Raw genomic sequence first — 121,896 nt, forward strand, 5'->3', positions numbered from 1 at the left:
ATAAAGACCTCAGAGCTGAACCTATGTGGTCTACTTTTTTGGTTTTAGAGAGGGAACAGCAGAGTTCTGAATGAGCTGCAGTTGTCTTACTCACTTTTTAGGTAGACCTGTAAACACGCTGTTACAATAATCAAGCTATTGCATGGAATAGTTTTTCCAGGTCCTGCTGAGACATCAGATCTTTTAACCTTGATATATTCTTAAGGTGATAGTAGGCTGACTTTGTTATTGCCTTAATGCATTTTTCCAAATGTAGGTCTGAATCCATCATTACACCCAGATTTCTGGCCTGGTTGGTGGTTTTTAGGTGTATAGAAGCCCAGTTCTCCAGTCATTTGAGTAAAATATTGTGGTCAACTGTATCAAATGCAGAACTGAGATCCAGTAAAACTAAGACCGACATTTTTCCACTGTCTGTATTCAGACATATGTCATTAAACACAGGTCTGACTCCAAAATCTTTGACACCTTTTGTTAGCAGAATTACTCAAAGAAACATAGGGGTTGGTTTGACTGAGGGTTTTACCAGAGCTCAAGCGATTAACCTTTGTATTTGATTCAAATCTGCATATAAGGTTGTTTTTTTTCCCATAGTTAAATTGTAGTTTAATTTGTCTATGTGTGCTCTGATTTCTGGACAGTTTCATAAATAAAAGACAAAATTCTGTTAACAGAGTAAAACAATATTCCCTTATTTCAGCCTCACATCAGATGGGGCATCTGGGTTAAAAGTGGGCTAATTGGGTACAGACTGGGCTTTTATCGGGCGAATGGCTCGCACATGGTTTCAGTATTACGTGCTCTGCGTGTGAAGGCTTTGTAGGGCAAATAAATGAGGCTCCAAAGGGATATAAGAGGGCTAAAATGGGAACGGGCTAAGAAGGGGGGTAAATGATGGCCCCATATAGTTTTAGTAGCACCAAGCTGACCCAGTTCACCAACTAGGCCCCATCTAAAAACCAGTCACCTCCCACCCAAATGGCACAGACACTGAACCTGTGGACAAACCTACTTGGGACCCAGTCTGAACAGTACTAAATGCACATTTAACACATTAAAACCTTCAGTTTGAGAGTGCACCTCCATGTAAACCAAATATTTGTACATGAATACACTCTTAGTATTCTTAAATAACATCTGTACTTGTAAATAATGCAATCTTTGAATAAATTGGAGGTTTTTAATCAATGTGATGGTTGTACTATAAATTAGAGCTACTATATGACTCACAGTGCACAACAGTGTGTGTGGTATGACCTGCGACTCAGTGCAGTATTTTTACCTTTTTATATTCAACATTGCTTTTATCCTATTACTTGTTCTATAAAGGAATTTAGAACGGAATTTTGTCAAAATTCTGTATTATATTATTGCACCTAAATGTTTCTATATGATCATTTTTATCTTTCATTTTTATTTGCTGTTATTGTTTATTTCTCTATTTCTCATTGTTCTTAACATATCTATGTTCCTACTGTGAAGCACTTTGAGCTGCAATTCTTGTATGAAAGGTGCTATAGAAATAAAGTTTATTATTATTATTATTATGTTTGATGGCATTTATATATATCTGTGCATGTAGCCTGTACTGTATGTTGCTGTACTGATCACTATGTTCATTATGTTTACCTGCAAAAGAAGAGGATCTACTGGCTCAGATGCATATCTGGCATATCTATCTGAATAAAGAAGCACAATGTAAACACAGCGAGTGAATAAATGCGCTCATTGGGCGGAACTGTTCTGTACCAACGCGTACCCTACGCCGTCGATTTAACGCAGAACCATCATTCAGGCTTTATTCTACAGGTTGACTTGCAGCATCTTTCTTTCTCTTTGTGTGTGTGTGTGTGTGTGTGTGCGTGCGTGCGTGTGTGTGTGCGTGTGTGCGTGTGTGTGTGTGTGTGTGTGTGTGTGTGTGTGTGTGTGTGTGTGTGTGTGTGTGCGTGCGTGTGTGTGTGTGTTGAGTCACCGCCCACTTGTTTTTTTTTTTTCCTCCCACATTAACATGCAGTAGGTTATTGCTGGCCATCAACCCCCCCCCAAAACTTCATTCCGGGCACCACGATCCTCTAAATAAGTCTGCAGCCCTGGGTTTTCCAGTAAACAACAGAGACTCATCTGCAGACCATCATCAAACATTACGCCATCCTCCGGATGTTTTTTTTTTTTTTTTTTTTTCTTTTCGGCTGCCAGCAGCAGCAGTTGCATGCTCTGCCCAGTCAGACCGTGTGCATCAGCCGGGACTGGTGGGAGGACGCGGGCTCCGACTGCAGCAGCGCCGCGGTGTGTGGATGAGCGGAGCCGCCTGCAGGCCAGCGTCGCCAGCGTCGCCGCGGCGGCTGATGCGCGCAGCTGCGGCCGCGGGGACCGAGACGGTCTCTGTCCCGGGGATACCGTCTCCTTACGTGACTACCAGCCCTCAGGCTCCGCTGGACCTATAATAATATATATAAGGCTCGCAGGGAGGGAGGGAGGGGGCCTACCGCGGTACCCCGCCCGTCTCGCCTCAGTCGGACTGCAGGGAAAAGGGAGCTAAACCGTGAAATCCCCGCACAGAGAGGTGGCAGCGCCCTCCGTCCCGCAGCTCTGCGGCAAAACAAGGTAAGCTCGGCCGCTCTGGTGCGGGGACTGGACTCCGGGCACCGGAGGTGTTCACGCTCCCAGCGCTCATCCTGGAAACGATCACGCTGTAATGGGCTGAATCCAGCATTCAAACAGCCGTGTGTGGGTGTTGCGCCCGTGCTGGTGTTGGGCTGTCAGGGGGGATCGTTATTATATACTTCGGTTTCATACGTGGGTCTTGTGAAAGGGGTGCATAGAAAGTAAAATGACGTAGGGAATTCCCACAGTAATCCAATAGCACACGGTGACACCTCCCCATCCTGCCAGTGCGGTCCTAATGGCCTGCTCGGTCATGTGCGCCAGGCGGCCATGCGCGGCCTCGCTGCCGCACGAATTATCCAGAAATTATTCTACTTGGAGACAAACTGTTATGTAACGGGATTTTTTGCTGACGTGATTTCGCCACAAGCGGGGGTTACCTTTACGTATCTCGTCCCTTCTGCTCTGTGATGTAGGAAGCGCCCGTGTTTATGCCACCAGAGGGACATACATACATACATACATACATACATACATACATACATACATACATACATACATACATACATACATACATACATACATACATACATACATACATACATACATACATACATACATACATACATACTGTACATAATACATACATACATACATACATACATACATACATACATACATACATACATACATACATACATACATACATACTGTACATAATATACATACATACATACATAATACACACACACATACACACATACATACATACATACATACATACATACATACATACATACATACATACATACATACATACATACATACATACATACATACATACATACATACATACACATACATACATACATGCGCACACACACACACACACACACACACACACATACATACATACATACATACATACATACACACACACATACATACATACATACATACATACATACATACATACATACATACATACATACATACATACATACATACACACACACATACACACACACACATACATACATACATACATAATACACACACACATACACACATACATACACACATACATACATACATACATACATACATACATACATACATACATACATACATACATACATACATACACACATACACACACACATACATACATACATACATACATACACACACACACACACACACACATACATACACACATACATACATACACACATACATACATACATACATACATACATACATACATACATACATACATACATACATACATACATACATACATACACACATACACACACACATACATACATACATACATAATACACACACACATACACACATACATACATACTGTACATAATATACATACATACATACACACACACACACACACACACACACACACACACATACATACATACATACATACATGCACATACACATACACACACATACACGCATACATACATAACACACACACACACACACACACACACACACACACACACACACACATACATACACACACACATACATACATACATACATACATACATACATACATACATACATACATACATACATACATACATACATACATACATACATACATACATACATACATACATACACACGCACACACACACACACACACACACACACACACACACACACACACACACACACACACACACACACACACACACACACACACACACACACACATACATACATACATACATACATACATACATACATGCACATACACATACACACACATACATGGATACATGTACACACACAGGTACACACAGATTTTCTGCAGAAACGTCCGTTTTTTTACTTACTTATTACTAACAGCACATTAAAAGTTGTATGTTGTTCTTCTGAGATTGTATTTGCTCAAAACAAAGATTTGCTATGAACAGATGATGATAAATGTAACTTTACTATACTTGCAACACCTCAAAGTTAAAGGTGGGTAGGGAAATGCACAGTACTTGCATACAAAAAGGTAGTTTATTACCCATGTTTATGGACCCAGCATCTTTCCTTTGCTGAATGTTGTCGTAGCGCATGAGTACAAACACATCAGGAAAGGTTGGAAAGGAAACGATGTCTACACCAGCTATGACTTTTATTGCATCTGTGAATCCACATCTTGTCAGCTGAATTTCATTTGTTGGTAAAATTACGTCCGTCCTAGCAACACATAGCAAAAGAAGGTTTTACTGCCTCGTAATGTTGCCATTCCTTCATACAAAACTTAAAAGATGTTCTGGCATTGAAATGAAAGGTAAGACAATGAAGTCACACCTCTAAATGTGTGCAACTGTGTCAAGCTGCTGCTGCATGTTGGCATTCTCCACATATCCTCAGCCATGCCTTTGTAATGTGTGCAGAATGTCAACTTGCTGATTAAAAAATCCATGGATGTCTATGGAAAAGATGACATTCGGAAGGACGCATATATTGCTCTTAACTTTCCTTGGTTTTCTGCATTTATGCTGCCATCACAGAAATCTAAATCACTTTTAGTCAAATGCACTGATCCATCAGAGGCTTTTGGACTTATTGCTGAAAACAGTCTCATGATGCGTTTCCTCCTTGAGTCGCAGTGCCCACTTCTTCCAAAAAAGATCTTGGATGCTGATTCATTTGTCCATGATACACATTTCCGCTGTGTGATGGCCCATGACGGATGATGTTGATGCTGCCTCAGGAAGAGGGTAACATGAGGCTTTTTGTCATATTTATTTTTTTGTTTGGCATTTGTGTCTAAAGTTTCTAAAGTAATCTTTTGGCCATGTGGTTGGCCTGGTGGCCACCTGAGGGACCAGAGATCATTGGTAGCCAGCTTAGGCGTGCATATTTTCCTTTTACAGACTAAAAGTCCTCCAGATTCCTTGAACCGTTTAATCATAAAAAGCACTGTAAGCGGAGAAATATCCAAATGCATTCCAGTTTTCTCAGTCAGCCTTTCTTGTCAATGCTACTTTTGTATGAAATTATGATTATAATCACCTGTCGGCATTTTATCCTTTTTTCTTTTAATTGTCACTGCTTGTGGTAAGTTTCCTTTTTCCTGAAAAGCTTGTGATGAAATAGAATTAAAATGTTTTAGCAAAAGTTGTCAGAAAAAATTATAAAATATCTTGGGTTTGTATGTTCCGCGATGGAAATCAGTGCCCTATTTTAAATTAGCATCATCATACGTCAAATTTTTTTCTTGATTAGTTTGAAACGATTGGAATGGAAGATCAGAGGAGTGTGGAGCATCCCCACCAGTTGGGTAGTCGTCTTTGAGAGAAAATGCCGGTGTTTTGACGAGTGAATGTACCTGACCCGACAAGATCGTTCACGTATTTTCACATATTACTCAATGAGACTTTTACGGGGTGGTGTTGATTTCTTCAGACCCCTCGTGACTGATATCGTCTTTACTTTGGTAAGATTTATCACATCTGCTTTCACTCGCCAAAGCCTCTTAACGTCTTGTTGGGGATCATTATTGACTGCCGTCGGTAGGTTCCCTGTGCCAGTAGAAATATGGATTGCAGGTTTACAGCACATAAGTCAAGACTGTCTCTTGGAGCCATTTCTTAACAACATGTTGAAGATGGTTCCAATGGTCAGAAACAATCCAGGAAGTAGGCTTCTTGATTACGAAAGAAAAGTTATAATCACAATTATTTTCATCAAGATAAAAATCACGATTATTTGATTGCATTTAACAAGCCAGTCAAACATGGTCCAGTTTTTACAGTCTTATATGATCAACTGAAGCCAGACTGTAGACTTTGATTTGATCAATCTAGGCTGTGTACAGACTGTGTGACGATACCCTCTTGTGTCGTAGGCTGCGGGCCGATGCAGCGGGATGCAGGTTGCATCATCAGCATGTGTAGCAGCAAGCAACAAAAAGTGAAAATGAACTGCTCCGTAGTTTTCATGTGTGCTGAAGCAATGTAGGTAGAATCAATGTTAATGGTGCAGTGCCACAAAGAAAGTTGTGTGCAACTACAGACGTGTGTTTGAAGGTGCACAGTGACCCCAAGAACATTGTACCTATTGTTATTTGTGTGTGTGTGTGTGTGTGTGTGTGTGTGTGGTGGTTCAGCAAATAGAAGTGCCAGATTGCAGATGAACGATATGACAATGTATGAAGAGTATTACTCCAGAACTCATAACATGAGCTTGAACCACTTTTGAGTAGGGCTGGGCGACATGACCTCAAATGAATGTTACAAATGGGTCATAAATTGGGCAGTTTTACCTCGATAACGATAAATGTACGATAACCCTTAGCCGACAACAAAAAATGTCTATTTTCAGATTGGCTGATTGGTCGGTAACACCAGACAGCTGCTCTGAGTTGAGAGCTCAGCGCAAAGTAGCGTGCCGTGACTCGTTTGTAAAATGGGCCGTTTGAATTACTGTGCGCTGAAGTTAATTTCTCAGCATAAGAAATGCCATGTGTGGCGTGAGAGTGTATTAACTTGTTGAAATGCGTGAGTCTCACACTAGACAGTCCTGTTCTGTCAGCCGCTTCTTCATTTGAACCATCAGCCATTTTCTTGGGTTTCCCTTCTTGTTCAGACTGGATGGTTGAAGTCACGTGATTACAGACAAGCTGTACACCGTCTTAAAGGGAACAAAACTAGTCTATCAGCACACAGTCAAAACAGACAAAAAGACGTTGAGTTTATTTTTTAATAAAACATTTTTTTTTACCGACATGGGAAGAAAATTGACGTCTCTCATCGCAGTGAATGTTGGTAAAGGTAAATTTTCAGTTTATCGTCCAGGCCTACTTCTGAGACTATCGAATCTTGGATAAAACAAGCTGAAACAGCACCATAACCCCAACACACGTCAAGGCTGAATGGTGAATGGGTTGAAAAAGAAAAAAGGGGGCTAACATTCAGATCAGACGTGGCCTTTTCAATGTTTTGACCTCTATACATTCATACAAATGTGGAAGAATGGCCAAATAATCAAAAGCTGGATGGTGGTTTCCATGAAGCTCAGATTAAGGTACAACCTGATAAGAGACGTTCAGTCAAATCTATTTCATTACGACTTTTTATTTTTGAAACAAAGCTAAATAAATTCAAATTAGGGTAAAAATCCTTAATGACTCAGATGATAAAGCTTCATTAACTTTACAGACTGTAAAGTGTTGGCTAGAATTAGAATTAAGTGGCAAGTTAGGTTTTAAAATGGGAAGAGCCCTCTGCAGGGACGTCACTAACTGCTCGGCGTCTTTATGTATAGCTCATCATTAATCCATGATTAACTTAACCCATTAACAACCAAATACCTCCTTTATCCTCACTGAGGAGCTCAAAGTTCTTTATTTCCCCTTTTCTTTTTGGTCAGGTGGTGCAGATAAATACTGTAGCTCTTTGAGGATATGACGTTTATAAACTCTAAAGGTAGAAATCTGTCTGGCAGTTTACAGGTCATTTTTGACTCACCGAGGCTTGACATGGAGGGATACCTCCCAATGTGTGACTCATTCCAGACATGTATTCCCAGAGCGGTGTATTTAGTGACATGCGGGACAGAGGACAACGTTTCTGGGAAGTGGGAACCCTCTGGCACCGATGCCACAGCCTGTGTTGTTTTAAGGCTCACAAAGCTGCGCCTTGATGTGAACCGCTCAGCCTTCAACTGGCTTCATTTTGGAGAATGTTTCTTGCAATGACTTTGTATTTTTGTGCAAATCATTGGATTTCACCTTTCTTATTATATAAAGAATAATAACTGAATGCTTTTGTGTGGTGGTACTTAATTTGTGTTATTAAGACTTCTGTCATGCTGGCTGTGCACTCCTTCATTCTTAATTTTATGTGTCAGTGTGGCGCAATAAAACCAGTGTGCCACTGTGTGTGTATGTGCTCGTTCTCAAGGTGCCCACTCTGTCAGGCTGTAAAGTACTGCAGTCACCTCCACAGGGGCAAAGAGGGGTCCCTCTGCTGACACCTACAGACACACGCACACTCACACAAACGGAGACTGAAAGTGAGACTAAAGCTGGCATGAAGGCACCACCAAGGCACAAGGTATATCCAGATAACAAAAAACAAAACCCATACAGGAAATAAATATGCCTCTCTGATCTAATCACACAAAGATTGAACTTTGGCCACATTTCCTGCCACATACATGGAGAAAATTAGGAACTGAATACCGTCTCAGCAACATGACAGCATCACATTAGAGCAGTGTAAACCTTTTCTGGTTGTTTATAAGAAAATGTTTGCCTCTCTGTGCAAATTGTGTTTAAAAACATGAACAACTCCCCGTCAAAAACCTGTCCATTATGCTCAGAGGCGATTCTAGAGTCTCTTGGGGCCCTGGGCAAATATTCACAGGGGGCCCCTCCAACTAATTAATCAACCTTATCTAGTAAATAATCTGACAATAATTTAAATGTTTTTTTTTTGACAACTGGCACACGACGTACATTTATTTGCATCCATGCACCGTAGTAGCCTTAGTAGCAGTACTCTATAACTTAGCATTCTTAGCTTAGGGCGTTCTCTGCCGGCCGACCACTGTCATTGCAAATTCTCCTCATTGTCATTGTTAGATTGGTCGGCCCTTGGGGGCCCCCCTTTTGGCTCAGGGCTTCGTGCATTTGTCTGGTATACTGTACCTGTATGCAACCTCGGATTATGCTAGCAGTGTCCAAGCATTCCTTTTTTCATGCGTTCACCCCACCCGCCTGTTCCCAAAGGGGGGGAACCCCTGCATTAGGGGAATGTTTTGTGTGACACATGAAATATGGACGCTGAAGAATATATAGCAGTCCTGATTGAAAACTGGGAGAAGCATTTAGTTTTAATTAATAAATGACCAAAGACAAAAAGGGTAGCCAAGTGAGTTTGGACTTGAAGTCAGTAGATTGTCCCTGGATGAGATCTGAAAAATGACTTTCAACATCCAGCATTATAAAGTGAGTGGCTCCGGTGGCTGCGGTGTTACCCGTTAGGTAACACTGGAGCCACCGGAGCCACTCACCGGAGCTCCTGTGTTACCCGTAGACAAATATAAATAACATAAAAAATGAAAGTCACTTACCGCTGACTCGTGTGCAGTTGCCGGGTCCGTACTGTTGGTACTGATCCTTTTATGAGTGTAAGTGTCGATGCAAAACCTAATTTTTACCGTCCCTCGTTGTTGAAACAGCCCGAGGTGAAGTGGTAAGCACACACGATACACCGCAACGAAACAATGGCGACTGTTCTTGTCCCGGCGGAGTTAGTTGTGGGCGTGGTTTCAGGCAGCGGAGGCCGACCTATGGAAATTGCTCCTGTCGTGACTCACGACGGGAGCAGAATCTGAACACTTCGTAAAAGTCACACGACACTGGATGGCTCAGCCAGGCGGCTGTACAGACACTGCAGAATTTGGTTGCTTTCCTCCTTCTCTGTGTTGGCAGGGTGAGGGGAGACCACTTTATATATGTTAAAGCAAGAAAAAACATGTTTTTCATAATAGGTAAATGACAATTTAAAACACTTTCTAGGAAAAAAATCCCAGATACTCTCTTTGAGCAAACACTTGGTGATGGTGGGAAGAAAATGTAACTTTTTTCTTTTAAAAAAAAAAAAGAAGGAAACCTATGGCAGCTTCTTTAGCTGGTTAAGTTGAGGAGAAAATGAGGAAGAAATAACAGCTGAAGGAGGATTAGAGGAGAGACTGTGAGAGAGCTGGGTGACTCCAATCACTTGGGGAAAGTGTTTCATTTCAAATCATCATATTTTTTGAAGAAAAATAAGTGGGATTTTTTTGGTTCACCCAGTCACCCATAGGATATACAGATATAATTACACAGAATTACACTTTTTTTTTTTCAAAATGGCACCGCGCTAGTGGCGACTAGTTGCAGCAGCTCCGTCGATTCGTTTACTTATTGTTTTATATCTGTCTACCTCATAAACATCCTACCTGCTTCTTTTTTTCTTTCTTTCTTGTACTGCACTACTTTTATTTTCATTCCAATGTATATACTGTTTATATTTTGTAATTATATATTTTTTTTACTTTTTTTACCCTTTCGCTGCATGTGTGTGATGTGTGTACTGCTGCTGCACAAAGCGAATTTCCCCACTGAGGGAGGAATAAAGGACAATCTAATCTAATCCAATCTAAAGTGAAAAAGAAAAGAAAGAAAAAATTCAGATTACAATAAATCATCAAAGATAATATACCCAACCAGCAAAAGATTTGCAACACTTGTAGTGGGAGTGTACGTTGGTTTGCACTAAAGATTGTGAAGATTCAACATGGTGTTATAATTTTGGCATTAGGTATGTAAATAGATATACTGTATATAAAAACATAATGCTCCCATTGTGGCTGCCAACCACGCCTGCCACAAGAGACCTAAGGCAAAACAGAATTTCACACTGTGCTTCAATAGGAAAACAATAGCCAGTCAGAAACAGTAGTGTGAAATTAATGCCAAATTCATAGAAATGAAGGTGTGTTCTGTGAAGGTTTTCCTGTAAGAACATACCCAGGACAACAGCAGTCAGGCCAGCACTGTCAGGCCCATCTCTGTTGCAGATGTCCTTGAGTGATAGGCTTGGCAACTTGCATGTCAACAGCATACATGTCAGTTAACGTAACGGAAGAGTTAAAATTAGAAAAGCAATATCACTTCACGGCTATCATGCAACACTTGATCTATGTTGGCTTGCTGAGAGTCAGTCACTAATCCAGGTCAAAATGCAGAGCAGAGGAGTCTGGATTATAATCAGCCATGGAGTATTTTAGAAGAAAAACCACTGGATCAAGTCCAGATTACTTAATGCTTCCCCTGAGGTTGCATTTAGGTCCTCGTTGTTTGTAGTTGGTTGACAGACTCTTCATCTTCTCTATTCAGTGAAATGGATAAATCCATTTTCAATGCCACAGCAGTGGTTGACAAAACTTGACAAACATGGGAGGAGGGCAAATACTGAGCCTCAAGAACCCTTACATAACCAGTCAGTCGCTAGAGATACACTTAGTTTGGAGTCTTCTTTAACTGAGTAAGCTTTTACCTGTTGAAGATGGATGTGGGCCTTCGAGTGGGTGCAGTTTGACTTGGTGTATGAGGCCGTGAGCCCACGTGAACTGGATTTACGCATTCCTGCATCTGTGATGGTTTTATTCTCTCATAAATCCCTGTGTGTGTGTGTGTGTGTGTGTGTGTGTGTGTGTGTGTGTGTGTGTGTGTGTGTGTGTGTGTGTGTGTGTGTGTGTGTGTGTGTGTGTGTGTGTGTGTGTGTGTGTGTGTGTGTGTGTGTGTGTGTGTGTGTGTGTGTGTGATGAGGCCACGCTCTGGTAATCTTGTTGAGTCAGGGACGTCCAGGCTTTCCTTGCATCAAATGCAACAGATCCCATTTCAATATCAGGCTTGAAAAAAACAGCCAGTGCACACACGGCGGTGCAGAGGCCAATTCATCAATTCTGTTCAGTCACTTCAAAGTGGGAAGAAAATTGATTCAGGCCCAAAGTCGAGACTCGTATATCTCTTTTACTGTACTTTTTCATACATTTTATGGCAGAAGATCTGATTTAAACTGATTTTAAATCTTTGCATGTTAAAGGAATTTCAGTGTAAGTGCTTTGCCTCTGCTTGGAGATCAAAATGTATGGTCAGAGAGCCTTGTGATAAAGATGAAAATACTATCATTCATAAGAGTAACTCATGAAGGTTTTACCCACAGCGTAACGCTGACCTCAACTTCAGTTTCTCTCTTTTGTGCTTCTGTTTCCTTGATGGATGCATCAGAGAAATGTGATAGTTGATGCAGTGAAGGGACAGCAGAGAGCACTGTGAGAAAATAACAAGCAAGATATTTTGGGAAAGGTTTTATATGGAAAAACAACAGGACTTCAAAACTCCAAGTGTCTGACAGCAGCTTGTTTTACTTGTTTTTTTTTTTGTACAAATTGATAAAATATAATAACCGAGTTTTAACTGTCAGGTTTCAGATTTCATGTGATCATCTTATACGACTCTGAAATGGGGGAAGTGAGTCTGCTTTAAAAGAGATATTCTGCCCTTTTTACATTTGTTGACAAAGGTCATGATGATGTACCTGTGATGTGATTTGATCAGAATACGGTGTGAATACTGTATGAAAGTGTCCTTTTCAACCGTTCTCTCACAGCTCTATTCGTAGGAGTAGCCAGACGCTCCACTCCTCTCCACTCTTCTTTTCTGTAGGATGCACTTCTTTTGAAAGCAGTGTTAGAACCATAGACTGTATAAGAAGAACTATACCACCTGTGATGTTATTCACATTTCTGAAGCCAGTTTATTGGGGATGGTATACCCAGGTTAATCCAAAACTAGGCAAATGGGCGGCACAAAAAAGCCTGGCATTCGGATGAAAAAAACCCAACTTAGCTCAGTTACATCAAACTAACTATTTTAGTTTAGTCTGTGTTTACCTATGATGTGAACTAAAGTTACTTTACATTTATTCTGATTGAATCTGTCCTCATTTAAGATTCTTTCTTTGATAGCTACATCTGAAATGGTGGTGTTCTGCCATTTTTTGCTGCTTTGCCAAAAAATGCTACCTAATGGTTTTCTACCTTTGTAGAGCTACAATTTTATTGTGTGTTTTACTCCCTAAACCAAGTCCTTTTCCCCCAAGTGGTCCTTGTCTCTTGCCAAGCCGTCATTGTAAATAAGAATGTGTTCTTAATGACCTGCCTGGTTAAATAAAGGTGAATAGCCGAATGAATATCAAATAAAGCGATAGAATTGTTTTTTTCTCTCTTTATCGTATAATTTTCACAAAGTGTAATGCAATTCATGTCATGGGTAATGTATTTTCAAGGATCAAATACTCGACATCCCATATTATCCTTTTTACATCGTGCAAGAAATGATTGGCGTCACAATCAAACTTTGAAAATCGACTGTGCGCATGCGCAGAACCACAAAGTAGCATTTTCTGGAAGGGAGCATGGAATGGCAGAACAGTGGCTGTCAGAACCCCTGGCCTACCAGCTACCAGCTATTCCTAGCCTAGCCTAGCCTCGGGCAGAAAAGGCCATACAACCACAGACGTATACGTAAACGCCCCATCGAGTGGTTTTGCCCACTGCTGCGATACGTCAACGTCGCCGCCATATTGGATGTGGCAAGACTGCGCTGTAAACTAATACAAGTAACTTTCTACAAAGACATTTACGTTTTACGTCTCATTTATTCATTCACACACGCACTAATATACTTGGGAAACAGTTAGGCACCAAATATAATATATTTAATTTTCTCAGATGGCAAAAATAAGAACTTTATTGATCCCACATAGGAGTAATTCATGTTATATCAGCTATAGAGAACAAGGTAGTGCCGAAAAACAATATATCCCCCCTCACAAAAATAAGAAAAATAGAGAAACATATTTTCTCATCAACAAAGCATATTTTACATAAACATATTTAAAATGTTTCAAGTAACAAAATAACATATTTGAACCATTTTTCAGTTATTTTAATGTTTGAAAAATGGTTCAAATGTTATTTTATTGTCTGAAAAATGGTTATTATATGTTATTTTGTTATTTGAAAATGTTTAAATTTGTTTTGTTGATGCGCTGGATGGGGCGTCTACGTATATATGTCTATGCATACAACTGCCATCCGTACCTCCCAGGTTGGGCTTGAATAATAGCAGCAGTCTGTTACGACACTTAACAGCGCAACAAGCCATCATCTTTAACATAAGAGTGAATTTACATCGTAATTCACAGCTCATATGTCGAATTCACCAAAGATGCTAAGAGCTAAGTAGCTAAAGTTAACTAAAGTTAACAGTTAACTTTCAATTGTCATTATTTATTTATTTATAAATAAATAAATAAATAAATAAAGACAACAATATATACCCCTAGTTATCCACATATGTGCAGTTTTATATATATTTCCCTGCTAAAGTAAAATAAAATTGTCCTCATACAGTTGTTAAGGGTCTAAAACTTTTTTTTATATATCAGGCTGTAAATATATTTCATTCTGCTGCAGAGTTGGACATTTTAACATGAGAATCAGTCCTAATTTACTGGCTTTTTGGAGCCAGCCTGTAGTGAATTGCAAACCTTTATAATTCCACAATTGTGAGAGCTTTGAAAAGTGGATGTTTATCTTGGTTACGCTTATTGCCAATGCTGATAGAGTAATTCTTCTCAAGTCTGTGTCCTTGATGTCACAAAACCCTACACATTCTGCACCGCTCACTAGGTTACTTACATTCAAACGTACGTGGCCCTAAACAAAGTTTGGGGATTGTGTTGTGTTGAGTTTATGACCCTGTAGTCACTTGATTCATCGAGTACGTGTCGTTTTACGACGTTACTTTTAACAAAACACTGAGCACAAGTATGAGTAACTTGAAAGCTTTTTTTATTTTGTTTTCTTTAAGTTTTATTTACTTTATAGCCTCTTTTGTTTCCTAATCAAATCCAAGCCAACACTCTGTGGCCCGCAGACAAGGCAACAGTTTTCAAAGCATTACTCACAGCTCAGCTTTAGAGACATACCAAGGATATCAGGGCTTAGCTCAGATTACAGCCCACATTGTTTTCCAGTGACTGCAGCACAAATATTTTAGCCAAACATTAGCATTTTCTCATTTACAAAAAATAAAAATGTATTCTTCTATTCAGTGTGTTTAAAACCTGCCCTCTCTGGTTGGAAACTAAGTCACATGCCATTGTTATTTTAAAAACAAATTGGCACATATTGAGACTCTGACAGTGCTCCACAAACAAGTTTCCAAACTGGCATCTGCTGAGTGAAGAGCTTCCTGGGGGGACCGATAACAGATGCTCGTATCCTCTCTCTATTTTTACTGAGGAAGTGTATGCAGACAGAAACATTATAGAGGTTTCTGAAGCATATATATTGCATGTGTGCTTGTGTGAGGGTTGTTTCCTTTCCCAGTGGTCCCATAGAGGTATAACGGCTTACAAACAAAATAACTTTGGTCTACTCTTTTCCATTGAAGGTCTGACTGTTTGCCCCGTCATAGAGAACAAACTAATATTTTGAAAGAATTAAATGCTGCACTTTGTGTGCACCTTACCATTTTGACTCTGGTAAGCATTAAAAGGGGATCTCAAACTGAGTTTAAAGAGAGAGAGAGAAACGACTATCGTTATTGGGATAAATGCCAGAAAGAAAGAAAGAAAGAAAGAAAGAAAGAAAGAAAGAAAGAAAGAAAGAAACGACTATCGTTATTGGGATAAATGCCAAAAAGAAAGAAAGAAAGAAAGAAAGAAAGAAAGAAAGAAAGAAAGAAAGAAAGAAAGAAACGACTATCGTTATTGGGATAAATGCCAAAAAGAAAGAAAGAAAGAAAGAAAGAAAGAAAGAAAGAAAGAAAGAAAGAAAGAAAGAAAACGACTATCGTTATTGGGATAAATGCCAGAAAGAAAGAAAGAAAGAAAGAAAGAAAGAAACGACTATCGTTATTGGGATAAATGCCAGAAAGAAAGAAAGAAAGAAAGAAAGAAAGAAACGACTATCGTTATTGGGATAAATGCCAGAAAGAAAGAAAGAAGGAAAGAAAGAAAGAAAGAAAGAAAGAAAGAAAGAAAGAAAGAAAGAAAGAAAGAAAGAAAGAAAGAAAGAAAGAAAGAAAGAAAGAAAGAAAGAAAGAAAGAAAGAAAGAAAGATTCCCGTTGATGACACTTTTTGTATTGGTATTTTTTTTATCGTTATTGGGATAAATGCCAGAAATTATCGTGATACATTTTTTTGTCCATACCGCCCATCCCTAATTACAACATGCAATCACTGCTTCTCTGATGTGAGAACTTTTTTTTGTCACTTATATTTGCCTGTCTCTCTCCTCTTTCCCCGTCTTTAGGCCGTCATCGCCGCTGGATAACGGCTAAGAATGTGACTGTTTGTGGAAACTGCCAACTTGGACAGCCGGAGAGGGTGTCGGCAGATCTGAGAATTGCACGTATTCTTTCTACCAAATCACAAAAGGAACAGCAGCATGCATCATAGTTCTCACATCCAGCCAGTTCAATAAGAAGCTTCTCCAAGTCTGCACCTTCTTGGATCTTGGTCTTTTGTGGTTTTTGCTCCTCATAATTGCCTTCTCTCCAGTCACACAAAATGCGTCCTTCCCTCGCCACGGCGGTTCTACCCCCCAGGACCCGTTCCCACAATCCACCAAACCTGTCCGTGGGAGGCCGGGAACACCTGTCAGCCCCACGCAGGCGCAGCCCTCACCTGCGGCACACCCTCAGCCCCGAAAACCTGCGGACTCTGGCGGAGAGGGGGGGTGGATCCATCGATACCACCTCGGTCGTCAGCGGTCCCATCGGGCTCACGCGAGCCAACAGCGACACAGACCTGGTAACGTCCCAGAGTCGGTCTTCGCTAACGGCCTCCACTCTGGACCACACCCTGAACCGAGGCCAGAACCTTGTAATATCCTGGGACATCAAGGAGGAAGTGGACGCTACCGACTGGATCGGGCTGTACCACATCGGTGAGATTGTGATTTTTGTGTTTTAGGTTTTTACTGTAGTTGCTCCTAAAGCAATATTGCAAATCACATGTTACCCAACACGTTGTGAGGAGATGAGTCATAAGAAGCTCAAAACAAAGACAAATTGAGAGAGAAATAGGCAAATAATAAAATACCAACAGTAGCAAAACAGTATTTTTGGAGAAGATGAAGCTTTTAAAAGGATCAATGCAGGAGCAGGAGTCACATCATTTTCAAAGAGATTGCTACAGAACGTACAAACCTTCACTCAAACAAAACATGTCTTCATTTACACACAGTTTTGGCTTTATACACCACCACAGTGAATTTGAAATAAAATGATTGCTTTGTAATCAAAGTGCCAACTTTTGGCTTTAATTTGAGATGTTTCCAAAAATATGGCATTTGTCATTTAGGAATTATACCCATTTAAAGCAAATTATCTTAACGTTCAAGGTCTCAAAAGTTTCATAAGTCTAAATATAACCATCATTTTAAATGCCTGGGTGAAAATCCTTTATGGTCAACGTCTGTCTGAGGCCCTGGAGCCCTTGAAACGTAATTAAATTCTGAGTTTCCTCTCTGGACATGGTTTACTAGACCTTCGCTGCAGCCGCCTTCAGTTGCTGCTTGTTTGTGACTCTTTCTGCCTTCAGCTTTGTCTTCAGACACTGAAAAGGATGATCTATTGGGTGGAGATCAGGTAACTGTTTCGGCCACTGTAGAATATTCCTTTTCTTTCCTTCTTTAAAGGAGCATGAGGCAGGATTGAGGCAGGATTGATGAAAAAAATCTGTATACATTTTAAGTTTTCTAGTTATAATGTCAGGTGAAGCATTCCAAACCAAAAAGAATGAGCCCTCTAGTGTATCTCTCCGTTGCCTTGAACAGGCTGTGTGCTGCAAAATGTGCTGCAATTGTGGGGCCGAATTTCCCGCGCTGGGCTGCGGATGTGACGTCACATGACGCTGCATGTGCGTTCTCCCCGTTCTCCCGTGCCGGCTTCACTGTTGTCTGCAGTACCCCCAACGGCCGTCGTGGTGAAGGGTGGCGCTAATGAATCTCATTTCTGAAAAGGAGCCTCATGCTCCTTTAAGTCTTGACTAGCTTTTGCAATAATTTTCGGGTCGTTTTCCATTCACACTCTTTCAGTTTTGCAGCATTTTGCTGAATGTGGGCAGAGAGGATAGCTCTATACATCTCTGACTGCATCTTCCTACTTCTGTCAGCAGTCACATCATCAATAAACACCAGTAAGTCCCTCTATTGGCAGCTATACGTACCACAAGACTGCATCTACCATGTTTGGGCACATGATGCTTTGGATCATGAATCATTAATGTGATTAAAGCTGAAAGTTTACACTTTGATCACATCTTGATTGTTTTTTTTAATTTCATTTTAAACTAATTATGGTGCTGTATAAAAGTAAAAACAAAAGATCTTTGTCATTGTCCAAATACTATAGGATCTAATGTATGTATTTCTATCTGTTTTCCCAAGTCTTGTACAACCTGAAAATATAAACTAATGTGCACACTAGGGGTGTGTGATATGGCAAAAATATTATATCACGATTTATAAAAAATAAAATCACGATAGTAAAGCCCGCAATTCGCTATGATTTGTCGGGCAGGTTGACGACGTCAATACGTCTGGTAACTAGGTGCATCAGAATAGAACTGCGATTTATAGAATGTGTCCTAGACGATCCTACGATGTCTGCAGTTTGAAAGATTGTCTTCACGTTGTAATCCTTCACGATCTAATATCCTCATATCGCCCCCTAGTGCACACAAATCATAGCAAAACATGACAAATCAGAATTACAAACACCTTTTTTTCAGTTCTTTCGTATACATTATTGTTATATGGGAGGAACTCAAGTCAGCTTGGTAAACAAATGAAACTGTAAACACAGTGGAACAGTAGTGTAGTAATTTAATGCTAACATGCACATGATATATTGTCGTTTGTGAAGACATCAAGTAAAAACAGTGTTTTGCTTTGCATGTTTATGCCATCATTTCTTTTTGTGAAATGATGGGTATGTGAAGCACTGCTGCTCTTAGCTAACAAAGGAAAAATACTAAGATAAAACAAGCAAAAACAAACACAGAGCTGCTGATGTACACAATAAAGCATTTAAACTACCAACATGTCGGCTTTTCCAAGAATGCAATGTGTGAGGTTGACACGATCCCAAACCTTATAATCAATAATGTGAAGTGAAGCTTTTGAAAAGGACGTATGTTACGGCGCCAAAGTATTCCTCAGCTAACTCCAATAACTCATAAATCTTTAGCTATTTGAAAACTGAATAATTTGTTGATGCTCTTCACTCTCAGGCCCCGTTTACACGTAGCCGGGTATTTACAAAAACGGATATTTTCCCCTCTACGTTTTCAAAAAAATCCTCGTTTACACGGACCCGCATGAAAACGCTGTTAACGTCATGCCAGCCAATCAGAATCCTGGAAAAACATCAACAAATGACACGTGTGTAACTTCCAGTTAAGGCTGATTTATGGTTCCGCGTTACACCAACGCAGAGCCTACGGCGTAGGGTACGCGGCGATGCGCACGTACGATGCGCGTGCCGCGTACCCTACGCCGTCGATTGAACGCGGAACCATAATTCAGGCTTCATGCTGCTGGCTGACGCGCTCACAGGCTTGAATGAGCAGGAGGCTGGACGGGGGGGGGGGAGTTACTTTTAAGTGTGACTTTAGAATATAAAACAGGTAAAATACAAGAAAATATTGACGGTGGCCAAACTAATTGTAAACAGGTCGCACACATGACGCTGGTGAGTTTCTGGTGCATAATGTGACGTTCTGAAGCTTAAATCTCCGTTTTCCTCCGTTTTCCTCCGTTTAGACGCAAACGGGAAAACTGAGTTTTTGAAAATCTCCACTTTGGCCGGAGTTTTCAGAAATGATCGTTTTTGATGACTTTGAGCTGCGTTTCCGTGTAAACGAACGGCCAAAACGCATGAAAACGCCTCCGTTTTTGTAAATACCCGGCTACGTGTAAACGGGGCCTCAGAGAGGACTTCACTCTCAAATCTGACATCGCCTCATTAATTCTTGATTGATTAATCTGCAGTCTGGGTTCCTTGAGCCTGCATATCCTAAGTTTGGGTGGAAACAGCCAGTGGAGCTTGTTGTATTCGTTGTAGTCTGCAAATATTCCGTTTTTGTTTGTATTTTTGCTTTCAGTCTATTGCTTGCTTTCTACTAGATGAGGATTTTTACCATCGCTGTAGGGCTCAGTTCTCCTTCACCATATCACAGTGGTGTTAGGATACACTGGACTTTCATAACTTCACATTTTTTTTCTTTAACGTTTCACGACATGATAGCATCTAATTTTGTGTAGATTGCAAACTGTAAATTGTGTAGTTTCACTGCACTGATGTTGAATCATTCAGATCTGCGTTGAGATGTATCTTAGAATCTACAAATTCCCACGCCTTATATTAATTAGACACATTTAGTCTGTGATGCACTTTTACTTTTCCCAGTTTAGAAGACACATAATTCGGGCGGGGCAGCTCTCACGCCTCTTGGTGCTTCAGCGTTGTGGAGTGTACACAACCAGCTGTACTTGGCGAAGGCCACTCAATGTTCAGGCGTGCTTTCACTTTAATAGGCTTGATGCTGACTTTGCTAACTGCCACATGTGCTACAAGCCTTTTGGACATAATTTGTGGATATCTCCAATGAAAATGCATCACAGGAAAAAGCACAGTTGCCCAACTTGTATATTTTTGTCTCACTGTCCTTTGAATATTATGCATGCAAATAGCCTACAGGCCTCACACAGAGTTAAATGAATTTAACATGCTAAAAAGCAAGCATGAGCCACGTCATACCAGAGGCTTATTCTGCACCTTTGCTCAGTAATTCAGTGTCAGGGTCCACAGCAGGGAGGATTTTAGGGATATTTTTGGATCGCTAGCAGAGTGCTTTAATTTATTTTTTAAGCCTTTCTCTAACCCAGCGTTAGTCATTTCAGTGGTAAAAGATCAACTTATTTTTAACTTAATATATCTATATAGTATAGTTATATGTGCTGTAGAGATAGATTGTCTTTAAAAAATATATTATTATTGTTATTTATTGCTTATTCCACAGAGAGTGATTGAAGCACAGCCATAATATTTAAAGATAAATATAGAAAAGATCCATTAAACACGGGAAATCTCATGACGGTCCACCGTAGTGCTTTTAGCTGTGTGACATTATGTTTGTCATCAAATGGAGGTTATTCATTCGTCATCAAGGATGCCAGCACAGTCATTGCTTCCATTTTCCATCCGGGAATTATTCCCAGCAAGATAAGACACATCTGGGTTCTTTGGTGTAGCACAATGTACCCACTTCTTATTGGTTGAAAACAATCCATCAAATTTAACTGGTGGCAAATAAACTGAAACGATGCCATTGACAAGCCAGGGTTGGCACTATATACAAAAACATGTCCATTCAGTCTGAATCTATCTAAGTGGATGAATGACCCCACCAAGTAGCAAGAGGTGTCATATCCCAACGTCTGCTGTGCGTCTTATTGAATGTATTTCGGACACTGTCCTTTTAATGAGGCATTACATCTGACATTTTACATAACAGAAACTACTTTCTTTGTCTTACCTGTGATGAAGAGATTACTACAAAAGCATTTGTTGGCTGGCTGACTGGCTCGCTGCCATCCTCTCTGCAGGTTTATATGTGGGGCGTGGCTTTGGACACAACCCAAGTTTTATGGTTTAAAATAGTCCAAAAAAACAACTGATGAGCAGATGTTAACTTTGTATACTTTTATGAGGCAATTTACCAGATTGTGTAGATATATTTGGCTTTAAAATGCATCCACCCGTGGGAAACAGGTGACGGTGGGTTGAGTTCATAACAGCCAGTAATTCTGTGTTTGGTAAGATTGGTTCCCAAATACCAAAATTCAGGTATAATTTATCATTAATAAATGATTTTAAGTCTTCATTACATGGTCAACATTGATATTACATTGACTGCAGAAATCCAAACACTTATGATCAGGATCACTAGAACAAAGGCCAGCAAGACATAAAGTGAATGCTTTTCTCTGTCATTTACTTGACCCGTCTTGTCCTCAGAGCTTTTCAGCTGATCCCGGTGTTTTATTCTTGGATCCCTGACGATAGCCTGGTACAATCTTCTGCTGGAGCTTCCACCTCCGAGTCAATACTGAAACATTAGCTGCTGAGACTCTGCACAGGGTGGGAGGCTGAGTCAACATGTAACAGCTCTGCCTCAGTATACGATAACACACGCACCATCACAAACCACGCTCCTCTTGGAGGCGAGCAGGGTGGTCCCCGATAATGTATGCTAATCCTGCTTAGAGACGGGAATTTGACAGGGGGGAAATACATTGACCTGAAGTGCTGAAGGAGGCTATCAGCCTCAAACTGACAGGCAGTTCTGTCCATGATTGTGAAAGGTAATACAGGGGGAACGGTGTATATCCAGCACATTAGGAATCAAGGAATTCTGCTGTTTTTGTCTTTCTCATTTTTGTCAACTTTCATTCTGAGACAAAAAAAGCATTTTTGTTTGTAGTTAAATTTTTATTTGTACAAAACCCATTTCCAAGCACCAAAAAGGTCAAAGTTAATTTAAGTTAAGATTGAAAATAACTTAACGCCAGTGTGTTTATACCTGGCATTAAATGTTTATACAAATATGTCTTGAATGTCTTTTTGTCACGGAACAAAATATTTCCAAGCCTTAGCTGTTCAATAGTCCATAATTGTAGATATTCGACTCTGCTGTTCATGATGCATATCTTTTAGATAATAAATAGATATAACTAGGGCTGGGCGATATGGACCAAAAGTCATATCTCGATATTTTCTAGCTGAATGGCGATACTCGATATATATCTCGATATTTTTTCTGTGCCATAATTGGGGTTTCCCCCAAAGCATTATAGCATAGCATCTCTGTTAGCTTGATTTTTTTCTGAGGCAAACCCTTAAAAAAACAGTCAGTTTTAATACAAAGCCTCGTGCCAAATGTCACACAGGTTGCTTTATTAACAGAGGTCTGCACAATATCAAAATGTATAAAACAAATGAAATAAAAATAAACTGCCTGCATATATAGAATAAAAATGCTTCTTGAATAAAATAAAACAAATATCCCTTTCCTGCATAACAATTAAATTAAAATACACTGTGCAATTAATACAATGTAGACAGTAACAGCCAGACTTTTCCACTGAGGTTGACAGTTGTGCAAATAACAAAACATTTGTGCAAATCTCAAATAAAACATTCAAGTCAATTTGTCACAAAATAAGCTATATTAAAAAAAAAAAAAAAAAAACTTTTTTTTTTTTTTTTTTTTTTTTTTTAAATCGATATAAACGATATTGTCTCGTACCATATCGCGTTTGAAAATATATCGATATATATTAAAATCTCGATATATCGCCCAGTCCTAGATATAACTGCAGGTTGTACCTGTGAAGCCACGTGGACCAGACTGAAGTCTGGTTTTGTCCTGCAGAATTAACTATGAGTGAATAAACCCGCCTCCTGGGAAAGGCTGTTTCCTCTGTGGTATTATGTGTTTTTCCAAATCTCCAAACGAGGCCATTGAGTCCTTCACACATTCAGTGTTTTCCATGAAAACTGGTGTACCCTGTGCCATCGTGGCCTTTGCTCCCTGCACTGATAACAGCTCGAATGGTTCTTCTCACCTTTGGTGCATAGAACCCTGTAGCACTCATCAATCAGGCAGCTGATTGATGAGTGCTACAGGTTCAGGTTTATTTATTTGTTAGGTCAACATCTGCTTTTTAAATTTAATATGCAATGTTTTTCTTGTTTTACTTCGCTTTTGAAAACAGCTAAACTTATAAATATATCAAATATCTGTCAGTATGTTATAATCTTTTTTATTTTAATCAATATTTGATTGAAACGTAGATACATGGCAACTAAACATAAATGAGTTTCTTACAGCCTAGAACACAGAACCCACATGGCAGTGTTTATGAACTGACAGCAGGTTTTACATATGAGAAGAGAAGATTGCTGCGTAAATGTAGCGTCAAGGGTGAAGAGAGAAGAGAGATGACATATTATTGGGGGAGAAAGTAGTATATTATGTGACAGTGGTTATCCTCCTGAGTGCCAGGTCCTGAGCGTCATCTGGGAGATTGTCTAGCATAGGTGCCCACATCTAATCTAAAAGGAGGACAAACATCAGTCGGCAAATCTTTGAAAATTGAATCATTCAATTGAATAGTAGTGGATGTTCTTGGTTTAATCCACTGGAACAGGATGCACCTCCTTAAGGGGAAGAGGTTTGCTCAAAAGACTGGAGAGAACCCCCCAAAAAAAGATCAGCATGTCATCATTTTTATTGAAATGGTAACATGTGGAAATGCTAACATATAACGATCTTAGCAGGGTCACGAGGAGACAGCGCTCTCCGTCACTTGCAGCCGTGAATGTCACCCGCAGTCACGCTTCAGTTGCACTTGGGCTGTTAAAAGGCCGAAGACCTCAGCTGGGTGAAGACAGCTTAAACTGAGTGATGACCAGTCAAAGGAAGTCTGCATGATCGCGCACCACAGTCACTCAAAAGCCATAAAGAAAATCACACGGATGCTGTAAATAGGACTTAAAGCATCATCATTTTAATCCAGTCTCCTACCTGACCCTGACGCCCTCAGCTGTCACAGGTCAATCTGTTGATCGTAGGATCTGGTGGGCCGGTTTTACTAGTTTATTATACAAACTTTCATTTCCATCTTTTGCCTATTTCTTTGGCATTTGTTGTGTGTTGCTGGAGTCAAATTCTTAATTTGTTTTCTTTTTCTATAGGCTATATTAGGGCTGGGCGATATGGACCAAAAGTCATATCTCGATATTTTCTAGCTGAATGGCGATACTCGATATATATCAATATTTTTTCTGTGCCATAATTGGGGTTTCCCCCAAAGCATTATAGCATAGCATCTCTGTTAGCTTCATTTTTTTCTGAGGCAAACCCTTAAAAAAAACAGTCAGTTTTAATATAAAGCCTCGTGCCAAATGTCACACAGGTTCCTTTATTAACAGAGGACTGCACAATATCAACATGTATAAAACAAATGAAATAAAAATAAACTGCCTGCATATATAGAATAAAATGCTTCTTGAATAAAATAAAACAAATATCCCTTTCCTGAATAACAATTAAATTAAAATACACTGTGCAATTAATACAATGTAGACAGTAACAGGCAGACTTTTCCACTGAGGTTGACAGTTGTGCAAATAAAACATTTGTGCAAATCTCAAATAAAACATTCAAGTCAATTTGTCACAAAATAAGCTATGTCAAAATAAAAATATATATATATATATATTTTTTTTTAAATCGATATAAACTATATTGTCTCGTACCATATCGCGTTTGAAAATATATCGATATATATTAAAATCTCGATATATCGCCCAGCCCTAGGCTATATGATAAACATTTCTTAACAAAGAGAATGAACATAATTTTCTTTGTACTTGTCCCTTCAATGCATGTCTGAATTAATTAACAAATTTACATCTTTCTAGTGAGTCTAAAATAATCTAAATCCATATATAATTAATGTTACCACTGGACTGGTATGCTGATTAGAAGCAGTGAGTCCAATTATGGAATATTTCATTTAGTTTTTAGCTTGAGTGAGACTTCTTCCTCCCTCAGTCCAACTAATTCTCGTGAGTGTGAGCTTTCACCGTTGTCTCATTTACCTTCTCCCCCTGTGATGGACGGGTGATGGCTGGAACAGCCTCCAGCCCTCCTGCCACAACCCTGAACATAATGAAGCAGATACAGAAAATGAATGCACGTATCTGACTTAGGCCGGGCTACCATCAGTGGAGTTGTTTCTGCATCAGTTTCAGTTCTGACATTGCACGACTGTTATTAGGGGAATTTTAAGATCCACTCTATTTTGATATTTTCTTTCAAAATGATTATAAAACTTTGTGGATAAACTAGAGTATTGAAAAGGCTTGGCGTGCAGAGAGAATAAGGAGACGGTGTGAAGTGCTGGATGGGGCATCAGGTCACTTTGTATTGACTGCATGGACTTCATTACCTGCTCCAGGGTCTTATACCCCAGAGGAGAAACACTTCCCTTGACTAAGCAGACATTCAATGATAAGCAACCTGCCTTACCCTCTTGACTCTCCTTCAAATGCACACACATATGCAGTATACACTGCTCCCTGAGTTTGGACCTTCATTAATCAGTGTGTAAAACTGCTACGTACAATGGAAGCCCCGCTCCAAGTTTCTAACTCAAAGGGAATTTTTAGTGTGTCCTTCTGATTGGAGGTTATAGGGAAGCTATTTTGGGAATGGATTTCACTGATTAAAGCCAAGTTTGTGTTTTGGACTACAGAGTCTGCAGACTAAACCTACTGAGTCAGATCAGATGTAGCCTGGTTGCAGTTTTGCACTCCAAGAGCACTTTCTCCAGCTTGAAAACTGATCTCTGTTATTTAACATCCACTGGTCTGAAACCAGCACAGCAAGGTGGTAATGTGGCTCTCCCCAGCATTGGCAAAACAACCATATCTTCTGTAACCAACACTTTTTCCTCTCCTTCAGATGAAACCAGTCCATCCAACGTGTGGGATTGTAAAAACAGAGGGGTAAATGGCACCCAGAAGGGTCAGATTGTCTGGCGGTTGGAGCCTGGGCCCTATTTTATGGAGCGTAAGTTTCCACAGTGATTGTATATTATGAATCATTATTATGTGCAAAACAATACGGTACATTAACTATATATTTCCAAGGAATTTCAATTCAATTGCATATGACTTGTCCAGTTTGTTGCATAACTCCCACCCACTTCCTGTGCAGCGGAGACGAAGATCTGCTTCAAGTACTACCATGGAGTGAGTGGAGCACTGAGAGCCACGACCCCCTGCATCACTGTGAAGAATCCAGCAGTCCTGGTGAGTTTAATTATGTGTGAGAAAGAGCTGAATCACGTGGTGACTGAAACATATGGACATGCAGGCTTCAGCACAGCTGTCGGACTGTGGTTAAAATGAGGCTCTGGGGGTGAAGATTCTGAGAACACATTATAATTAACAGCAATTATTGTATTTGCTGATACCCCAAGTAAAAAAAAAACAAGATGCCAAGTTTTTTTGCATGTTGTGTTTTGGATGAACCGACAAAGAGGGCTGAATTATATATCATGCAAAAACAAGTATGTTTCTGCTACTTGAGTCAGTAAAGCAACAAGCCTGGAAACCTCAAAATGGGTCTGAAAGTCCACAATATTCTCAACAAAATGACCAGCTGTACACAGTGATGCCATTTATTTATACTGTCAAATAGAACTAGACTAAATATTGAATCATATATGACCACGCTGAAGCTTTAACACTTGAACGATGCTTCCTCGCTACTGTAACCTTACCTGCTTTCACTTCACTTAAAGCAGTACGGAGAAGCTTTTGTCATTTTTAGCTCCGCGGACCCGCCACGATGTCCACAATAGCTCTATAAACTAGTTTCATCGTTAGTGATACCCGTGCATTTCCTGCACGATAATGCAGTTGGAATTGAAACATGAAAAAAGTTTTTTGTGCTGCTGCAATTACCCCCCTTGTCATCTCATCTATCGACTGTGGACCTTGGAGTAGAAACTACAAATGCGTGTGCGTTGGCCGTGGCGTGGGGGTGTAACAGTGTCTCTTCTCTCCGTAGGTGGACGGGCTGGCAGAGCAGGTGGGCATTGAGCATCCTCGGAAACTGATCAGCTTTACCCTGACAGGTCAGTTGAGATCTCTCGTCTTTCCAAATCAGCCTGTGTAGTAGAGAGGGGCGATTCGGGAGCTGTAAGTTAAGGTTTGAATTGAAGCTGAGTTATGCAATCTTATCTTCATCTTTGTCTTTCAGTACCTTCAGGAAACGCTACAGTAAACTGGAAAAGCTGTGTTCAGGAAACACTGGGTCTTTGCAGTTGAAAGAGGTGTTTTCCTGCCAGTGAAAGACACAATATTATCAGTTTTGTGCTGAACATAACCAATGTTAGGACTGCTTTCACAAGTTTACAGGAAAGGACTGCTCACTGGACCAACTGCTTTGTGTTAAGCTCAGCTGAGGGTTAGCGTTTAACATGACTTTAAACAGCTGTGTGATGTAAAGAAGTCACATGGCTTCTTACTAGGGCTGGGCGATATGGACCAAAAGTCATATCTCGATAGCTAAATGGCGATACTCGATATATATCGATATTTTTTCTGTGCCATAATTGGGGTTTCCCCCAAAGCATTATAGCATAGCATCTCTGTTAGCTTCATTTTGTTCTGAGGCAAACCCTTAAAAAAACAGTCAGTTTTAATACAAAGCCTCGTGCCAAATGTCACACAGGTTCCTTTATTAACAGAGGTCTGCACAATATCAAAATGTATAAAACAAATGAAATAAAAATAAACTGCCTGCATATATAGAATAAAAATGCTTCTTGAATAAAATAAAACAAATATCCCTTTCCTGCATAACAATTAAATTCAAATACACTGTGCAATTAATACAATGTAGACAGTAGCAGGCAGACTTTTCCACTGAGGTTGACAGTTGTGCAAATAACAAAACATTTGTGCAAATCTATAATAAAACATTCAAGTCAATTTGTCACAAAATAAGCTATATCAAAATCATAAAAAAAATAAAAATAAAAATAAAAATCTTTTTTTTTTTAAATCGATATAGACGATATTGTCTCGTACCATATCGCGTTTGAAAATATATCGATATATATTAAAATCTCGATATATCGCCCAGCCCTACCTCTTACACTACGTTGCACTTCCATCAACTTAGCTGAGGGTTAGCGTTTAACATGACTTTAAACAGCTGTGTGATGTTAAGAAGTCACATGGCTTCTTACACTACGTTGCACTTCCATCAATTTAGCTGAGGGTTAGCGTTTAATCTGATATTGAATGACACATTTTCCTAAACCTCATCGCACCGTTGTTAGCACATGTGGCTTCACCCGCAGCTGATGGTTAAACTAATCTCAGTCGCTGTATATTCAAGAAATATCAGACCGTCCACTTAATGCCACCTTAACTGTGTGTTTGCTTAAACCTGATACAGGTAAGTTTACAATAGTTTAAGTAAGTTATTTAACACAAGAACACTGTAAATCAGTTTCTTTCTCTAAATTAAATAACAATTTAGGGGGGTGGGGGTGGCTAGTCTGGAATGAGAGAAACACAGGAAAACACACAACGGACACAAAAGCCTTTGAAATCTGCAAGAGAGAAAACAAACAAACAAACAAACAGAAACGAGAACAGGCAGAGACACAAACAGCAACCATTTCAGGTCTCTGAAACTGAATCAAGACTAGGCTACTGCGCTAAAAATGCATCTTAATGACACATTATTTTTTATCAGGATCATTAAACTGTGCACAAATATGCTGTTCATATACCACACACACACACACACACACACACACACACACACACACACACACACACACACACACACACACACACACACACACACACACACACACACACACACACACACACACACACACAGCTAAGGCTATAAATGATGGTAAATGATGTCTAAGTGAAAAGCATTGCTTTCTCCAGTTCTAGTAGCAGTGTTTGAGTTTTCAACAGGATCTCGTGTCTAGAGGAAAGGGGGCTCCTAGAGACTATCGGATAACCTTTCATGTCTTGTCAATCTGTGTAACTTAAAGGGTTCCTTAAAGTCTTAATGCATGTCAATAATAATAAAACAAGTACAAGATAGATGGAACGCATTACATTGATGCTGGCTGTACTTCATAAATCATAGCGTACTTTCATATCTTTGTAGTACTTTCATAGTGTACTGAGTCTTTTGGTTTAATCAGCGTTGTTTTAAAGCTGAGTTAAGTTAACTGAGATGACCAGTTGGTTGACTGACTTTCATCTATCAGCCATCGTGTTTCTCCAAGTCAACTTTTCTCATCAAGAGCCAACATTCAACAGAAAGTTGCACCGATTCTTGCTTAGATGTTTTAAAGGTTTTAATCATAACAATGCTGTCTGAATTGCTATTTTGCAGATCTGCGTGCCACTGGCTTGAAGAAGGGCATGTTTTTCAATCCTGACCCCTATCTGAAGATGTCAATCCACCCCGGGAAGAGGAGTGTCTTTCCAGTCTTTAGTCATCATGGACAGGAGCGCCGGTCAGCCATCATCGCCAACACCACAAACCCTGTCTGGCATGGAGAGGTTATATTCCCGCTTTCTATGCGACGTTTTCATTTATCAATAAGGTACAGCACAGAAAATCCCTAAATGCTCTTTTATCTGTCAACAGAAATACACATTTGTGGCACTGATGACAGACATCCTCTACATCGAGGTGAAGGACAAGTTTGCAAAAAGCCGACCGATCATCAAGCGCTTCCTCGGTCAGCTCACGATCCCTGTGCAGCGGCTCATTGAAAAAATACCGGGGTAGGTCGCAAATACACAGAAAAATGAGCCTCCTCTCACAGTCACATCGTTGTGAAGGAAAGAACGTACACCTTTTTTCAGATCTGAGGTACTGTATCAACACAAATCATTTGGACCTTTTTGAGTATTAAAATAAAGAGCCTTGTAGCAAATTGTAACATGTCGCTATTTTATTGAAAAGAAACAAAGTAAAAGTGTATAATGACATGGTGTAAGACAGGGGTCAGCAACCCGCGGCTCTAGAGCCGCATGCAGCTCTTTAGCGCCGCCCTAGTGGCTCCTGGAGCTTTTTTAAAAATGTTTGACGTTTTTTTTCCTTTTTTTCATTCCTTTTTTCTCTTCTTTTTTCTTTTTTTATTCTTTTTTTTCTTTTTTCTTTTTTCTTCCTTTTTCTTTTCCTTTTTAATCTTGTCATTTCGACTTTTATCTCGATATTTCAACTTTTTTCTCAACATTTCGACTTTTTTCTCGACTTTTTTCTCGAAATTTTGACAACAGCTGGAGCTTTTTCAAAAATGTTTTACCTTTTTTTTCCTTTTTTTCATTATTTTTTTTCTTTTTTTCCTTTTTTTCTCTTTTTTCTTTTTTCTATTCTTTTTTTCCTTTTTTCTCTTTTTTCTTCCTTTTTCTTTTCCTTTTAATCTCGACATTTCGACTTTTATCTCGATATTTCGACTTTTTTCTCAACATTTCGACTTTTTTCTCAAGATTGAACTTCAACATTAATCTCGACATTTCGACTTTTTTCTCGACATTTTGACTTTTTTCTTGACATTTCGCCTTTCGCCAATTGACTTCATTCTAAGGCTTATACAAGAATTTTCATTTTTTGCGGCTCCAGACATATTAGTTTTTTGTGTTTTTGGTCCAATATGGCTCTTTCAACATTTTGGGTTGCCGACCCCTGGTGTAAGATGTCATGTGTTGTATTTATATAATTTTAAGGTCTGAAAAGGACTAGAGTGTTTATTATGACTTTCCAATGTGTAAAAAATGAGGACTAAAAAAGAGTGCATTTTATTTTGACTGCATGTAAAAATAGTCAGATAGTCAGACAAATGTATTATTGGTATCTTCTGATCTTAAAGATTCACTGAGGGCCACATAACCTTATGATGTATCTGGATACATCTCATTTTCTCTTGGTTTAGAATCCAGCCCGTGAGTTTCCCCCTGTGTCGGCGCTTGCCCACCGAACATGTAAGCGGACAGCTGCAGTTCAGAGTTGAGCTAACTTCAACTGGGCCGGATGGTAAAGCTGTCTTTCAGCATTTGACCTGTGAAAATCTGACTGTTCACTTTCTTGAACGCTGTATTCATAAACGTGTAACCCTCTCCGCCTGCTGTAGGTGCCTCTCCTGACTCTATTATTGGCATTTCATCCCTGAACGGAGCTCCAGGAACTCCATCTGACGACGAGGACTTGCCCCATCATCTTCCGGGCATGATCTCAGCAGGCCCTTCCCCTACCGGCTCCCACGGCTCCCACAGCTTGTGGGAAGGGGGAGCCACAGCGGGCCCAGAAAAACGTTACTCCCTCGTCGGAGCAGAGGCTAGATTTGTAGACGCTGAAAGTCTTCTGGGCCATGAAATGCTCCAGAGATCACTCATTGAGGGCCTGGATGCCATTGAGGCCCCGAAAGGCCCTGGCGAGAGACCGCTGGGTGCTGCCTCACCTAAACTCCGCTCAAGTTTCCCCACACACACAAGGCTGAGTTCCATGTTACACATAGATTCGGATGAGGACGACGATAGATCTGGGATTAATGACTTCCCTCCAATGCCGTTGTCACCATTGCTGGTGAACGGAGAACCTCCGGACCTCGGGGCTACCGATGAAGACGACCCGTTTTCTGAACTTCAGCCGGAGCCCGAGCAGCTGCAACAACCTGCGCGCGAAGAGGAGCCGGCGGCCGCTGGTGCTGTAACAGAAAACGTGCCAGCTGAGCCGGATGTGGCCCCAGGTATGCAGACAGATGTGGATTTGGAGGACGCTTTGGAGACAGATGTTTTCCTTGAGGTGGACGAGGTTCCATTCACAGAGGCTGGAACCAATAATGCCTTGCCAGAAGGTGGAGAGGCAGCTGAACAAGTTAGGGCGCTTGGTGAGGACCCGCCGTCAGAGCTTGACAGCTGCTCCATGGCAACAGCTCCTCAGACTGTTGCCTCGTCTTCAGAGAGCTGTCCAATCACACTAACCACTGCTATGGTGAGTTCAATTCCCTCAAAATCTAACCTTCTGTTTACAACTACATCTCAAAAACTACAATTATCCCTAAAAGGGCAGCAAGTAAAGTTTATAATTACTATTTTTATTAGCATCATTCAATGATAGAGCCTTGAAACTGAGTGATTATGCAAAAGCAATCCCCTTCAGGTCATGTGTGGCCCGCTAGGCTGTATTTGTGTATTTCACCACAGGCACATTTATCTGCTTGTTTGATGGGCGGTATGGACTAAAAAATGTATCACGATAAGTTCTGGCATTTATCCCGATAACGATAAAAATTACGATAAAAAAAAATACTAATTCAACTCCACCTTTGTAACTATAAACCTATCTCATCATCATTTCTTTCTTTCTTTCTTTCTTTCTTTCTTTCTTTCTTTCTTCCAGACTCATTTCTTTCTTTCCTTCAGGGTCATTTCTTTCTTTTTCGCTCATTTCTTTCTTTCTTTCTTTCTTTCTTTCTTTCTTTCTTTCTTTCTTTCTTTCAGGCTCATTTCTTTCTTTCTTTCTGGCTCATTTCTTTCTTTCTTTCTTTCTGGCTCATTTCTTTCTTTCAGGCTCATTTCTTTCTTTCATTCTTTCTTTCTTTCTTTCTTTCAGGCTCATTTCTTTCTTTCTTTCTTTCTTTCAGGCTCATTTCTTTCTTTCTTTCTTTCTTTCTTTCTTTCTTTCTTTCTTTCTTTCTTTCTTTCTTTCTTTCTTTCTTTCTTTCTTTCTTTCTTTCTTTCTTTCTTTCAGGCTCATTTCTTTCTTTCTTTCTTTCTTTCTTTCAGGCTCATTTCTTTCTTTCAGGCTCATTTCTTTCTTTTTTTCTGGCTCATTTCTTTCTTTCTTTCTTTCTTTCTTTCTTTCTTTCTTTCTTTCTTTCTTTCTTTCTTTCTTTCTTTCTTTCTTTCATCTTCCTTCCTTTCTTTATCGTTTTTACCGCGAGATGGCAATTTCTTATCGTGGGGAATTTTTTTGACGGTATATCGTGAACGGTAAAATATCGCCCATTCCTACTTGTTTGTCATTTTTTTGTTAAAATTGAGGTGTGGCTCTCTTTTTTTTGTTTGAAGGATACTGTTATCAATTAAAAAGTAAGTCTTCTGCTCTAATTTGGGTCATGTCTAATAGATGTGTGGCAGACACACTCCCTCTGACTCAACACTCTCATTCAACTCCTAATGTGGGCCATAGGAAAACTATAAATAAGGGCCATATTTAGGCCAAACATTTTTTGCTCTCTGGGGACTGTCATTTGAGTCTCCACCATGTACATAATGTACTGAGCAGCTGCATCCACATAGCTTCAGCTGTTTATCCGTCTTCTAACTCTTGAGAATCTCGACCTTTTACAAGAAGACACGGTACAAAGCATCAACATTCAGCTGTCAAAGGTGTAAAAACCAGTCTGACGTAGCCAATAAGCTTCACTTACTTTGTCTATTTCCTGATCTTGTACAGGACACCATTGATTTGTTTCCATCCCTTTATTCTTAGAAAATAAAAAAGAACATATTAAAGGGGATGTATTACAAATTAAAACGAATACAACTTTTTTCTGTGCTTGAGTTGAGAACATACAACGGAGTATTAGGGCCAAACTAAGACAAAAAAAATGGAAATTACGAGAATAAAGTCATAATATAATGAGAATAAAGTCGTAAAATTACGAGAATAAAGTCGTAATGTTGCGAGAATAAAGTCGTAATAGAATAAAGTCGTAATATTATGAGAATAAAGTCGTAATATTACGAGAATAAAGTCGTAAAATTACGAGAATAAAGTCGTAATGTTGCGAGAATAAAGTCGTAATAGAATAAAGTCGTAATATTATAAGAATAAAGTCGTAATATTACGAGAATAAAGTCGTAAAATTACGAGAATAAAGTCGTAACATTACGAGAATAAAGTCGTAATGTTGCGAGAATAAAGTCGTAATATTATGAGAATATAATTTATGAGAACTCTAACAGGAAGAGCTTCTTCTCCCTGTGTTAAAATGAGGAATATTGAGCATCTTGTGAAGTTATATTTATATATTTATAATATATTACGACTTTATTCTCGTAATATTATGACTTTATTCTCGTAATTTTACGACTTTATTCTCGTAATATTACGACTTTATTCTCATTACATTATGACTTTGTTCTCGTAATTTCCTTTTTTAGTTTTTTTGTTTGGCCCTAATACTCCGTCGTAAGAACATGTATCTGAACTTATTATCAAGTGAAAACCTCTGACATAACAGAGCTGTATCATTAGTTAGTACATTTTTGACACCATTAGTCTGATGATATATGTCATACAGTAAACTGTTCAAATTTGCAGCATTCTGTGACATCACAGACTCAATTACGAGAGTAGAATTATTCTCATCTGGGACTATACCTAACTTCATATGACGCAGCATTTGCTGTTCGTCTGAAGTGGGCTGCGCCAAGTGAAAAGAAAAAAAAAGAAAATCAACCTCTTTGAGTAAAGATGTGGACTCTGACTCCACCCCCTAAAAATGGGCTGATTTGATCAGAGCTGTAAAGAAATGTTGAAAAGGGAGCTGATGTCTTGGATCTCTTTGGAGTTTTGAATAAAGCATTTCACAGACATTTCATTAAGATCTGGCGACACTGTAGCTTTTGGCAAAAGGGCAGAATATGTCTTTCTTTAATGCTTATTTTAAGCTTCACAATGCATTAATGCATTTTTACATGAAAATAAAGTTTCTTTTGGGATATTATGCAGCTGAGGTGCATGGCTTGTACATTTAAATGTGTGTCATACTTTTTGAAATGTTTTGTGTGACATGAGGAAAAAGGACAAATGAACCACGGACAATGGAATTCTAGCTTAATGTCTTCTATGTCTTTCTCATACTTTATGCAGGAAGCAGATGAAGGAGCAGAGACAGCCATCGATCCAGGGGGAGACTTGGAGTCGGGGCCCCCACAGACCACTCAAACTGTAGATGATGAAGGGGGTGGGCAAGCAGCAGCAGCAGCTGCTGAGCCTGAAAGAGACGCTCCGTCCACCAGCGGGCAACAGGAGGTGGAGCAGCTCAGTGTGAGGAGGCTGAGCCTGCAGGCTGCAGGGGGGGTGGCCGAGGAGCCGGAAGGAAAGGAGACAAAGACGAGTGAGGAGGTGGGGCCTGTGGATTCTGAGCAAGTTACCACGGAAACGGACAGAGAGGAAGGTATTCAGCTTTAAACCAGTCTCAAGAGTAGAGGAAATAAAATCACTTTTTTCACCAAGGTCACTGCAGAATTAGTGTTTTGGGTGTTGGTTAGATATTACTTTATTTATATAGCACTTTTCTAAACAAACTATTCAAAGTGCTTAAACAAATAAAAGCTTAAAATAAACCACGAAAAATAAAATATAAATAAAAACAATAAAAATAGGTATCAGACTTAATGAAATACAGTAAAATATAAATAATAACAATAATAATGATGCATACATACATTCAAATTATAAATATAAATAATCCAGCCAAAGGCAATGGTAAAAAGACACTTTAAATATGATTTAAAAGAGGCAAAAGTTGCATAAAGCTTGCAGGTCTGTGGAAATTTGTTCCACGTATGTGGAGCATAAAAGCTGAAAGCGGCTTCTCTTTGTTCAGTCTTAACTCTAGGGACATAAAGCAGACCTCTTTCAGATGATATAAGATGCCTGGAAGGTTCATATGGGATGATCACATCCAAAATATATTAGGCCCCTAAATGGTTAAAAGCTGTATAAACTAGTAAAATCATTTTAAAATAGTCAGTTCTTTGTAGGACAGGAAGACATTGTAAAGACCTCCAGAATTATGGGGATATGATCCACATTTCTGGTCTTAGTGAGCAGCGAGTTCTGTATCAGCTGTCTCTGATTGATTTTGTTTCAGCAGATATGTGAGTAAGCCGTTACAATAATCTGCTAAAATATAAGGCGCTGACCAGATTCTCGACATCTCTCTGGTGGATTCCTGCTTCAATCCTTGACCTGTTGTAAAGGTGATAGTAGGATGACTTAGTAACTGACTTGATGTGGCTGTTGAAATTCAGGTCTGTATAGGGATAAACCATCATTCAGACAAATGCAAGAAAATGGTTCGGACAGGGCTTCACAGTGCAGTGGAACCTAAACGTACTGTGGAAGCAGCTCAAGACTTTCTGGAGGCAAAAGAAAGTGGAAAATGTATCTCAACTCAATTTCAGTTCTGACTGTTGGATGTTGTGTGTGCTCAGGAGCCCACGTCAACGGCCATCCGGTGCGTTCACTTCCCTCTGTGCGTCATGACATCCATCGATACCAACGTGTGGACGAGCCTCTACCTCCCAGTGAGTCTTTGTGTCTACACACACTCTATTGTTGGTCTGTTTTCTTTGTGTGTGTGTGTGTGTGTGTGTGTGTGTGTGTGTGTGCGTGTGTGTGCGTGTGTGTGTGTTAAGTATTGCGTTTATAAGTGATAGGGCTGGGCGATATATCGAGATTTTAATATATATCGAATCGATATATTTTCAAACACGATATGGTACGAGACAATATCGTTTATATCGATTTAAAAAAAAAAGATTTTTTTTTTTTAATGATTTTGATATAGCTTGTTTTGTGACAAATTGACTTGAATGTTTTAATTGAGATTTGCACAAATGTTTTGTTATTTGCACAACTGTCAACCTCAGTGGAAAAGTCTGCCTGTTACTGTCTACATTGTATTAATTGCACAGTGTATTTTAATTTAATTGTTATGCAGGAAAGGGATATTTGTTTTATTTTATTCAAGAAGCATTTTTATTCTATATATGCAGGCAGTTTATTTTTATTTCATTAGTTTTATACATGTTGATATTGTGCAGACCTCTGTTAATAAAGGAACCTGTGTGACATTTGGCACGAGGCATTGTATTAAAACTGACTGTTTTTTTAAGGGTTTGCCTCAGAAAAAAATGAAGCTAACAGAGATGCTATGCTATAATGCTTTGGGGGAAACCCCAATTAAGGCACAGAAAAAATATCGAGATATATATCGAGTATCGCCATTCAGCTAGAAAATATCGAGATATGACTTTTGGTCCATATCGCCCAGCCCTAATAAGTGATGCATCTTAAAGGGGACCTATTATGAAAAACACGTTATATAAATATATAAAGTGGTCTCCCCTCAGCCTGCCAACTCAGAGAAGGAGGAAAGCAACTAAATTCTGCAGTGTCTGTACAGCCGCCCGGATGAGCCGTCCAGTTTGATGTGGCTTCTACGAGCCGTTCAGATTCTGCTCCTGTCGTTACGTAACGACGGAGTGATTTACATAGGTTGGCCTCCGATGCGTGAAACCACGCCCACAACTAACTCCGCCGGCCGGAGCTTCCGCCATTTTTTCGTAGCGGTGTATCGTGTCATTCAGGCAGCCAATCAGCACAGAGCCTCATTATCATAGCCCCGCCCACTCAGAATCCTGCATAGATAATGGTTAGAGAATGGGATGATAAAGACATGGCTCAGAGGCTGAATTTCTAATTTATTTAGCAAAAAAAATCAAAAGCTTGTTTTTAAGACATTCAAAGCCTGTTTAAAATAGGTATTAGTTGCCATAATAGGTCCCCTTTAAGATTTATTCCCTGGTGCATTAAAGGCACACTATGTAACAATACCTCATGCTAACATGCTTTATTAAGATGTGAAATTCCTTTGTACGAATTAACTCTACACAGAATATTAAATATATGCTGAGGTTGTATATTTCCAGTTAATATGAAAGTATTACCTAATAGTAATACGCATTTGTTTCAGAGAAATCACCTTGAAAACGCTACTGTAGAAGTCTGTCTCGTTATGATGAGTGAAAGTACCAAAAATTAAATGATTATAACTGACGTGGTGAAATCAGCTTGAGTTGAAAAATTAAGCAGTGAAACTCAATACAAACACCAGTTTTATCATGCAAAGATAAAAGATTATCGCTGCAAAGGTGGAAGTAAGTAAGGAATTAAGTTTTTAAGAGTTTCTTAGTTCATGGTCTGTTCAGGGTTTACCTGCCTCTCACGCTGCAAACCTGAATGGGATGAAGTGAGTAGCGAGAATTGATATATTGAGTGGTTATGCTATATTATGATATATTATTATGATATATCAAGGGTCATCGTTTATTTTACAGTCATGTGTCCTTGAGGTATTGATCACCTACCTAATACCCGTTATTAATTGCCTTTCAGACTGGGAGGCTCGGATTGACAGCCATGGGAGGATCTTCTTCGTGGACCACGTGAACAGGACCACCACATGGCAGCGTCCCACTGGGCCTCCCGCCCCGCAGGGCCTGACCCGCTCCAACTCCATGCAGCAGATGGAGCAGCTCAACCGCAGGTGGGTTTTGAAAAGACAAATGCTCGGCGTAATAGTAATGATCATCAGACTTTGATTCCAGTGGGCAGCGAGCGGCAACGTGTAATTGTGTATTCTCATTCTCAGCAGTTACTTGTTGTTGACGAGACACCTAAACAAAACTTGGTCCATGCAAAGAAATGCTTTCAGAGACATTTTTATGCACTCTATGCTTTATGTGGGGGAAAAAAAGTGCTTGAAATGCGACAACCAACTCAAGTAGCTGCCATTATACAACCCTTTAACTTTGTTTGGGTGAAAATGTCTTTGTGATCCATTCAGACTCAAATCAGACCTGCCTCTCGATCTTTAACTCCGTTCAGATCATGTTGTATTTACCACAAGTGGGTAGCTGAAAGCTTTAATGCAGATTTCAAACAGGAGGATGTGGGTGGAGCCAGATGGAGCATCTGACCCCCTCCTTTAAAACATCCCCTATGAACAGAGCTGTAAAGACAAAGCAGCATTGTTTGTTGTTGTACTGTATCTATTTGAAATTTGAACATTTAATTATGACCTCTGTAAAGTGTGTAATTTTTTTTTTTTTAAATACCTCTAATGTATCCTTTGGTCTGTGAACCTAAAATTATGTTTTTCAGAAAAAAAAGGGATCTCTTATTCTGTCTTCACTGAAAATGTCCAATTCATTTCATAAAAAGTAGAAAGTATTTTATTTGATTTGATTTTATTAGGGATCCCCATTAGCTGGCGCCGTAGGACCAGCTAGTCTTCCTGGGGTCCACATAAAAGACATACAAAATAGATTTATAAATACAACATTAATTAATATCAGTATTCAGTACTAAAAAACCTTACAATTCTGATATTCTGTTTTTAGTGTTATTTTTCTCTCTTGATTGCAGATATCAGAGCATCAGGAGGACTATAACCAGCAGTGAGCGACCAGAAGAAAGCTCAGCTGACCTGCTTCCTGAACCAGAAGGCGATCTGATGCCTCAGTCTATTCCTGGTAAGTTTCAGCTGAAAAATGCAGACACCACAAAAACATTCTGTATTCATTATGAGAACAAATGTCCATATATAGTCTTAATTTAGTCTTGTGCAGCTCTGCTAGGAACTTCATAGAGCCGTCTTCGCGCCCGTTAGTGTTTTATGTTTTCAGGACAAAAGCTGCGTTAGAGTGTTTCAAGCTGTGTGTGTCGAATCTGTTACAGATTACCGTCGAGACAGTGCCGTCGCTCACTCCAGCTCACGCTCACGCCTCTCCCTGCTGCTCCAGTCACCCAGCGCCAAGTTCCTGTGCAGCCCAGACTTCTTCACCGTGCTGCATTCAAACCCTGTCAGTTCAATGTGTTTAAGAATCAAGGCTTATTTTAAAATGAAGATCCTGTCCTGTTTAACTGTTTCTAGTTGCAACTCAGCACTCTTATGCTGCTGCTTGGAATCATCACATTTCAATATTCATATAATATTCCATCTTTAGATTTAAAATAACCCTTCAACTTTTTTTTTCTCATGAGCTCACGTGTCTGCCCTCTTCGTCCAGAGTGCCTATCGCATGTTTACGAGCAACACCTGCCTGAAGCACATGATCAGTAAGGTGCGTCGAGATGCTCATTACTTTGAGCGCTACCAGCACAATCGCGACCTCGTCACCTTCCTCAACATGTTCGCCAACAAGCAGCTGGAGCTTCCTCGGGGCTGGGAGATGAAGCATGACCACACCGGGAAGGTGGGTTTCTGCGCGATACGAACTTCCCAAGGTCATGAGCGTGATTAGAATCTCTCTTCAGATGTCCAGCAGGTTTTTGTTTTTTGTTTCTCTTTTCTTTGTCATGTATAATGGCTGATGTGGACATCTCCCTCCTCAGCCTTTCTTTGTGGATCACAATTGTCGCTCCACAACCTTCATTGACCCCCGGCTGCCTCTCCAGAGCTCCCGCTCCACAGGGCTGCTGGCCCACCGCCAGCACCTGAGCCGCCAGCGCAGCCACAGTGCTGGAGAGGTACGTTGTTGCACAAAACTTAAAAACTCACATAGACATTTGATAACACTGTTAGATAGAAGATAAGGAGGAGAAAATGTCTGTTATGCCAGGAGTCAGGGCCGCCGCAAGGGGTGTGCGAACCGTGCGACCGCACGGGGCCTCGCGCTATGGGCCGTTTTTTTTTTTTTTTTTCAATTTTCTTTTTTCTTTTTCCCTTATAAATATCAATAGTCACGTTCCATTACAGACCTAAATGTGTACTAGTCTGTGCATATCAATAAATATATGTGCGCAGCTGCGCGTGTCTGTTGTTCAATACAACTGCGTCAGACCAAGCGCAGACACAAGCTGCTCTGATCCAGACGGGTGGAGTTGGAACAAACTGTCACACAATGTCGAAAGAACGAGACAGAATCAGGAAATTTCCATCAGGAGATGAAAAAAGAAAAAAAACTAAAGAAAATGGAAGAGTTTAATGCCTCTTTGAAAGGCTTGTTTGATAAATTTGTTACAAAAATCACCCATCCACCGACCGGTCTCAAGCAGCCGTGGGGCCCCGCGTCGAGGCAAGCCCAGATGATGATTGCGCATATTTGCGCATATAGACACCCGATCCGACCCGAAAAAACCCAAAAAAATGTGCGCGCGCTCTCGCTACGCTCACGCGCGACGGCCCCTCCCAGCCGTTTCGCACAGGGCCTCGCAAATCTCCCAGGCGGCTCTGCCAGGAGTAACTAGGGTTTCTAGGGACCTGGTACAATCCTGCTGCCTGCGTCAGCCCAGTACAACCTACGGTCCTCCTCCGTTATGCGTGGGTTCCTCTTTACATCTTTTTTGCTTTGTTCCCTCCGAGTCATCTCGCCTGGGCTCTGATTTCTAGTAAAGGTAGTTACGGTACAAAACCATCCCCATTTATAGACAGTTTATTTATCTGTGGACTGATGGATCCCAAAACACGAAAAATTTGGGAAATTTGGGAAATTTGCTTTGTGCAGCAGCAGAACACAGTACACAACACACACATGCAGCGAAAGAAGGATGAAAAAAGTAAAAAATATATAATTACAAAATATAAACAGTATATACAGTGGAATAGAAATACAAGTAGTGCAGTATGAGAAGAAAAAAAAAACAGTGCAAAAAAAAAAACCAGGTAGGATGTGTATGAGGTATAAAGATGATGTACATCTTGTGTAAAATTACTTCAAAACCAGTCAATTCAAAGAGCTTCACATAATTGTTCTTGCCACTGTGGTCTCTTTTTGGTTGAAATAAATAAATAAATGATTTCAGCAACTTGAAAACAGGAAAGTGATCATCTTAATTACATATTCCCTTTCACCTTGCTTGGAAAATGGTTATTTATGAAGCATACAGTAATTGTAAACAGAAACCAGGTATTCACTTGGGTGAGAACACGTAAATGGGTCCAGCGGCGGGGTTCTAGCGATGACTAATGTGGGGGTGGGTCTCAGAACTAGGATGCGACCTGAACTGTAGTGCTTCCTCTCGTCCCAGGTGGTGGATGACTCTCGCCAAAGCAACCCACCCGTGGTGCCCCGCCCCTCCAGCACCTTCAGCGGCTCCAGCAGGGGCCAGTACCACGACGTGGTGCCAGTGGGTAAGTCAGCCAGGAGGCATGTGGTCCCAAACACACACAGCTCAAGGAGGTCACATTTCTGATGCCCTCATCTGCTTTTCCCAGCCTACAACGACAAGATAGTGGCGTTTCTACGGCAACCTAACATTTTCGAGATCCTGCAGGAAAGGCAGCCCGAGCTTGCCAGGAACCACTCGCTCAAGTATGTCTCTTTTCCTTCCTGTTATTGTGTTTTCATTGTTTCCTTTTTTAACCTCCCCCTCTCTTCCTCTCAAGCTGTGCTGACCTCTCGCACCTTTACTCTCATCATCATGATCAGTCACCCTGAACACATGCTTAGCATTTTATCCTGACGGATTACCATTACGTAGCCCCTGACATACATGTGTGTGTGTGTGTTTGGGTGCAGGGAGAAGGTGCAGTTTATTCGCACTGAGGGAGTAAATGGGCTGGCTCGTCTCTCTAGTGATGCTGACCTCGTCATGCTGCTGAGGTGAGTCCTGCAGGTGTGCGGTTGTCTGAGGTCTGCTAATAATAAGTGATCTAATATAGTTATTTCAGATGTGTATTTTCTTTCCTTTTGGAGTCACTGCCTGTAGCGTTGACAGATTTGTGGTCACACACACCCAGTACTTTAACCTATAAGTAGTATTTACAGTCATGGCTACTTGCTGAGTCATGCTGAAAGCCTATCGTCACTCTTAATTGCTACCTTTAATATAAAGTCTTTTTTTTCTCTTAGTTTTTTCTGGGGTTTAATAGCGTATCATTTTGTTTCCACATGTCTTGCATGAAGTCTAAGTCACACTTTTTCTTTTTTTACTGTTCTGAGGTTAAACTGCTCTGAGATGTGGGATTTCATGAAAAAGCTGGGACAGTATAAAAAATGCAAATAAAAAATAGACTATTTAAAAAAAAAGGCATTTCAAATAAGTGATGTCAGCACTTGATTGTGATCATTATTTGGTATCCATGTGTAGTTCTAAAAAGTAATCAAATATGTTGATATTATGATTAAATATTTGGAAGGAGTTATATATTTCTTCCTCTACAAGTGCGCAATGTTTATTTAGAAAGAAACAAGAAATCTTAAGAGCGCTTACATGGACAGAGGATTACTTTGATAAACCTCTGTTAAGTTAGCAACTACGTACACAAATGACACGTAAAACTAAACTTGCTAGAAAAAGAAGAATAATGTTAACTGTATCCAGAAGTGTCTTTGATGTTGTTGGGCTTGGAGGAGACTGAGATGGAAAAGTCTGGATCTGTGATGGTGTGACTTGTGAAAAGTCATTACTAATATGATGGCAGCATTGATGCAAACAAGCACTTGGAGACTCTAAAGCAACACTTGCTGCCTTGAAGAAGACATCTTTTCCAGGGACCGACATGTACTGCATCATATAACATGAGCATGTAAAATGACTGCTGGCATTACAAAGACACGGCTGAGGAATAAGATGCTACAGGTGTCGATCTGGACTCTCTGCAGTCCTGCCTTGACCCCGGCAGAGAATGTGTGGAATGTTTTGAAACAGGAAATGTGAGAGCAATGACCCCCTAACGGTTACACACCTTGACACATGTAACAGTCAGAGTGAGACGAGACGCGTGGAGGACAGGAGGACCTTTAATTGAAGTGTCAGGGAACGGCAACATTACAAAGTTGTAAAACTTTGCTCCAACAGAAAAAGTTGCCGACTTGACATGCATGAATGGATTTACGTTAATAGGTGAAATTAAGAAGATAAGACAAAACATCACTATCATAGGTTCATAATTTCTGCAGGGAAACAAAATCAAATAAATGTAAGACTGTCAGGGGTTTTAGCCCATTTTTTGGCACTGTCCCAACTTTTTCTAATATGTGTGAGTACATCTGCGGATTCTGACTGTGCTGTGTGTGTGTGTGTGTGTGTGTGTGTGTGTGTGTGTGTGTGTGTGTGTGTGTGTGTGTGTGTGTGTGTGTGTTTACCTCTCTCTCATGTCCTCAGCTTATTTGAGGAGGAGGTGATGTCGTATGTGCCACCGTTGCTTCACCCTGGTTACTGCATCTCTTCTCCTCAGAGCTCACCCGGTAAATCTCTGCCTCGCTCTCCGATTCTGTCGTCTCAAATTAAGCTGTTTTTGCTCTGAAACACTGACCTGTCTCATCTCTACTGCAGTCTTACTTTTGCATGGCTAAAAAAATGAAAAAAAAGGGTTTCGATTTCTTTCTCATTTCAGTGTCTCGTTTAAAAAAAAAAGTGCTTTCCTCTCTTCAGCAGGAAGAAAGACCTTTTCATATAATGAAACTAATTTTCTCTCAATCTTCTTCAAACACTGAATCACTGCAGAAAGTCTGATCCGACTGATTCTGTCTTTTATTTTGAGCTGTGAAACTTTAATGATCTTGTTTTGAGAATAATACACTACAAAAGAGCAGATTTGACATTTTCCCAGAACAGTCACATTTATAAAAAAAAAAAAATCCCTCAAAATGTAATCCATGAGAGAGCTTTAATAAACTCCAGTCCCTCATACGTTAAAGGTGATATTACAAAAGATTCAATGCACTTAAGAGAACTTCCATCTCCATAGTTTTTAATCATGACGGCACAATAAACATTGAATTACTTAACTGAGTATTGTAAATCCAAACTAAGGTACTGTCTGATTTATGCTGGTGATAATTGCAGGTCTGTTACTCATGTTCCACTCAGAATAAGTCGCTTTAGTGGCTGCGTGTTCTTCGCTATTTATCTCCTCAAGATCTCTAGTCTTTGCTGTAATGCAATGACTGTATGTATGTATTCTTTTTTTAATATATATTGTGAAATTTGTGCTTGCATATTAGGACCGATGGGATAGTTCTCATAACAAACAAAAGGCCCACTGTTACAGGAAATACAATAAGGCTGGATATCCAATAAACCAAAAAGCAGGAGGCAACACAAACAACGATAGCACAGCAAGAACAGACCCCCTAGAAATAAGCCCAATGTCCCTAAATCTAATCAAAATGATTTTATTGTTATCTTAAGCAAAATATCTCTGACTAGAATTCTTAAAACTAGTATAGTCTTTTTATTTTCTTGAAATAAAGCTTTTTTAAAAGCTTTGTTAGAAATGAGTGTTTGCAGTGAAGGTCTGAATGAGGCAGAGGAACAACATTCTAGCTTCCCTGCTCCAGCATACTTGATTCAGATGACTGGGTCGCCATCAGCTTGTCACTAAGGTCTGCTTAAGTCTGTTAATGACCCACATGTTGGAATCAGGTGTATTGGAAAAGGGAGATGTCCAGGACATGCAGCGCTGTGGCCCTCGAGGGCTGGAATTCAGGAGCTCTGACATACAGACAGACGAGGTAAAGAGACGCAGGAGGAAATACTCAGGAACGGCAACGAGAGGAAGCCGAGGATGGGCATACAAGGCCAGGCCCTTTCAAAATAAAATTAAAAATTGACAGTCTTGCTGTCAATTTAGAAATCACCACAGATTAAGCCTGAAACTTTTTTGAAAGAGCAAGTATACCAGGGTTTATTTATTTATTTATTTATTTCACGGAACGACTGTCTGCTCATGCACGCATTAATCACATTTGCAGACTTGTCCCTTTACACGTGATTCAGCTAAAAAAATCAAACGGTTGTCTCTTTTGCCGTGGCACGTGACGGAAGGGGGGAGCCACACGGCGTGCTCACTGCAGCACACAGATAATATAAATAGATAAAATCAAGTTAGCAAGTTTTAAAGGATGAAATTCTTTGTTTTGTTTTGATGTTGTTTTCTTGAACTTCTCATAAAGTGTTGTTCCTTTTTTTTCCATGTACAAAAATAAAATACATCAAATCAAATCAAATAATAGAGGATTTCAGCTGCACAATCTAACACATCAGAGAGTTTTTGATTTGTGAACAAAGTAAAACAGCTATTCTGGTGCGTGATCAACATTATTTGGAATCAAAACTGCATAAAACTGTACCTTTTTAATTTAAGTAGACAACTCGTTATTACTAATTGTTGAGCTGCTCAGCAAGTCCTTATGGTTTACTTTTAGTAATTTATGCTTTCTGTGTGTTGCTGCAAACTGCAATTTCCCCATTGTGGGACAAATAAAGGTTTTCTTATCTTATCTTATCTTACATACTGTAGCTGTCACACAAACACACACCTCTGATCTTTATCTCACCTTTAACCAAAACACTGCTTCACTCAGATTTGTGTGTTTTCTCTCAAACTGATGAAAGCTGACATAATCTGAATGAAATCTGAATGAATCTAAACAACAGAAATCCCAGATTAACCTGCATATCGTTCTTCTAATTCTCTCTTGCTGGTTACACCAATTTAAGCTTCATGAGTCAATGATTAAAATGCATTCTTTGTTTCAATCTCCTAATATCTGCTTGCATGTTTTTTTTTTCTGCCTGCGTCTGAACATTCATTATATATTTTTCTCCCATTGCTGTTTTTACCCTGCTTTTCTGTCCATCCGTCTAATTCTCTTTTGTGTATCACAGGTACACAGCGAGCGAACGCTCGAGCTCCTGCTCCCTATAAGCGAGACTTTGAGGCTAAACTGAGGAACTTCTATCGAAAGTTGGAGACAAAGGGTTATGGACAGGGACCGGGGAAAGTCAAGTAGGTTTTAAAACAAGATTTATTTGAATTGTGTCTAAAACCAGCTTACATTATGTGTTAAATATATATATTTTCTAAAATGCACACAAACTGACCGGGCTTTTTGTGTATTTAGAAAATTTAAACTCAAATCTAAAATTTGGCAGCAGCAATACACTCACAAATGTTATAAGATATATATAAATAAGATGGATAATAAATAAAAAATTTTAAGTTTGGTGAAACTCTTATTCGGTTTGGCACTAGACTAAATTTTATTTCATTATTCCTTATGTAAAAACTGGCTTTTTTAACATTCTGAACCTTATGTGCTCTCAGTAAAATCATTGGTGGAAAAAATCTCACCATGTGTTCATTCAGTTCATTCATTGTTGAAAAAGGAGTCTTTTCTGATTGATACCTCACATATTTCCAATAAGAGACAGATCTGACTGCAGCTGGACAACCATCCATTAATCTGCATCTGCAAATGGTGTTAAATATACTATTCCCTATTGCTAATCAATGGTTCTACTTAAATAAACACATCAATGGTTTAAGTTATCACATGGCATGTTTTGATATTCAGCTTTAGCCGATGGGGTTTTTATTGCAATAAATACTAACGTGCAAATATTACTTTGCAACACTCAAAGTTCACAAATGTTTACTGGGTAGTTATCAAATATGTTTATTTATTAAGTGTGTGGCACTGATATCAAATAAGCTGGACCCTGAGGCTGAAACATTCCCCTGGGAATTATTAAACTTATATTATACCGGGAGGGAAAAGGTCATTGTGAGTTTTGCTGTTCTTAAAGCCACTCTATGTATCAATAAAACATCTGACCACATGGGGGCAGCATATCACAAGAAAGTTTAATGTGTCACCCCTGGCATAAGATACAACAAAATGCAACTTTAGAGGCACCAAATTATATTACAAGACATGTCGGACTGTCCTCACTCATAGTATTGTTGTGGTGGTTTGGTTCACATGTCAGATCTATATGCCCCCATGTGTTCATACATGGTATTGCTACATAAAGTGAGTCTAATTTTAAAATATCTACCCAAGTCCCACTGTAGCGCCATTCATTCAGTTTTACTGTGTGTGCTTGTGCATGTTCCCAGGCTCATCATACGCAGAGACCACCTGCTTGAGGATGCCTTCAACCAGATCATGTGCTACTCCCGCAAAGACTTGCAGAGAAGTAAACTCTACGTCAGCTTTGTGGGCGAGGACGGGTGAGAAGGACACAGTCATTCACACTAGCATTTGATTGTGTGTGGGTGAGCTTTTTTTAATCGTAACTGATTCGGGTCGAGAGTGTTGTGCAAATAAGTATTTGGGAGATCATTGTGTAGCAATGCAGTCACATAAACACAGAAAACCCTAAGCTAACATTAACTACCTTATTGTGTGTGTGTTGCAGGCTGGACTACAGTGGACCCTCCAGAGAGTTTTTCTTCTTGGTGTCTCGAGAACTTTTCAACCCGTATTATGGCCTGTTTGAGTACTCAGCCAATGACACGTATACTGTCCAGATAAGCCCCATGTCTGCCTTTGTCGACAACCACCACGAATGGTGAGCGTTCCGTCTATCAACATGTAGTTTACATCATGTCTGCTTGTGCTGGTTTTAATGTTGGTGCCGTTACAAAAGGGGAAGCAATTTACTGTGTGCTGTGTGGAAATTTGTGTCAGCAATGTTTGGTTCGCCAGTCGATTTCGTCCCAGAGACGGTAATTGGAAGGACGGACAAGTGTACAAATGAATGGATGGACAGCAGATTGATGAAAGGATTTGTAGACAGCTAGACAGGAGAATGCTCATCTCCTGGGCGTAGTGAAGAGAAATACAGATGTGGCACTAATATCTTCAGGGGTTTGTTCTTCATGTCAGACAAAACAAGAGACAGTTATCAGGTTGAAGAAAGTTGCTAATTTTACTCCTGTAGAGACAGTATTTCTGATGTCTGTGGAGTTTTGAAGACAGACAGTTGAGGATCATTACTGAAGCGAGAGCTGGCTGTTCGATCGCTTCTCAAGCTACGCAGCTCCTCGTTTTTTGCAGCTGGTTGAACTTTTTGTTGCACACTTCAGCAACGCTCCGACTCAATATCTCGCTCTCACTGCAAGTCACAAGGGTTCTAGTCTGTTCTCGCCATCTGGTGAACCCTCATTTGGAGACGTAAACCTCAAGCTGCTGTAAGCCTTTTACACACATCAAGGTGCCATGTAAGGAACGACTTTATAGTACATTGATCTGTAGTAGGAAAAGACTTAAAACATTTTTGATCTGGGTTTTTTTTGGTGTTGGTGCAGTACAGAAACACTTAAAACTGCTACTTAATACTACATTTTATTTTGTGCCCAGGTTTCGCTTCAGTGGGCGCATCTTGGGGCTTGCTCTTGTTCATCAGTATCTGCTGGATGCCTTCTTCACACGTCCGTTCTACAAAGGTCTCCTACGCATGTGAGTATGGGAACGCGTAGCCTTTTTATCATCAGTCTTTTTCTTGGTCATTAATACCGTTCAGTAAAGAATCAGTAAAAGCTTGGCACTCACCCTTATAACATGTCCTGGCGTTCCAAATAAATGTACATAAATAGTTCGGTACTCTCCTCACAGCTGAACAACAATTGTGCCTCCTAATTTTTGTCACGCACAACATGTAAAATATGGTGTGAACTGTGTGCTGCAAACCTTAGTAAACAGCTCTGCTTTTTGTGCTCTGCAGGAAGACTCCCATAAATAATATATAAAACCCCCTCTACGTACAGTAAGGCTTTTGCACGCTGACCTACTTTCACTCTTCCCCTCCTGCAGTCCGTGTGACCTGAGCGACCTGGAGTTCCTCGATGAGGAGTTCCACCAGAGCCTGCAGTGGATGAAGGACAATGACATTGAAGACATGCTGGATCTTACCTTCACCGTCAATGAGGAGGTCTTTGGGCAGGTGTGTTTGTGTTTCTGCTGTTTGGGACCATGTTTTGATAGAAACAAACCTGCATGCAGCAGAAACACCACTTGCAACATCTGCCTGTGATTCTCCAGATCACAGAGAGAGAGCTGAAGCCGGGCGGGGCTGGTATCCCCGTGTCAGAGAAGAACAAGAAGGAGTACATCGAGCGAATGGTCAAGTGGCGCATCGAGAGGGGAGTCGCCCAGCAGACGGAGAGCCTGGTCCGAGGTTTCTATGAGGTACGGTGCCGGAATATTTGGTGAAACTCTTATTCGGTTTGGCACTAGACTAAATTTTATTTCATTATTCCTGATGTAAAAACTGGCTTTTTTAACATTCTGAACCATATCTGCTCTCAGTAGAATCATTGGTGGAAAAAATCTCACCATGTGTTCATTCAGTTTCAGCCTAGAGTAGCGTTGGACCCAGCATAGCTCCAAGAGCCTGTACGTTTTCAGGCTCTTCCTGACAATAAACAGATTTGACTCCATTGTTTTTTGATTGGTCAAACTCCTGGAGGTTTGCTGATGGGCACAGCTAATGGGTTATGAATACAAGGTTCCTGGTTCGACTGCGTGGAGACATTCTCTCGGCATTGATGATGGACGTTTACTTCCTTTTCTGAGCATGTGGTCCAAGATGATAATTCATCATTATAACACTTTAGATGAGTAAGAAAACACAGAAACAGCATCATTCAGCCACTTTCAAGAGACATCTAACCAGGATCCACCTCTTTTCTCTGTACAAATCACCTTTAAATCACCTGGAGAGGCAAGTCTAGGCTGAATTCAGAATGTTGATGGCGCAGGTGGCTGATAAACTGTTAACCTGTAAACCCATTTGCACTGTTTTATGTCAGCAAAGTGTCTCACACCTTGGCCAGGTACACAGACAATTAATTGTTGATGATAACCCACAGGAGAGACAGATGGCATAGTGAAACACATGTGACTTCATTGACTCACAAATCAGTCAGTTGGAGCTGAAGAAGCCTTTCACTAGAGATGAAATGTGTTCAAGAATCAAGAAAAGAAGACTTGCTACCATCTGTTCAGTGATTTAGGATTGCCATGACCTGGATGACTGATAGTTTACACCGACTGTTGAGTAAAAACCTACATGGAAACCTTTAGAAGAAGGGATAGGAGCCATGGAAGCAAACACAACCAGCTCTGTACTACTAACTGCCATTGAGTTAGGTCAAGAAAAGCCAGTAAGTCAGAATTGCATCTTCTGTGAGAGGGATTTATAGACAATATATACCCAATTAGATAGAGATGATTTATTGAAATGTATTTATTTTTCTTGTCAACACAAACCTTAGTTCATATCAGGCATTTGCAGCAGGTACGTGACATTGAATCGAGCAACCAACTGATATTTGAGCTAAAAATGCCCATGATCAAGCCAACGGCGCTTCAATCAACTCTTCATAAGATGCCAGTGATGTCGTCTCTTTCAAACAGTCTAAAATGTTGACTAAAAAGGCGGCCCATTAAAAGCATGTGTTAATCCGCCCTCGTTATAGAAGCGTTGGGAGGCTGCTGCTCTGCTGTGATAAGAGGAAGATTTTATAACTGCACAGTCATCGTGCAAAATCCCCATCCAAGTTAAAGAACATGTTTGTGCAAAGATTTCCGCTATATTTAAACGTCCCATCAGCCTCCGATATAGAAAACGACAGACATATTTGAGCGTTTTGCAGTTCTTTTTTTAATGCAGGGGTGCACATAGGGCTTTTTACAGAGCAGGGAAGACGCAGCGGGAAGGGTTAGGACCCCAGTAAAGAGGATGTTTGTCCTAAAAGTCTAAAACTGGATTTGTTGCTCGCTGTGGATCCAAAAATAGTTTGGGAAGGCATCTCAATAGCTAAATGTGTCATTTAAATGTGTCAAAAGCAGAGGTGGACAGAGTACTCGACCCCAGTACTTGAGTAAGAGTACAAATACTACTGGTCAAAATTTACTCCGTTACAAGTACAAGTAGCTCAGTCAAAATATTACTCGAGTAAGAGTAGAAAAGTACTTGCTTTTAAAGGTACTTAAGTATCCAAAAGTAAATGCTTTTAAATTTACTTTAAGTAAAAGTAAGAGTAAGAGTAAGAGTAAATGTCTTATTTTCCACATCAGTAAATTACTATGTTTTTTCTAAATTAATTTAAGGATCTTTTAACTCTTGTTTCTGAGAATTAACTCTTTGAAACCAGCTGCACTGATGTGCTGCTTTTAGAACCACAATGTTATATAAAACCTGCAGAAACACCAAAAACAAATCAAATGAATGGGATCATAAGAGGACAGCAGATGATGCAGAGTTTATTAACAATCATGAACTGAAACCAAATGAACCTGCACCATCCAACTAAGTCTGGATCCCCCTCAAAGACCACTGCTTTACAAAAAAACTACATCTCTGCTTTCAATAACTCAATGTTGAAGTCACTTAACTTTACAGGAAGGACATGTACCAGTACAATATAGCAATATAGAGCATAACAAACTGTCTCCCAATGTCTGTCTGAGAGCGTGCACTGTGATAGGTTTTAGGGAAGAAGAAAAAAGAGCAGACCTGAAAGTAACGAGTACTTTTCAGCCTTCCAAGAAATGTACTCGAGTAAAAGTAAAAATACTTGTCTTGGAAATGTATTCAAGTAAGAGTAATAAGTATCAAAGAAATCTAATACTCAAGTAAAGTACAAATCCTCTGGATATGTACTTAAGTACAGTACTCAAGTAAATTTACTCCGTGTCACACCTAGGCTTAGGCGAAGGTAGTGTAACACCTCAGCACTAGACCAAAGACTCTCAACATGAGTAAGGGATGGCAGGCAGACACAACAGGGCAAAGTTCAGGGTGATTTATTTCTCAGGCACACAGGTGGCAATTTACTTGGGGCGGTCCCAACATGCCTGTGGTAAAGACAAAAATGAACATCATTATTCCCAAAAACAACTTAACAGTGTATAATGAATTAATCCAAAAACATACAAACAAGCTAATTAATTAAACAAAGAAAATGCAAAAATCCATGGTCAAATGAAAAATTAAACTTCACCTTTAAAACAGGCAAACAGCTCCTCACAGCAACAGCAGGGCAAAAGAGTGAACTGAAGGTTTCACACCCTTTTAAACCCAAGCCCTCTCCAAAAAGTTAACGTCACATTTAACAAGGGGCAAAACAGTTCCTCAAAGCAACAGCAGGGCAAAAGATTGTGAACTGAGGGTTTCACCCACTTTTAAACCCAAGACTCCTCCCTGATGCAGGTGGACTCAATCAGCAGCAATCAAGTGAGGTGGCCATGGACTCCCCATGGTCACATTTATCTTCCCCCTCTCCAGCAGCAGCCAGCTCTGGAAGACGGGACAAGTAATCAGCTAGTACGTTCGCCTTTCCGGCCTTGTGTCGAATGTTGAAGCTGTAGGGTTGTAGGGCCAGATACCACCTTGTGACTCTTGCGTTTTTGTCCCTCATAAAGTTGATCCAACTCAACGCCCTGTGGTCCGTCTCCAGATCAAAAGTCCTCCCTAAAAGATAATAGCGGAGGCTATCCAACGTCCACTTAATGGCCAGGCATTCCTTTGATAGCTGAATACCTGGTCTCTCTTGGGTGTAGCTTGCGGCTCAAGTATAAGACGGGCTGTTCCTCACCCTCCTTTCCTTGTGCCAATACGCTGCCAAGGCCAACACCAGAAGCATCAACTTGCACAAGAAAGCGTTGTGTGAAGTCAGGGCTTCGTAAAACAGGAGAGGAACAGAGAGATTTTTTTAGCTGGAGGAATGCTGCCTCACACTCTGTTGTCCACTTCACTGAATTGGAAGCTGCTTTTAAAGTCAGATTTACCAATGGAGTTGCGATGGTGGAAAAGTGGGGTATGAATCTTCTGTACCATCCGACAAGTCCTAAGAAAGATCTGACCTGTTTCTTAGTCCGAGGTCTTGGACTATCTCGGATGGCCTCAACCTTGTCGACTTGTGGCCGAATTTCTCCATTTCCAAGGTGATATCCAAGATAGCGGACTTCCCTCTTTGCCCAGACACATTTCTGTGTGTTAAGAGTGAGACCTGCAGAATGAATCCTGCTCATGACTTGTCTCAAGTGGGATAGATGGTCACCCCATGAGATGCTAAAGACAACCACATCGTCAAGATAGGCAGCACTAAACTGTTCGCATCCTTGCAGAACTCTATCCATTAGACGCTGGAAAGTTGCAGGTGCCCCATGAAGTCCAAAGGGCATTACTGTATACTGATAGAGGCCGGTGGGGGTGCGGAAAGCAGTGTATTCTCTGGATGCCTTTTCCAGTGGTACTTGCCAGTATCCTTTACAGAGGTCCATCGTGGTCACGTACACAGCTCTGCCTAGCCGCTCGAGTAGGTCATCAATCCGTGGCATAGGATAAGCATCAAATTTAGACACTGCATTCAACTTCCTCTGATCATTACAAGTTCTGAGTGTGGTGTCCTTTTTTGGAACAAGTACAATAGGACTGCACCATTCACTGTTTGATGGCTCAATCACGCCGAGATCCAGCATATTTTGAATTTCCTTATTAAGAGGGCCTAGCAGCCTCTCGGGCACCCTGTATGGTCGCTGACGGATGGGGTTGGGATCCTTCAAGCGGATGACATGTTCAGTTAAATGAGTTTTCCCTGGTTTCCCACTAAACAACACTGGGTACTCTTGAAACAAACGTGAGAGTTCAAGGGCCTGCCTCTCAGGCAAGTGACTGAGGTCAGCCTGCTGAATGGTGGTCAGCATGGAGAGATCTGTGTTCTCCATCTCATCATCTGAACTTACTTCCTGTGCCAGCATCACATCCCCTCCCAAGCTGCCTGTGTCTGTGGTGAGAGATTTTCCTGACTTAGCTTCTTCCAACATGCTTCTCTCCTTCCACTCTTTAAGAAGGTTGACATGGTACACTTGGGAGGCCTTTCCTTTATCTGGATGAGAGACTTCATAAGTCACCGGACCAGTTTGGCGAATGATGGGATATGGCCCTTGCCACTGGGCTAGGAGTTTGTTGCTTGTTGTAGGGAGCAGCAGTAGCACTTTTTGACCTGGTTGTAACACTCTGTTCTGGGCATTCTGATCATACCAGGTCTTTTGCTTTAGTTGGCATTTTGCTAAATTGTCTCTTGCCTCAGCCCTGTACCGCTCCAAACGGTCTCGCATCTGTAGCACATATGAAAGGACACTTTGTGAGGAGGCCTTTTTGGACTCCCATGACCTTTTTAAAAGGTCCAACGGTCCTTGAACAGAGAAACCATACAGGAGTTCAAATGGAGAAAACCCCGTTGAGGCCTGTGGTACCTCTCTGTAAGCAAAAAGAACAAAAGGGAGCCACTTGTCCCAATCTCTACCTGTGTCATCCACAAACTTTCGGAGCATTGCCTTCAGTGTTTGGTTAAAGCGCTCAACCAACCCGTCGGTCTGTGGATGATATGGGGTTGTACGGATACCAGTGATACCAAGCTGTTTATGTAGCTGCTTCATGAGCTGTGAGTTGAAATTGGTACCCTGATCAGTTAAGATCTCATCCGGGATACCCACTCGAGAAAACAGCTGGACAAGGGCTTTGATTATTTGAGGTGTCTTGATACTTCTGAGCGGAAAAGCCTCTGGGAAGCGGGTGGCATAATCACAAATGACAAGGATATATTCATGCCCAGCACTACTTTTCTCAAGTGGCCCAACAATGTCCATGGCAACCCGCTGAAAGGGAGTGTGGATGACCGGCAGAGGCTGAAGAGGGACGTTCTTGGGTCGCCTGGAGGAAGTCTTTTGACACTCAGGACAGGTTTGACAATGCTTAATGACATCTTTAAGCATTAAGGGCCAGAAGAATCTAGTTTTGATTCGGGCAAATGTTTTATCTTGGCCTAAATGACCTGCCCATGGGATGGAGTGGGAAAGATGCAACACAAGTGGCCGGCAACTGACAGGTACCACCAAGCGATTCTCTGGTTCACCCACCACATACAGCACTTCATTCTCCAGTACATATCTTTCACTATGGTCAGGGTGACATGTAGCTTTCGCATCAGCCACCCTGGCAAACAAAGGAGAGAGAGAAGGGTCAGCTCTTTGAAGCTCCCCAATATTCACTGGTACTTGCCATTCTTTAGCGGTTTCCAAGATAGGGACATCCTCACAGAGTGGAGCTCCTCTGACCTTCTCCTGGCGACGTTGGCTTTTACTCTTGCGAGGCCCCTTGTGACCACCTTGGCAAAGAGTGGGGTCAAAGTCAGGAAGGGGTTCCAACCCTTGCTTGGCAGCTTGAGAGCGAGTGCGTACTGTATAAGACCCATGACTAGAGAAAACTGAAGGATATGTTGCAACCCGCTGCTGGCGAATCTTACGAATGAGATCATACAAGATGGGTAAATCTCTTCCCAAGATCATATCATGAGGTAGATTGTCAAGAACTCCCATTTGGAGTATGTAAGCCTGACCATCAACAGTGACAGTCATATCAGCCACTGGATATGGTTTGTCATCACCATGGACACACTGAATAGTTGTGACATTACTATAGTCAAGACTGCCAAGAGGCACAAAGTCACGTTTGATAAGCGATGTAAAACTCCCTGTGTCGAGCAAAGCCATGACATGATCACCATTGGCAGTTGCATCTGTAAAGACTGGTTCAGAGTCCACACCCAGCTCTGGTGTAGTTGACATGTCTGCAACATGGGCTGGGGAATGAGGTATATGGCAGAGACTAGACAGCTTGGGCCCTTTCAGGGGACAGACTGAGGCCCGATGACCTGGCTGCTGACAGTGAAAACAAATAAGGTCATTAGAGGGATAACCTCGCTCAGAATGTCCTTTTTCCTGTCTGGACAGACCCTGGCCACTCTGCCTGTGATCAGTTCCTCTGAATGGTGGATGATCAGTTCCATCGTTTGTCCACTGGACCGATTCTCGAGGATTCAGTTTCCGGGGTGGTCTCGTACCCTTGCGGGCATTCAAGTACTGGCCAGCCAATTTAGCTGCTGTCAGCCCATCCTTTGGCTCATGCTCTTTAATCCAGGTCGTCATCTCTACCGGAAGCATGCGAAGCAGCTGTTCAAGAACGATCACCTCAGCGATTTCTTCTTTGGATCGTTGCTCCGGTGCTATCCACCTCCTATAAAGACCTTTTAACCTGTCATACGTCTCCCTTGGAGATTCACCAGAGGGTACATGTGTGGACCTGAACTGGAGTCTATATGTTTCAGGGGAAATGTCAAATTTAGCTAGAAGTGCATTTTTAAGGTCAGGGTAACTGTTTGAATCCTGCTCATCCATTGCTGAATAGGCATCAAGAGCCTTTCCAGTGAGCAGTGGTACCAATCTGCATGCCCACTCAGAAGGAGGCCAGCCCCAAGTACGAGCCATGCGCTCAAAGCGGACTAAGAAGTTTTCAATGTCCTCCCCCTGTACAAAAGGGAGCATCTTTGGGCCTCCACGGTAGAATAGGTCGGCATGAGCCACAGGTTCATAAGAATCAATGGGTTGAATAGTGGGAATAGAACTTGGGGTGGGACGGTTACGTCGAGGAGCTGGTGTAGGCAGCTGCATACGTGGACTTCCCCCAGCGACGGAGCTGTGGCCAGAGACGGCAATGTTGGGAGGCGGCAACATCACAGCAGTCTTCAGCTCTCTGAGCTCATTAACAAGAACGTCCTCTCTATGCCTCTGGCTGAGCAGGAAATCCTTGAGAAGGGAGGCCAGCTCTGTCCCTTCCTCGGGTTTGGCCTGGACCTGCATCATTGAGGGGCCTGCTTCAGTAGACCTCCCAGCCTTGGCCTCATCTGGCTGTAGATGGCGCAATTTTGCCATAGCCTTCTTAGCCTTAGGTTTGGCTGCATTTTCCTCAATATCAGTGAGGTCCTCCTCCCCTGAGCCTTCAGAGCCCACAGTGGCCCAACCAGCTTCATCTGGCCCCTCTGTAATTGCCACCCCTGATACCTGAGAACGTAAACCATCCCTTCTCCTATTTGCCCCTCCTTTGGATCCTCTGCGGCCTGCCATCCCACCACTGCCACCAAATGTCACACCTAGGCTTAGGCGAAGGTAGTGTAACACCTCAGCACTAGACCAAAGACTCTCAACATGAGTAAGGGATGGCAGGCAGACACAACAGGGCAAAGTTCAGGGTGATTTATTTCTCAGGCACACAGGTGGCAATTTACTTGGGGCGGTCCCAACATGCCTGTGGTAAAGACAAAAATGAACATCATTATTCCCAAAAACAACTTAACAGTGTATAATGAATTAATCCAAAAACATACAAACAAGCTAATTAATTAAACAAAGAAAATGCAAAAATCCATGGTCAAATGAAAAATTAAACTTCACCTTTAAAACAGGCAAACAGCTCCTCACAGCAACAGCAGGGCAAAAGAGTGAACTGAAGGTTTCACACCCTTTTAAACCCAAGCCCTCTCCAAAAAGTTAACGTCACATTTAACAAGGGGCAAAACAGTTCCTCAAAGCAACAGCAGGGCAAAAGATTGTGAACTGAGGGTTTCACCCACTTTTAAACCCAAGACTCCTCCCTGATGCAGGTGGACTCAATCAGCAGCAATCAAGTGAGGTGGCCATGGACTCCCCATGGTCACACTCCGTTACTGTCCACCACTGGTCAAAAGAGACTGCCCCTGTCACTCTCCCCTTTTTATACCACAGAATCATGATTATTTTTCAAAGTTAGCCCCCGCTGTGATGCACAGCTGTGTTTCTCCACTGTGTCGCCTTGAAGGCCCGAAGACCCCCACACAGTCTGTTGTATATGAAGTGGAGGATAAATAAACAGGGTGCACCACATGTTTATCCATCTCATTCGTTGGCATGTACATGTGTGGGTTCGTCCGTTAGGTGGTGGACGTGCGACTGGTGTCCGTGTTTGACGCCAGGGAGCTGGAGCTGGTTATTGCAGGGACTGCAGAGATCGACCTGGCAGACTGGAGGAACAACACGGAGTACAGAGGAGGTATGTAAGGCTGGAGAGTACAGAGGAGGTATGTAAGGCTGCAGGGCAGCAGAGAGGGACCAGAGTGGAGATGCAGAGTTAAGTGGTGCGAATAGATGAGTGAAATGAAGATGCAGTTCTGTTCTGTTTGTTTTCCTGTTGCACACATCAGATACCGTGCTTTAGTCTCAACCTTTACTCAGTGCTTTCTGAGGAGTGAGAAGAATTACAAATGCATTTTTACAGCGTCTCTCAATCAGCCTAAGTGTTCAGTCACACCTTGTTCAAACTCTTTAAGCAATAAAAAAAAACAAAGCCTAGACAGTACAGCTCATTCCCAATTGTACATTTCTTTTTACTGTGTATAGATGAAATACACACACAGATCTATACGTATAGATCTTATTCACTTCAGAGAGTCAGAGAAAATAATGATGAATGGGGTGAGCTGATGGAAGGGTGGTTAGAATGCAAATCAGATGGGTAAAAATGCTGTGAGCAGTGGAGTCCATCAGTCATCTCGGCTTGCTGCCAGCAGAACCTCGGTGTGTTTCTGATCAAAGAGAATTTCTGAAAACGATCTCAAATGAATATTCTCACAAGGCTGTATCAGTTTAGTCAAATGTTTTGTTTTATTCTTCCGAAAAAGGTTAAACATGTATTGCACTAGAAATAAATGATTATTATTTCATTACTGTTTAACCCCTTACTGCCCAAACATATTTACAATTATTAACCCTTGCAAGGTGCTGTGGGATAGGCAAGCCCTCTGAGGAACTGAGGGTCTTCACTCTGGCTTGGGTCATTAGAGCCGTGCAAGGGTTAAAAAAAAAAAAAAAAAAAGTTTTGTCTTCTTGCTTCTGGCATTCAGACCTGAAGCGGTTTGATGCAAATTCGGGAAGGTTGTCTACAAGAGGTTAAAGGTGGAGTAGGTATGCAGCACGGCATCCTCTTTCAACGTCCATCAAAAACTGCACCTCTGCAATCACATGAACATTACCAGCCTTACCAGAAATAAAGAGGCGAGGATGTTGAGAAGTTAACCTGGAGCTAACAAATGTCCCCCGATTCACGATCGGATGACGCAGACATCATTCAAACCGAATTTTAATTGTACAAAGCATGATGAACATGATCCACATACAGCACACCAAACACATGGGGGAAAGAAATGCAGCTTTAAGTCTGGAAAGTCCATCATGAACTACAGATCCAACACCAAGGCTGAGTGAGCACACTGCAGAAGATGAGAATGTGCCACTAGTGATCAGTGGCATAACATCATGGTGATAGGCCCTGGTGCAAATATTTTTTTTGTGCCCCCACCCCTGCCCTAAACACAAGCGCACACCACATGCATGCACACACATGCATGCACACACATGCATGCACACACATGCATGCACACACATGCATGCACACACATGCACAGCCACTATATAGAACTGCCATGTAGGCTAACGTTGTGACTGGCCACACCCAAGTCTCCTCTTGGCCCCCCGGCAGCCGGATCACTTCCATTTCATTTATGGAGGTAGCTGGCAAGCTATCCTCTGGCAGGATGCTGGCTTTTTCCAGTAAAAAAATCACATTTAATTTTGTCACTTTTGCTTTAACATCATCCTGGTTCTTTTGTTCCTTTCTCTTTTTTGCGCCGCTTTTTTATTTGGGCTTGTAAACATGATGCTACGCTATTTCTGTCATCCATTTTCTTTTGTTTACTTTATTTTCTTGCTAAAAACACACATTATCGCATCATCATGCACATAACATGACTGACAGGTAGCTTATTTAGGTGGTTGGACTATTCCATTCACAAAAACCTTTTTTTTCCTTCTCCCTCCTTCATGGGCCCCTGATGGCGTCTGGGCCCCGTTTGCAGCTGCACCGGTTGCACCGCCGATATTAAGACCTGTGCTAGTGATGCTACAAACACTAGGACTGAAAGCTAGGACTCCTCAGATTACAACAGTGTGAGCAATGTCACTCTGCAACAAAAACTCACTGAGCCAGCAGTCAAAGAACAGCAAACCAATAAAAAAAAAACGTAACTTTTTATGTCCCATCTCTTAATTCGATCTTACCTTTGATGTTTCACCATCATATATCACATTCCAGTGCAAAACTCTACTTGAATTTGATTGCACTGTAAACACGGTCAACAGCAACAACTTTCTGCTCTCTTTGAATTATTACCAGTATGGGTAGCTAACTATTTAGTTGATATCCCTTGAAAAAAATACATGTGACAAAAAGGCTGCTGACAAAATACTGCAGGTTACAATTGTTGTCTATGTAAGTATACAACAGGTAGGCAAACTAGGCATGAAAAAGCTAAAGGAAAGAAATCATGGCATCACTTTTTAGTCCCTTCTGTTCTCTTTGTCCCCATCGAGGAAAGCACCACGCTGATATTACCTCTACTTTTACTTCTTGCAGTATCCAGTCCTTTTGCAGTTGTAGTATCAAATAGAGACTCTGTTTTTTGACCAAGTCGTGTTTTTTTGGTGCGTCTCAGCTCACGGAGCTCATTCCACTAACAACTGCTTTACCTGTACCTGCACCTACCACAACATCACACACTGAAACACGTCTGGTTGACCAGCAGAAAGGGCGACAAATCCTTTTCTTTGACCCAGGTGTTTTTTGTTTTTTTTTTCTATTGCCCAAGCCTCCAAAGATGACAATCATTTCTCATATTAATGTCAGAACATTTATCTAATTATTTATGATCCAAATGGAAAAACAATTTAAACCAAAAGAACGAAAAAGGCTTCTTGAAATAATTACCTACTCCACCCTTTAATACATATTGTATGCAGTCAGAAATATTTATAGAAGATCACATTAAAAGGTTTTTTAAGGGCCTGGCTAATATATTTGAAAGCTGCCAGCATATAGGAGACAAGGGAGCTCGATCTGACACTCAGCTGTAAGTCAGTGCCAGGCTCTTTTAATGGAGGAATCGACGGAGATGGTCAAAACTGCTCCCTCCGTTAAATATTGAACAGCAGAGACGGCTCAAAAATCGCAGCAGAGACTGGTGCGGGAGGAGGAGGAGGTGAGAAAAGAGGAACAGGGGATGGAGGCCTTATTAGTTATTCATCTGACTCATGCTCCATCATCATCATCTCTCTCTTTCCTCCCCCTTAGGTTACCATGACAACCACATAGTGATTCGCTGGTTCTGGGCAGCTGTGGAGAGATTCAACAATGAGCAGAGGCTGCGGCTGCTGCAGGTAGGACACATGCTGCCACCGTGCGGAGGCTGCTGAGCTGTGCTCGTTTCCTTACGTAAGAGTCACCCAGCTGTCAGCTTGTTGATAAGACATGAAGGTGTTACTTCTATCTAAATATGAAATGCAACGTTCAGATTTTGGGGAAAATGTGAAAAATCACCACTTTTGTGAGACTTGTTGGAATAAGCAAATGTGAAAGTTTACATTTATTTAACTTGACTTACTCTTTTGTGACTTGTGATTTTACCTTTGTCTAGTTTGTGACGGGGACTTCCAGCATTCCCTACGAGGGGTTCGCTTCCCTACGAGGCAGCAATGGGCCCCGCAGATTCTGTGTGGAGAAGTGGGGAAAAATTACCTCTTTACCGAGGTAAGACAGCCGTCTGATGGGACGTTATGTAACCGCCAAGGCTGCACAGGCGTTATTTATGAGGCATGAAAACTGGAGAGTCAGCCCTTTTTTTTCTTCTCTGAAGCAAGGGCTTCTTTCAAGTATGAATTTCATTTCAGCGAGTCGTGACAGTTTATCTTCAGGTATTCAGATTACACTTCTTTCTCAGTATTTGGGTTTTATTTTTATTTTGTATTTTTAAGGGAAAACCCCTTCAGATCACAATACAGATGTGCTAGCTTAGAAAATCTAGAGCCAATCAAATCAGTCTATGCTTGTAGACAGAGTCTCTGGTCGAGTGTAACACAACTATGACAGAGCGGCAGCATAATCTGAATGCCAACAGTTAAAGATTCAGAATTTTTCTTCATTGTTCTACAGCCATTCCTTTGCAAGGTGGATGTATTTGCTGTTTTGTTGACAGGTTACGGAAGAAGTTTAATTTACTCTTCTGCACAGCTCACACTCCCGCTGACTTGTTTCCGTCACTCTGAATACGTCACCTTGTTCGTTGCTCTGATTGGTCGTCACGCTAACCAACTGCATGCAATAGCAGCTTAAAAAGCCACCGTTGGTGCCGCCCCTTGGATGGGGAGGCCCTATGGATCATTTTCAGACCCTTTATCTTTCTAGATGTGAATCTGATCTATCAGGCTAGGATCTAGCAACAAGTACCGGTACACTTGATTTTGGCGCAAAAAGCAGCCATGTTTCAAACTCTTTTAGTTCTCCATATCTGTGTGTATGGGAAGACCTGGTCCTGGCCGAGCTGCTGACCCCTTGGCAGAGGTGGACAGAGTACTCGACCCCAGTACTTGAGTAAGAGTACAAATACTACTGGTCAAAATTTACTCTGTTACAAGTAAAAGTAGCTCAGTCAAAATATTACTCGAGTAAGAGTAGAAAAGTACTTGCTTTTAAAGGTACTTAAGTATCCAAAAGTAAATGCTTTTAAATTTACTTTAAGTAAAAGTAAGAGTAAGAGTAAATTTCTTATTTTCCACATCAGTAAATTACTATATTTTTTCTAAATTAATTTAAGGATCTTTTAATTCTTGTTTCTGAGAATTAACTCTTTGAAACCAGCTGCACTGATGTGCTGCTTTTAGAACCACAATGTTATATAAAACCTGCAGAAACACCAAAAACAAATCAAATGAATGGGATCATAAGAGGACAGCAGATGATGCAGAGTTTATTAACAATCATGAACTGAAACCAAATGAACCTGCACCATCCAACTAAGTCTGGATCCCCCTCAAAGACCACTGCTTTACAAAAAACTACATCTCTGCTTTCAATAACGCAATGTTGAAGTCACTTAACTTTACAGGAAGGACATGTACCAGCACAATATAGCAATATAGAGCGTAACAAACTGTCTCCCAATGTCTGTCTCTGTGCCTGTCTCCCAATATCCGTCTAAAAATAGGATTTTAGGGAAGAAGAAAAAAGAGCAGACCTGAAAGTAACGAGTACTTTTCAGCCTTCCTAGAAATTTACTCGAGTAAAAGTAAAAATATTTGTCTTGGAAATGTATTCAAGTAAGAGTAATAAGTACCAAAGAAATCTAATACTCAAGTAAAGTACAAATCCTCTGGATATGTACTTAAGTACAGTACTCAAGTAAATTTACTCCGTTACTGTCCACCACTGCCCCTTGGACTCGCAGCAAAGTCCAATTGCCTCACAATGTATTTATTCTTTCTTTTCATAAATTTGAAAGAGCATAAAGTCAGAATATTTGACACCACATACAGTATGTATTTTCCACGGGTGGTCCTAATACACCATTGACATCTTCTCAAAACTCTTCACAAGATAAAAGAAAAACTGCTTTCTTTGAATCTTTTTTAAATTCACACAAACATAAATATTCCGTTCATATAACTATTCTCAGACTCAGGTAAGTCGATTTCAACTGAGAAACTGGTACATCCTTGTTTTTTCAGTGGTTCGAGCTTCTACTACGATACTGTGCTAAATTGAATTCACTGAACCCAATAAGGCTCACATTCATCCAGACAGTATATATATATTCTCTCCCAGTTGATGTCTGTATAAGAGCAACCAAAACGAGATTGAGAAAGACCTGCAAGTGGCCAGAAGCACAGTAGTCTACATCATTCTAACATGAAGGGTGTTTGGATCCACTGACAGACTTGGTTTAATAAAGTTCATTTTGTCCATGGCTTTACAATTTTACCAAGTACAAATTAAACTGAGTCTGAAGACTTGTATAAATGTGCTTTTGATTTGATTAAAAAAAAAAAAAAGCATGTGCTAATTGTTTTGCTGCATGTCTCAACAGGGCTCACACTTGCTTTAATCGTCTGGACCTCCCCCCCTATCCCTCCTTCTCCATGCTCTACGAGAAGCTGGTAACTGCTGTCGAAGAAACGAGCACATTCGGCTTGGAGTAACTTCGACTCAGCTGCCATCCACGCTTTACCCCGGAGAGAGAACCATCTGGAAACCAATGTTCCTCACTTACGCAGGACATGGAAGATAAAACTAACACCCTCAAAAGGCAACTAACCCCCTGTGGATAACTCGGCTGTTTATTTGCGACTGGCTATACATCATTCAGCGCCGCAGGCTTCGTTCCAATTCTCTGCCTTCCTCTCTCATTTCGACGCTGATCACGAGAGACTTTCAGAAGGAAAGACGGAGAATTGAAGGAATGTTTAAAAAGCTGTACAGAAGACTTTTAACAGTAACTTCACTGAGCCACATGCGTACCCTGTGTGCTTAGTTAAAGGCCTTGGTTGCTGGATTAGTTGCACCTCCCCTCCTCTTCTCCTCCTCTGTCTTTAACCTGAACCTCAAAGACAGCTGCTCAAGAACCACCCGGATCCCTTACCCTCTCTTGACCTAAAAACTGTGTCTGTCCTGCACTGGGCCTACAGCATTATGAACTATAATATTCTTTCACACACTCATCAATCACCTTTTGCACAAGATGTAACATTTTCTTTGTATTCATACTACAAACCACTGTTTCCCTGAAGATTTTATATAATTCTGGAAAGATTTTAGACTCTGAAGTGAAAGTGACACCCCCCCCACCCCCACCCCACCCCCCTTGCCTGTTCGGTGGAAGAGGATGCACAGTGTTTGTGCACACATACAAGAATCAGTTGGACAAAGACTGAAAAAATACTGGATTTAAGTTATATAATTCAACAAATCAGTGAATTATAGTGACAACGATGGCAGGCTCTGCTCAGGACTGTTACCTGCGATGTTGCAGAGCTTTTGAACTCAGAAGATGTAGACACACCTGAGAAATGCAGTCCTGGTTCTGCATAGATGCAACAGCCAGTACCGCAGAAAAAAACAAACAATCAAAAAAAATCTGAAAATAGTACAGTGTTAGCCAGGTACTTTTGGGTGGACATAAGAGTCTGCTATAGTAGTACACTTGAGTCAGATAGAAATGCAGCATTCTTGTTTTTCACACAGTTATGATGAGCAATACATACACTTCCTCACACGGACCGATGATGCCGGCTCTGAAGCGTGAGACACAAGCTGCTTCTCAGTGATGCTTCTCGTCCAATGAAAGGGATATACAGTATGTGCCGAATCGGTGACTGGATGTGTGAGCCTTGAGCAACTTTGCCCTCCCACACCCAAAAGAACATGTTACACAAGCCTAAGAAGAAAGAGGTACAGCAAATCAAATGAGCCCCAGCTGCTGCTGTAGGAGGCGAGAAGAAGCTGGTGAGCCGTAAAACAGGAAAGTGGCGTCATCTGGGTACCCGGTCAGGGTTCGTCGGTTGGATTTAAAACAAAATAATAATTTTAGGGGATCTCGAACCATGAAGGGGAATTTGAGGAGATCCAAATGTGTTGCATATGAAGTATACCGGTAGTTAAACTGAGGCGGTTGAAAAATACAGAGATCACCACTAGGGGGAAACAACGCGCTCTCTCCTGACTGTGGGAACCAAGTGACGCTGATGTTGTTGGATATTGTATTTTAGAACTTGTAACATCTATTCCACTTCTGTTTCAAACGCATGTGATAAAACATTTCCACTTCTACTCATGTGCACAGCCCAAACTCTGAAGTCCCCTCTCACCTTCACACACTTTTCTACATGCTGGCACACACAAACTTAACCATTTTCTACAAGGTGCATGCAAGATTACACCTACTGTACAGAAACTTGTTGGAGTCAGACCACCGGGACTGGATGAGTGGTCGATAGCTCTCACGTGTTACGTGATACGCGGAAGCAGACCTTGGTAACGCAGCCCTCCCTCCCCCTCATCCTCTCCCACTCCAATACTGCATGCAGCACCAGGCAGGTGAGCTCTGTGAGCTGAGCCTGGCAGAAACTCCTAGGTGGCGTTGTGTTATAGCTCGATATTGCATGCTAAAATAGTGCAACACACTGTCCTTACTAGCTTTTTTTGCATGAGGAGATTGCTAATCCATTCAGACAACAGGGTGAAGGAGCCGGTTAAGTTGTGCCACTCGGGATTGTGGCAGTCACTCGAAGCATACTGCCTCATGCTTACCTGACACCGTCATACTTTGCTCTTGAGAACAAGGTGGAAGTGCTTTAAGAATGGACATCGCGCGATTTCAGTTTTCTCTGAGTGTAACGGTGGGTAGTTTGGCAGCATGTTTCTAAAATGTTACTTTCACATTGCGTGTCTGCTTATCTTAGTAATAGGCTGATGGTTATGGTTCATTGCTCATGATCAAGCAGTGGACCAATAGGGCTGTTTGATGTTAGAGAAATGTGAGAGCACATGTAGAGGCATACCATATGTGCAGTCTTGATTGTCTCTTTGTATATAAATGTATGTGTATGTCTGTCCTTGTTGTGTGTATAAATATATATTTTGCACTGAATGTACCAAAGGTTTGGGGCTTGCAAAGTCAACCATAAGGTGTGCTCTCTGTTCAGTCCAACAAACACATCCCACGTTTGGCTTCTGCCAAATCCTTACAGAACATCACTTCACGTTTGCTTGAAAGGCAGATTTTGTGGCATGGGCAGCAACGCTTTAGGATACACACCCCTTAGCCAGTCTGTCATTCGCGGCAACCGAGCTGCTCTGGTCCAGATGAATGGTAAGACTTTGCTTCACATCCAGATGAACACAGCTGCACCTCTCGTCTCTCCTAGAACATTTGTGACAGGACCCGCCTCCACTTCTGAGAACTCCACTCTATGCAAAGCTCCTGTATGTGTCTCCATTTCACTTCAATGATTGTAATAAAAGAGAACAAGTGGAAGATTTTGATAAATGACATGTGCTCTTATTTATCTACTAAGAGTTTTCTTTACCCAGATGAACATCTTTATGGCACACCTCTGCGTAAAACCATTGAAGAGCCAAGGTTTTAATTCCATCTAATTAAATGATTCACTTACAGACATTAAAAACTTTTAAAAAGAGAGTTTCAGCCAGAAGTTTACAGCTTTTCTTGATGTCTGACAGCTAAATTGAGAAATCCTTTGCTGTTTGAGGTAATTTTAGGATTAGTTATTTCGTTTTATTGTGTTTTTTTTATTATTGTTAGCCTATTTTTAAAATGTCAGAATAATGAGAGAGAATGTATCTTTCTTCAAGATAGAATATTTTTTTTGTTTTTTGATACCCCTCCACAGGATTTGCAATATATCTCACTATATTTTTGGTTCATTCATATTGACATAAGTGATTACAGGCCGGAGCCAGTCTAGCACTTTCACTTTGTCATCCTTAAGCTACCTGGAATCATTCTCTGTAAGAACCATCCGTGCTCACGCATGAATGTTTAGGCTGATGTCTAGATGTTGCTTCAGTATAAACGCAGTATCTTCTGTCATCTTGATACCATCTATTTTGTGCAGCAAAGCAGCCACACTACACAGTGTTGCCACCCCCATGCTTTCACTGTTGTTTTCTGACATCTGCATGTTTCTCCTTTTTCTTCCAAATATAATGATGATCATTATGACCACACATTTCAATTTTAGTCTCATCAGAACTCAGGACATATCTCCAAAAAATAACATATCCCATGTAGCTGCAAACTAATCTGGCATTTTTAAAGCTGGTTTGGGAGCAGTAAACGCTCTCAACAACTGGACCTTTAGCTCATGTTGGTACAGAACGCAGTGTGGATTTACAATGGATAATGCACTTTCAATCAGTATCAAGGTCTTTTGTTGTTCTGTGGTCCATTTGCTCATTTTGAGCCAAAGAGTGTTCATCTCTGGGATACAGAAGCCATCTCATTCCTGAGTGGAATCATAACTGTGTATCAAATGATATTAAGTGGTATCAATATATTTATGATTGTTTATTATTGTTTGAACAGATGAACATCAAACCTACAGGTATTTGGAAATCTAACCTCTTACCCAGATTTTGAAGGTCCACAATCATGTTGTTAATGTCTTAGCTGATTTCTTTTGATTTATTTAATGATGTCATGCAGTGACACCCTTGTGTTTGAAGGTGAACTTTAAAATACAGTTACAGGTGTGCCTCCAATTAATGACTCAAATGTCAGTTATCCCAACAAAAGCTTAAAATGGGAAGATATTGTCACCTTGTCCAATCTTTTTAAAACCACACCCAATTTAATGATCTCTTCTATTCTGACATAAAAAACAATAAAAGCAATGAGAATCCAAATTGGCTGAAAACACGAAACGTTTATTTAACCCATTAAGCTCCACTCTATTTTCAATGCCCATCTGCAGCTCTGCAGTAGTCGAGTCTCAAGGCTTAGGTGCTGAGATTCAGGTGCAGCCAAGATGCTTTAAAAATAATTCACATATATGCAGAACTTCATACACAAGCCCTTCCCTGTTAGATAAACTGGAAGGTAAGAACAATAAAAGGCATACTGAGCTCTAATTATGCTATACAAAGTCAAAAATGTAAACGACAAGTCCAAATGAGATCATGTGAGAATAATGAAGCTATCAAAATTCAATTTCCTATAACAAAAGTTATTTCAAATGGTGTGAAATACTAAATCCAAAGAATGATGCTTGCAAAACATTGGGGTTCATGATGCAGGAGAAAATATGTTCTTATTTGTTTTAGGCCATTACTATTCGATCATTTATTATCCTGTTAATGTATGTATATGTCTTTGTCTTTCTTGAACTTTTAGTTAATTTTCAGCAGTTTTTCCTCGGCAGAATTGAAATGAAATGATTTCAAGTATATTTAGAATCAGAATCATGTTTATTTGGCCAAGTCAGGTAAAAAAAAGACAGGGAATTTGACTTGGTTATTTTCGCTCACTGTACAGTAATTAGACAAATGACAGCTCTTATTAACATATATACAGTTTTAAGAAAAGTGAAAGGTGCAGCAGTATGAGGTAGTCATGGTTATTGAAAGGTGCATTGTTACAGCATATGATTGTGGTAATTATTATTATTATTTAAAAAAAAAAATGTATTATTATTATTATTACTATTATTATTATTATTATTGCACAGTGATTGATTACTCTGAGACTGAATGTTTAGAGTTCATCAGAGCAACAGCTTGGGGGAAGAAATTAGTTCGAGACACATCTGAATCTGAAGAAAAGAAAAACACTTTTAAATTAAACTGAATCAGCTTCAAATATACGGAATATATATCCTTTCTTTTAAACCAGGGGTCTGCAACCTTTATTATCAAAAGAGCCATTTTGCACCCACTTCTACAAAAAATATTTTCGGGAGCTGCAAGAAATAACAGAGTTTTGAAAAGTTTTCATCTTTTATTTATTTTAGCTGTTACAACCCCTAAATATAACAGAAGTGCAGTGTGCATTTGTAGGCTTACTTTGAAATAAATGAAACTGTGACCTGTAGGCCTATTTCAGTCTATATTTGTGTAAAAGTAAGACAAAAAAATACCCCACTTTAATATAATACTTTTTTTTGCTGCAGTTTAGCAGCTTTAAAAATATATATAGAAATATAGAAATTAAAAATAGTTCTTTTAAAATTAGATGGCATCAACTCAAACTCCAAGATAACTGGCCAACAAAATAAACTAATAATATGACTAAAAATTAATTCAGAAATATCATTTATTTGTGTTCGGGGTTTTTTCAATGAGGATGAAGAGCCGCAGGTTGCAGACCTCTGTTTTAAACAAACTGAACATATAAAACAAACTGAAGATACTGTAGTTTTAAAACATACTTGTATGCGAGCCAAGCAGGCAGTGCGCATGCGCGACGAAGTGACGTGTCTGGACGGTGTCAGGGATGTCGAGATGATCGACAGCGCTCCGCACAAACTCAGGACTAACTCACACTAACCCGCAGCAGCGGTGCGGATAACTCCGTCGTTTTAATCTAACGTTAATGTAGATTTAGAGGTACATTCGGACATGTTAGGCTGAACCGAGGAAAAGTGCTTTAAATTACTTTTGGAGCCGCGGCATCGTCGCGGAGCTAAGTGAGCGGAGCTAACCGGAGCGGGTCCACTAGTATGGTTGCACCGACACAGCAGAGGCGGGCGGTGTTAGCGGTGACTGCTGCGTGAGTCGGTGCCCTTGCTTTTACCGGTGCGTGCGGGAGCATGTCGCGGAGGCGGCTGGACAGCCGCGGCGGGCTGCCGGCGCTGCTCGGGGAGGTGCTGACCCCCATCAGCGGCGAGGCCATGGAGAGCGTGTTCCAGGTGACGGGGGAGCTGGGGAGGTGAGTCCGACCACCATCACCCCCTGGGGGGACATGAGAGGCTGCCACTGCGGTAGGATGGAGTCTAATGTGGCACAGAAGCTCAGACTAAACTGGGTCAGAAAGACGTTCCATATAACATGATAAATTAATTAATAAAATTAATTAAAAGTCCCTAAAAGTCCGAATCACTATATTTTTGATTTGATTTATTTTTGTACATGTAAAAAACAACACTTCAAGAGAAGTTTAAGAAAACAAAACAAAGAATTTCTTCCTTTAATACTTGATATCTTAATTTACATGTGCAAAAAAAAGGAGTAGGAAGAAGTGTAAATTTATTTAATCCTACCCCCATTCACTAATAATTTAACCCGTATTTATAAATACTCACACACTGTACTAACACTGCTAAATAACAGTATTATTATTATTATTATTATTATTATTATTATATAGGCAAGGCAAGGCAAATTTATTTATATAGCACAATTCAACACAAGGTAATTCAAAGTGCTTTACATTGACATTAAAAGCAGCAAGACATAATTAGACAGTAAATAACAAATAAGATTGAAAAAATTAAAAATAAGATGATCAGAAAATAAGTAAAATAATAAAAAGCACAATCTGTTAAGAATAAGGGCAGTAATTATATACTGTAATTATACTCACACGCATACCTATACATACACATAGTTGAATATTTCTATGTATTTGTACACACATGCCCATATAAATATCTATATAAATATACTTATTTACACTATAGTGTCTCTATTAACTGCATCTGCTCTATGTATATATCTACAAAAAGAGGCATTTATTGATAATTGACAAAACTGGATTACATATGTCTTTACCATAAGACCGCACTTCAGGTAATTGCAGACTGGATTATCAGAATATTTTTTATGTACTTACTTTTTTCCTTTTTTGGAGGTGTTTACCAGTTCCCTTATGTAGGCTTTTACTTTCCCCTTGATACTTTTGTACAGATTTATAGGTCTTCATGTTGATTGTTTGACTGTTTTGTTTGTTTACATCTAAAATCAAAACCAATAAAAAGTAACTGACAAAAAAAAGTCCCTAAAAGACCTCAGATCAAGTAAAACACAGCACTTTTTTTTAATTATTTGCATTTTTTAGAAAATAAAAGGACAACAACAGAATAAAATACAAAAACAACAAAACACACACAGACAGAAAAAAAATCAAACAAAAGAAAAATCAAACTAAAATCAAGTGAGTATCTTTCCTCCTAATTTCTTCTGGTGTTTTTCCAAGTAATAACACCAGTGGATTTTTATTAAAAGAAACACTAAAAATATTCTCCAATTCTCTGACAGAGTTTTTCCAAAATTCACTTATAACTATACATGACCAAAATACAAATACAAATACAAAACACAGCACTTCTATGCTCTTTGGACTCTGCACTGTAATACATGATATGATATGATTTTTTTTTTCGCCTTCACATTTTAGTCATGTGTTTGAGTGCGTGTCTAGAGAGAGAGATATAACCATGGCAACCAGTGATGGTTGATAACTGGATCCTGTAAACACTTTGGTGTGTTTGAAGTAATGTGTCATAATGATCACTTTGTAAGAGGAAGGAAACTGTTCATGTAGAAATCCGACCTCAGAAACAGGAACCTTTGTCCACTTGATTGTTTGCATCTTGTGATAAAAGGAAGTTGTGATGTGTCATATTTTCACACTTAAGGACATTACTAAGCTAAAATCATCACATTTTGGGTTTAATCTTCAATTGTGAAATAATTCACTATGATGGCCCTTCAGAACTTTAAATGATTGAATATAGATCTTCATGCAACTCATTAAGGATGCATGAAATCAGTATTTTTCCATATAGACAATGCTTTAATGACCGAAGTGAGATAACGTTTGTTAAAAAGAAATGTAACCTAACTGTGCATATTGTTTTGGCACCCCATCTTCATTTTACAGTGCACACATTTACTTTGCGGCTTAGATGTTGTCTTCAAATTTGCTAGGCAACTGTTTTACTGGAAACAAAACAGCTGGGTCTTACATCATACCCTAGACTTTGGTTGTGACACGCTGGTAGTTGCAGTAGATAAAGAATCAAACTGTTGGGTGTGGAATACAATTAGATAAACGAGGACAGCATTATTTTAATGCTCCTGAATTTAAGAAATAGCTCTACTAAAGATATTTCTTTTCTAGCTCTTAGTCTTTTAGTCTTCTTGTGTATTTTCCAACCACTGAGGTTCTGACCTGAACTCTGGGGGCACTCCTTAGATAATTATTGTGTACATCACATGTTAACGTTGCCTGAAGTAATGTCTTCTCGTGTTTATTGTGACGAGAAGCTGACTTGCATGGAATGGAAGTGGGATGCCCACTGAAGAGGATCGTGAGTGCCGACACCATCCAAATCCATGCATATACTAGAAAACAGCCTTTGAAAAGTGTTAATGTAGGACTGACTTCCCCAGAATCGTCATTATATGCTACCGGCAAAAACAAACAAAATGTTAGTAATACCAAGTGATGGCTGGAGGTGTCTGGCACCGTTGTTCCAGTGTTCAAGAGAAATCCTCCTGAGTTTTCCACTTTCACAGTCATTCTTGTAAAGCTGTTCTTGCAGTCCTTGCACAGCCCTGTGGAAAAATACTTAAACCAACTGGATAAAGTACCATCCGATAGCAAAAAGGTTTTCCTAGTAGTGAGAGGAATGTAGCTCTAGTTCCCTTGTACAGTCTGTATAATCATTTTTGACATAGGTTTGGCCGTTCACTTCCTGGGCTTCTTGTTAGGTTGCAGCAGAGAAGAGAAGCGTGACCCGCACACACTGTTCACATGGTGATTTTATTTTAAACTATTTTTTTATTCGTCCGTCCGTCCGTCCATCCATCCATCCATCCATCCATTTTCTGTTGTATCAGCTGTTGTGACAGTCAAACCTTTTTTGCTTCAAAGACTAGATATCTCTCACATTTTATACTTACTTTAGTTAGGGATGGGCGGTATGGACTAAAAAATGTATCACGATAATTTCTGGCATTTATCCCGATAACGATAAAAATGACGATAAAAAAAAATACTAATTCAACTCCACCTTTGTAACTATAAACCTATCTCATCATCATTTCTTTCTTTCTTTCTTTCTTTCTTTCTTTCTTTCTTTCTTTCTTTCTTTCTTTCTTTCTTTCTTTCTTTCTTTCTTTCTTTCTTTCTTTCTTTCTTTCTTTCTTTCTTTCTTTCTTTCTTTCTTTCTTTCTTTCTTCCAGACTCATTTCTTTCTTTTTCGCTCATTTCTTTCTTTCTTTCTTTCAGGCTCATTTCTTTCTTTCTTTCAGGCTCATTTCTTTCTTTCTTTCAGGCTCATTTCTTTCTTTCTTTCAGGCTCATTTCTTTCTTTCTTTCATTCTTTCTTTCAGGCTCATTTCTTTCTTTCAGGCTCATTTCTTTCTTTCTTTCTTTCTTTCTTTCTTTCTTTCAGGCTCATTTCTTTCTTTCTTTCTTTCTTTCTTTCTTTCTTTCTTTCTTTCTTTCTTTCATCTTCCTTCCTTTCTTTATCGTTTTTACCGCGAGATGGCAATTTCTTATCGTGGGGAATTTTTTTGACGGTATATCGTGAACGGTAAAATATCGCCCATTCCTAACTTTAGTTATGCAAACAATTGCCACGGTAACAAGATGTTGGTCCAAGCTATCAGAATTGCTCTTACATTAGATAACATGCTGACCTAAAGTAGTTATGGCAAATATTTCATCATAAATCCATATACCTAATTTAAGCTGGACAGCACAGCGATCAGGACTCTTGTTTTTGGTTGTGATATATTCATTTTCAAATTATTTGTTCTTTTAAATGTACATTTTCAAGAAATTCAGTTTGGCGAACACACTGATCAACATTGTTTTCTGACTACCTTGCTTGTATATTTGCCAATCTCTCCAACACCTAGGGGGAAGTTTGCCGTGGTCAAACGCTGCGTGGAGAAGACAACAGGGAAAGTGTTTGCTGCCAAGTTCCTGCGGAAGAGGAGAAGGGGTCGCGACTGCCGGGCAGAAGTCATTCACGAGATGGCCGTCCTGGAGATGTCCCGTAACAACACACGAGTGGTCAACCTGCATGCTGCTTATGAGACGGATCACGACATTGTCTTAATACTGGAATAGTGAGTTCATAACAAAGCAAGCACCATGTTCTGTCACCATGTTTTTTTTATGCCAAATGTAGGGCTGTGCGATTAATCGATTTTAAATCTAAATCGGATTTATTAATCACAATCAATGTTAAAAAAAGGAAATCGGAAAATCGATTTTCCTTTTTTGCAGCTGGCTGCATTACAAACAGAGCTCGTCTAGTCATCTTTGTTTGGTCAAGAAAATTGTAAATGTTGTCACTTTACTAAACTCAAGGAGGATTTACAGTATCTTTCAGTTGCACTTCATTCCCAATAGGGAAATTTGTTAGCTATTTTTCTTTAAAAATAAAGATAAAATATTTGAAACAATTTATTCCATTGTCTTTTGTAGTTTTACCAAAAAAATCTAAATCGAAAATCGGGTCTTCAGAGAAAAAAATCGGGATTTTATTTTTGTCCAAAATCGCCCAGCCCTAGCCAAATGTGACATAAAAATAACTGGAAATAACTAGGCATTTAAAAAAAACAAACATTTTTTTATGTCAAATGTGAAGTATCACATTTATTATGACTGTTTCTGCCTCAGACATATAAAACAAGCACTTTGATCTTGTAGGTGCTTGGTATAGGGGCCAAGTCCTGTTAGTCCGGTCTGAAGAAACTGCAACTTTAACAGTTGTCTTTAATTTAAAGTCAAACAAGCCTTTTGTCATAACAGGTTCATCAGGGTTTGTTTGAAGACTAAGAAAGCCTGTGCAAACACAGTAACTGCAGAGTTGAAGCTAAAAAAAAAACCAACCTCTTATTCTGACTGCTTGAATTTTAATTCTAGAGTATGTTTTTATATCTAAGAAGATGCAGTTTAATGAAAGTAAAGTACTTTTATTTTCTGGCCACCTTTAATACTTGAAGGAGTCACTGTCTTCCTCCTGAGAGTAAAAAACGTGGGAACAACTCAACCGTAATCCAAGACTGTACAACTCAGAAGGCATTGAGGAAAAAAAAACAAAAACACTAGGCCCCGCTTAGACCTTGAATGAACATGTGTCCTACACAATCTCTAGTGGCCAGCTGTGTGCGTGTGTGTGCGTGTGTGCGCGCACATCTGTGTGTGTGCACGCACATCTGGTATTAAAATGTGTATCCAAATCTGTCTGAAGTGATCAGATCTGAGCTTCCTGCTCTATGTCCAAATAAAAATACACGTTGTTTCCATTTGTAAACAACAAATGTGGTGTTATTTTTAACTGCCTAAGGTATCAGCTGGAAATAACTAGGCATAATTTACAAAACTCGTAAAAATTTACTAAAAAACCTACAAAAACAAAGAAGAAGCTGAAAATAACAAGATGAGGATTGTCCACCAATAACTTTTTTTTCAACTGTATTCAACCAAAAATCTGTACAATATAAATTGTGGTTGATACAATACAGGGAAAAAAACATGAAAAACTGGAATGATAAAGAGCTTTATTGTGGTCATTGATGTGAAAAATCAAATGGTTAATTTCCTAGGAAGCATATTAATGCCAGGTCTGAACAGGGTCTAACTGAACACAAGAACAGACCATGATTTAAATCACATTCATTTGGTACTCTGTATCCAATGTTATCACTTAACTCTGTTTTTGACTGGTGCTTGTACTTGTGGTGAGTAAAAGGGAAGGAGGTGGCTGTCTTGCTTCATGACATTTTACCACAACATGTGAGATCAAACTAAGAAGCCTCTGGGTTTGAGTCCCCACTGAAACCACCAGACCACCCCTGCAATCCATAAATACTGTGGGGTCAAACTGTCTCTTGTGAAACATATGCCACGTACAAAATGCTACAGTTGTCCTGAAATGGCCCTGGATTTCCCTGGATGTTTTTAAGTGCACTACAGATGAAGTGTTTGTGTGTTTCTGTCTGTTCATGTCTGCCTGTGTACCCTCTTTATCCAGTGCGGCCGGAGGAGAGATATTTGACCACTGTGTGTCTGAGGAGCCGCTGCCAGAGGCTCAGATCACCCGTCTGATCAGGCAAACTCTGGAAGGAGTCCACCACCTCCACCAGAGCAACCTGGTTCACTTGGACCTGAAGGTGCCTTAACTCGCACACACAAAACCAATCAGACGCAGGGAAATAGCTGCAGCAGAGGGAGTCTATTTTTAAAAAGTTTAAGCATAGAGTGCTCAATGTTCTCTTTTTTTTTTAAGAGCGGCCATGAACTCAAAACCCCAATTCCTTTTTCTGTGACACAGTTACAGGTGATATGAAAATCTTTTGAGGAAGGACTCTCTTACTGCTACACCTGCTGATGAATTATCCTGTTTGAGACATTATAACACTAATATAAACATTGATAGGATGGAACATTTACTTTGGCATGTGTTTCAGTGTAGCTTGGTAATCATTGTCAGAAACCCTTGGCGTTTGACCTAAAAACGTTATGACTGGTGATCACTAAACAAATGTACTGTATGTTCTCGTTGCAATCACATAATAGCACTGTTTATACAGAAAGCAATTAATTTCCACTATTTCAATAGAAGATAAGGCGAGAAAGACCAACACCTTTCCCATTGGTGGAAAAACCATTCATCACCGTTTTTTAGGGGTGTAACAATATATCGTGCCACAAAATTTCGCAATACAAAAACGTCACAATACATGTCGTGGAGGTGACAAAGTGTATCGTGATATCGGGATATTAATCTACTGTGTTGACTATGTATTTATTTACTTGTATTTATTTATTTAATTTTAGTTGTTAAATTTCTGGAAAAGAAAAAAGTCAAATCATACATGAGAGAAACTATTCAGTTTGTGGCTAAATATTTGTACTTGTATGAAACTGAAGATGCATAATGCAAACCTGACATTTACTTTTAGTTCAGTTTGTGGAAAATGGTTAGCCTGGCTTTCTCTTTAAAACTTAAACAGTTATAAAGCATTACAAACTGTAACAATAGGGCAAATGCACAGCATTATTTTGTGTCTTTCAAATAAAAGACCATTTTTTCCAGTCATATGTTCCTCATGCAAGGTTCTTAAAAAAATACTGCTATAATATCGTATCGTATCGTTATCGTGACCTCAATATCGTGTATCGTACCGTATCGTGAGATTAGTGTATCGTTACAGCCCTACTGTTTTTTTCTAAGAGATCTTGAGTACGGTTAAGAGATTTGTAAATTTGTCTTCTAATGTCATTCACACCATTTCTTCCAATCATGTGTTTTGCAGCCTCAGAATATTCTCCTGACGAGCCTGTCCCCTCCAGGAGACATAAAGATCGTAGACTTTGGTCTGGCACGCCGACTGGGTGTGGCTGGAGAGCTCAGAGAGATTCTTGGCACACCTGAGTATGTGGGTAAGGATATCTTCATGAAGCACGCACAGTCACACATCACAGTCAGAAAGCTGTGGTCTCTTTTGCGGATTAGCTGTGCTTCGAGGACTTTGTTGCTGTCATCGTGATGTGCTGCTACTGTCGGACAAAGGAGGCTGTCCAGCTGTCGTTTAAATTAGTGCTTGATTAAATCCACTCTGGAAAAGTATCTCAGACGTCAGGATAAGTTTACCTGTGTAGTTGTCTTGCTTTGCTGCGCCCTGTTTACTGCGCCAGCCTCTTTATATGTTTGAAAAGGATGTTTTGTAATACAATGACTCATGAAATTGATGGTGAAAAGTGTAGCAATAAGACAGACACACCTCAAATGTGTGACTGGAACACCGACGATGGTTAAAGAAAACATTTATGCAGGAAATTACACAAAACATTGTTTGAATATGGAATAACAGTTATATTTTATTTTTTTCTCTCTCTGTTCAGCTCCTGAGGTCCTTAATTATGAGCCAATCACAACAGCAACTGACCTGTGGTGAGTCCATCCTTCCTCTCAGCAGATTAAGGGAATTGAACAAGGCTGAAGCTCTTCTGAAAACACAAACCTGCTTCTGTTCTCTGGAGGAGGCAGAGCGAGGCTCGTCCTCTGAGAGCCTTCTAGATTAGGTGTAGGATGATTTTATTTGATCTGTTTTCAATCAGAGCTGCCAGTGAGAACTAGGCATGGGGCGATATACGATATTATCGTATATCGCGATTAAAAAACGGCTGCGATAACGTTATCGTGGGGTACTGTAATTATCGCCAAATTTTTTTTTTTTTTTTTTTTTTTTTGGTCACACAAGGCTACCAGCCAGGTAGAAGCCAGTGTTATTTTTTTCATGTATTTTATTAATATTATTTATTATTATTATTTATTTAATATTTATTCAGAGAGTAGTACAATCCGTGTGCATTTGACTACTGTGGCACTTTATTTTCACTCAATCTTTGTGTTGGCTATGCAGCTTTTGTTTTGTATACTACAGAGCAGTGCCTTTATTTTATTATTTTTCCAGAGAGCCGTACTAAGTAGCAGGCAGCCAGCCACTGTTAAAGTTTCAGAGAGTAATACAATCAGTGTGCATTTGGCTCTACTTTGTCACTTTATTTCTATTTGTCACTTATTTCTTTCGACTCTCAGGGAAGTATTTTCTTACAAAAAAAGAAAGTTCAAATAAGTACCGGTACCGGTACTATAGTTTACACTTTGTAATGCATAACATTTACAGTACACTATTTGTTCTCTACCTCAAGTGTCACTGTGTTGAGAATGATTTGAGAATAAATGTTCTGAAGGAACCAGTGGATCCACGGTTAGTGTTTTTCCTTGCATTTTAAGAATTTTATAAGAGACACGCTAATATCGTGATAATATCGTAATCGTGATATTTTTGTCCACTAATATCGTGATATGAAATTTTCATATCGTCCCATGCCTAGTGAGAACTTCTGTGATGAATTCAGTACCACCAATCACTCATTTAAGGTTGTAATTGACTATTACTTAGTGTTGATTCTGCAAAAGCAATAATGTACATTTTTATTGAAGTTCTTCAGATTTGGTTGCAACACAGTGTGAGAATATTTTACAGAATGAAAAGAGAGATGAGGCTGGTATTTTTGGACAAAGATCTGATACAACTGTATTTCTGAGGTCATGTTTTAACTAAAACTGTAGTTTGGATAATTGATGCCGTGTTCAGTCTGGTTCTATGTGTGTTCTTTTTTTTTTTTTTTTTATTTTATTTAATAGGGACAATGCAGGTTTACATGTGATCACATTCACTCATTACAAACAAGCCAATGTGACTGATGTTCTGCATACAGAGATTATAGCTATTGCTAGTTTCCATCTCCTGTCCCTAGTTAGGCTTTTCGTAAAAGAAAATGAAAGAAAGGAGAAAAAGAATACAAAAATACATTCAATTTTCAACATGCAAAGCTATATCCTATTTACAATTCTCAGCTTGCAAGAGAGCACCCTATTAGCGGTTACAGGTGATTAAAAATGCGTACATTTCTGATTTTGCTTCAACCAGTCTTTGACATTTTTAGTAAAAACCTTAAAATCTTCAGTTGTTTTTATCTCAGTTGGCAGTGTGTTCCACATTTGAGAGCCCTTTATAGAGAACGCTGACTGCCCAAAGGAGGTCTTACGGCGTTCAACCTTACAGTTACCACTTGTATTTCCCCTGGTGATCCTACCACTATTCTGCCTGCTAACTAACTTACATAAAACATCTGGTGCTAGGTTCTGTAGACACTTAAAAACCAGTTTGAGCGTAGAAAACTTTAAGAAATTATCAAAACTAAGCATGTTGTACTGTTTCAATATGTGACAGTGATGCCATCTCATCGGTTTTTTATCCTTTTTTTATCTTCAGGAGCGTTGGGGTCATTGCCTACATGCTGGTGACGGGTGAGTCTCCGTTTGTTGGGGACGACAAGCAGGAGACGTATCTGAACGTGTCCCAGGTTAACGTGGACTACAGCAGGGAGACTTTCTCCAGGGTGTCCGAGCTGGCAGTGGACTTCATCCGCAAACTCCTGGTCAAAACCCCCGAGTGAGTAAAGGCAGTGTCTGAACTTGGCTTAAAGTTCTACCAAACAGAAACGCAAACAAATGATCATTTTTGAGTGTTAGCACAGAGCTGCACACAAAATGAACGAGAGATGTTTTTCTAAATAGACTTGTGTTAATGAAGTGAAATTCCACAGTTGTGTGGAAAAATTCACACAGATCAGCCACTAAGCCTGAGTACCGGCCTGAACTAATGCATCTTCTTTTCCAACCCGAAAAGAACTTGAATCTAAAAGAATAGGGTAAAAAATAGGGCTGTTCGATTAATCGATTTTAAATCGTAATCGCGATTATGTAATTAGAACGATGTTAAAACATGAAAATCGTAAAATCGATTTTTCACTTTTTTTTTTTTTTTTTTTTTTTTTTTTTTTAAACCTTGTCTGCACACATATTAATGATTGATGGAAATCCCTCTCAATACCTCTGAAATGTACACACCTCTACCTCCTTCATGGGTTGCATTATTATTTAGCATGCAAAGACCCAGTTTAGTTTAATTAGAAAATGTCTTGTTTTATTTAATTGGAAATATAACTTACTGTATGTTTGCAAGTGCTGATTTGCTGATTTTTTTTTTTTTCAGAGATAAAACTTTATATTTTATTATATTTTTTAAAACTTTTTTTCAACTTATTTTACAGAGTTTGCGCTTTATTCATTCATTTTTGGTTTAATAAGAGCAAAGTTTGCACTTAAAGCCCAATGGGGCAAATGTTCAATAAAAAAACAGCATATTTGAAATAATTTCTTTGCCTTTTGTCAATTCACAAAATAATCGTAATCGAAAATCGGATTTTGAGAGAAAAAAATCGAGATTTTATTTTTGGGCAAAATCGAACAGCCCTAGTAAAAAAGTACTTAGTCACTGTTATTTACAATTTTGATGCCCTTTCCTAAAAATGTTTGTCCTTTGTAACTGTAGAGGAAATTAGGTTGATTTATTATTTTTTTCTGCTGCTTTTTCTCATGAATATGTAGCTTTCACTGGAATGTAAGGATGTTCTGTGCCAGTAAAAGGTTGATATGTGTATGTTGACTACTGCAGTGAGTGAGAGTGGTGTTGCTTGTGCTTTGACTGCAGGGACCGGCCCAGCGCTGCCGAGTGTCTGAGTCACCCCTGGCTCTGGCAGCAGCAGCTCTGCCTGAGCCCGGAGCCCGTCGCCACCCGCACCGTACGCGAGAGGAGCTGCGGCACCAAGTGGGCAGCTCCCCTCGAAGACCCCGAAGACAAGGAGAACTTCGTGGAGTCACTCCACTCTCACGCTAAGAAGTTTCGTCTGGACGAGGAGGTGCCCTCTGCTGGAGACGGTGACTTTTGAGAAAGTTTGAAAAGAGAGGAACTGAGTGAAGTATGGCAGGAACGGCCATGTCCTTCTCTGCTTTTAAAAGTATTTTAAGCTTCCAGAAAACCTGTTGTCAACAAAACCCCCACTCAAGAGTACTTAAGATGTGTTTCTAATCTGCTAATTTGATTTAGATGTAAAATTGACCACTCAAACCAAAGATAACAGCTACTTTTTTGTCAACTATTGCTGTGTGGGCAACATGTGAACACTGTACAGTATGTCTCTATTCATGCAGTATGTTTAACCTAAAGTATTTAATTCCTTAAAGAGATCTATTGTAGAGCTACACAACATTTTCCCTGTTTTGATAATAGCTAGTGTGTAGGATTTCCAGGCAAATCTGTGCAATACTCTGGACATTTTAAATCTTTGCCTTAACTTAGACGTGTCACAGCCCCATCCCATTTCTGTGTAGTTGCACTTTCAATTCAGCAGAAATTTATACTATCAAGATGAACACCTCTGCTATGAGGAAGTGTGACATGTTGAGAATTTAAGAGACAGCAGGCCAGTAACATGATAGACTTGTAAATATGTCGTTGCCCTTGTCTGGGTTTTAATTCACCAGCAGAAAAGCAAGATAACACACTGGCACATTACATTCATGACAGGTTTACCGGTTTTGTCAACCTTCCATTCTCTTCACACGTGCTGCACACTGAGGATTTAAATGTAGCTCAGGGTTTCAAACTCACCACCCTTTACATTATGCAGTGCCCATTAAAAGAACAGACTTCCACACTTAGGTTTTACTCGAGTGTTTAGGTTGTTTTCTAGAAGAAAGGCTTAAAGTGAGCAGCAAATCTTGTGTTATTGTAAGACAAGTTTAAAGCTGTAACAGCTCAACAAAAAGCAGTGAGTCAAACTGTTTTTCACACGCTACGCCTGCATTTACTCAAATGATTTCCTCCGCAAGAAGTTCCTCTTTGTCAGCCAGCAGAGGAGAAACGTGACTTTAGCACTTACCTAATAAGCACACATATTGAAATGATGAACAAAAGGGGAGCTATTTATAAAAGTGTGTATTTGCTTGTCCTTGGTGTATGTCAGTCTCTCACCAAAGCCATTCAGCTGTTAAAGCTACTCCAGTCCTCCTGGGTCAGGGTGCCTGAAGTGATCTCTTCCTGTTGTTCTCATCTCAGGGCCTGCTGCTCACTCTCTGCTCTTTGGTTTTTTGTTTTTTCTTTTGTATTCTTAATGTTATTCTTATAGGCCTATTATTATTTATGTGCTGGACTTATACTTTATATTTTTATGTAAATAATGTGTCTTAAACGGAAGTGCCAAGATAATGGAGGGAGACGGGTGATTACAGATGAGTAAGGTGTTATTTAAAATGAGACGCAGTTAAAGGTTGGAGTGTAAACATTGATAAATGGAAATGCTGGAAGACAGGAGCGGGTTTAGATGGTACTGGGAATTAAAGTAAATGTGGAAAATGGGTGAGGTGGATTTTTGACGGAAAAGTTGATCAGATGATTGGAAGGAACTTGAAATGTGTGTGTCTTGAGAGAAGCATTTAAAAGAGTAGTTGGACATTTTAGGCAATAAAAGCATGTGTCTTAACTATTCCTTTAAGTCCTAATGTTGTGTTTTAAGATATGTAGGGGATGAGAAAGTTGGACAAATTCACTGTAAAGTTTTATTAGAAAGGTAGATGTTGGTGTTAAGAAGCTTGACATGCCCACTGTTTGGTGACATATGAGGTGTTGAAACTCACAGGATTCACCATCTTTTGTTCAAGTGAGTAAGACTTGACTGAAACAAAACATCACCTCACTGAAAGTTACCCCACTAGCAACTACGATTGCTCTTAACCTCCAGCAACATTCCTCCGTTCGTGTCGAGGTGCCAAACCAAATAGGACCACATTGTTCGTTCGTCGTCGTCGTCGTCACCAGCAGGCACACAATGGGCTTTGTGCTGGAGATGGGCGTCTCCAGCTACGGCCATGCTCTCATCTCTATGCTGTCATCCTTTAAAACTGGAACTCAACACTGGATGAGGTTTTCATCTCAAGGGATTTAACCAGTGAGTCAGTAGATCGGATTTTAAATAAATCGGTTTGATCTGGTCAGCTGTTTGTAGCGACCAGAGAAGCTGCACTTTCTCTTCCTGTTGAAGCAGAATTCATTTTGCTACTGTACAAGAAAGAAGCTTGAATCTTATTAAAGTCTGTCGACACTTTCCTTTTAATACCTCTTCCGTGTCTTGGGTTCAGACTGAAGCTATCTTTTTGCTCTGGCAGCAAAATCTGTAAAAAAAAAGAGTTAAGACTGTAACATGCAGGTAGTTCAGAGTAGCTGGGTTTGTTTTGCATTGCAGTGATGTCAAGGATTCCACTCAGACGAGCACGGCGGCTCACGTTTGCTGCCGTTGTCTGACACTTGAACGTGAGTTATGCTGTAGAGTCGAGTTTGTTGTTTTGTACCTCTTTGTACGTTTATTTTCAGCAGCTTGTAACTCGGTGGCCTCTGTGTTCGTGTGTGAGCGCTCATTGTGCGAGCGGGAGGCGCTCAGCCGGCGTTTGTCCTCGAGAAGTGGAGCGCCACTGATGTCACCCAACATTCCTGTGTGAGCGATGAGACTGAAGAGTAACGTAGGAGTCAAACCAGCCACAAGCACAAGCAAAGAAATGTTTAAGAGATGTACCTTTTATTTTGCTTTTTATGTATTTTTTTTAATGTATAAGCATTCTGATTGCAATTGAAATTGCTTAAAAAGATATTTGTATACTGATTATCTGCAAGATAATATTTAGGCATAACAAAGCAAACTGGAAAAGCTCATTAAAGAATAGAAAATAAGTAAGTGTTTTTTGTTTGTTTAATTTCCCATGTTGCAGCCACTGGCTGATTCTAGACAACGTTACTCCAGTAACTTACATATTTTCTCATTAGTTAACTATTGAAATGACAAAGGCATGGTGTCTTTACATCCAATTAGATTATTTAAAACTTCACACATTAGCAAGTAGTAAAACATAATGGAATGCTTAGTATGTTACATTCAGCACAATGACTAGCAGCCATCAGCGTAGTGCAAAGATGCTCCATAAACGCACAGATCATTCAGATAAACAAATGTAATGCTGGCAGCAGTCTTGATTTACTGAAACTACACTAGCTACCCACATTTTTTCTTCTACTGTGACATGAAAACAACTACTGAGCCACCATAAGAACATTATCTGATACACAAATCATTTCCTTCAAACAGTCTAAACTGGTGTTTTCACAACAATGTAAAAACTGTAGTGCGTAAGAGATCGAATCAAAAAGAAAGCAAACCCACGGCCGTTACCTCCACCGAGGGGATCGTGCGATTGAGTCGGTCTGTTTGAAATAAGATGTGGTGCATGGCCTGGCACAGACATCAGAAACTGTTGCTTTTTTTAGGTTTTCGCAGCCTTGCTGGAGGTATTTGGTCACAGTCTGCTTGTTTATCAGGAAAGACAAGAATGCGGTTTAAATAATACTGAGATTAAAAGTTCTCAGAAACTCAACAGTTAAATGGACCTTGAGGTGATTATACCAAAGTTCACTGACATAATGAATTCACAAAGTAGGTCTGACAAATACTAGTGGAAAATCCAACACTCACATCAAACTGAAGGAATGAAAGGAGCAATTTAAAACTAATTGATTCGGGACTGTGCATAATAATAGTTTAAAGTTCAAATACACTCAACCAAAGACGTCAGTTAAAGTCTGAAGTGAGTCTGTTGATAGCTGTTAACTGATAACTGCGTCCATTTCAAATCTTTGGACACTGTATGTTAAAAAGTAGCTCAACATAAATGACGGAATTAAAAAGATATAAGCTTTCAGCTGAGCACATCAAATTACATTTCAAATCATTTAAAAAGCAGAAATTCATTACAGTACTATGATGTCATTTCTTTTGCCTTCTTCAAACCAGTTTTCTGCCTTCAAAGGTTATAATTTAATTTTACATGCTGACCGATACTCATCTCACCTATTCATTTGTCCAGTATCACTTTAAATCCTTTTAACCACACTAAATATTCCATTTAGCTAACTGTATATCTGAGGATGGATGACATCACTGTGATTCACAAAGACTTCTGCTTGAAGCCCGTGCATGCAACAGGATACAAGCTGCAACTAAAATATGAGCAATATGCACGTTCTCTGCTGAAGAGATCAAAAGAGCTTATATGGTTATTGCTGCGTTAATGTCTTACCATCTGGGTTATGAAGAAGGCAAAGTTCTCTGCAGTCTGGCTAAGTACTTTCCAGCTCATTCCTGCCAATTCCAAGGGAAAGTTTTCAAATTGGGATAGTTCCCAAATTCCCCAGCTTAACTTGCCACAGAAAGTTTCAGGAACTTTTCTGTCCTTCTGCAACCATTTTCTTAACTTGAAAGACATGGAAATTCCCCGATAAACAAAATTAAATTAACATGAATCATTTATGTTCCTAAATAAAATGTAAACAGTTATAACAACACCACAAAAGAAGATATTTAAGGAGAAACAAGTGCATAGTTCATGATAGATCTTTCATACTTTCATTTCCCTGCTCAGGGTCACAGCGCAGCAAAAGGGAGATCATTTCACTTGGGGTTAGGTAAGTGCATTCAGCAGTTGAAAGTACGATACACCAGCATCTGACTCCAGCTTTCACTTCCGACCTCTTAAATGACAGAAAAGCTAAGACAACACCGGCAAATAAGACATCAAATGGGATATACTCTAATAAATAATGCAAAAGCTCTCCGTGACACTCAGATGATCAGCTCAGATTTCACACGGACTCAAAACTCCTGGATGACCCTGAAGTGGTTCTCGATGGAGGGGGGCTCGTTCTCAAAGTGGAGCTTCTTACTGGGGCAGGCGCCGAACTCCTCCAGGGTCTTAATGAAGTGTCCGTGCTCCCGGCCCACCCAGGCCCGCATGGGGTCGCACACCTCGTACGGAGTCACGTGGGCGTGAATGGACACGCCGCTGGCGGCCAGCTCCCGCAGCACCTGCTTGTCCGTCACCCAGGTCTCACTCCCTCCAGGATGCCCCCCGTCCAGCCAGAACATGTCTGAGATGCACTTGACGAAGGGCGACATCTGCAGGTCTGCCTGGGCCCCGGGCAGCTCGTACGCCATCTGGTTCAGAACCACACAGCCTTTGCTGAAGCCGACCACGGTCAGGGAGAAGCCTGACGGGATGCTGCCGGCGCCTCCTACTGGCTGAAGGGGGTTGGGCAGTTTGGCTCGCTCCATGCCGTTGCTCAGGAGAGCCCTGGGATCAAAAACACCACTTAGACTCAATTTGATCATTGCAGGATTTACAAAACCATGAAATGATGTAGTATGAACCATTATGTAGTGATGTTTCCTGGGGTAAGGATTAGGGCTGGGCGATATATCGAGATTTTAATATATATCGATATATTTTCAAACGCGATATGGTACAAGACTATATCGTTTATATAGAAAAAAAATAATTTTCTTTTTTTTTTATGATTTTGATATAGCTTATTTTGTGACAAATTGACTTGAATGTTTTATTTGAGATTTACACAAATGTTTTGTTATTTGCAAACCTGTCAACCTCAGTGGAAAAGTCTGCCTGTTACTGTCTACATTGTATTAATTGCACAGTGTATTTTAATTTAATTGTTATGCAGGAAAGGGATATTTGTTTTATTTTATTCAAGAAGCATTTTTATTCTATATATGCAGGCAGTTTATTTTTATTTAATTTGTTTTATACATTTTGATATTGTGCAGACCTCTGTTAATAAAGGTACCTGTGTGACATTTGGCACGAGGCTTTGTATTAAAACTGACTGTTTTTTTAAGGGTTTGCCTCAGAAAAAAATGAAGCTAACAGAGATGCTATGCTATAATGCTTTGGGGGAAACCCCAATTATGGCACAGAAAAATTATCGATATATATCGCGTATCGCCATTCAGCTAGAAAATGTCGAGATATGACTTTTGGTCCATATCGCCCAGCCCTAGTAAGGATACAAAATACATTTCAATGTGCCCATGCTAATTTTCACTCAGGTGTTATGATATATTTTGACGATACGCAAAGTCAGAAGCCAAACCTCAGGTGGCGAAATGCTCCGAAGTCGGGTGAATATGGAGAGTGCTCTGGAGCCCCGAACATGTTGCTCTCCACAAAGTTGTGGTAGCAGCTGAACTTGTGCAGATACATGCGTGAAGCTCTCACCACCCAGATGTGCCTGTCGGGGAAACGCCGGCCCAGGAGGAGGGCGACCTGCTCCAGACTCCAGGACAGCCACTGGGCTCCGTCCGGCTGCACCGCCATCTCCTCCTGGAAGTTCTGCACACGCAGCACACAGAGACCAAGAGAGTAAGACTATTTACACTCTGCAATAGAGACAAACATGTGCTAATGAGCATTGAAACTAAAGAATAAAACATTCAAGGTGACAAATGAAGGGCTATAATTTCTTAAAATTATCTTTGTGTTTCGGTTGCCCTAATATTCTGCTATTCTGGAAAAAGGTCGTCAAATGCTTGTCATTGACCAAATGTAACATCCCTTTGATGCCAAAAGTCTGCATACTTGGAATATACCCCAAAGACACGATCAACACAACAAAGCAATCAAAAATGACAGATTTTGGACTTCTTCATGCAAGGAGAGTGATTGCACTACATTGGAAAAACGTTGAACCACCATCACTTGGACTATGGAAGAAGGAGCTGATGACGGGTCTTGGTCTGGAGAGGTTGACTTATATAGTCAAGGGTAAACAGAAAGAATTTATGGATATTTGGGACTAATTTATGTCTTTCTTGACCAACGAGATGGATAACACTGAATAACAAAACAAAACTTACACTGGCGAAGTGAATGTACGATCCTGCCTTTTTAATTTTACAGCACTTTATTAGTTTGATGTCTAGTTTATCTTTTTTTTTTTGATATGCTTGTTGAACTTTAATAAAAAATATTGTTAAAAAAAAAAAATCTTTGTGTTTCGGTCATGAGTCAAAACATGTTTCCTATATCCTGGACTTAACAAGTAACACTTTGACTTTGAGGGCCACAATCATGGATCTTGACCTACTTAATTAATGAGACACATGACTTCATTGCAGAGCGCTGTTAGACAGAACAAAGACCTTATTCATTTTATTTATAGTATTCAATCTAAGTATTCAATACTTAGTCCACTTAGTACCATCATATTTCAATCTATAGTGGCAGTAACTTGAAGTAATTATTTCCTGACTTTTTTTCGCATCGTTGTGGAGACAGTCAGGTCCATTCTTCTTTACAACGCAGTATTTCAAATAAGGTGTGACTTTGATGAGGCCTTCCAAAAGCTTGATTCTTTTATTTTCCAGCCATTCAGATGTAGATTTGCTGGCGAGCTTCCGATCATTGTCCAGTTGCATGACCCAGTTTCGATCACGCTTTACATGGTCTCATGAATACTCTGGTGTACAGAGGAGTTCATGCTCAACTCAGTAACCCCAATGTGCCCAGTTCCCCCGACTGGAAAACAACACCATATCACCCCCCCTCCGCCACTGTGCTCAACACTGGGGAAGAGGGGTTTTAGCTGAAATACTGTTTTAAGTTTTCATCAGACATATAGGTGGTCATCCAGAACAAACAACTCCACTTTAGTCTCATACATAGTTCCAGATGTCAAATGATTTGTTCAGGTGCAGTTTCTCGTTTTTTTTTTAGTCTGTTTGTTTTAGACCAGGGGTCAGCAACCCGCGGCTCTAGAGCCGCATGCGGCTCTTTAGCGCCGCCCTAGTGGCTCCTGGAACTTTTTCAAAAAAAAATGTTTCTCTTTTTTTTTTCCTTTTTTCTTTTTTTTCCGTTTTCTCTTTTTTTCCTCTTTTTCTTCTTTTTTTTCTTCCTTTTTTTCTCTTTTTTCTTTTTCCTTTCCAATCTAGAAATTGACTTTTTTCTCGAAGTGCATGATGAAAAAATAAATCTTCCCCCAGTTCTAACTAATATGCAGCATGTGTTGCCTTCATTCTAATTCTGATACAAGACTTTTCATTTTTTGCGGCTCCAGACATATTTGTTTTTTGTGTTTTTGGTCCAATATGGCTCTTTCAACATTTTGGGTTGCCGACCCCTGTTTTAGACAGAAAAGGTTTCCTACTGGCACTCCTAAACAAACCACATTTCTTCTAACTGCTGTCATGAACATTTAACATGCTCAGTGAGAACTCTGGGATCTGAAGGGTTTATTCTTTTTTTTAAATCAGCTTTGCAAATCTGATCTTGGGATAAATTAGCTGGGATGTGGAGTCCTGTGACAACTAATAACTATCTTAGATCCTTTTCACTTATGAATAACCTTTTTAACTATATAACCTTGAATTTGAAATTGTTTGGAAGTGGTTTCATAACTCATTCAGGTGTGCAGAGCTGCACACCTGAATGCTGGAGACCAACAAACTGTCTTCTTTCATTGAGGTCTGCACACCTCCGGATAATCAGGCCATCGAGAGCTGGAGGCCGGTTATAACTGGCTGTAACCGTTACCAACCCTCTTAAAATCCTGCAGAAGCAGGAAGACACTAGGTTCAGACAGGTTTTTTTTTTTTTTTTTTACACACAGGAAATTAATTAACTACAGATTATTTGCCATGTGCAGGCCTCGTCTGGCCTATATGATCTGTAAAAATGACTGTGTAACACTACAAGATGGAGTAATATGCATATTGGTTATGAATCATTGACCATCTGCAGCAAAACACCTCAAGTCATAACTGATGCTCCCTGTGCATGAGAATCAAGATTTACTCTACGTAATTATGAGAATAAACGTGATCATTTTGCCAACAAGACTGCAATACAGATTTGATGAATTCAGTTTAATCATGTTTGTGTTATATACAAGATTTCTCTCCGTCTCATTCAGTTGATGCAGAAACTGCCGTTGGACATGTAGCGTATTGTTAAACCAGAGGCAGATTCAGGGCAAATGTGATCAGATGTCTAATGTAGTGAGTTTTCAAGTTTATTATATACAGAAGGAAGGGGGGACAGCGGTTGTTTAGTATTTACTGTTACTAATGTCATGTGTCCTGCATGTCTTGTATCCTGCTACTGGATGCTGTGAATTTCCCAATGGATCAATCTTTATTTTATCTTAAACTGACGTCAGTGGTATCAGGATGTGTCCCCTTGGACAGTGATGGATAATAGTTCAAAGGTGGCTGTATTGAGGAGACACAGATCTGAGATGTGTTGCCGTAAACAGCGTGCAAAGCATGAATGCAAACTGAGTAATAATGATTAGCTATTCGAGTAATCCTACTCCTGTCAGCTATACTTTTGACCCAGTTGTATAAAATCTAGGCCGGATTATCCATATACTGAACTGGGCGAGCGCCCAGGGGCACCAGCCAATGAGGGGGCACCAAATCTAATCATTAACTGGACCATATACGTCACATTTTGTTATTTTCTCTATATATTTGCTGGAAGATGAGCAAACAGGTACAGCGGTAACCAATGATATAATAAAAATACATTAAAATAATAACAATAATAATAATAATAAAAAGAATTGCGTTTGAGTGAGTGCCTTAACAACTTAACAACCTTAAATCTAACCTACACATTGCTATTTTATGTGCTGTTCCCTACCGTCACATCAGCTCATTCAGCAGGCCTGTTTGATTGTTTAGTCATATGCTGTAATAGTTTTGCATGTAGACCTCGGACCGGCCATATATGGTGGAAATGATGATAGTTAACGTGGTGTTACATTGGCATGTTGCATTCTGATTGGAGCATCAGTGTAGTTTGGCGTTTGTAGACTCATGTCTATCTGTGGTGTTACTCTTAGTTGGTTGCTTGTCAGAGGCGGATCTAGGGAGCATGTACTTGGGGTCAAGCCCCGAATGTTTTTCCAAAAGCCCCAGATCTGAAAAAACAAAACAAACAAAAAAAAAAAAAATCGTCTGGTCTAAATGTTCAATTTGGGGCGCAGGCAGGCGCGGCGCAACGCCACGGCAGGCGCAGGGAGGCGCCCCCTCTTGCGCGCCGCCGAGCTCGGCGGCAGAGGGGTCCGCTCTTGGGCCGCGGTAGCACATACACAATGAATGGGAAAGCCGGTGGCGGTCTGCCCTTTGCCCCCTCTTTCACATAGAGGGAACCTGCCGCGGCGTTGCCCAGCGCCTGCCTGCGCCCGAATTTAACATTTTTTACACTGTGCCGCGCTATGACGACATCTCGGCGCGTCCAATAGGAGAGAAGGTGGTGGAAGGTGAAAAAAAACGTGCGGGTTGTAGATCAGAGACGATCAAGATGGAAGAAAAAATTATTTTGGCTGTGACTCTGTGTGAGGAGCTGTGGGATACGAGACTGCAGGCCTATCGTGACCTCAATAAGAAGGGACAAAAGTGGAGACAAATCTCCCACAATTTGGGCATACCAGGTGTGTTTAAAAGTGGTAGAAAACTTTTGGTAGTGGTAGAGAGCTTTTGCAAATCGAGCTGTATGCTACTGTACGTCCAATCGAGTGGGAAACGGGCGCCAGACCGGAAAAACTTTTTTTTTTTTTTTACTTTTTCTGGCGAAAGAAACCAGTTCAAGTAGTTGCTGACAATTGTAACATTTCTATAGTAAAAGGGTCTGAATTTATAAATTGTTCTGTTGTCCAGTGCTTTTTGTTTTCACCACCTGAGCCCCCCCCCCCCCCCCCCCGAGGCTAAGCCCCGGATCTCCTGACATCCTAGATCCGCCCCTGTTGCTTGTCTTACATTTATTTGTAGTACGAGTGTTGAGCATGTACTTCAGCAATACGTTCATGTAAATCTATGGTCTTTATAACTATAGTACATTTCCCTTCTTTTTAACGTAAAATGCGTGAAGACGGGGGCACTTCAAGTGTGGCCACCCTGGGGAACACACTGAGTTAATCCGGGTCTGATGGAGGGAGAGACCGGTCCCAGATCAGGTCACACTCACCCAGGCCCGGTTCTACGAGGGTGCATAAGCATTGCACCCTCAGTTTATGTGTTTGCCCACTCAGTTGAAAAGACGAAAAGAAAACTGACAAATGCGCGCGAGTTAAGCCTGATTTATGGTTCCGCGTTAAATCGACGGCGTAGCCTATGGCGTAGGGTACGCGGCTACGCGCACCGTATGTTCGCGTCCCCGCGTATCCTACGCCGTAAGCTCTGCGTTGGTGCAACGTGGAACCATAAATCAGCCAGTGTCCGTCACTCATCCAGCAGTTTCCTGAACCAGCAAGACGCTGCTCTCTGCTGCACCGTTAACACAAAGTAACGATGGATATTCAGAAGTTGTTCAAGCACAACGACGCAAGCAAGTTTATATTTATGATTATATTTATTTTTGGTATTTATTTTTCTATGTTTTATTTTCTGTTGCTAGATTGTCTGATGGGTGAGGTAGCCCAGACTAAATGTAGCATTTTCTTTCTTCTGCAGCAATATTGCTGCAATAAAGCATTTGAAATACACTTTAAATATTCTTGTTTTGCTAGTATCATTCCGCTTGAAATTATGGGAAAATGCATAATTTAGTGTTGAATAACCTGCCAGGCATGTGCACCTAGGGTTGCCACCCGTTCCGTAAAATACGGAATTGTCCTTTATTTGAGAAAAAAATGTTGCGTCCCGTATTGAAGCCGCGGTTAGACTTGCAGGGGACGGGATTTGTCCCGTATTTTCATTAACGCCCCATACACACGTCTGTCACACACACACCAACACTAAATTTAACAATAGTGAACAAAATAAACACAGGAAACATTAAGGCCAGCAAAATCTTTGTGGTGGGACAACAGGACCTGCTGCGTCTGTGCCCATATCTTTATATGTTATTATTATTATTATTATATGTGTGTGTGTGCCAGACAGCGGGGAGGACTCAGGCTTCACCTCCAGGTAGGAGTTGGGAATTGGGAATTAAAAATTGCGTTCCGTATTGAACCAATACGGACATATATTATGCTCTTATTTATTGATGTCATAATATACAGGTGAAGGTCGGAAAATTAGAATATATTGCAAAACTTCATTCATAGTAAATTCAACTATTGAATTTACAATGAATTATTGAATTGGTGATTATGGCTCACAGTTTATGAAAACCCCAAATAAAAAATAAATTAGAGAATATTTTATGAAATCAATAAACAATTCCATCATCAAAATTATAACAAATAAAGGTTTAACATATCTTGCTTTGCATGTAATAAGACTAGGTAATATATTAGTTTCACCTTAAGTTCAATTGTTGAAATAAATTAACTTTTACACCATATTCTAGTTGAATTATTGAAATAAATTAACTTTTACACCATATTCTTCACCTGTAGACTATATTATACATCTGGGCTGATGTGGACATAAGTAGCATAGGAGGCTATTTCAGTTGCTCATGGTTGTCTGTCTCTACAGTCATGCAAGTTCAATGCTATTAAAGCACTTTAAACTTTAAATCAAAGCATTTTGTTTTTTCATATAAAATAAACAAATTTCTGTGCAGTTTTTTTTTGGCTCTTGCGCTGCTGAAATTGGGGCGTCCCTTATTTCTATTTCTGAAAGGTGGCAACCCTAGGTGCACCCCCTCTGATCTGAGATGCAGCCCTAGTCATCATTTTCTAGAACCGGCCCTGCACTCACCTGGATGTCGCCGTGGAAGAAAACCACATGCTGGTCTGCGGTCTCCCCGGACTGTGCTGCCTGCAGCAGCAGCAGGTCGTTAGCTCTGCCGCCTGCAGCAGCCCCGGGCACCGTCAGCAGCCTCTGCAGCCTCCTGCTGCTGCAGCCGGAGCCCTGCAGCCCCGGCGGCTCCTGCAGCTCCTGCAGCTCCGGCAGCCCGCTGGAAGTCCCCGCCACGGAGCTCATCGCTTTGGCTGCACTTATTAAAGTCGAAACCCACCGCAAATGCTCGGGCGACTAGCATAGACTCTGGACTAACAAAATGATCTGACGTTTTTGGTCTGTACGCATGCTGCTGCTGTCAGCTACCGAGCCCTGTCTGTCACGAAGGCAGCACCGGTAGTACGGTGACGATACTATGGAATGAGGAAATATGGTTTTAACTGCACGCAGTAACCAACGTTTATCTGTCTCGTGTTCTAGTTTTTTAAATAAACCCAGTGTGTTGCATTTTTAACGATGTATGTGACCACAAAGAGGCGCTGTTTAGTAAAAACACAAGCACATCCATCAAGTGTCGTATCCGCACATAGACATGTGTACATAGACGCCTCATCGACCGTTGCTGCCGAGCCGTGGGGCCGCCATCTTGGAGCGGGCACCCGCTCCACTCAGTGTCATCTGTCTGGCTGGCGCAGTTAAGAGTCAGCGCATCAGTCATAACTCGCAGAATACTAAACTGATTTTCACGTTTGTTTGTTTTTTCTGAAAACGTCATACATCTAGGGATGTTACCAGACACATGTTTCGGGTATTTTAATATTCATAGTAGGCTTAACAGTAATACAATATTCTGGCATGTGAGTGTGATAGGTAGGCTATTTTGCAAGACACACAATATATAAATATATATATAACAAACCATATTTACATATGTGCTAAAAGCCTTGAAAGAGGACTGCTTTGCAGAGCTTCTTTCTCATGCTCCCTTTCTGCAGGTCAAGAGAGGTGAGTTGTGGTGAATGTGGTGTAGCCTTATTTTTAGATTTTTTATTTTATTTTTTTATTTATTCTTTTTATCCCTGGTCGCAATTGTTCGCCGATTTGTAGAGGAATATGCGGCACAGTGCTCTAGCATCTTCAATACTGTTCTGTCTATGCTGTCGTATGGGTAGGATGACCGGTCCAAGATGGCACCTGTATTTCTCACTCCCTAGCGGTCGATGAGGCGTCTATGAATATATGTCTATGGTAGCAACAGCAAACCGAAAACTGCGCATGTCCAGTTTTCTGAACCAGAGTTGCCAGTTAAAACTGGCGGTTTCCAGCCCATATGTTGCCATAATTAACACAAACACGGCTAATTTGTGTATGTATTTATTGTTAGAACATCAAATTAACCTGAATTGGTTCACGTTAGTGCACCGTTAAACCAATGCAGTCGAAGCATACGAACACAAACGAACTTGAACAACGTTCTTCAGCATATGATTTGTCGTCCCGAATCTGACCAACCTGGCAACGTGGTTTATGCAGCCAGACGAGCCAGACACTGACAAGAGCATACACTTCCACTTACTTCCGTGTTGGTGTTTTTAGTGAAGTACTTAGCCCGTTGGTCTATGAAGAAAAACATTACAGGGAACAAAAGGTCTTGTACGTAATATAGTGTCAGAAATGTTGATTATTATTATCAAGAATTATCCTCAAAACTTTTTATACGTGTTGAAATGTGTTTTTGAAAGACAGAAGCACCAAGGGAGTAAAGAACAAGAGGGACCCATCTTGCACTGAACTTTGTAAACTTAAAAGTTAACCATATTAAAGATGCACATGTGGCGTGTACGTTTCTGTGGCGCTCGACTGGAGATTGTATGATTTGGGGAAAATCTGGAGTGGCTCTGGTCTCAAACTGAGTGGTGTTTAAGAATCAGTGACTTGTGCTGTTCCTAGTATTTCAGCATTGACACGGTGTTCTGCCGAGTCTCCCACGACATTTGACCAGCATTTCACAGATAAAGTTATGGTAGTTTACTGCAGGTTGGACTTTGGACCTGCTGTATAACTGAGCTGTTTACAGACGGGTAAGGAGGCTCCTCTTATAAGCTGAAAGGTAACATAAACTTTTACAGCTGTCTTTACCCCTGTTTATTTTAATTGGTGAGTCTATAATACTGTTGACATTGTCCATACAATAGTAATAATACATTCATAATGTTATCTTGGCAATCTACTGAAAATGCAACCTGACGTTGGTAACCATGGTTTTATCAGAGCAGTATGGGAATCACGTGAAGTCGGGTCACCATTTTTTTTTTTTTAATTATTATTGACAGATATATACAGGAAATGTACAAAACTTCAGGATAAAATGCAGTTACAAATTAAGGACAGTAAATTATATATCAAAATAAAATAGAAGGCTTGAGGTTTAAGGAGGAAAACATTTTTTTTTTTTAATCAGGAAATATATTTTTCACAAAAGCTTCTCGTTTTAACTGCTTTGGGGTTTATGCTCTGTTTAAGACTGTCTGAATATGATATTAATATAGCTTTGAGAACAATTATATTTGGACATTGGCTAGCAAATTTAGTACAGGGAATATGATATTCAGCAATAATTAAAGCGACACTACGTAACTTTTCCACCTTAATATCATATTTCCAGAGTCATTGTGATGGTACATCAACTTCCAACAGGTTTAATGACACCTCTGTCATGGTCTGAGGGGTCTGTATCGCCTTCACTGGCACTATGTAACTTTGAGGAGCATGGTAGGAACCCTGCCACACTAAAAAACTACACATTTTTACGGCTTTGACTGCTTTACGGCATACGTCACTTCCCCCTCCTTCCCGATTCGCAGTCGAGACGAAAATGGGCGGGGCGTACAGCGCAGAGCTCCGCAGAAGCTGGTAACCCGTTGCTGTGTTGTGGCTGCAGCAGCTCCACACAACAGACGTGGGGAAAAGATCGCTAATGGTTTAACTTTTCACCTGTTTCCTGCTCGGAGGCAGAACCACGCAGGCCAAGTATCTGATATAACAGAGTAAAAGAGTGAAAGAGTCGTCGGCTCGCTTGGATGGCGGCTGTAACGACCAAACCTTCCACACAGTAAAGCCTGAATTATGGTTCTGCGTTAAATCGACGCAGACCTACGGCGTAGGGTACGTGGCAACGCGCAACGTACGGTGCGTGTCGCCGCGTACCCTACGCCGTAGGCTCTGCGTCGATTTAACGCAGAACCATAAATCAGCCTTAAACCACAAACTCACACACACCGGGTCGGATCAAAACACGGGTTTTATTCCCCACCTCGCCAGCTAAACGCAGTTGCTGGCCAGCTCTCTGCGGTGCAATTAACCCCAATCTTCAGATAAAACTAGTTTGTTGAGGAAAAAATATTAACTCTTATTTGTAGCTGCAGAGGAAAAAATGATCTCACGAGGAAAACAAAAATATTGCTCACGCCTCGGAGCCTCTTCAGCATAATATAGCAGTCAAAAAGAAGAAGAAAAGAGAAGTAAGAGGGATACAAAACATGTACTGTATGTTGTACTATTATACAAATTTATTGAAACGCATGGCGAGTCAAACATTTACCAAAGCAGCTGCCAAACACTCCTAAACAAGGTAGCCGGAGACGGTGGTTGTGCAGAACTGCAGCAGTAAATCCCTTCTAAAGAGTGGAGCTCCGACGAGGAGCTCCATTCTTCAGTAGGGATTTCATATGGATCCAGACCGTTAATAATCATTATTTTCTCCATATTACGCTCCCTGGCTTCCTTGTTTAAGGTATCCCGGTAAATTCCAGTTCCTTTCCAGCAGTTTAACATCTTTTTTTTTGCGTTCCGTCTGTTCACTTGGTGAAACAGAAAAGCGTCCCGTCTTCTCTCATCAAAACAACAATGTGCTGCTTTAAGAGAAGGTTGATTAAATATACTTCGTCTGGGCTTGTCATATCATTTTTTGATACAACAAATAGTACATGTTGAATGCTCAATTTATAGGAAGAATCAACTTTAGCATTTATAAAATGAGGTCAGGTCCAGAGAATATGAGTATATGTGCAATTCCAAAATAAGTGAGATATTGTTTCATCCACATTACCACAAAAAGAACAGTGTGTCAAGGTTTATCTTATATTTAATAAGATTGGTCTACTCTATTATTAGTATTTTAAAAGTAACCTCTCTTACTTTGTTTGTAACAATACATTTTCTTGACAAGACCCATGTGTTTTTCCAATCTATTTCATTATATAAGTTATTCCAATAGAAAACTGCTGCAGGTTTAGAAACAATATATCTCTGTATAATATACCTAATGCAATGATTCGTAGCTTTATCACTTAGTAAAGGGCAAATATTACCAACATATATGTCATCAGGATTCAACCTTGGAATATTAAAATTTTTACCTTTAGGAGGAAAACACAGTAACTTTCTAGCACCATCTGGTATTGCATCAAACACAATTGAATATTCTATAGCAGTAACAGGAAAACCATAGATTGAGAGAAATTCTTCATAAGTGACCATTGACCATTGACCATTGTCATCCAATAGTTGACTAGCCAGTAAAATATTATTATCAACCCATCTCTTAATATATAAAGATTTGTTTTTGAATCTAATATCTTGATTGTTCCAAATGAAATATTTGTGTGGAGAGAAATTGTGTGTGTACATCATGGACCAGAATAATAGAAGTTGGCTGTGAAAGTTAGATAGTTTCACAGGTAATTTGGAAATATTGTAGTTACATCTGAGCAGAAAATGTAGTCCTCCTAATAAATTAAACACATGGGCAGTAATAAAGTTCCAAATTGAGTTGGAATTTTTCAAGAAGAGTTTGATCCATTGACCTTGAAGGAAGCATTTAGGGAAGTGAAATCTAAGGCCTAAGTCTAAGGCCGCCAGAGCATAACTTGTTTATCATCTCAACATCTTTCTTAATATAATGTATTTTCTTTTTCCAAATAAAATTGAATACAATTGTGTCTATTTTTGTGCATGTGTCTTTTGAAACATCAAGAGCCATAGCTGCATATATAAGTCTGGAGAGGCCTTCAACTTTAGCTACTAAGGATCTTCCAGTAATGGTCAAACCCTCTGAAGCCAAAGATTAAATCTCTTTTGGACTGAGGCGAATTAGAGGATCAACATTTTCAGACAATCTAGAGTTTTGGTCTTTTTTAATTATAATACCCAGATATTTAACCTTATGCTTGACGGGGATCCCTGAGATACTACTGTCTGTACATCCTTTAACTGGCAGAAGCTCACATTTTGAAATCAATTCAATTCAATTCAATTCATTTATTAAGGACTGCACAACAAGTCGGCAGAATTTGCTTTCGGCACAGCATAGTGCCAGCACATAGTACTGTGTGGCAACAGACATCAGTTTATACATTTAACATACATGAGCAGACATCGACATTAAAGCAGACATTTACATACAGACTATACATTTAACACAAATGGAGTATGGAGATGAGTGGAGTTCAGTAGCCTGATGGCAGTGGGAAAAAAGCTGTTTTTGAACCGGGTTGTTTTTATTGAAATGGACCTAAAGCGTCTGCCAGAGGGCAACAGTTGAAACAGGTGGTTAGCTGGGTGTGTTGAATCAGAGATTATTTTATGTGCTCTTGTTATTGTGCGTTTATGGTAAAGTGAATCAAGTGATGGGAGGGGGGTGTTTGTAATTAGAGATGCTTTTTTTATGATACGTTGGAGTTTGCTGCGTGAGTGGGTGTCCAGACTGCCGTAGCAGACTGAGATGGAAGCTGTGAGGATGCTTTCTAGGATGGCTGTGTAGAACTGAAGGAGGAGATTGCGTTTTACTTTGTATTTCTTGAGCTGCCTGAGGTGGAATAGTCTTTGGTTGGCCTTTTTTATTATATGGCTTCTGTTATAGTCCCATTTGAGTGTATTGCTGATATGAATGCCCAGGAACTTGTAGGAGTCTGTGATTGTGATAGGTTGTCCAGAGAGGAGGAGGGGTGTTTTGAGGGGTGGTTTGCGTCTGAAATCTGTTATGAGTTCTTTGGTTTTGGAAGTGTTAAGCTGGAGGTTGTTGTCCTGGCACCAAGTTACAGCTTGGGCCACCTGCTCTCTGTAATGAGTTTCGTTGTTGTTGGTGATGAGTCCAGTTATGGTTGTGTCATCCGCATACTTATAGATGGAGACTGTCCTGTGGTGAGATGTGAGGAAGTTGGTGTAGATGGAAAAGAGCCAGGGGGAGAGGACACAGCCCTGGGGGGCACCAGTACTGAGGGTCAGAGGGCCGGACAGGAGTCCGCCTATCCTAACCCTCTGACGCCTCTGCCACAGGAAACTCCTGATTAGGTAACATAGGGAGGGGTGAATGTTCAAATGTTCAGTTTGAGAGCAGAGGCCAGTGAGAAAGTGTTTATGACTTTGATTGCATCATCAACTTGAGATTTATCTTTCAAAAAGAGTGTAGTCTCATCTGCTAGTTAGTAGAAATGGACACTATTCTACCAGCTATAGAAAGACCCAGTATATCACTGTTTTTAAAATGAATAGAGAGTAATTGCTAGGGGTAGAAGGAACAGATATGCTGAAAGCGGACACCCTTGACGGATCCCACTATTAATGTCAAGTCTTTTAGTGATGCCATATGGGAGTTTGATAGAACTATTTGCATTCGTATATAACATTTTGACAGAATTTTTAACCAAATTTTGTCACCAAAACCAAAAACATCAAGAGTTTTATACATAAATTGGTGTTGAAGAGAATAGCGCTTTGTAAAAGTCTAGAAAAGGAATGAAACCTTCATCTACAATTCATTCTGAATATTCCAAAATATCAAGGACCAATCTTATATTGTTTGTTATATGTCTGCCAGTCATGAAACCAGACTGTGTTTCATCAAGAGTTCCTTTTAATTTATTTGCCAAGCATATAGCAATGATTTTATAGTCATTATTCAGGAGTGAGATAGGTCTCCAATTATCTAACAATAAGGTGTCCTTTTGCGTTTTGGGGATCAGAGTGATTAAAACTTGAGTCAAGGAAGGAGGAAGCTTTTCATTATCAATGCTCTCTATATGCACTGCACTGCTGTCCATCTGCCTCACAGGGCTGATGACACATGGTATTCTGCCAGACACCATGCTGACCGTCACATTAGTGCCCGTCATTAAGGCCAAGGCAGGTAAAATAGGGAGTTTGGAGAACTATAGACCCATCGCCTTAGCCAGTATTCTTTCAAAGGTGTTAGAAAAGATGCTACTGGATAGACTGAGTGAGTTCATTTACTCCACAGAAAATCAATTTGGTTTTAAGCCTAAGCACAGTACAGATCTATGTATCTATGCCTTGAAAGAAGCTGTTGAATCCTACAGAAGGCAGGGCTCTACAATGTTTTTAGGGTTTATTGATGCTTCCAAGGCATTTGACAGAGTAAATCACCATAAGCTTTTTACTAAACTCATGCTTAGGGGTGTGCCTGGATCAATCATACGTATCCTGGTCTACTGGTATGACAAGCAAAGTATGCAGGTTAAATGGGGAAACAGTCTATCCTCACCCTTCAGTGTAGGCAATGGTGTACGGCAGGGGGGGCTTCTGTCTCCAGCCCTTTTCAACCTATACATGGACAACCTGTCCAAGCAGTTGGGGAAGTGTAAGACAGGTTGTCTGATAGGGAACACTCTGTTAAACCATCTGATGTACGCAGACGATTTGGCCATTATGTCCCCTAGCACTGTTGGGTTCCAGCAGCTGTTGGATTTTTGCTCCGAGTATGGGGTTGAGTTTGATGCAGTGTGCGAAATACCCATCCATATCCGGGGGGGTCCCTAACTCGCGTTTTTTTTTTTTTTTTTTTTTTTTTTTTTTAAACAGTGTGGCCCTATGCAATAAACCAATACAATCAGCCTACTATAGCCTATGACAAATACACGCACACTTTTAACCATTTTAGATTAACGTTGTTTTACAAACAGGAGGCAAAATTGTGCATTACGATGCAGAATGTTATTTACAAATTAAATCTGATAATTAAAATAAATAAAAGACATTAATTGGCACCACACTGGTGCACAGTGCACTTAATGAATAAATGTCATGTATAGGACACTGGCGCACGACCAGTGCATTGCAGAAACGAATAAACAAACAAAATAGGCTAATGTATTTTTTTAGATAAATAAAAAAAAAATACAATGAAAATGAATTGTGCATTCAAATAACGGTAATAACAACAAATGCCACTATCGGAGACGTAATAAAGTTTATATATATACACTTTATGTAAAAAGTGTGATATATCTTCAGAAAATAATTAAAAAAATTAACATGTCAATCCATCATTTCCAGGACTCTTATTGAGTTTCAGTTTTTTAATAGCATCTTCAATATCCTTCACTGTGATGGGAGCATCACATACTTCTTTATTAGCATTAGTAATGCTCTTAATAGCACCTAAAGAATTAAAGAAGCTTTCTATGTCATTTGTTGACAATTGAGACTTGTATAGATTCTTATAGAATAGTTCACATATCTGAAATCGCTTTGGGGTCCTGTGTGATGATTCCATCTGAACAAAGTTTTGTCATATTATTCACATTATGATGTTGTTTTTCCAGCTTGAAGAAGTAACTGGAGTTTGCTCCCCCTCTTCAAGCCATCTCCTCCTAGATCGAACAAAAGCTCCTTTTGCCTTGTGAATATATATATCGTCTAATTTTAATTGTAATATTTGAAGTCTGTTTTTGTTACCATCTGATAAGTTGTCAGGCAACTGTGATGACAAGGCAATAATTTCAGAGATTAGTTCTGATTCTTCCTTTTTCCTATTTTTAACCATTTCAGGTCATCTTTTCATATATTATTTCAAATTTAAGTAACTCCCAGTTTTTGCCGTATACTTTTTCAGGACAGGCTTTCTCACAACATTCATATATTTTCATTTTGATTAGGTTGATGACTAGCAGACATACACACTTCTAAAAGGATGGATTTATGATCCGTCAAGGGTGTTGGTAACATTTTAACTGCAGAAACTCATTCAACTAATAGATCAGATATTAGCCAAAAATCAATATGTGACTGTAATGAACCTGACTTCTTTTTCCATGTGAATTCCTTAACCCCAGGATTCTTATATCTCCAAATGTCAATCAGGTCTCTTTCATTCATAAAATCTAGCAAATAAGCATTGTTTTCATTACTCTTAATTGACCATCTGTCTATATCTTTTAAAGGGGACCTATTATGGCATTTAATGTATATTTTAAACAGGCCTTGAATGTCTTAAAAACAATCAAAAGCTTGTTTTTTCTACATAAATCAGAAATTCGATGCGAGCATCAGGGACAAAATCAATTCCATTGCTTTATTTTCTATTGGACTGTCCTAACTGGCAGAGGGTTTAACGGTTTCAGTGTGGACAGAGAGCGTCCGATGTCACGCAGCTCGACGCGATAGTCGGACGCTCGCATGCAGTTACACGGTGTAAATGGATCTTAAGCCTGAATTACGGTTCTGCGTTAAATCGACGCGTACCCTACGCCGTAGGCTCTGTGTTGGTGTAACGCGGAACCATAAATCAGCCTTTAGTTACCTGAAGGGGGGAACGGGTCACCTCGTCTTCATACTAATTCACACAGGACTTCACCTTTCAACCACTTACAAACTACAATTATGTGCTCAGAATCTGATACTCCGACCTTTGTTGACACTCAGTACGTGCACATACAGCGATTCAAGCTGGTTGGAGATCATTTGCACACATCGTACTGACTTTTAAACTGCATGTGAACACCTTAAGCCAGTCAAGTCAATCTGATCAAACCGGATTCATCAACCCGCTTGCAGCACCTAGATAAGCCAGTCGCAACCGCCTTGTTAATGCCATGTGTACGGAGACATGGATATTACAGTCTGCGCATGCTCGAGAATTTCCCCCGGGTGGGGTTTTCCCCCGGTGGAGGGGATTCACCCGGAAGTGAAAGGAGACGACGCAACGCTGCTCAGTAGTAGCTCCCTGGGGTGTCGTGTGACTGCTTCAGGGGTGTCGTCAAAATATTTCCTATTCTGACATTTCATATATAAATACTGTATTTTCGCGACCATACGGGCGCCGTGTGAAAAGGCATAGCCTCAGTCTTGTGTCATATTTCTGTATTTAAAACACACACGGCGCACCGACCGAAACGGCACACACACAAGAACACACACACACACACACACACACACACACACACACACACACACACACACACACACACACACACACACACACACACACACACACACACACACACACACACACACACACACACACACACACACACACACAAGCACAGGAGTGTGCGTATTTAAAAATACAGCGGGAGCAAAACTTTGTTTGATTGTAGGCTACTTTATTTCAGTTTTTACATTAATCAAACCCATTAAGTCTCATCCTCTGTTTCTGCATTAAAGAGCTCCGCTAAATCAGCTGTGCCAGTCCGAATTCCTCGCTGTCAGAGTCACGTTCCGTGCCGTGCGGCGCCTCGGAAATGCACACTTTTGCAAAAGCTCGCAAAATAATCCCAGCAGACACGTTAGCCCACGCATCAACAATCAATCTGCAAACTGTGGCATAAAAAAAAACAAAATACGCCGTATCCTACGCCGTAGGCTCTGCGTCGATTTAACGCGGACCCAAACTCCGGAGCCGGCAGACAGAAATCTCTAAATTTCGGAGCAAATTTCTTAACAGGCGTAGCTACAACTGTTAGATTTCATCTATTAAACCAACATCTTCCTAAATGATTTATTTCAGCCAGCATAATTCTCAACAGAGCAGCGTCCCAGAGAGAGTTTCTCTCCCGGGGCGACGCAGCAGCTTGACCCGGCGGACACGTCTCTTCTCGGGCTGTGAGCTGAGGTTGCTCCCCGGGGGCGGCGGCTCTTCTCATCTCCGAAAACATCGGGTCAAATTTCTTAACAGGCGTTATTTGGATAAACTGAGCTCCGGTTGCGGATCTTAAGGTTACCTTTATACCTGAAAAAATATTAAAACTTAATAAAGTGCCATATTAACAGCGCTACAGCTGAAATTAAAACAGCTTTTGGCTCTCTGCTTCCTGATCAGGTTAGGGATGAAAACGAGGGGTAGGGGGAGAAATGGGACAGGCACCTGGGCCAAGTGCCCTAGATCTCAAGTGCCCTAAAATATCCCCCTTCTTTTTTAGGGGTTAGGGAAGAAAAGAAGGGCGAGTGAAGGAGAATTGGGATTGGCCCTTAGAATGCACTTTTTCCTTTCCTCGTTGTTAAGCGGAAGTGGCTCTTTGTTGAAATGGTTACCATGGTTACCTCGGGTACAGCGCCACCTAGCGTCACGGAGTCAGCCATGCTCTGGTTACAGTGCTGTGGACATTCCTATGTTTGTAATTCCTATAATAGAGCCTAAATGAAAACACAAAGGGGAATTAAGCACACTTATTTATTTGACATATTTTCAGTTTATATACACATTGAAATGCCTCTTCTCTCTTATTACATCCATCCATCTGATTTGTTGTTCCGAGTTCGCTCCCGTTGTCGCCACTATCCTCGCGGGAACTGCGACCCAGGCTACAGCAGGTGGTAGTTCTCGCGAGGCGACGCTAGTGGCAATTCAGTTTGCTGTTTCAAAATTATTATATCATAAAACGTGAAATTTGCGGGAAAATACTAATATGGGAAGACGGTGGGAAAGAGGGGTAAAATACGGTAGTTTCCCGGCCAAAACAGGAGACTGGACAGGCATGGCTTAAGGTTTGTCTCCCACTAGAGGAGTTTTATAAATAAAACTGAATTGGAAATCACATTGTTATCATTTATAATTTATAACATTGAGGAAATATATATACTATCCTCTTATGATATTTCTCCTCAGTTATGGTGTTAAGAATGCCAAATTGGTCCCCATAACATTCTTGCCAAGCAAACATTACCGTATCTTCCTGCTGAAATCCATTCTCGCTCAAACACACTTGTGTTGGAAGTTCAGAAATACTTCATAGTTCAGATATCCGGCTTGGATTCAACCCTAGCATTTTCCCCTCGGCCTTGTTGTAGCATCATGTTACTAAAGTTGTCCAACAGAGATAAATTCTGAGATTGTTGGGCTGGCTGCCATGTCCTTTCACAGCCACCACAGGAATTAGGCCACTAGATGATGCATTCATGTAAAGCCAAAGGAAAAACAAACAAATAAAGAAGAAGCCCTCTGGTATTGACACTCACACTTGTTTTAGTTCCAGTGTCTTTAAGTCTCCCTCATTGAATGAGCCCTGCCTCTATGATAATTGAGTTATTGGTTAAGGAGGAATGCCCCTCAAATTCTTTGCTCGGGACATGGCAGATTATTATGTTCAATTTGTAGTCAGAAGTTGGAATTTCCAAATTTCAACTGGAACACCCCCTGAGGTCTGAACTTGAAAGAAACCTTGCCTACCCCGACTTCCGGTCCCAACATGCTTGCTCTGCACATCAGCAAAGAAAACGCTCAGCTAATTTTACTGTGTACAACAGCTCTGTCATGTTTTATTCACATAAAGTCTGAGATATACACACAATACTGTTCACTTTTTATCCGTGGATGTGTTGCTATGCTGTTTGCACGTTCTAAATCACACATACAGAGTTGTGAATTGGTATTGCTCACAATGGGTGGCGGTGGGTACAGTTATTCTCCAACTTTCCAGCTGGAACGCTGAAAACTCGGGTGTGACGTCATTCCGGGTTCTGATCTTCAACTTCGTCAAGGGAATGCACCATGTCCACTTGAAAGGCAGTATATACAGCAATTCTATTTCACAGTCACATACATAAGTAGCAGAAGAAAAGGCTGGACAGCGAATTGCTCCAGACAGTCCAGGACCAGTGTCTTCTGGGGGAGAAAGAAACTCAAAAACGAACTCAAAAGCTCCCAAACTAAAATATATCCCAAATGACAGTGCAAACAATATACTGTATTTTCTGGACTATAAGCCGCACCTGTATATAAGCCGCATCCACTCTATTAAAAAAAAAGCCGCAGGTATTTATGTTGTTAGATTACATATTTACTACATGAACAGAAGGATTTTGAACTGTAAATGATGTACATGTTTGTACCTAAATAGATCCTCTCCTAACAGTGTCTTTTAACACGGCAGCAACTTTGCTGATTAAAACGGGACAGAACCAAGAGAAAATAACCGGTATTTATTTATCTATTTATCTGTTTGAAATCTGCTTCTACCTACTTCTATCTGCTAAAGAAGAAGTAGCGTATTCTTCTTTGCATTTATTTTGTCTTAGTTTTCATTCTAATTCCGGTTAGCGCTCCCCCTAGCGGTGGAAGAAAAATCCACAGAATAGCCGCACCTTTGTATAAGCCGCACGGTTCAAAACCTATGAAAAAAGTAGCGGCTTATAGTCCAGAAAATACGGTAACTGCTCACATCACATTAAATAACTTTTACATAAATGCAGAAAAACCTACTGTTAAATAAAACAACTCAACTTTATGTTTCAGAAGTTACATTTGTATCAATCCTGAGAGCATTTCTGGGAGTTCTTTCACATAATGTCTCGGCTCTGTGCTTCACATTTGAAACATTTGACTGCTCATTATCGTTACAGAAACATGGCTTCAAGCACCTTGGGCAGAAAGCTGGTGGCATGTCTCCTCAATGTTTCTGAGGCTCGTAGGAAAGACCTGGTGGAGACCGTCGCCAAGGCAGCCTTGTACAGCACTGAAGGCAAGGTTCATCTTCTGACCTCAACTACACATTTACAAGTAACATAATGAGTATGTTGCACACCCTGAAATATCATCTCTGTCCTGCAGGATTCACCAAATGTAAAGTAACTTTCTGAGATATCAGTTCCACCCCGCTTGTGTAAAACCGGTGTAATTATTCATCAGGTGTTAGACGAGAGGGGACCACGGTGCTGAACATCTTCAATGATCATGACTACAACCGCTCTGTCATCACTATTGTGGCCTCTATTGACTCAATCAGTAAGTAACTATTTTAGTTTTGAGCTGAAACCTCACTAGAATAAAAAAAAAAAATATTTGTAGTTTGAAAAAAATCTTGGATGGATAAAGTGAGCTTCTTGCTCCTCTTGTTGCCTCTTTTAATATGACTTTAATTTTCACACATAAAATGGGCATTTTTCAAATAAAGATCACAGTGAAAGGTTTATCTTGAATGGTTGGCTGAAATTCAACTCTCCTAATGAAATAAAGGCTGTTGTCTTATTAAGACAGTGTACCCATATTGTTTAAAAAAGATACCACTTCACACTGTTGTCGCAGTATGTTGAATCTCATCTTTGATGCTTTCCAGGGGAGGCAGTTCTGTCTGCGTGTGAGGAAGCGTGTGGGCTGATCGACATGCACGCCCACACAGGGGTCCACCCGTGTATGGGAGCCGTTGACCTCATACCGATCTATCCCTTAGGGGACGAGGTGGGGGTGAAAGACTGTGCTCAAGAGGCGCTGGGTGAGATGTTTTTTACGCTCTGTGCACTGTTGATGGACTCTCTTCATGAGCTCCTTGGGGACAGGCCTTTTGTGATTTATATTCTGTCCAGTTCATCCTTTGACTTTTTCCAGTCTCTCAGTAATAAGATAAACATTCAGTGTGACCAGTACTCGAGTTGTAAAATAAAATCAGGGGGGATGGTGGATTTTATCATATGGGGACAGATAATTTGTGCTGATTACAAATAATATAATATATTACAAATAATAGCACTGACCAAAACACCTGCAGAAATACTGCAGGAATGACATAGCAGCAGTTAAATGCAGCCTTCTGTAAGCTTTAAATATCCACTTACATCAAATACATCAAAACACAACAATAAAAAACAGTTTTCTGAACTTATCAATATGACTCTGTCCTTCACAGGATAAGTAAAATGGATCACTGCAAAAACTCACAATCTTAACAAGAATATTTGTCTTATTTCTAGTTAAAATGTCTCATTTTAGTAAAACAATCTCATTACACTTAAAACAAGACTCATCACTGGAAAAAACAACAATTTTCACCTGTTTCAAGTAGATTTTCACTTAAAATAAGTAGAGAGCCAGTGGAACAAGATTTTTTTGCTTGTAATAAGAAGATAAATCTTGTCCCACTGGCAGATTTTTCTACTTATTTCAAGTGAAAATTTACTTGAAACAGGTGAAAATCAAAATAAGTTATTTTTTTCTGGTGTTTTTTTTCTGGTGATGACTCTAAATGTTGAAATAGCAGTAAAACCACATTCATTGATGAAATGACATAAGGGATGGAAAGGGGGGATGGCAGTTTTACAGGGGGGATGATTTGGACCGTTTTTATTTCAGGGGGGATGCCATCCCTCCCTCATCCCCCCTCAACTCCAGTACTGAGTGTGACCACATGGTGCTTATGTGTATTTACTGTTTGGCCTGGACAGTACTGTATACCAAAACTGTATTGTTATTGCAACATCAACAAATGCAATGTCAGTACCTCAGAAACAAATCACAGTAAATGGTGGTCTCATTTTTCAACTGACATTCACATGCCAATCAGAGGAACCCTTGCTGCTTGAGAAAGACACACTTGCTTATTTCCTTTTTCTTATATGCTATATGTATACAGCAAATGTAATTTTCAACTATTATAACACATATAATGTTCCCTAATATCGTGGATCTCTAATAAATGTTACAGAACCAAGCTGTTACAAGCTTACATTTTTGTATACAGTCATAAAAAAGACCATCTTTGTCGTGCCTGTTTCTGTTGGGCTCTTTGACTGCCGAGGATGCTCCTCAGTTTTTGACATCAGGAAACTGTATAAAAAGTTTCAAAAATAATATCTGGTCTATCGCAGATTTTAAAATGAAGTAAATACAACCTCAGAAGACCAACAATGTGTGACATACTGCATTAGACTGTGTGATTATTTGCTTTAAGATTTATTTATTTTTTGTAAGCCAAACACAGAAACTGTGATAAGATCTGTGTACACCTTTTCAGTTCCCACAGGAATTAAGAGGGTGAGTAGCAGACAGGTTCTGCTAGTGAATATGCTCGTGTCAGCTGCCAGTCAACCAGGGGCATAGCGACGCTCAAAGGCTTGAAACAAGGCAGCTGGACTTACTTTTTCTTTTGTTCTTGAAGATGTTTCATCTTCCACCCAGGAGGCATCTTCATTTAGTCTGAGGACACGTCCTGGAAGGATGCCTTTGAGAGCTCTGCAAATGAAATGTACATGATTTTCCGGTTCATCAGTGTATGGGACCACCTTTAAAGAAAGAGGTCTGGTCTGGAGCGTTCAGGTGTGTGTAAACACAATACAAATGAGAACAGACATCATTAATGATCTTGAAAAAGTAAATGTTGCTTCCCATCAATCTGTGAGGGGTTCTGATGCCATTTACAAACGGGTTGTACTCCATTCATCTACATGGAGAAACATTAGTCACAAGTGGAAAACTTTTAAGGCAATGTTCTCAGAGATGGATGTCCCTTCAAGTTCACTGAAAGGTTTGATCAGAGAAAATGCAAACACACTCAAAAGAAACCAAAGGTCTCAGTTAGTATGTTAAGTGTTAAAGTTCATGACAATAAGGCTGATGTCAATTTTAAGAAATCAGAAATGTGTGTAGCCAGCATCTTTGGCAGATATGCCGAGCTGGTTTTCTTATTCCCTCCATGAATTAACCATTTAAAATAGAAATAATTATGCACACATTTATTACATACATTTTAACTTAATCACATAAAGTAAGGGCGGTATCACATAGGGCTTCCTGGAGAAGCATCAGTGGTGGACAGTAACGGAGTAAATTTACTTGAGTACTGTACTTAAGTACATATCCAGAGGATTTGTACTTTACTTGAGTATTAGATTTCTTTGGTACTTATTACTCTTACTTGAATACATTTCCAAGACAAATATTTTTACTTTTACTCAAGTAAATTTCTAGGAAGGCTGAAAAGTACTTGTTACTTTCAGGTCTGCTCTTTTTTCTTCTTCCCTAAAATCCTATTGGACACAAGCTGTTTTTGTCAAAGGAGGAGACCTATTACAGTGCACGCTCTCCACTGGGATGTACGTGAAGCGGAAATACGTCAAGCCTCCTCAAAACGATACCGCCAAAGTAGCCTGCGTTTGTCAAGACAGAGTCAAGACAGAGCTGCAACAACGGCTACGCCTGCGTCAGGAGAAGAAAGACAATCCGCTGAGTCGTCTGAGTCTGATAATGAGCCGGACTCGGAGCAGGGACTTTCACAAAATCCTTGGCCGTATCTTAACTCAATGTTTGAGTTCGACCGAGTAAAAAACGAGGGCACAGACAAACCACAGACATTTATTTTCAAATGTTTATTGTGTCTGCCGAAGCAGAACTACCTCTCTGCTTTCAACAACTCAACATCGAATTCTCAGAAACAAGAGTTAAAAGATCCTTAATTTAATTTAGAAAAAATATAGTAATTTACTGATGTGGAAAATAAGAAATTTACTCTTACTCTTACTCTTACTTAAAGTAAATTTAAAAGCATTTACTTTTGGATACTTAAGTACCTTTAAAAGCAAGTACTTTTCTACTCTTACTCGAGTAATATTTTGACTGAGCTACTTTTACTTGTAACGGAGTAAATTTTGACCAGTAGTATTTGTACTCTTACTCAAGTACTGGGGTCGAGTACTCTGTCCACCTCTGAGAAGCATTTACCTGTTAATCATCCAAATGTATCCAGGCATTGTCCAGTGGCAATTATTTGAATTACATTTAAAAAAAAGGGCAATTGTTGGCTAATTGATCGATGTACCTCTAGTAAACATTTTGAGAGGATTTCACAAGAATGGCAGGAGAAATCCTCTCTTGCTGAAAACAAGCATAGCAAAGCATGCTGAGCATGCTGAAAGCAAAGCATGCAGTTTTTCTTCCCCCAAAATTGCAACTGATCATCTATAAGACCTTTGGAAGAATGTCCTTTAAACACATAAAACCATGGGGGAGATACTTGACTGTCATGTCTAAGACATTGCATCCACAACACAGCACATGTGACTACAAACACCAACGGTTAAACATGGAGGTTTGGGCTTGTTTTGCAGCTGCAGGACGTAAGCAGCTTGCAGTGATGGAGTTGACTGTGAAATCCTCTGTATTAAGTAAAATCTAATTCTTTGTGACACTTTGGCCAAAGTCCACGGTTTTCACACACTGCTTCTAAATCTTACCACACTGGGGTCGCCACAGTGAATCATGGTGTTCCTTATCGATATTCCGTTTTATGCCAGAGACTCAACCCTGCCCATTTATCCAGGCCTGGAACCAGTGCCATGACCGGTTGGGGTAGCAGAGGGAACTGGGGCTTAGTGGCCTCCCCAGACACACTTAGGCACGTGACACGGCAGGAGATTGAATTGGGGAAATTCCAGTGGGATTGCAACTAGGAATGGGCGATATTTTACCGTTCACGATATACCGTCAAAAAAATTCCTCACGATAAGAATTTGTCATGTCGCGGTAAAAACGATAAATTCCCGTTGATGATGTTTTTGTGTAAAGCTGATTTTTGGAAGGAAGGAAGGAAGGAAGGAAGGAAGGAAGGAAGGAAGGAAGGAAGGAAGGAAGGAAGGAGAGAGCAGTAGGAAAGAAGGAAGGAAGGGGAAAAAAGAAGGAAGGAAGGAAGGAAGGAAGGAAGGAAGGAAGGAAGGAAGGAAGGAAGGAAGGAAGGAAGGAAAGGGGAGAAGGAAGGGAGAAAACACGGAAAGGAGGAAGGAAGGGAGAAAAGAAAGAAAGAAAGAAAGAAAGAAAGAAAGAAAGAAAGATTCCCGTTGATGACAAACATGGTGGATCTGAGAGCGAGATAGATTCATAGTTAAAAAGGTGGAGTTCAATTGGTATTTTTTTTATCGTCATTTTTATCGTTATCGGGATCAATGCCAGAAATAATCGTGATACATTTTTTAGTCCATACCGCCCATCCCTAATTGCAACCAACTCTACTTCTTCTTTTTTTCACATGACCGTATACAGTACCAAGTTCATCCATAAAGTTAGTAATCTAAGCTGACTGTGAAGGGACTTCCTATTATTATTTCCTGTGCTGTTGATTAATGTCACATGTTACCAGTTGACTTGGCAGCCACGTGTCCTGCTCATAATGAGAACTATGCACCTTGTATGTTAATCCCCTTGGTGTGATTGTAAAATGGTACCTAGCAAGCCCGCTAACAAGCACTTGAAGCACACATGCATGTGATCAGCTGTCCCTGTGTCCATTTTCTTTTTTCCCCGTCCATCTGACGCGCATCCCCTCAGGTGTGTTTAGTCGTTCACGCTCTCTTTCATGTTCTCATTGCGTTTGCGTTTTTGGATGTGTGTGCATGTGCTCCAGTGACCGTTCAACTGAAACATGTCTGTGCTCATTCTGTGGCTCAGCTGTGGCTCAGGGACTGACGGAGAGGGTCCAGGGCACCAGTGCATTCCTCTTTGGCTGGGTGGACTCCCCTCTACAACGTGGGCTGGCACAGAGGAGGAAGGAGATGGGCTGGTTTAAGAAAACGCCAGACCTGGGGGCTATCAGGTCCGACATCGGGCCCCGACCACAGAAGCGCTACGGCCTCACAGGTGAGCTGGCGGCAGGTAGTAGCTAAAATTAATGTTAGACTATCTAATTGTTAACGTTTAAACCTGAAAAGCCAGGTCAAATGCGTATTTGGTATGAGCTCACAACAGAGGGGACTTTATCTCTGTACCTGATTGTCATCCTAAACGTAAGCACCAAACTCATGACACTTGCTGCTTTGAAAACTATCTACTATATGGGCATTTCCACTTGCAGGAGTTCAGGGTCTTTGACTGAACAAAATAGCCCAGCCGATAATGCATCACCATACAAGGAGACAAAAAAGCAGCAAAAGAATAAAGAGAAGAAGAAACACATAAACAATGGATGCTACTTGCATTTTTTATTTTGGTATTTTCAGCACAGGTGGTAGTGATGAAGATTAAAAGTAAACCCCGCTCTGACCTCTACATTGTCGTAATACACCAACAAGACCTGAACCGACTCATCAATCCATCTATCCTTTTTTTCTTGTAATCTCCAACTTCATCAAATGTACTCGTAGCAAAATGTCTCTGGCCCAGATGGTTCAAATGAGTTGTGGTCACATGATTTATGTTCACGTGAGAGTGCTGAACAAAATGTAGAAATCCTGATTAGCAGAGTTATGGAGCTAGAACAGTCTCATAATTCACAAATGCACACGTCGATCCACAAATGCACAGGACAAAATTCACAAATGCACAGACCGATTCACAAATGCACAGGACAAAATTACAAATGCACAGGACAAGTTTCACAAATGCACAGAACAATTCACACGTGCGTAGGACAAGATACACAAATGTATTTTTGATGCACACACAAATATAACCTGATTTACAAACCCTTTTCTGTCTGTGAGCTGCGCTGGATTTGTGTGTGACTTTTGAGACTCCCCTGACATGACTCAATCCACAAATACGTTTTTTTTAACACTGAAGGATCTGCAACCAATCAGATGTCTTCCGTTGTTTCATCCAATCTCAAAAGTCACACCAAAATCCAGCGCAGCTCACAGACAAAAAACGTTTGTAAATCAGGTTATTTTTGTGTGTGCATCAAAAACACATTTGTGTATATTGTCCTACGCACTGTGAATTGTTCTGTGCATTTGTGAATCGGTCTGTGTATTTGTGAATTTTGTCCTGTGCATTTGTGGATCGGCGTGTGTATTTGTGAATTATGAGACTGTTCTAGCCCCATACAGAGACACCCATCAGAAGTTTTTTGCCCCATAAAGGTTCCTGAAGGCCACTTTTACAGGGCCGTTCCTGGTAATGGAGACACAGGGAAACGGGCCGTCCCCCCGAAAAACCTACCCAGAACTCCTGCTAGTGGAAACGCACCTCTTTGCTGCACATACAGTATGCACATACAGTATGCAGAATGTTTTGCATACTGACTCGGTAGCTGTTGTTAGAACATAGTATGCAACTATCAAAAACTACTGGCCTCTGCTGTAGGGGCACATTGCATTATGGGATATACATGGTAGACTGGTCAGTTGCACACTTGAAAGTTTCCCAAAAATAGCAAACCATCTGCTTGCTTCTTGCATACTGAAGATTGTGCAATCATTTGCAAACTGTATTCTTTGCACTTCATTTTGGGATGCACCAGTAATATAGCAAGTGCTTTCAAAATCGCCACTGATCAGACATGAGAAGGTTTTCCCTGACCGACACACCCCTGTAGAATGCAGCAGGTTTTGAGCCTGTTTATTCTTCATTCCTCTAGACTTGAACACATTCTTATCAATTCTTGCAGCTGGCAATTTGTCAGAAATATATAGAGCACTTTTATACTAAACCTGACATCTTAAGAACATTTTGATGCTAAACTTGTATTTCCCAAATCAGAAAGTCCAGAAAAAATGAACTTGCTCTGAGGTTTATTGGTGGCTCAGCAGCTTGCTCAAGTTAAATCAGATGAGAAGAATACCTCTAAGCAAAGTGAAAGTTAAATATGTGACTAACATGAACCCTAGGGGCAGGAAAATATTAATATCTGCTAATCATCCCACTCATTTCTACAGATAAAAATCAAATAGCACACATAAAGGTTTATTGTTGTCCATTCACATGTTTATTATTGACCTTTTTATGCCATTATTGCAGCTTGAAATATTTTTTCTTGCTAATATAAAGAGCATGTCAGAGGAAATTGAGTGGGCGCTGACATGCCCTGAAGTTGACGTGAGAAAGTTGCTGGTTGTTGGTAAACAATGGATAAAGGAAGTGGGGAGTGATAGCTAGTGGTTACAGAGGTGGCTCCAGAGCCAGGCCTTAACCCCCCAGCTGCTCCCCAGGCGCTGGATAAATGGCAGCCCACTGCTTCTAGTGTAACTAGTGATGGGCTAAAAGCAGACTCCCGAATTTCCACAAGAGGATTAATAAAGTATCAAAAAAAAGAAAAAGAAAAGAGGAGGACATTTTTGAATAAAACAGAGAGCTGGACCAACATTATAACCGTCACTAGCTGATATCAATTCTATTGTATGACACGCTAAAGCCGTTAGGCTTGAATTGTAGGCCAACAGGCCAACCTCTTCTACAGTCTTTTCCCCTGTTGGGTTTCCTGGTGACGGACTTGGTCGGATCATAGACCGTAAATATGATGGTAGAAGCATTAGTCACACGATCCATTCGTTTCTAATGAGTGCTTTTGAAGCCTCTTTTTTTCTGTGTACTGCATGCAGCCATTTTGCCAGGGAAGCTGCGGGACACGTGCCCTCAGTATTTCATTCAAAGTTGGCTGTGGCTACCCGCTCCTTCAGGCGATCCCTGCCAAATCGGCCAGTCGAGGAACTGCAACCAATCTTAGTTCTGTATGAGACTCAACCCGGAAGTCGGATGGTTGGCACTTGGTTAGGATTAATTTATACCCATTTTAGGATGACTTAGCAAACTACGACTCAATATCACTTGTGTGCAACTTTTGCTGTCTGCCAACCACTCATTAATAAATAAATAAAAAAGGAACTGGAATGAAAGCTTCAACATTGAAGGCACTGAGATGTTTAAGCTGTTGCATTTCTGTTTGCATGCATCACCATTGCAATGCATGCAATTATTATTAATTAATGGGTAGAGATGACTTAATGACTCGAGGGGTGCAGGTGGGGACGTTGAGGACATAAATATGGCTGAGCAATGTCATTTCCTGATCACATCCAATAAGCACCAGGCCAAGAGGACTTTTTCTGGGGCTCTGCTAATGTACCTAAATCAAGATCAAGGTGTAGATTCTCAGTCATAAGTAATTCTCAGAGACTTGAATCAAGACAAGTGGACTTCCTTTTCTTCAGTTCTAAAGACTTTTCACCTTCTATCCACAAGACTGTCAATTTAGGCTGACTGTTGAGGACTTTTGAGTTTATGACAAAGTCTTGTTCAAGAACAGGAAATTCAGCATCCTTGACTCAAGGCTTAAAGAATTATCTGAACCAAGGCAGAGACTTCCCAATAACTCTTGTGTGGTTGTACCAGACCCCATTAATGGAAATCTGCCCATAAAGTGCTTATCTGTACCAAAAATGTGGATATGGCCTCTTAAAAAAAAAAAAACAAACTGTTGTCAATCTTTTGACTCATTCGCAGGTGTGGGAGCCAGTCCATATGTGATGAACTGTAACGTTACTATAGACACGCAGGACGTCACCATGGGCCACAGCATCGCTGCAGCCATCAGAGAGTCCACGCCTGGAGGTCTTCCTGGAGTTCAGGTGTTGGCGCTGCCGCATGAGGGTACTGTTGAAATAGCTTGTAATGTGGAAAGCGTGAAGGGGAACCCGTCCAGTCCCCTGACAGATGAGCCTTGGCCATCGTTCAGCATTGATGGTCAACCGTACAGTCATGCTCCAGCCTCTCTAATCACAGCCAGGGTAGCTGAGCTGGCAGGGAGGCAGGGGGTTGGTGTTAAAGGCACTGCTCTGGTGGGGTTTACCCCCCATGAGTGCAGGGGCTTAGCAGAGTTTGCACTATCACAAGGGATTGCTGAGTTTTGGAAAGAGCAGTACAGGATCCGCATGTGAACCTAAATCCTTGCCAACACAATGAAACGCCTCAACAGATCAGTATAATCTCTGATTCTACTTTAATTAACCTAAGAGTTAGAATTTGAGTGCAGGTGCCTGTGACATATAGCATTTAACCCTTTTGATGATGGCTCTAGGTACATTAGCGGTGTAGCATCTGTGCACAAGCCAGTAGAAGTGTAGACTCCTCCAAGAAACAACAAAACGCCTGCTAAGGGTATTGTTACAGGACAAGAAAAAATGCATTTAGCTGGGATTATACTGGGTTATAAGCCTATGTCCACGCTAGTCTGATTGCATTTAGAAGTGTGAAACGTGTGTCACAGTTATGACTGGCGTCCACCCTAATGCAATGAGTTTGAACATCGAACCAGAAAAAATTGTAATCCTCTGCAAGTCCCATTTCAGTTTGGGGACGCGGCTGCAGCATAATGTTAATGGACAAACCTGTAAACATTTGTTACATCCCTGTAATCCCTTTTTATTTACTGTTTTTGTTTATTTATTACTTGTGAGTATCTGGTACTGGGGTGCAGAGGTTTGGTTGGGCGAGTGTGTTTCCTGTTGGAGGTGGCCACTACTAATTCACCTGTCAGCTCAGGTCCACTGGTGTGGGAGGAGTTGCTGCAGGTCTGATGGAGAGCGACGCCAACCAGAGGAAACCTCTCCCCAACAAAACTGCTGCTGGAGCAGTGAGCTTTGGCAGTCGTCTCACACCACCTCATGTGTGAAAACGTGCTGTCCATTCTGTCTGATGTTGTGAGAGCTTTGGGGCCAAATGTTTGGTTTCCCTCAGCCATTCTGCCCAAGCAGTTTGTGGCCCTGCTAAATCTTGTTGATTGAATAACTTGTGAAAGTAATGGAAAACAGTAAGGTAAATATTAGATTGCTCCAACGCTTGAGTTGTATGTAAAAGCCTACTTTGATGAGGATTGGTTTAGAGTAGTTAGTATAGTTAATATTATTGTAATTTTGTTTTGGTTAAAGGTTAGGTTTAGTTAGTGGATTTATTATTTTAAGGTTAGGGTCCAGTTCTTTATGCTTATTTCTTTGGTTTACGTTGGAGTTATTTTCTTTATATAAACTTTAGTTCTTGGGTTTAAATTGTAAACTGTTTTCCATGCTGTTGCACTTCAACTTGAACAAAAGAACCATTTGGTCAAAATAAAAACATATCTTTACTCGCAAAACCTGCCTTTCATTTGCGTATTCTGTGATCCCTAGTAGCAGAGTACGTAATAACATTAGAAACAGTTACATAGTTTCAGATTTGCTTCATGAATTCTTCTTTTGGGGTACTATGTGTTCTTCCCTGGTTTGCGACGCCTACATCAGGTGACCATCACTAGAAGATAACACACAAAGTAAATGCGTATTCACTGTGATCCCTGGAAGGTGCAGATTCCCTCCTCAGTGTGTGCTTTCACAAAGCATTTCATAATCTAAAGATGGTCCCTTTCCTCCACGTTGGGGTCCAGAGTCAGCAACACATCCTAATGTCTCTGCTCACTGACAGCTTTTATTCAGTCGGCTCTCAACAAATCACGTTTCTGAAAAGCAACAATGAAAGAAATTACGTTGAAACTTTGAAATACGTTGTGTCCAGTTGGTCGCTGGTTGAAAACCCATCCTTTTTCCTCCCTCTGTGGAAGGACTTTCATCTCATCCTCTGCATAGAGTTTGCAGCCATGGTTGTAATCCTAACGCGCCGCCTAAAAAGCAAAGACACGCAGTGCTCATTCCACCCCCATTACAGCGCTGTTACTACCCGTCAAGGCGGTACTGCCATGGAAGAGCGTTTTAATGGCGTTCCACTTCACACAGCACAGGGGGTGGAATAAAGGTGTTACGAGGGTTGGAAGGAATAGGCTCTTGTGAAGGGGATATAGATGGTCCTTAACAGCGGTATAAACGACAACATGGAGACAGAACAGCAAGCTACAAGTCTGTTTTTAAATATACCTTAACTGCCAATATTAATGGACTATTGAATGAAGAAATGGCAGCAAAGGTTATTTTCAGCCTATTTTCACTGGTGTGCACATGCTCAGTGAGCACAGATGGCCCCGTGTTGGGTGTTTGCAGTTGTGTAAGCTATTTATGTGATGATCCTCGCTGAAAAATACACCAAAGCACGAACAGGGTACCAGCTAACTTCTGTGGACTACGGTGTCCTATAACCTATAACAGTAATTAACCATTATCCATCACATAAGGGCTTTTGCTTTTGAATAATCATTTGCATGATCATCTGCTGCCTTCTGACTACAGTGGTAGTAGCTGTCACAATTATTTGTACAGAACTAAAGATGTTTTTTGTTTTCTAAAGATGTAGAGATCTTTATTTTTCTGTGTTTTGAAGACGAGTCTCGCAGGACGACGTACAGAAAGTTAAGGAGATGCGGAGAGAGAACTAGGAGAGTTATGCTCATAAAAAGAAAAACACTGTTTCAATGAAAACACCGACACCACCCTATTGTTTTTGGGGAAAAGTATAATGGAAATCCAGGTACACTTCTGTTTCATCTGTTCCCTCAGTCATCACTATGAAGGAAAAGCCA

General features: G+C 40.4%; 4 protein-coding genes across 6 annotated transcripts; 3 read left to right on the top strand and 1 right to left on the bottom strand.

Moving 5' to 3' along the window:
* The first annotated feature begins 2,052 nt into the window (after positions 1-2,052).
* Positions 2,053-68,263, top strand: hecw2a (HECT, C2 and WW domain containing E3 ubiquitin protein ligase 2a). Its single transcript, XM_061723814.1, has 30 exons — positions 2,053-2,604; positions 16,517-17,152; positions 26,806-26,913; positions 27,061-27,155; positions 27,919-27,985; positions 30,286-30,455; positions 30,544-30,683; positions 31,835-31,935; positions 32,033-32,892; positions 35,782-36,088; positions 37,131-37,223; positions 39,097-39,247; positions 40,129-40,235; positions 40,441-40,565; positions 40,773-40,958; positions 41,098-41,232; positions 42,733-42,835; positions 42,920-43,016; positions 43,224-43,307; positions 44,812-44,894; positions 47,320-47,440; positions 48,554-48,667; positions 48,856-49,008; positions 49,800-49,898; positions 50,253-50,382; positions 50,481-50,627; positions 59,256-59,370; positions 62,503-62,588; positions 62,846-62,958; positions 65,291-68,263. Exons 2-30 carry the CDS (start codon positions 16,774-16,776, stop codon positions 65,400-65,402), a joined length of 4,581 nt encoding a protein of 1,526 aa, XP_061579798.1. The 5' UTR covers positions 2,053-2,604; positions 16,517-16,773; the 3' UTR covers positions 65,403-68,263.
* A 2,927-nt stretch (positions 68,264-71,190) lies between these two features.
* On the top strand, positions 71,191-85,881 carry stk17b (serine/threonine kinase 17b (apoptosis-inducing)). Its single transcript, XM_061723815.1, has 7 exons — positions 71,191-71,647; positions 75,589-75,801; positions 77,715-77,853; positions 79,000-79,126; positions 79,589-79,637; positions 81,529-81,708; positions 82,810-85,881. Exons 1-7 carry the CDS (start codon positions 71,529-71,531, stop codon positions 83,045-83,047), a joined length of 1,065 nt encoding a protein of 354 aa, XP_061579799.1. The 5' UTR covers positions 71,191-71,528; the 3' UTR covers positions 83,048-85,881.
* On the bottom strand, positions 85,715-96,454 carry c6h2orf69 (chromosome 6 C2orf69 homolog). Its single transcript, XM_061723816.1, is given in 4 exon segments — positions 85,715-88,331; positions 89,149-89,387; positions 95,708-95,956; positions 95,958-96,454. Coding segments are annotated over 4 exon segments (999 nt in total). The 5' UTR covers positions 95,991-96,454; the 3' UTR covers positions 85,715-87,853.
* A 1,089-nt stretch (positions 96,455-97,543) lies between these two features.
* ftcdnl1 (formiminotransferase cyclodeaminase N-terminal like 1) lies at positions 97,544-121,291 on the top strand. 3 transcript variants are annotated; one of them, XM_061723818.1, is made up of 6 exons: positions 97,544-97,799; positions 109,325-109,443; positions 109,611-109,706; positions 110,038-110,193; positions 115,131-115,319; positions 118,899-121,291. In XM_061723818.1, exons 2-6 carry the CDS (start codon positions 109,329-109,331, stop codon positions 119,330-119,332), a joined length of 990 nt encoding a protein of 329 aa, XP_061579802.1. In that variant the 5' UTR covers positions 97,544-97,799; positions 109,325-109,328; the 3' UTR covers positions 119,333-121,291. The 3 variants fall into 3 exon arrangements, with proteins under 3 accessions (XP_061579802.1, XP_061579801.1, XP_061579803.1); XM_061723817.1 differs by having other exon boundaries at positions 97,544-97,770; XM_061723819.1 differs by lacking the exon at positions 97,544-97,799 and having other exon boundaries at positions 109,376-109,493.
* The last annotated feature ends 605 nt before the right edge of the window (positions 121,292-121,896 follow it).

The sequence above is a fragment of the Cololabis saira genome, chromosome 6 (genome assembly GCF_033807715.1).
Source record: "Cololabis saira isolate AMF1-May2022 chromosome 6, fColSai1.1, whole genome shotgun sequence".
NCBI classification, from domain to species: Eukaryota; Metazoa; Chordata; class Actinopteri; order Beloniformes; family Belonidae; genus Cololabis; species Cololabis saira.

Bases quoted from the DNA above. Each gene is read 5' to 3' on its own strand.
- hecw2a (XM_061723814.1), top strand. From the start codon at position 16,774: ATGCGTCCTTCCCTCGCCACGGCGGTTCTACCCCCCAGGACCCGTTCC. The intron at 27,156-27,918 runs GTGAGTTTAATT...TTCTCTCCGTAG, and splicing joins TGAAGAATCCAGCAGTCCTG to GTGGACGGGCTGGCAGAGCA. The intron at 30,456-30,543 runs GTTATATTCCCG...ATCTGTCAACAG, and splicing joins ACCCTGTCTGGCATGGAGAG to AAATACACATTTGTGGCACT.
- stk17b (XM_061723815.1), top strand. From the start codon at position 71,529: ATGTCGCGGAGGCGGCTGGACAGCCGCGGCGGGCTGCCGGCGCTGCTC. The intron at 71,648-75,588 runs GTGAGTCCGACC...TCCAACACCTAG, and splicing joins GTGACGGGGGAGCTGGGGAG to GGGGAAGTTTGCCGTGGTCA. The intron at 79,638-81,528 runs GTGAGTCCATCC...TTTTATCTTCAG, and splicing joins ACAACAGCAACTGACCTGTG to GAGCGTTGGGGTCATTGCCT.
- ftcdnl1 (XM_061723818.1), top strand. From the start codon at position 109,329: ATGGCTTCAAGCACCTTGGGCAGAAAGCTGGTGGCATGTCTCCTCAAT. The intron at 110,194-115,130 runs GTGAGATGTTTT...TCTGTGGCTCAG, and splicing joins CTGTGCTCAAGAGGCGCTGG to CTGTGGCTCAGGGACTGACG. The intron at 115,320-118,898 runs GTGAGCTGGCGG...ACTCATTCGCAG, and splicing joins GAAGCGCTACGGCCTCACAG to GTGTGGGAGCCAGTCCATAT.